Raw genomic sequence first — 141,858 nt, 5'->3', positions numbered from 1 at the left:
CCACGTGTAAAATTAAAGACTATGAGTTTGGTGGCTAATTTTTTTTTAGAAGTAGTTGCTTTTGCATTATGTAATGTCCTTTTGTGTGGGTGTGTGCAGGTGCCCATGCGCATATAGGCACGCACAGGTCAGAGGACACCTTCAGATATTATTGTTTCCCATGTGCCGTTTACCTCGTCTGAGACAAGTCCTTTTATTGGTATGGGACTCACTAAGTAGGCTTGATCTAGATGACCAAGGAAACCAAGAATCTTCCCTGTCTCCATTCTACCAGCCCTAGGATTACCAGTGCCTGTCACCATGTCCAGATTTCTCACATTCATTCTGGGACTCAGACTCAAGCTCTCAAATTTGCAGGGCAAGTACTTTCCGATGGAGACATCTTCCCAGCCCTCTTAGCTCTGATAACTTTCCTTGCCCCAAAGCCTGCTCTTTTTAGAACTTAATGTAACTATTTCCACCTTCTTTTACTCGGTATGAGAATGACTTAGCTCTTCCCACCCTTTACATTGAATGCATATGTCTTTGCTTTTAAAATGGAGTTCTCATAGACAAGACATACTTGAATCTTGGTTTTTGAATTGCATTTATTTATTTATTGTGCATCTGTGCATGTATGGGTATGCATGTGGACCCACACTTGAAAAGGAACAGAATTCAGAACTGGGCTGTCTCCGTGCAGTGTATGGATTTTGGGGATCAAAATCACACCATCAAGCTTGGCAACAAGTGTCTACCCAGTAGATCACCTCGCCAGACCCTTGTACCTTGTTTCATGATCCATTCTAATGCTGCCTTTTTAAATAAAAATATTTTAGAATTTTGTCTTTGTTGGCTTTTTGCTGTTTGCTTTGGTCTTGAGATGGAGTCTCACTATGTAGCTCTGGTTGTCCTGGGACCATCTCTCTCTCTCTCTCTAGACCACCAGTTTATCTCTGAATTTCAGAGATCTCTGCCTCTGGAGTGCTAGGATTAGAGATGTGACCCACATGCCCAGCTTGCCTTTGCTATTTTTATGAGACTTTTTAAGCATAGCCTTTGATTCTAATTAGCATATTTAGAGCATTGATATTTGAAGTGGTCTTTGGAATACCTGGGCATCTGTCTACCAGACCTCTATGATTTTCTGTTCAACACCATTGCTTTCTTTCTATTTTTTGTCTTCTACCATTTTCCTACTTGTCAAAGTTTAAATTGAATTATATGATCCCAAATTCTTAATGTACAGCAGCAACATTGCATAACATTTTTGAGTGTTTATTCTGGAGGTTGAAATATACATTCACAACAAATACAAGCCCACTTACCAACAATGTATGCCACTACCTGGGTGACACAGGCCCTATGAAAACAGAACAGTCCTTACCCTTCCCTCCTGCTCCTGTGCATTTGCCAGTTTCAAGGTATACAATTCTAGGAGGCGAGTTATCTTCTAAAAATGTTTACAACTTTTCACTCCATGGTTCTGTAAGAAGATTTGATTGTAAGAAGATTCTTGATTCTTAGGTTTTCTAAGAATCCTAGAATTTCTAAGATCTTAGGTTTTCTAAGAAGTTGGTATAATTATCTTTTAAAGATTGTATTTTGTCTCATTATTATGTGTATATGTGCATCTGTACATGAGTGCAGTGTCCAAGGAGGCCAGAAGGGGGCATCAGAGGCCCTGGAACTGGAACTGCAGGCAGTTGTGAGCTGACCCATGCAGGGGCTGTGAATGAAACTTGTTTCTTCTGCAAGAGGTGTCATTAACTGTGGTCATCAACCCAGCCTCACTTTACTACTGTTTTGCAATATTTTGCAAATGTCCTTCTTTGTTATTTGTTCCCAAAATTATTGTGAATTTATATCTTCATATGAGTTTTGTTTTTAATCAGTTTCAAGTTCCAAGAAAATCTTGTGGTTTAATTGGTTTCCACTGATTTTATAGTTTAATTAGCGAATTGTGAATCTATTCAGAACATTAAGGCTCCCTATCTATTAGCCTGTCATGGCAATTTTGACAGATTTGTTTGGTTTGAAACGGGATCTTTCTGTTTAATCTTGGCTTACTTGGTTCTTCACTGTGATTCTAACGGCTGGCAGGCTCACAGTGATCCTGTGCCTCAGCCTCTGGAGAACCGAGATTTCGGGTGTTCAGCACTGCTTCTATTTTGTCAGATATTTAATGTTTTACTAAGGCATTCTCAGTTGTAGGAATATTCTCGTCCAGTTTTACTGAATTTGTCCCTAGTTACGTTATGGTTCCTTTTGGCTACAGAGCATCTTCCTGCGGGGACAAAGCTATTTCACAATTCTGGCAGTTTTTCAGATGACTCACTTAGATCTAAGCCCACCTTCTCAGCATAGTGTAATTACCAAGCAACCATTTGTTAAAGACCTGGCAGACTGCTGTCCCCAGTCCAAGCCTGCAATCTGCATCCTGGGGTACAAGGTACAGGAAACCACATGTGCTGACCATGTGACCATTGGGTTGCTGTCACACTTGCCTTTTCCCCTGACAACAATGACAAAACAAGTCGAGCAAACTCTCCTCACACCGGCTTTAGGTGGCTTAAAAGCTGGCGTGAAAAGCTGTGCCCTGCACAGTAGACTTTGCTGAGAAGGCGGCTGGAAGCAGTGCAGAGTCCAAGGTCACCCAGGGTACAGGACATCTTACACACTGGAGGTGGTGAGAAGACTTCCTGGGCTCCTCCATTTAATCCTCCCTGTACACTACAACTGGTTAGTGTGAGTTTACAGACTCATCAACTCTGCTGGCTGGTTTTATGTCAACCTGACACAAGCTAGAGTCACTCCGTGTACTGGCTAGTTTTGTGTATCAACTTGACACAAGCTGGAGTTATCACAGAGAAAGGAGCTTCAGTTGGGGAAGTGCCTCCATGAGATCCAGCTGTAAGGCTTTTTCTAAATTAGTGATCAAGGGGGTAGGGACCATTGTGGGTGGTGCCATCCCTAGGCTGGTATTCTTGGGCTCTATAAGAGAGCAGGCTGAGCAAGCCAGGGGAAGCAAGCCAGTAAGAAACATCCCTCCATGGCCTCTGCATCAGCTCCTGCTTCCTGACCTGCTTGAGTTCCAGTTCTGACTTCCTTTAGTGATGAACTGCAACGTGGAAGTGTAAGCTCAGTAAGCCCTTTCCTCCCCATCTTGCTTCTTGGTCATGATGTTTGTGCAGAAATAGAAACCCTGTCTAAGACAAATTGGTACCAGTGTAGTGGGGTATTCCTGGGACAACCTGACCATGTTTTGGGGAGGACTGTGGAAGGACTTTGGAACTTTGAGCTATAAAAGCCATTAGAATATTAAGAGCTCGGTGGAAAGTTCTGTAGGAGCTTGGAAGACAATGTTAAGAACAGTGCAAAAGATGGAGGCCTGGCTTGTGAATTTCAGAGGGAAGATTAAAGACTCTTACAGTGGCCATGTTTTGATTGTGAAGATTCTGTGGTTTTGGTTAGCTGGGGCTGAAGAATCAGCTGTGAGTAACAAGATACCAGAACCACTAAAGCAAACCTTTGTGTTACTGGGACTATTGATGTTGGTTAGGTAGAGCTAAGAAGTTAGCGGTGATTAAGAAGAGACCAGCATCACTGAGGTGAAATCTTCTGGGAAGCGTTTTCTGAGAGCACAGAGAGTGTGTTCCAGAGATAGCCACAGTTGTATTTTGTGCTGTGGCTAGACTTAGTACTGTGTAAGAGTCACCCAGATGGTTCTGGTTTTGAAGGCATGAAGGGGTCATGAAGAATAGCTGAGGCTCTTGGCACAGTGAGAGGCCACGGAAGGCCATTGGTGAAGGTGCAGCCTCAGTTGCAATTGATGGCCCAGGACTTGAAGGGGTCATGCATAGGAGCAGAGGCTTGTCACCATGAAGAGAGCCTATGGGAGACTATGGGTGAAGCCTAATTACAGTAGAAGTCAGCAGTGTTTTAGAGATGCCAGTGCCATGAGATAACCACCAAGAACAGCAGCAGCAGTGGAGTGCAGGCAGCTGGAGCCTAGAAGACAAGCTGTGTGCTACAAAGTGCAGAGCTGGAGAAGTGACCCACGTCCTTGGAGGAGCCGTGAAGATTGTGAGTTGGATCCCAGACATTGAACCATTAGAGTTTGAGTTTTGCTTTTGGTTGTGACTGTGCCCTGATATGTTTCTCTCTTGAAGGAAGAAAGTATTTTAGTGGAGCCCACAGTTAAAAGACTTTGAATTTTTAAAAAACTTTGAATTTTAAAGATATTGGACATTTTAAGGTGATTGAACTTTTAATGTGTAAAGACTGTGGGACTTTTAAAGCAATTTAGATCTTGGGGATGAATAAGAAAGTGAGGGTTGAGGCTTAATAGTGATGTGTTTGTGTGTCAAGTTGACAAGGGGTCAATTGTACTGTCTAGTTTTGTGTGTCAACTTGACACAGGCTGGAGTTATCACAGAGAAAGGAGCTTCAGTTGGGGAAGTGCCTCCATGAGATCCAGTTGTGGGGCATTTTCTCAATTAGTGATCAAGTGGGGAGGGCCCCTTGTGGGTGGTACCACCTTTGGGCTGGTGCTCTTGGGTTCTATAAGAGAGCAGGCTGAGCAAGCCAGGGGAAGCAAGCCAGTAAGAAACATCTCTCCATGGCCTCTGCATCAGCTCCTGCTTCCTGACCTGCTTGAGTTCCAGTCCTGACTTCCTTTAGTGATAAACTGCAATGTGGAAGTGTAAGCTGAATAAACCCTTTCCTCCCCAACTTGCTTCTTGGTCATGATGTTTGTGCAGGAATAGAAACCCTGACAAAACCTTTTCCTCTAGAACTTCATTTCCATCCTGGTGTTTCATCACAGTAATGGAAACCCTACCTCAGACATCGTCCTAATGATGGAGTATCTCATTATCGGAGAACTCTTTGGGACCTGGAGAAAGGCTCATTGGTTAAGAAGATGGCTGCTCTTGCAGAGGGCTCAGGTTCAGTCCCAGCACCAACATGGCAACTTAGAAGTGTGTGCAAATTCAGTCCCAGAAGATCCAGAGCCCTCTCTGGCCTCCTGGAGCATCTGTATGCATGTGGTGCATAGATACAAGCTTGGATCCATAAGCATATAATAATAAATCATTTACAAAAAGAAAATTCTCAATTTGTTAAGCATTCCTTGTAGATTCTCACATATGCATAAAATGACCCAAAGAGAACACAGAATGAAAATATTCTCAAGCACAGCACTGTTCATCCGGTTCCCTCTCGCCTGCCTTCCATCTGACCTAAGTATAGTTGGCAGAACTCTACTGACAGCGATTCTCTGTATAGCTGTGGCTGTCCTGGAACTCCTCCTGTAGACCAGGCTGGCCTTGAACTCAGAGATGCTCCTGCCTCTGCCTCCAGAGTGCTGGGATAGAAGGTGTTTGCCACCACTACTCAAATGACACTTCCATTTTTCTCTCTGTTTCATTTTTAGATTTATTTCACATATTGTGTTTTGCCTATGTGTACGTATGTATGCCGTGTGTGTACCCTGGGACTGGAGCTATGGAAGCTTGTGAGCCACTGTCTGGGTGCTGAGAACCAAACACAGGTCGTCTTTGAGAGCATCAAGTACTTTTAACCACTGAGCCACTTTTATACCATTTTTTTTTTTATTTTTTGGTGTGGAAAACAAAATAGAGCTCATGCCTCTAATACATAAACAATCAAAAACCATGAGCTACATGGTTTCATGTCACACACTTAGAAGGGAGTTCAATAACCAAAAAGAAAATGCTTAAAACTTTTCACATCCCTGGCCTCGGAAGATAGCTAGCTCGGTGGGTAAAGTATTTTGAATGGACATGAAGGCCTGAGTTCAGCTCCTCAGGAGCCACACAAAGGTGGGTGCTCATCTGTGATCCCTGCACACCTATGCTGAGGCAGGAGGAGAGACAGGAGGATCCCGGAGGCTCATGGACCAGTTAGCCTTGGAGTACACAGTGGCGAACAAGAGACCTGTCTCAAAGGAGGTGAAAGGCGCAGACCAGCACCCAGACTTGTCATCTGAGCGCGCATATATCTGTGGTAATACACAGCTGAACTCACATCACACGAAAGGGATTGCACATACATGCACATACAAAGAAAAAACTATACACACTTATAAGTGGACAAGAAAGAGGTCTGGGGCTGGAGAGATGCCTTATTGGTTAAGAGCACTTGCTGCTTTTACAGAGGACCTGAGTGTGACTCCTAATACCCACACCAGGCAGCTCACAACCACCTGTAATTCCAGCTCCAGGGGGTCCATCACTGTCTCGGGCCTCAGTGGGCATTGCATGCATGTGGTGTATATAATGCACACATATACACATAAAATAAGTAATTAAGTCTTTAGAAAAGAGAAAAAGAAAGGATCTAAAAAGAGGGGTAACAGAGAAGGCAATGGAGAGAAAGAAAAGGAGTCAAATAGCACCTGTTTCCCCTCAAGTGTGGCGCACACACATGACATGAACACAATGAACACAAAAGCAGTACTATGGCTGAAGAAGTGGGATTTGTTGGGGGAGAGGTGACAAGAGGGGAGAGTGGGAAGTGCAAGTGACCAATGACAGACTCGTATGAAAACACCATAAGGAACGCAGCTATTTTGCATACTAAGAAAAATAAAATCAGTAAGATAATTATTTATGCTTAAATGACAGTGTGTTTCTCACAGTCAGAAATCAAGCCAGTGGAGCGCATTTTAAAGATCTCGGTCCCACTGTTAACGTTTTGGAATATAAAATTTTCACATCACTTCTGGATACAGGCAAGCCTACTAGGCAACTGACTGGTTTCCGTGCTTACAGAAACACGAGGACACTGGGGGTTTTCTGATGAGTTCTTACTATACAGCATATATCAGTACCTTTTCTCACCTCTATGCCAGAACTCCTTGAAGAAACCATTTAAGAGAGGACGGGCCGAACTTGGCTCCTGGTTTCACTGGGTATAATCCAGGGGGGGCTCTATTTCTGACAGCAGGAGTGTCTGTCACAGTTGTGACAGCAAGGCAGATCAGGAAGCAGAGAGCTGCACCGGAATTGGGTTGGGTTATAAACCTCCTGCACCTGCCAGGCAGGCATCATGTCCCAAAGGTCCCACAGCATCCCTAAATAGCACCGCTGACTGGGGGCCAACGTTCAGGACGTGAACCTGTGTGTTCAGGAAGCTTTTATTCTCCTGAAATAATTGATGTCTCAGTGGAGGCTTATTGCCTCAGTCTGCTAACCTAGGCCTTCATTCTGGAATCGTCTAGCCTCCATACAATCTTATCTAGGCCTGGAATGTTGTCAGTCGGTCAAACTTAGGCTGGAGTAAGTTCACCCTTTTTTGTTCTTTCTGAACTCTGGCTAGCTAGCTCGACTCGGCTGTTCTGACTCAAACTCTTCTCCCAGCTGACTTATGCAATATGGCTTTTCTCTTCACCTCTGAATAGCTGCTTGAACTCTCTTCTTCCTGTACTGTCTGTCTCTTCCTTATGTAATTTCCCTATCCTCTCTTTTTGGGATAGTTGGGAATATCCTATTATGCAAATCTTTCTCTGATTTGTCACTTTTTCTGCCACTAAATTAAATATCACTTTCAAACATGTGTGCTTCCTTTGGGGATTAAAGGTGAATACTAAGGGCATATCTGTATTCCAGCGAGAGGGATTAAAGGTGTGTGCCAAGGGCTGAGCCCGACCCTAACTTTACACCTGTGAGTGACATTTCACATTCAAACCATAAGAGCCCCATTTGGATGAGATATACTATGTCTTACAAAACTACAGTGTCCCAAGGGCCTAGGGTTATGGCTCAGTTGGTAAGAGCATTTGTTGAACAAGCACTAGACCTGAGATCCCAGCATCCCTATAAAAAATAATAAAATTTAAAAGTTTTAAAAGAGACCGATGTGACCACATATGGCTATGTACTGACTTATAACCCTAGGACTTTGTTGGATGGAGACAGAAGGACCACTGATGCTTGCCTATTACCTGCCTGGCTGCAGATGCAGTGTGAGATTCTGTCTCAAATGTCTAAGGCAGAGCCCTCCTCTGCCTCTGTATCCACCCTGTCTGTGTGGCATAAAAGGGCAAAGGAAAAACACCCTGAGCCTTACTTGATCCCAAGACCAGAGTCAAGGAAAGAGCACCCTGACCCAGACTTGGTCCCAACTCCAAATTCAGGACAAGAAACAGAATCCTACCAGTTCCTGAGCTTGTCACAGAAACCCACCTGTCCCTGAACAGAAAACCCCACCAATCCCGGAGCTTCAAAGTCAAGTCACAATTCTTGCAGCCCCAGGTGATTCTGCCAAGCTCTTCCCACCCCCCAGACATTGTATACGATGCTTTCTGCTCAGGCATTTCTCCCAAGCAGAAGCAGTCACCCTCCTGGGGTTTTCCCTCCAATAAGTCTCTCGTGTGAGGTTTGTTGTGCGGTGTGACTTTGTGGTATTCCTTGGCTCCTGACTGCCAGGCTACCTCTGGGAGCAGAGTTTTCTCTGCTGGGGAGCACCTCCTCCTGCTGGAGCAGAACTGGAACACTTTTACTGGGGAAACCTTCCCCTGCAGCAGCCAGAGCTGCTGTAATACTTCTGTAAAGAAAGCCTTTCCCTTCAGAGCTGCAACTCGTACGGTGTGCACACACAGACACAGATACCACACCCACAATTCTTAAAAATTACAGTGTACAGGAAAGATGAGCCTACCTACCTTCTCTTCTTGCTTCGTCCCCCTCTACACACAGCTGCCAAACTAATCTTCCCAAAACATCAATTTTCTTCTGCAGCTCCAAAACCCAGCTTCCTGACTTCCTGTTGTCTAAAAACTAGTCCTGCATGCTTCCGCCTGGTACTCAAGGCTCTCTATAGCGTAGATCCTCCAAAATGTTCCCCTCCGCTTCATTTCTCCTACCACCAGCTTTGTATCCTTGACAATTTATCCAAAAGGCCACTCCCAACTCCCCTGGGATGTTTTCCCTATCTTCTTGACCCACTGTCTTCCTGTACTCATGTCCTGAGAAGAGGTGGGTGACAAAGTCAACTGCCACCTCCTGAGGTCAGGGGTCAAGAGATGATACTGCCCACCACTGTCCTAGTTTCATTTCTGTTGTGATTTAAAAAAATACTGAACAAAATAAAACATTCCACAAATTAAGGGAGAAAGGATTAATTTACTAACTAAAAAATAATTTGCTAGCTGTCCCATGTTATAGTCCATTATGGCTGGTAGAGAGATATGAATGAATGAATGCCTACACACTTACATGCCAGGGCTTGGGAGCTTTCTTCTTTCTTAAACACTCCAGGACTACCTAATTAGGAAATGGTGCCACCCACAGTGGGCGAGGTCCTCCCACATTAATGAAACCTGGAAAGAAAAGCCCTTACTGGCACGCCGCAGGCCAGCCAATTCTAGATAATGCCTCCTTGAGACTCTTTCCCAAGTGATTCAAGGTTGTGGCGAGTTGGCAACTAACCATCTGTAGTACAGAAAGCAAGGACTGAATGGGACAATTCCCACAAGAAAACCAGGATGCCATTGTGTTACAGCTCAATGGCAAAAGTTTCTTGGCAGTTAGAAGCCAAGGAATACCACAAAGCCACACCAGACAACAAACCTCACACAAGAGATTTATTGACAGGGAATAGCCCAGGACAGTGGCTGCCTCTGCTGGGAGAGTGAATTGGGTAGAACACAGAGTTTATATAGGGTTTCTTGGGGGGTGGGAACCTTTCAAGATGGCCCAAGACAGGAGAGCTTATGTGGCCTGATCTTTGGGGCCACATAATCTTATAGGGAGGAGCCGGTCTGGTCTCCTGCCTCCTTAGTTACAGCTGTTAGAAGCCTGGGGGCCAATAGGACCCAGGGAAGCCTCAGGGCAGGACCTGGCCACTTGCCTACTTTAAGGATTGCAAAGTTTACAAAGTATACAAGGTTAACAAAAGGGGTTTCTATGTGGCCCATTTACAATGACTTAAATGGCCAACTGTAAGGAAGAGTTAGAGGGTGAGGCAGCAGAGGACTCCAGATGCTGGTTTTGAGATACTCCAGACAAGACTGAGAGGAAAACTTTCCCACGGCCAATGAGAAAATGCTGGAAGGTCCATCATTTCTGACTCCAGGAGAGGATACCAAGCCTGTCCTCTTCTATGTTACAGGAAACCCGCTGTGTCCCTACAGCCATGTACTGCCTTTTACAGTTCAAGATACTTTTCTTTAGATCAGATCCTGTGAGGTGGCTGAATTTATTTTCTGTTGCTGTAGCAAAACTCCATGAGCAAGACCACTTATAGAAGGAAGAGTTTTCTGGGCCCAGTTCCAGAGGGATAGAGTCCTTGATGGGAAAGCAAAGGCCTGACAGCAGGAGCAGTGTTTACAGCTCTGAAGGGAAAGGTAGCCTGGCCAAGGAACACCACAGAATCCCGGCACAAACCTCACCTAAAAGATTTATTGGGAGGGAAAACCCAGGAGCGTGGCTGCCTCTGCCTGGCAAGCAGCAGGGCGCTGAGCGCTGCCGGAGGGCAGGCTTTATACAGGGGCTTGGGGGCGGGGCTCTCCAGGGTGGCCTGGGACCCGTGGGATTTTGGTGGCCTGATCTTGGGACGAGTTTAGGAATTGGTGGGAATTTGTGGTCAGACTCTGGGGAAGCTCAGAGATTGGTGAGATTCTATGACCTGATCTTGAAGCAAGCTCAAGGATTTGGTGGGATTCTGTGGCCCGCTCTTAGAACAAACTCAGGGATCGATGGGACACGTTACCTTGGCTCTGGGCTTGGGCTGCGGCTTGGGGACAAAGCTCGGTCATAGTGTTTTTCCCTGGCTCTGGACTTAAGGTCAAGTCAGAGTATCCCTTCAACCACACACCCACCCTGATCATGGGGTCAAGTCAGGGTCAGGGTGTTCTTCCCCTGACCCCTTTACCCCACAAACAGGAAGCCAGGAACTCTTGAACTGCAAGCAGAGAGCGAGCAAATTCCAATAGACAATAGTCACTGAATTCTTACAGCTCACCGTCAGTGACATTCTTCCACAAACAAAGTCATACCGTATCCTAAGCCTCCCCAAATGATGCCAACAACTGGGGACCAAGTATTCAAACGCTGGGGAATATGAGGAAGGGGCATGTCAATCAAACCACCGCAGTGGCCAAAGCCCAGTTTGTCTTTACACAGTGTCTTATATACCCTTTGAAGTAAGGGGGAAATGGGATTCTATGATTTTTTTTTTTGAAAACCGTATTCCACAGAAATTTATCTGTATCACTTCAAATAGTATAACATAATCAAAACAAATATATACTGTAATGAATTGGAATTTAAAATACGATACTTATTTGATAGGGCTGAGAACTGAACCCCAAATCTTGCATATGCCAGGCAAGTCTCTGTAATAAAATACTGTTTCTGGTTCTTGGTTTGTTGTTGTTGTTGGTGGTAGTGGTGGTGGTTGTTTGTTTGTTTGTTTGTTTGGTTGGTTGGTTGGTTTTAATCTCTCCCTTTTTCTAAATTCAAGTACATGGCTGTCACACTCACAATGCATGGAAGTCAGGATACAACCCTGAGTGTAGTACCTCACCTTCTATCTTTTTAAAGACAAGCTTTCCTGCCATTTTGATGCTAAGTAGCCAGCTGTAGGTGGGTTCTGTTCTGAACTTGGGTCTTCAAGCTTATACAGTGAGCATTTTACTAACTCAGCCATTTCCCAGAGCCATCCCCCTGCTCCACCACCCCTTTTGAAGCAGTTTGGTAGGTAGCTGGATTGAACTTGAACATGTGATTTCCCTGACTCTAAGTCCTAAGTTTTGGGATTATAGGCACTGGCCACTAGTTCCAGCTAAGCATATCTAAACAGTTCCTTCCTCATTAAAAGAAACAAAACAAAAAACAAAATAAAAACTTCATTTATAATTTTTGTCTCTAGCTATCTGTGGGGGGAATAAAAAAAGACAAGACCAAAAGTTTTTTTTCTGTAGTTCATGTAAAAGACATTGACTGTAATAAAAAAATCTCAGGAGACAGAGAGAAAGAGAGAGAGAGAGAGAGAAAGAGAGAGAGAGAGAGAGAGAGAGAGAGAGAGAGAGAGAGAGAGAGAGTTCATGTGTCCTTGAGGCCAGAGACTGAGCTACAGGCAATTGTGAGCTCTCTGACATGGGTGCTGAGGACCAATCTAGGGTTCTTTGAAGAACAATACACATTGTTAGATGGTAAGCCACCTTTTTAGCCTTGGGGCTTAACAGTTGGTTTGGTGCATGGGATCAAGTTTAAGAAAATATTTGCCAGTCTTGGTGGTGTAGGACTGTTGTCCCAGCACCTCTGAGGGCTGACGCAGGAGAATGACACATTCAGGACTGCTGCCTAGTTCACGGTCAGCCTGAGCAACTCAGCAGGACTCTGTCTCAAAATCAAAACTAAAATGCGAGCTGGCATATAGTTCAGCTCAAGGCCCTGGGTTCAATCCCTTTCAAAATCACTAATGGACGCTATCATCTACCCCCTTGTCCATGGCATGTAAAAACAGGATATTGAAATATTTGTTGAAAAAGCGTCAACCAATACAAACCTAAGTCTGCTGTGAAATTGTGCCTCCCAAAAATGACAAAGAAACTATGCCTATGATACCTCATAAATAAGGAGGCCTAATCAAGCCCTGAACAATGGCAACATCAACGGACCTGCTAACGAGGAGGGGAAATCTCACAGGGCCACACTCTTACATAAAGAACTAAAGACAACTAAAGAATGCTGAGATTGGGAAAAATAGTCTCCCCAGGGATGGGCCATGAATTGATTATCCAACATCAAGGGGTCATCCCTGAAATCACATTCATTCAAGTAACACTAAAAGTTTTGATTTTGAGACAGAGTCCTGCTGAGTTGCTCAGGCTGGCCTTGAACTAGGCAGCAGTCCTGAATGTGTCATTCTCCTGCGTCAGCCCTCAGAGGTGCGGGGACAACGGTCCTACACCACCAAGACCGGCAAATATTTTCTTAAACTTGATCCCATGCACCAAAGCAACTGTTAAGGGGTCATATTTATGTATTTGTATGTGACAATAATAATTTGAACTCATGAATTTGAAAGGAAGCAAGGGATGGTTTTAGGGAGAAGAGGGAAGGAAAAAATGATGTGATTATATTTTAATCTTTAAAAAATGAAGAAAAAATCTGCTCTCAGTAGGTTAAATTATAAGGGAACTATGTACCGCAGGACAGCCACCTACGTGTGTGTGTGTGTGTGTGTGTGTGTGTGTGTGGCACCACTCCTCTGGCTGGCCTCACTCTCCTGCTCTTCCCTTCCCTCCCTCTCCCCTCGCAGCTGCCTCTCTCTTCCTCCTTCCTCTCTTGTGCTTTCATGCCTGAGTCAAACTCAGATGGTTTGATTCTAAGATGGCTGAATCAGAATAGGACAGCAGAGGTCAATTAAAAATCTCCAAAGCAACAACAATGGGCTTAGCACGCGCCTGTGTTCTTGGAGGTAGAGTCAGGAGGGTTAAAAACTCAAGGTCACCCACAACTTTATAGGTAATTCAAGACCAGCCTGAGGCAGGAGGATTAAAAACTCAAGGTCACCCACAGTTTCATAGGGAATTCAAGGCCAGCCTGGGATACAGGAGAGGCATTCTCAATACATAAGCAAATAAACAATCCAAAACAACAAAACAAACAGAGCTGGAGAGACTGTTCAGTGGGTCCTAGCACTTGCCAAGAGAGCAAAGGACATGAGTTCAAACCTCCAGCTCTGCTGTAAAAGCTGGGCATGCCACAGCGCCATTGAAAACAGGGAGGCCCTGGAGCTGGCCAGCCTAGCCCGATTGCCGAGCTTCAACTCCAGGGAGACACTCTGTCTCAGGAAAGAAAGAGAGGGAGAAGGGAGGGAGGGAGGGAACGGGGAGGGACCAATAGAGGAAGAAACCTGACATCTTTGGCCTCTCATGTCCAAGCACATAACAGACACACACAATGTCCACATGCCAACTAGATAAACCACACACACACACAAGCCCCAAAACAAACCAAAAAGCATAAAGCGAGGGAAACAGAGAACTTGACGAAGGTCTTCAAGATTGATGAGGTTTGGAGCACTATATGAAAATGTCAACAGCGACCAATTGTACAAGCATAGGGACCAATAAGACGGTTCAGAAATAAAGATGTGTACTGCAGAGTGAGGACCTGGGCTCCATATCCAGGATTCACAAGGAGAAAATAGAGCCCTAGCTGACTCCTGAAGTGTGTGCTCTGGCCTCCGGGGGTCTTAGGGATGATACAAACCAACCCCAAGAGTCCCACGAGCCTCAGAACTGCAAAGCAGCCTGGACGGCGCCGCAGAGGTCCATAGGCACTTGCTGGTTCCCTGGAATTTTCAGTTTTTAATCTGAATTGTGTAATTTGTTAATGAAATTGTCCAGTAAATAATGAAATACTCCTCTTTCTTTTTTTTTCTCCTCCCCCTCTCCTTTTTTTAAAAAGATTGATTGATTGACTAACTGATTATATGTAAGTACACTGTAGCTGTCTTCAGACACCCCAGAAGAGGGCGTCAGATCTCATTACAGATGGTTGTGAGCCACTATGTGGTTGCTGGGATTTGGACTCAGTACCTTCAGAAGAGCAGTCAGTGCTCTTAACTGCCGAGCCATCTCTCCAGCCCTCCTCCTCTTCTTTAATATAGCATCATACCATAAAGTTCTTGGTGGTCTCAAACTCCAGCCTACCCTCCTGCCTCCGTCTCTGCGTGCTGGGATTACAGCATATGTCGCCAGGCTGGGCTTTATGCAGTCAGGCGCCTTGCTGCTGACCGACATCCCTGACTGCCATCTCCTTAAGCTCCTTTTTTATATTCTATGCTTATGTCCAAGGGCAGATATGGAAAATGTGCTTCCTTTCAGAGTTGCCTATTAAATGTAACTTGTCTGCAACCTTTGTATATAGATGGCAGATAGTGAAAACACAGTTACCAGAGCTGGAGAGGTAGTTTACCCTCGAGAGTGCTATCTGTCACTTTTGCAAAAGATCTCGGTTCAGTTCCTAGCAGGGCTACACCACCAGCAACTCCGGCTTTGGGGGAACTACCACTACCTTTGTCTTCCAGCTCTGCAGACACTGTACTCGTGTATGTACCATCCCCCATACGATTTAAAAATAATAGAAATAACTTGAACTTTTGAATAAAATATAGCCGTTTTAAAAGATCAGATTCTCTGCTCTTAATTAGAATAAAATCTCACTTAAACTAAATCTTAATTCGTTTAAGGGCCAATGGGTTCTGTATTTCTACCAGAACCCTACACTGTTTTTTTTGTTTGTTTGTTTTTTTGCTTTTTCCTTCAGAGGAGTGAATTAGAGACCTCACGACTAGCTTTTCTTCTTGCTCCTTTGTGTGCTTACCCAGGAGGTCAGGCAGTAACTAATGCCAAAGAAACATCAAATTAGAAAGTGCTAGCGTGTGCGGTCATGCCGCAGTTCAGGCTGCCTGAAGATTAGGAAACTGTTCAAACATCAGATCGCCGGCAGGCGTCTCAGCCCGGGCCTGTGCTAGGAGCGCGCTGGGAGTGCTTCGGTGTCCCAGCAGAGGACGAGATTAGGAACCGGGAAGGCCACGGCGGCGGGTGCGGCAGACAGGGGGAGGCTGGCTCAAAGGCCCTTCCAGTTGCGATCGCGTGGGACCCCCGTGGTGGGACCAGAGTTCTATGCCCTAAGTACCCGCAGGACACGTGCTCCGGGGGACCCGAGGTGTCCTCTCGTCCCAATCGCAACCCACGGAATCCTATCCTGAGTTCTGGAGAGCCGCTCGCTCGTGCCTGGAAGGGGCTTTGCTAATTGCAGGAAGTGAGCACGTGGAAGAAGTGGCAGAGATCAAGAGGAGAAGGAAAGGGAGGAGGAGGACGAGGAGGAGGGCAGAGCGCAGAGAGTCGCGCGTTGCCACCGCAGGAGGTTGGGTTCTGGGGATCCTGCTGTTCTCAGGGGTCCAAGAGACTGCCTGCCCCTGCTCGGACACTCATCTGCCCTCTCCCGGTCTTCATGGCTTCTCCGGATGACCCTCTGCGCTCAGGTAAAGTGGCAAGGTGTCTCGACCTCACTTGGGGTGTGACCATCAGCTGGATTTGTCAGACTGAACTTCAATCACCCCGAGAGCATTTTTGGGCAACAGGGCTCCAGATGTGTCATGCTGGATGGGAACAGCTGTGGCACACATCCTACCTCTCCTAATCCCACCCCTGTGCTTGCCCCTCTGTGAGCAGCAGCTGATGCTCGCTTCCTGCACACTGCACGGTGTGCGAGGTCCCTCTCCCCACGCGGAGGCCCGGCCGACTGCTTTTGTTCTGGGCCACGCGGGTGCCGGGTTGAAACAAGTCAGACAACCTTTGGTAGAAAAGAACATAGGAAGGAGGATTCTGCACCCCCTTCCTTCCGTGCTCTCTCGCTTTCCACTCACATTTTCTTCTTCTTCTTCTTCTCCCCCTGGCTTCAGTTTGCTGAGTTGCCTTTGCCTCTGTACAAGTCTTAACCTCTCTGAGCCGTTTTCCAAGCTGTTATACTGTCGACAGAGCCACGAGGCTGAGCCCACCGGCATGATCCCCACGTGCGGAGGTCTCTAGTCCCGGTAGTCCATTAAAAATGTGCTTTGATATCTGACGCCAGCATCTGGATTTTTCTATCGATTCTCCCTTCATTTAAGGAAAATCCCTTTAAACGCCAACCTCCAGGAATCTCCTCTGTCCTCTGGTAACCTAGCTACCGACTCCATCAGTGTTTGTGGATGAATGGATGAGGTGTCCCTCTGAGCACACTAGGTCTTTCTCTGGTTTGGGGAGGTCGGACACTCTGGTGAGAGCCACACAGAACCGGAGCAGACTGCTGGGGTTGATGTGATGGCTGTGTATCATATTTCATTTCTTGAGCTGGAGCAGGGACAGAGTTCAAGGGCTCAGCCCTGAGTACTGGCTTGACCTGATGGAGAAGATACCGTGTCTGGCAGCGGCCTGAGCTTATGCCCACCCAGTGGCCATTTTGATTTGACATCTTGTAGTGCTGTTTTGGGGGAAGAGTCTGTTTCTAGTGATATCAAAGAAAGAACTAAATTATTCAGATGTGCACACTCCACAGGTTATCAGTGAAACTAACTGGCCAACCTCACATTGTTTGCAAGAACAGGAGGAACAGGAATCAGGGAGCAATTCTCTCACCCAGTGCCTGCCACTATAACATTGTCCTTCGTGTGCTGAGAACTGTATTAATAAGATGTCGAGAGGTGTATGGGACTGATTTTAATCATAATGGTCCCAGACTTAATAAGTGATACTGAAGGGGATTTAAGAGATTGAAAAAGGCAATTCACTGGATAAGGATACAGGTAACATTTGCCTGAGCTGCCTCTCAACATGACTGCATTAGAGAAAATGGGAGGTGGGGTGGGGTGGAAACCAGTTCAGCAGTAACACCAGCGTAAAAAGCCTCTGGGGACGGGGATCTGAAGAGATGGCTCAGTTAGTGAAGTGCCTACCAAGCAAGTAAGCACGAGGTCTTGCACTCTGATCGCCAACGCCCATATTAAATGTCGGGCATGGTGGCACTCATCTGGAACCCCAGTGCTCAGAGGGTCATTTGAGGCAGACTCATCCCTGGAGCTCACTGGCCAACCAGCCAAAGCAAACTGATGTGTTGCAGGTTCAGTGAGAGCCTCTGTCTCAAAGAAAAATGTGGGCAGAGGTTAGGGAACTGCCTCTTGGGCAGGCAGAGAGAGCTTGCTGCCCAAGCATGGGAACCTAGGTTCTTATCTGAGCTTAAATTCTCAGCACCTACATAAGAATGCAGCCAAGGCACCCAGGCCTTCAGTCAGGGCTGTGGGGGATGGGTGGGTGGAGAGATCTCTGGGGTTTGCTGGCCATCAGCCTACCTCCAGGGTCAGTGAGAGACCCTGTCTCAAGCATGTAGAGAATGATAAAGCATGACATTTGGCATAGTCCTCTGTCCTCCAGGCATACACATGCAAATGCCTGCATACATGTATATATACATTGGACACACACACACAGTAATTGAGGAAGACACCCAAAATTGACATGCAGTCTGTACACACATGTGCATGAGCACCTGCGCATGTGTGCACTATACCCACATGATCATGAACATATAACCCCCCCCACACACACACATACACACACACAAAGTATGTGCCGGTAGATATATGAACTTGGAAGCCAGTTACAGAATTATAGGACTAGAATTGCAGTTACAGTCTTAATTAGCTCGGCCCATCTAGAATGAATGCCCACAACCTGTAGTAAAGTGAGCATCAAATCAAATCTCTATGTGTGAGCTGATGTCAACAGACGGTGTCCTGTAGGCAATCTGTCTCTCACTTCACCAAGTAGAACCCAAACCTCTAGGTGAACTCTTCAGGGGCTCCCCACAAAGAGGAAGGAGGCCTCCATTAAGGGGTTCCTTTGGCAGAGAATGGTGAAGAATATAATTCAAGCCTGAGAGATGCTAAGAATATTCGTTCCATTCTGGTTATCTGTCAATCAAAGAGGTTCGTCCCTGTTATACATGTCTTGACACATGTGTACTTTCTTCCAGAAGTCCTACCTGGCTCTTCCATTTCTGAAGTACAAACACAGCTGGTACTAATGAGTTCAAAGGCTGACTGAAAATTTCACCTCTCCACCTCAGCCCATGCTCTTTCTTCTGGCTTCCTACACCCACCTCCCAGCTGGGGTTTCCACACTGATGCATGCTTCCTGTCAATGGGTCATATTCGGCCATCCTGCTTAGACTCACTTCTGGACAAATTCTCAGGCCACCCATCCCGACGCATCCTTACCCATCCCTTCAATACCTTTTGTCATTGCTTTAGGCATGACAGCCACACTGCCTCCTTTCTTTCCTTTGAAAGGCTCTGTGTTATATGCTTTCTGGCCTCTGATCCCTGGGAAGATTGTTTGCACTGCCTGGAAAGCTCTCTGCATCTTTGGCTGCCTGCTGCCTCCTATTTCTCCTCGAAGATGACCTGGCCTCAGCCAAGAGCACTCTAGCTCCTCTGGGCCTGTCCTTCGCTACTTCAGGGTTCTGTTTAGCCAGTGTTACTCTGCCCATTGGAACATGAGCTCCTCTAGAACCCACGTCTGCCTTACCTGTAGCTCTTCCCTGACTCCCACTGCACTACTGAGGACACATAAAGCCCTGTGTGAACACATTTCACTCCCCTGAGTGGAGATATAAATGGATGAGCAATAAAACAGAATTTAAGGCGATTGCTTCAAACCATGGGTGGAAAAAAACAAGGTCTTTCCATATTTGTTCCTGAGGAACGTACTCATCAAGTAAAATGTGTCAACCAAGTTTACCTTGCATAGTGAAAAATGGAAACAAAACAGAACAAAAAAGCCTATTCCCTCGCACACATAGTTGAGATGTAAGGCTCAGTGGTAGAGTGTATTTGCTTGGTGTGCATGTGGTTGGCCTGAGAATTTGTCCAGAAGGAAGTCTAAGACAGATTCTTAATCTGTCTCTGTCTCCTGTCTCTCTCTGTCTCTGCAACACAGACACACACACACACACACACACACACACACACACACACAGAGAGAGAGAGAGAGAGAGAGAGAGAAAGAGAGAGAGACAGAGAAAGAGATATTATGTTGTATTGTGAAGTTAACTAATTTTTAAAAAGATTTATTGGTTTTATTTTATATGTATGAATGTTTTCCCTGTATGAATATATGTACCTGTGGAGATCATAAGAAAGTGTCAGATCCCTTGGAACCAGAATTATGGATAATTGTGAGCCACTGTGTGGATGCTGAGAACTGAAACTGGGTTCTCTGCAAAAGCCACAAGTACTCTTAACCACTGAGCCATCTTCCCAGGGCATGGAGTTGACTTTTTGATTATTTTATGTGCATGTGCATGGGTGCCTTGCTTCTGTTTATGTGCACCACATGTGTGCTTGGTGCACTCAGAAGCCAGAGGACAGCAATGGATCCTCTGGAACTGGAGCTACAGATGATTGTAAGCTGCCACGTGAGTGCTGGGACTTAACCCAGGTCCTTTGGAAGAGGAGCTGGTGCTCTTAATCACTGAGTCATCTCTCTAAGCCCCAGGAAGTAAGTTTAAAACAGAAACAAAAACTAACCAACCTCTCAGGGATGAGGACAGCAGTGACGGTGAGGGGTAGCTATCAGCCTCCACCGCCATCACTGACCTACCATTGTCTGCCAAATGCAACTAAAATCTGGCCGTTCATGCTATATGGATATCAAGGCAGAACAAGAAAGGCCCAGCTGAGGAGGTGGGACACCTTGCCACCTAAGCAAGATAGTGGCAGAGTACAGTCACGTGCATTTCCCTTTGTTCAAGGTCCCACTTTCCCTGTACATATTCTGTGGAACTCTGGTCCTGGTTCTGGCCATGAGCCAGGAGGCGTCTCACTTGTCCTCAACCCTTCTTCATCCTCCTTTATGTATGCACGAGTTCTGGCCAAATCCAGGGTGAGCCGCTTCTAGAATTGGCCATGTGCACAAAACTGTGCCAGCCTGCGACTTTCTCCAGCACCACCACAAGAAGCAAGTGTGCAGTGGGTGGGCATCTGCGATTTTCCTATCTCCCACTCTGTGGAGTGTCCTAACATGTCCTCATTGTATTTTCCATTTGTTACAGTCCTTGGGGGGGGGGTGCTAGACATGGACGCTGTGGCCTTGCACCTACTGGGCAAGTGGTCTATCACTCAGTTTACCTCTGTGAGGCAGGGGCTCGCTAAGCTAAGTTGCAATCAAACAGGAATGACAAACCTGCACTGCTAGGCCTGCTTCTCTTATTGACAGTGCTTCCTAACTTTTCTTAGCTTCCCGACTCCTACATCCCCCCCTCGTCCTTCCATCTCCTCCCTGACTGGTTTGGTCCTTGTTGCTGGGTCAGTAGGGAAGGACCACTCTCCAAAACCCCACAGGAACACACTGGCCTGACACAGGCCCCTCCCCCAGCTAGTTCAGTCACATGGCAGAAGAGAAGGGAACTGTCAGCACCCTTCTGCGGCTTTGAGAGTGTCTGTGATCCTGATTCTTTACAAGCAGGAATGAAAACAGCTGTAGGTGAGAGAAAGCTTTGGGGGAAAAAAAAAAGAAAGAAAAGAAGAAAAAAAATAAACTTGCCTCTGAAATCCCAAGTTCAAAGAGTTGCCTTCAATTCAGCACTAGAGTGCCCTAAGGGCCCAGCTCTTGCCTGGGGAACTGGGAGCTGAACATGACTCCTACTCATTTTCTCCAAACAGACATCTTTGGGTATATTTAAAGTTTTTGAGACCAGAATGTGGTGGGTAAAGGCAGTTGTCACTTTGTTCTTGTTTTGGACGCTTTAGCTGGTTCCTCCTAAAGAGGATTCGGCATGCTGAGTGCCCTCTCCTCAAGATGACTCTGGAGGTGAGGTTAGATCCCCAAGTTTAGGATGAGTAGATGAGATTTTGGATTTAGAGTCAAGGTTACAATGATTAAGTCTTTGTGGGAGGTGGAGAGGGGTCAGGATCAGAATGGGGAGTAGGATACGGTGATCCTTGAAAAGGTATGTCAAAGTTCTAACCCTATCATGTCAGAAGATGATATGATGACATCAACACCGGTACCTAGAACACAACCTTTTTTGAGAACAGTGTTTTACCAAGGTAATCTAGTTGAATTGGAGTCACAAGAGTGGATTGCTTGCCAATATGGAGAAGTCTTTATAAAAATCTGATGTGGGGCCAGTGAGCTGACTCACTGGGTAAAGGCAGCTACTGCACAAGCCTGGTGACCTGAGTTTAATCCCCTAAGCCAACATTAAAGATGGAAGGAGAGAGTCAGTTCCACAAAGCTGTCCTCCGATCTCCACATGTATATGAAGACATGTGTGTGCTCACACAATAAATAATAAATACATATTCAAATGAAAAGGTTTATTGAAAATAAATAAGACATGTCTGGGCATGATGACATCTCCAGCTGAATCTGTCTGGTAAAGTAGGCCTAAGCCACTTCTAAAAGGTTCTGGTGCAAAAACAAACAAACAAACAAACAAAATCCCAGCCAAACTGGAGGTCTTAGACTCAAAACCTGCCTCTTCTGTGTATCCATGAATTTGAGCACACACTGGGGAGAAGAGGGTTCTCATACCTTTCTCAGGATAGCTGTAAGGTTTAGCTGAGGAGGTTCTGTCACACAAGCCACTTATGTGACCATGAAAGGTTTGGGGTTGGGGCAGGAGAGATGGCTTAGGGGTTAAGAGCCCGATTGCTCTTCCAGAGGTCCTGAGTTCTATTCCCAGCAACCAGATCGTGGCTCACAACCATCTGTAACGGGATCTGGCGCCCTTTTCTGGGTGTGTGTGAAGACAGCTACAGTGTATCATATAAATAAAAATAAATACATCTAAAAAAGAAAGAAAGGTATGGGGTCCCTTCCTCAGTAAGCAGGGCTTCAGTGGATACCAGCAGGGGCTCCTCTCATCCAGCTTAATTCTGATACTATAAGGAGGCGTTAGAAGCTTGCATAGGTTGAGGGCTTATTCCCAAGACTGCCACCTCCCCTAAGATTCCCTACCCCATGCTGATGAGCGTGTGCCTCTGACAACCGCATGATGTTTCACCAGTCAGATTAGAAAAAAATGTATACTAACATTTACTATTTTCTCTGTTTTTTTTTTTGTTGTTGTTGTTGTTTTTGTTTTTTGGTGCTGAGGATGGAATTTATTGCTCTATCACAGAGCTCTCCAGCCCCTTCAACCCTTGAAGGGAAATGGATAGAGACAGCCAGAGTGGGCTGTGGGAAAGAAGGAGTCTGAAGCCCCAGCGCTCTCGGGGCAGGGAGCAGGGGTGGGGTGGGGGGGTGGGGTGCACCACCCAGGCGTTCGCGTGCTTAGCTGGCCAGGGTGCCTTCTTTTTTTAAAATTTGAGATAGCATCTCTTGTAGCCCAGACTGTCTTTGAGCTAGCTGTGTTGAGCCTTGAGCTCCTGATCTCTCTGCTCTGCCCCAGTGTGCTGTGATTATAGGCAATCAGGACTATACTGGGTTTATGTAGTGCTAAAACCTTGGGCTTTGCAGATGCTAGGCAAGACGTCTACCAACTGAATCATTCCCCCATCCCTCACCCCCACCCCCACCCCCGCCCCAAGTGCTTATTTTGAGTTTATGGGGAGATTTCATTGTAGGAGGGTGAATGAAGCACGAACAACCCTGTATGTTGAAAACTGCTGACAAAGAGGCTGTTCTAATGCTGAAACCTGAAAGGGTCCTCAGGAAGGGCTCAGCTCGCATATTCCTGGCCTTTCCCCAGCCCGTCCCAAGAAAGGGACCCTTCTCAAACACAAGATCAGACGAGGCAGGCTCAGAGAACTTTTGATGTGCAGCTCCCAGACAGAGGTGGCCTGCCTTGGGACGGGACTTCCAAGCAGAGTCTGAGGGGACAAACGACACGTGTACATCAAGACATCACAGAGACTGCATGTGTCTGGTGCAGAGTGGACGTGAGGGAAGCAGGATTTCTAGCTATTCCTTCAGACTGCAGGGCTGGGCACTTCTAGTTTGAAGATGCCTTACACAGTGGGGCTTCCATAGTCACTGACAGAGACGGTTCTGTCATTGTCACTCTTTGTTGAGATAGAATCTGTAGCTCATGATGTAGCCCAAGTTGGCTTTGAACTCATGAGCTTCCTGCCTCTGTTTTTGGACAGCTGGCTCTCTAATTCCTAATATAACAGGTAAAGGACATGTGGTCCAGAGATTCTGAATGATGGTGTGGACTGCTCATTCTCATCTGAATCAGGGTGCTGAGGGTCTACTGGCACCCTGACAGGGACCCCCCATGCATGGGGTTGTCAGGTAGAACTCTCTAGAAAGTGCTTGTGAGGAAAGACCAGGTGCCTGCCGGGTGACAGGCAATCTGAGCTTATTCGGAGTGGTCGAGGCGACTCTGGGAAGGAAACTTGGCCAGACAGTGGGTGACAGCTGGAGCAGGGAATGTCCCTATCACCCCAGAAAAGAGCTCCTAGATATGCCCTCTTTGGGGATCCCCCCTTTCTGCTCCGGCCCCTTGGTGCCCCACACCCCATCTGGCACTGAAGTGTTGCCTGTGGGCTCAGCCTGCGGGTACCTGGGGCTTGTGAAAACAAACATTTTCAAGCTTTAGATAAACGATTTGATTTTATATTTAATCATATTGTAAACATTCAACTCAAGGCCTCCAGGTAAGGCTTTTAGAAGACTTTCTACTTCTGGATCTGTCTCAAATAACCAGGAACAGCCCTCTCCCACACAGCCTTCTTGGCACACACAACTCTGGGCTTGTGAGAACAAAAGCAGCTGGGCCTGACCTAAAACAGCTGCCGGGAGTAGGAACTGGATCAGAGGTGGCATGTGGGGCACCACCATGAACCCAGGTCTGCGAGCACATGTGACAGACATAGGAAAAGGAGCGTACACTCCAGCCTGCTGTACAGCAAAGGCCAAGGCAGTCAGCACGTAGAATGAAAATGAGGCAACACAGAGGCTGAGGGTGTAGCTCAGCGACCCCAGGTTCCATCCCCAGCTCCCCTAAAATCAGAAGAAATGACAAACTAATGTCATCCCAGTACTGTGGAGGTAGAGACAGGAGGATCAGAAGTTCAAGGCCGGCTTGGACCCTATGGGGTCTGCCTCCAAAAACAAACCAAAGCAAAACTAGCAACAAAAGGCCTGAACTTACATATGTCCCAGTTGACAGTGCACCTTTCCTGAGTTTTCTGGGAACTTTTGAGCTTCAGAAAGTAAACCAGCAAAAGCCTTGCTGGCCTCAACTCTCCCAGACCAGCCTTCTCCTATCACAGTCCTCGGTGAGGTTCTGAGGAGCAGGAGGTCAGCTGCCCCAGTGCAACCTCTATGTCTGGACTGAAGAGTGTTCCCTGGCCTTGTGGCATCCAGGAACCGGAGGACCTGAATTCATGTCCCAGGGGCAATTCCAATTGTCAAGAGTCCAAGGCATAGGCAGCTTAAAGTCCATCTAATGCCAACATCACAACGTAGGCCTCATCTGAGGTTCGTTAGAGTCTTCCCCAAGACACTCGTCAAGGCTTACCCAGAGTCAACAGGAGTGTAAATGAGGCACCAGGCCTCTAGCACCCTGGCTGCGCTCTCCTCTGTCACCAGCAGGCTTACCCCTCACAGCTGCAGCGGTGACATTGTTCCTTTCCCCAACTGTCACTGCCATTCCCCGCTCTGTGTCCTTCTAGCCTCATACCTTTATTTATCTACTTTTTAGACTATATAGCTTAGACTAGCCTCAAACTCACACTCCCCTGCCTTAGTTCCCAAGTGCTGGAATCAGGTGCATACTACCAATCCCAGAAGTTTAATTATAGGAGAATCCTTGTGCAGGTGCTAATACATGCTTTTTCCAGACATGCAGTTCTCAACTTGTGGGTCTCAACCCATTTTGGGCATTAATAATCCTCTCACAGGGGTCTCCTGAGACCATTAGAAAACACAGACGTTTACTTAGGATTCATAACAGTAGCAAAATTACAGTTATGAAGTAGCAACAAAAACAATTTCACGGTTGGGGGTCATGACAACATGAGGAACTGTATTAAAGGGTGACAGCATTGGGAAGATTGAAAAGTACTGTTCAAGACCGTCTCAGTCTGCTCAGAAACAAGCCATTTCCCCCTGTGTGTGTGGTGTGTTTGTGTGTACATGTGAGGATTTTTCCATGTGTAGGCATGTGTGCATGTGCATGCAGATGCCTAAGGTTAATGTTGTGACTCATCCTCTGTTGTTCTTCCATGTTGTTCACTGAGGAGGGGGCACTCCTTTGTTTACTGGACGAGGGTCGCCCCTTCCTTCATTGAGGAGGGTCTCTTGCTGAGCCTTCAGCTTGCCAATTCCAGGTAGTCTGGTTAGCCAGCCAACTCTGCCATCCTCCGTCTCTGCCCTTTCAGGGCTAGGATGTCAAGCCTATACTGATTGGGATGACAGCCCTGTACTGACAGCAGCTATACTAATTGGTTTTTATGAGGGTTCTGGGGACTTAAACTTTGGTCCTCATGCTTGCATAGCAAATGATTTATCTGCTGAGCTGCCTTTCCCATATAAGAAGCTTAATGTTTAAAATTATTTTAAAAAATTTAGGTTTGTCTATGTGAATGTGTGTGTGTTCACCATATGTATGCCTGGTACCTGCAGAATCCAGAAGAGGTTGTCAGATCCCCTCAAACTGGCGTTATAAATGTCTTTGAGCTTCCAAGTGGGTGCTAGGAACCAAACTGCAAGAGGCTCAAGTGCTCCAGCCTCCTAAAAGGACTTTTTTCTTTAAATACAAAAAAAAAAAAAAAAAAAAAAAGCAAGTTACAGAGACTAGGAAATAAGTAAATATACAGGATTCAGAATAAAATCCTTAAGTAAAGCTACATCCAATTAAACAGGTAGAATTGTCACTCCCCGGGGAGAGGGTTTGGTCAGTAAGTGCCTTGAGGCCCTGGCTTTGAGCCCCAGAACCAAAAAGCCAGCTGTGGCAGTGCCAACTGCCACCCGAGCACTGGGAGGAACCTGTTTGCTGAGTTCCAGGTTACTGGGAAAACCTAACTCATGAAATAAGGAGATCATTACTACAAAGGACATCTAAGGTTGTCCCTTGGCCTAAACACATGCACACACACTTGCAGGAATTGGTATGATGTTTGTGTAATTTGTCATTGTTTGTAAATCCCAGTGTTTGAACGTGTTTATAAGTAACTTGTGTTTGTTTGTTTGTTTTGTTAAGAGGTCCTGAGCATTAGGAGGAGCAGGTCTCTCTTGATGGTACAAACAACTAACAGCACATTTATATTGCCCAGAAAAGGCAGCTCATTCAGATGTGAAAATGACAGGGAAGGCCTCATTTGTGGTTTTGTCTCAACAACAATCCTGTCCCTTTGTATCTTCTCAGATCACAAGGCAAAGGAACCAGTGGAGGACACGGACCCCAGCACTTTATCCTTCGCCATGGTAGGTGGTGAGTTTTGACTATGCCTTGCTAGGTCACACTGTGCTCGCCAAGTGTTTCCAGGAGAGATCGGAAACTCCAAAGTAAGGCTGTCTAAAGACACACGTCTTACATATGGCGTCCTCTATGGCGTCATCATTTCCAGGCCAAAACCCAGTGTTAGATCTGCTGGGGATGTGATTCCGTGAGCAGAGTGCCTGCCCAGCATGCATGGAGCCCTGGGCTTAATCTCCGGCACTACGTAAACTCAGTAAGGTGCTGCACACATGCAGTCCTCGCACTCTGTAGTGGAGGCAGGAGGATCAGTAGTATACAGTCATCTTCAGCTATATAGCAAGCTTGAAGCCAGCCCGGGCTACATGATACCATCTCTGAAACAGCAACAAACCCGTGTTAGATCCTTTTCTTGCTTCATGCAAACCATAAGTGACCTTCTTAGGTGTTCCTAGGTCTTTATCTGGTGTTGACTCTTAATACTGTCTGTTTTTAGTATTGAACCTCCCTTCAACACTGAGAATATCCAACACAGAGTCCTGACCCAGGTTTCAAACCTAGGACAGATAGTCTACAGTAGTGAGTCTTGCCCAGAACATGTGTGTAACATGACCATCACAGAAATGGTGAGAGGAAGCATGCACTCTAAGAATGCACCAAGACAAAAGCTGACCATAAAGCTGCAGGAGGCAAGAGGAAGAGGAACTCAGCAGAGAAGAGAGGAAGTGTGGTTTAGCGGTCAGAGCCAAGGAAGTTAAGACGGGGATTATTCTGTTTCCTGTTCCAACCTTAACCTGTCGACTCTGATATCAGCTCAGAAGAAAAACAGTGAGTCAGGCTGGCTGATAAGCTGGAGGTTAAAGACCTGGGAGCTTTAATTCTGCTTCCTGCTGCAATCCCGGGACAGCACCTGGGGCCGTCTGCATGCTAGGCAGGCACTTTGCCGGTGAGCTAGCTTTCCCCCAGCCTGCCTCTGAAACCCAACACAAAGCTCTTGTTCACTTTGATCTCAAAACTGACATTTAAAAATAACTCTCTGCTTTTGTCCGTTTCTGCAGTCAGACAAGTATCCCATTCAAGATACCGGCCTCCCTAAAGGTAAGATCAGTTAATGTAAGGACTTCAACTTGTGACTAATTGAGTATCTGAAACAAAGTGCTACTCAAAGTGCAGTTTCCCTTACTGATCATAGTAAAACAGAAATGAACCAATAACTTGGGTTGAGACTAGCTACACAATTATCCTCATAAATGAACTTTCTAATTACAATCATGTTATACAAGCTTATGCATTAGAACGTCGTATGGTGTTATCACCAGGTACTACACAAAGCCGGCCTGGTGCTGTGTTCAAATAATGCAAGTGAGTCAAATCTGTTTAAGAAGGAGAAGGGCAGCACTTGGGTGAGGTGACTCATACCTGTAATCCTAGCATTTGGGAGGCTGAGGCAGGAGACTGCTAAGAATTTGGGGGCAGCCTGAGCTGTAGAGTGAGACTCTGTTTCCAAAACAAAAAGGAGAGAGAGAGAGAGAGAGAGAGAGAGAGAGAGAGAGAGAGAGAGAGAGAGAGAGAGAAGAAGAAGAAGAAGAAGAAGAAGAAGAAGAAGAAGAAGAAGAAGAAGAGGAGGAGGAGGAGGAGGAGGAGGAGGAGGAAAAAGAAGGATGGAAAAAGCTCGTGAATTCAGTGTCTCCAGGGGCTTCTGGAGACAATTACAAGTGCTCCCAGCTCAGCCAGAGGCCTCCTGACTGCTTTCTTCAGCACTGACTTCTTCTTGGGCAGGACTTCCTGCTGAGGAGAGAAAGAGGGCCTCAGCATCAGCCAGCACACCGCCATGCTGCTCAAGATGGTGGTGGACAGGGAGCCTCTCCAGAACCATGATGCGGGCAGTGTGGGTCGTATTCCCGCCTCGGAATCAATGGTTATTATCAAGAAGATGGAGAAGCAGGTGGTGATATACACCTTCAATCCTAGCCCTTAGGAAGCAGAGGCAGGCAGATGTCAAGGCAGGCAGAGTTCAAGGCTAACATTATCTACAGAGCAAGTTCCAGGACACCCAGGGATACACAGGGAAACCCTGCCAAGGAGAAGAAGGAGAGCCGGGCAGTGTTGGCGCACGCCTGTGATCCCAGCACTTGGGAGGCAGAGGCAGGCAGATTTCTGAGTTCGAGGCCAGCCTGGTCTACAGAGTGAGTTCCAGGACAGCCAGGGCTATACAGAGAAACCCTGTCTCGGAGGGGGGGGGGAAGAAGAAGAAGAAGGAGGAGGAGGAAGAAGGAGGAGGAAAAGGAGGAAGAAGAAGAAGAAGGAGAGGAGGAAGAGGAGGGGGAGGGGGAGTGAAGAAGAAAAGGAAGAAGAAGGAGGAGGAGGCAGAGGAGGAGGAAGAGGAAGGGAAGGAGGAAGAGGAGGGGGAGGGGAAGGGAAAGGGAAGAAGAAAAGGAAGAAGAAAGGAGAGGTGGAGGGGAGGAGGAGGGAGAAGGGGAGGAGGAAGAAGAGGAGGAGAAAGAAAGAGAATGTGAGTTTCTCAAGCTCCAACTGGAGAAGGCTTGCCATAGATTTCACTAAAACCCCAGTAATGTTCTGTGGCCAAATACTGAGGGATTCTTGTCAGGCTTAAAAGTCACCCCCAAAGTTATCTTTTGTAATCCACAGCCTCAAATTCAAACATGAAAGGGTCAGAAAGTGGCCAGACCTAACCTTTTGTGGCCCCCAAGTTATCTTTTGTAATCCACCCAACCCATGGGGTGATAGCAAAGCCAGCATGCACCTTGTTATATCAGAACATTGACCTTGTACCTGTGGACAACCCAGAGACGAGGAGACAGGGGCATCCGATCATCCTCGCTCCAGAGAAGGCAGGGCGCCTGGCTGCTTTGTCTCTGTGCAGAGGTGCCCTATGGGAGCCCCGCCCAGGCAGGCTTCCTGATATGTCCCTGATAGTGGGACAGAGGAGAGCTTCTCCCCAGGGCCACCAGTGGATAAGTCCAGGTTTCAGCCAAGGTACTGCTTTCTTCCCTCCCTGGCCTCAGACTATCCTGTCCCTTGGTGTGATAGCATTAACATGCCAGTCCTTTCCTAAGTGACCGTGGGGATCGGGGAGAGGCCCAAGCCTGGCTTGACCACAAATCCTGCCTGTGCGTGGCAGGTTCCCAGCAAGCTCCCCTGCCCTGCACCCTCTCCACAGGTAGCTGGTCCCTCACCTAGTGCTCCCAGTTTCTGGCTTAATTAATTGTCAAAGTCAGCACACAGAGTGATGAGTTTCATCATGGCAATGCCTTACATATGTGTCATTATACTTTAGTCTAATTTTTCTCCTCCCTTGCTGTCTCACTCCATGCTTCCTTTAGCTAAGTGGCTCCTCCCCCAGATATTTCCTCTCAATTTCATGTCACATGTATTTTAGTAACCTCCTCCCCACACCCCACACACACCTGTGGCATTCACCCCCTACATAGATAGACAGACAGACAGACAGACAGACAGGTAGGTAGGTAGATAGGAAAGTAGGAGGATAGGTAGGTAGGTATATAGCTAAATGTCTTTTTTTCCAAAGAGTTAAGTATGGTACCATATGCTTGTGTCCCAGGGCTGAGGAAGTGGGACAGGTCTATCTTTTTTTGTCGTGCTGACTAGACAGTGTAGCCCACCCAGCATGTTCTAAGGAGCAGGAGCGCCAGACAGGGCTCCAGGGAGGGCTGGTCAAAACCCCACAGAAATCAGTTTAAGGATTGTCAGGCAGAGTGGCCTAGAGGTACACTTGGATACCTGTTATAAGGATTTTTTTTCTCTGCCCTTGAATATGATTTCTTTCTGCTTTGAAAGAAAAAGTTCACTGCTTAGCAACCCGATCCTACACTTGAAATATGGTCAGGTGTCTCCTAGAATCTGAGCTTTTTACAACTTTCATTTGAGCCCTCCCTTATGCCTTTACAGGAAACATGACTTTGAAAGCACACAACAGACCTTTCCTTTGACGTATGTCACAGGAAATAATATAAAGTGCATAATTTTTAAATCTCCAAATAAATGCACCGATTTGTAGGTAAATGAATCTTAGTTAGAAGTTTTAAAGTGTCACTTGAATAATAAGGCAATTTAATGTCTGCTGGGGTTTTCCCGTATCTTCTTGAATGAGGACAATACCACCATTAGAGGTTTCTAATAGTTTCCTCATGGGGTTTGTTTTTGAAGAGAGGGGAGTGGAGGAGGACGGCGTGAGGGGAGTAAGAACGAAGGATAGTGGTGCTGTGTAGACAGACTGTGGTGATGCTTATTCATGAAGTGACATCCGCTACTTTGTATGCTGACTGAAAGAGCTAATAAAGGGGTTGGAGAGAAGGCTCTGTGCACAAAGTGCCTGCTGAACAAGTACAAGGACCAGAGTTCAAATCCCTGGCACTCATAAAAGACAGGCATAGCGATTTGAACCTGAAAACCTAATAGCAGCTGGTGGAGTGAGAGGGTCCCCAGCGCTCAGTGGCCAGCCAGTTTTGTAGAGACCCTGCCTCAAGTACAATAAAGCAGAAAGAAGACACCTCACATCGACCTTGGGCTTCCACAAATAAGTAAACCAAGAGACAAATATTGTTTTCAGAAAGAGAGTTATTTTTAGGAATATAAAAATCCCTATAAAATAATTTAAGAGACTAATTTGTGGGCCTAAAAATAATCTGAACTGCAATCCAATTATATTAAGTATCAGCTAGGATTCTGGCATTCCATTAAGTTGGGGGTGTCTAGTTTACTTAATACTGGAGTCATGGGTAATTAGCTTTAACAATTTCCCTACAGTTGAAAAAGGCCTCCAAACTCATTTTCTTAAATAGGTTAGGCAAGCTTCCTAGCATCTGTTATCCTGTCAGGAGAGGCCCACGTTATTCGTGAGCGCCTTAGAGCTGTTCTTTAATGCAGGCCAAGCTCCAGTGCTTTCGAATGCTGTGGTTTAGCTGTAAGTCATGTGGAAATCTAGGGTAATTTCAGCGATCAGCCTATGATTTATCACACCTGCTTTCTCATCTGGGACAAAGGCATGGCTCCCTCTGGCTCTGGGCCCGCGGGTCTCTGTACTCTGCTGGGTCTCTTCTCCAGAGACTCTGCCTGATTTCCAGGAGATGGGGACTGGATTAGCTACTTTTCTTGTTGCGTAGACCAAATCCCTGACCAAAACAAACAAACAAACAAACAAATAAATAATAAAATAAAAGGCTTTATTTTGCTTAAAGTTTCAGGATCCAGTTATTCGGTGGAGTCAGGAGGATAGAGGGTTCGGGGCCTGCCCAGATTAGGGAATGAGGTCAAGGGTATTGTGGGCAAGTTAGTAAGATGCTATCACAAAGCAGAGCAGGCAGAGGGACCTAGAGACAAGCTCAGTGGTAGAGCATTTGCTAAGTGTATATGAGGACCTTACTTAGTTCAGCCCCCAGTCCCAAAAAACAAACAAACGAAAACCTGATTATTTTCTTTGGAGTGCCTCTGTTTTACTGTTCAAAAAATGTCATAGTAAATTTAAGATGCTGGGGCTGATGCCTCGCTCAGTAGTTTAGAGCTGCCATTCCAGAGGACCTGGCTAACAACGGTCTGTATCTTCAGCTTCAGGGGATCTGACACCCCCTTCTGGTCTCTGAGGACACCCATTTACACACACACACACACACACACACACACACACACACACACGCACGCACACACACACACACACATTAAATAAAATCTTTTTTAAAATGTAAAATGCAAAGAAAAGTGAGGTAGAGTGAGTCTGTTAATTTTTTTTTTTATGAATTTGAGCATGCGTGCATGCTAGACTAGTACTTTAATTCTGAGATTATATCCCTTGCCCAGGGAATTTGAACTTTGCTAAAGCTCCCGGCATACACCCTTGATTTAATTTTTTTATTGTGATGCTGGAGACCCTTGTGCATGCCAGGCAGCCACACTACTGCTTTCTCCCAGCCTCTGGAATGTTCATTTTATAACCTCAGCATCACCCGCATGTAACTGCTGCAAGGAACACTCAAATTAAACAAACCCTTGATGGTCCTTCCTCCAGGGACTAGTCATGGCTCTCCTCGGGTCTGGCCTCCATCCTGTTGAGTGCTTTTGTTTGTAGCTTGGATGGGGCCGTCCAACTCCCCGAGGGTAAGACTTGCTCTTTGGGTATGGGAAGCCACAATGCTGAACCAAGGGCAGGTGGACTGGTTGGGAGAGCTTTGGTAGCCAATGCTTTTTGGGTCAGTGCAGGGTCCTCAGCCTGCCTTGTCTGCCCACTTCAATGCCCTCAGAGGTCAAGGGAACGATAGACTGTGGTGAGGGAAACAGCCATGAAGGGATAGGCAGGTCATTACCTTTCACTGAATCACATTGGCCAAGGTGCCAAATGGGGTTCTCCCTGGCTTGAGATTGCCTTCCCTTCTGTGAGCGTCATCTGTGACGCTGCTGTATGCTCACAGATCACATCTAGAGCAGACCCATATACAGATGGCTCACGTGGCCAAACCAGAGGATCCCATGGGTCTGTAGACCCCAAGCAGTGGTCAGCCAGGGTACTATTCTCTGACTCCTGTAACAGGTGGGTATCCAGAGACTAACCTGCCAGGCCTCCTCTCTAGCCACTCAACAACAGTTTTCACCCTGGGACAAGAGATAGCCTCATTGCCCCACATAAGCCAAGTTCACTTCAGGCAGCTGTCACCAGTGAAGTTACTTAGCTAACAGTGGATAATATATTCTTAGCAAATGTCCTTGGTCATGGCCTGGTCTATTCTACTGATCAGGACGTAGTTTTGACTGTCTTCTCTCTACCCTGTTGATGAAGGTAGGTTACTACCCTAACCTGACAGAGCTGGCCAAACACATGGTCCCTGGCTGGACAGAAGAAGTGGGGTGCAGTAAAGCGTCTCATATGTCTATAGCACGGGGAACAAGGACCTCACAGTGTACAGAGCCACACCAGATTGCACTTAGGAACATGGGACACTTGGAGTATGGGCTGTGAGAGGCAGGTTCTGTGGAATCTCCAGGCTGGGGTGTCCCCAGCTCCCTGTAAAGGCTATTGCCTTGTTTGAATAATTCTTTGTGCTGGTAGTGACTAGAATCCTCCCTCTCCAAAACCAACAGAGTCATGCCCGCTCCACGTCCCACGTAGCTGGATGGAGAAGAATTGGGACCTGAACGTGTCTGTGTTCCCAATTTTACCAACGTCCAGGCAGCTCTTACTACTGAGTTTCAATTTTAGGTCTTGGAGTACGTACATCCTTTACCAAGCTATATGTTGTTCTTTCCCTCCCCCTCTCACTCCCCACCCCAGCTAAGGAGTGTGATGCAGTCACTTCCAGCTGCCCACCAGATTCTGATGATCAACACCAGGTAAGAATCATTTTAACTATTGGCTAAACTGTAAATATCTAGTACTTCTATGAGAATGACCCGAGACAGCATTAAAAATAAAACCAAGAATGGGTGTACCAGGGCACGACTGTGATCCCGGCATTCAGAGCATAGAGACAAAGCATTCTGGCCTGAAGAGCAAACCATGCTATGAGAGACCCCTCTTAAAAAAACAAAAAGTGATCTGGGGCAGCGGCTTCTTGGGTAAAGTGCTTCACAGGCATGGACTAGAGTCCATCCCCAGCACCCATGTGAACGCTGGTGGGCATGGTGGGATTGCAAACCCCAGTGATAGGGAGGCAGGGACAGCGGGTCCCAGGACCAGTGGAATTGTAAAGCTCGAGAGCAAGTGAGAGGCCTTTGATGTACAGGACGGAGGGAGATGGCAGGGAAAGGGACAGGCCCCTGAGTGTCAAAGCTCAGGTGTGTGTCTCGGAAAACGAGGTAGAGAGTGCCTGGTCCTCCGGGGTTCACATCTGCTCGTGCTCTTCCTGCTCACTAGCAAGCCTGCTCTCAGTGAGGGTCTTAAGCTGCAGTTACAGCATTGTGTGTGTCAGGGTGCACACATTTAAGACAGGCTGGCTCATGCCTGTGTCTCCACACCCCAAGCTGAGCCCTAGCAAGTTTCATTTGGCGATGCTTTAAAAACAACACTTCCCTCATTTTAAGGAAGAGCTAGCAAAGGCGCTGTCGGACAAGGGATTGAAAGTTGAGTTAAGGTGGACTGAAGTGTGTTGGAGGTTGGACTGACAAACAGGAAAGTCGCTTCTCTTGGGAGTGGAAGAAGGAAGTATTAGCGGGTATTGGAGACTTTAAGGCCTCCCACGCTTTGAGAACAAAGGGTCTAATTGGTGGACTAGCTAACTCTGGCTTTTTTTTCCATTCAGGGAAATAACAACCCACAATCAATTATTTTTCTAGAATTGAATCTTTATTTACCAGAACAGTTTTAGGTTCACAGGAGAATGGAGTTGGAAGCACAGAGATTTCCCACCTAACACCTCGCCCACATACATAGCCTCCCACACTCCCAGCATCCTCTGCCACGGTGGCAGTCGCTACTGCCCGAGTACCCACACTGACACAACAGTCACTGCCCGTGTACTCATACTGCAGACCAGTGTGCTCACTAAGTTCATTCTGGGTGGTGTGTGTTCTGTGGCTTTGACCAAGTCGCTAACGCCATGTGCCTGCCATTGACAAACTCGCACAGGGCAGCTGCACTCAGCTAAAAGTCCTTTGTGCTCAGTTGCTCTCCCCTGGCAATCTCTGACCTTTTTGTCATTTCTATAGCTTGTTTTCCCCGGAATGTTAGAGTTGAGATTATACCGTAAAACTTCCGCCCTTAGTAATATGCTTTTAAACGACTCTGCCTCTTGATGGTTCATATTTCATTGCTTTCTTGTGTGTGTGTGTGTGTGTGTGTTGTATGTGTGTGTGCTGTGTAATATTCCAGTATCTGGATATACTGGTAATTATCTATTTACCTACTAAAGGATATCATGGTTGCAAGAAGTAAGCCATTTTGCTCCATTTTAAGTATGGGATGTGTTTAGAGTTTGTCAAAGAATCACAGATATGTAGGCGGCACTAGGCCCTTGTTTCTTCTAGCTGGCCACGGGTACCGGCTTGTCTAGATGATGACAGCTTATCCTGGGTTGAAAAGTAATAGGGATCCTGGTCCATGGCTGTACCATAATCAAAAAAGGAAAGGATTTCAACCCTCGGTATATAGATTAGATAACCCTTTGCATCCAGAACCAATAGGATGGGACGTTGGGGTGGGGATGCTAAATGAGTACTGAGACTGTAGCTCTCCAGGCTGTGAGACAAACATGAGCCTGTCGAGTCTTCAGACACTGCTGCTCTGCCCCGAGTCCGTGCTGCCGGCCGCTGCTCTCGTCTTTTCTCTAGGCCGATGTCGGTTTCTACAGAACTTGCAGAATAAAAACTACTTTCACTGTCTTTTAGTCTTTCAAATCTGTCATGTCAGAGTGAGGGTCTCATGTCTCACAGTAGTTGCCTCAAAATTCTGCCACTTAGGAAAGATTGGCTCAAAGCCCCTGTGTGACGGTTTGGGTGTAAGGAGGGTGCTTGCTGGTTCACGGGGTGAGAAAGTTCTCTTTTGTAAGAAGCCACAGTGTGACGTCTAGACTGACAGCTTTGTTCTGAGTTCTCACCAGAATCCAATACAGTCCAGCACTGGTGCTCTCAGCATGTGCCTGACTGTGAGGACTGGTGATGTGGGTGGAGTCATTAATATGCGAATTCTTTGTCTGTATATTTTATTTTATACAGACTGTTTTGGATTTTGATTGTATTTTAAAGACTATACTGATGTTTGTGTTTTGTATTTTATATGTGTTTTGCCTACAAGGGTGTAAATATACCACAAGCATGCCTGGTCCCTGCAGAGGCCAGAAAATAACTTAGAATTCCCCGAAACTGAAGTTACAGTTCTGAGCTGTTGATCCATTTCTCGAGCCCTAGTTAGGCTGTTTTTATATTGGTTCTTTGTGTCCTTATTGTTGGGTTTTATGGGTTCTCGGAATATTTTAGATAGTTCATTATTCAAAGCATCTTTTGCAGATATTCTCACTGGTGTACAGGTGGTCTTCTGCCCCTCCCCCTTTCTTGAGAGGGTCTTTTACAGACATTGAGCAAACAGTGTGTTTAATGAATCCGATCTGTCAGGTCTTTCTTCTATGCACTGCACTTTTAGAGTTGCACAGAAAAAGCCGTCAGTACACCTCGATTGTACAGATTTTCTTCTAAGTTTTACAGTTGTGCATTTTACCTTGTGGTCTGTAATCTGTTCCAGGTTTGTGCACCACAGAAGGTCTATGTTTCACATCCTCACTTGTCAGCTGACCATGTTTACATGCGTGTATTTCTGTCACGGCACTCTCTTCCTGAGTACCTTGTCAGGACTGTCACTGAGATCTCTTTTGCCCCCTCCTTACAGTTCCCCACACCTCGTGATATCCATTGAAACTGTTTATCTGAGACCCACAGAACATAGTGTAGATAGGTAGGGTTGACTATAGAATGGAGTGGGCTTAACTGTGCTTAAGGGTATAAAGGAACAACGGCCGCAGGCACCACTGAATGGGGAAATGCTCTTACGAGTGACCGCAAGTCAGGTCACCACTGTGCCAACCTACATGCGGATGTAAACTTTATGCTCTTATCTAAAAGCCTCTAGAAGCTTTCCTAGAGGGCATTTACCTACCTGGGTGTTTGGCAGGCCATTTGAATCACTATTTTGTTTCTTTTGATTAATGAATCCTACAAAATAACAGGATTGGGAAGGCATTTTGAAATATAATTTGTTTTCATTGATCCTCCTTCCTTCTCCCCATCCCCCCATACCTCCCACCCCTATCTTTCTTTTTCTACTTTAAAATCACCTGTGTTCAAATCACCTCCTCTTTTCCATAAGGGGAAGGACAGCAGTGCCTATTTGTTCTGTACCTGAAAGCCTCCAGAACGACAATGGCCTTGGACTGTGGCTGGGATTACACTGGTAGAGCACTTGCCTGCCATGTGAACACCCCTGGGCCCATCCCAGAACCACAGGAAAACCAGCATGGTGGCACATACCTATAACCTCTGCCCCTGGGAGAGGGAGGTAGGAGGACCCGGAAGCTCAAGGTCATTCTGCAAAGTGAGTTTGAGGATACCCTGAAGTACTCGAGACCCTGTCTTTTTTGCTAGGTTGGGGGATATATTCTATAATCCTCTTGACTGTAGAGAATGTCAAGTCTCTACCCAAGTCCAGAGACAGTATTCAAATCCTCTTTTTCTGACCAATAATCAGAGTCTCGCAGGTTTCATTACTGGTTTTATAAGACTACGATGTTGAAGTCTGATCTCAGACTAGATTCCTAGAAATACCATACTGTCTTGATAACTGTAGCTCGATAGTGTGTTTTAAAGTTAGGCAATCACATCCAACTTCTTTCTTCCAATTGATTATTCTGAATGGGAAGAAATACACTTTCTAAATCAACTTATCCATATTCAGAAATAACTTTTGATGGCTTTGAATTGGATTGAACTGACTCTGCAGACCACCTTGGGGAGAACTGACAGCCTGTGTCAATCATTGCAGTTTCTGACTGTTTACAAATGGCAGACACCACACACTGAAGGAGCCTCTTTAGACACCTCCTCTGTACTGTGTGTGGCCTGACTTCTTACAGTCTTGGCTATATAGTTCAGTATGTCTTGCAAACTCTACAGGATGAACCTGGGTTGAAGGCCATATGGATTTATTAAATCTTTAACAGCTTTTCTACTAATGACAAAAATAGAGTATAATAGAATAGAAAAATGGACTAACTTTGAAATTATTCCACTGATATCTATGTAGTGAATAATTTCTAGTAAATGACAATCTAATTTTGCTTCAATCATACATTATTTTAGACTCATATACATGTACAAAGTAGCATCACCTGTTGTAAATTTGACCTAAAGAGTTGATAATGGCCTGTGGTTGACCCAAGCTCTTTAGAGACGGCTCATCCTACTTGGCTTTGCCATTCCCACACGGCCTGAAGCCGCCTGGCATTTCTCAGTTGGTAGCAGTTGGTGTGCCATCCGCATAAACCTAGAGAACCCGTAAGCCACTCCCCCTTCTCTGAAGGGCACTTGGGCTTAAAGAACAGCCCCATGTGTGTGCCTCTGGGATTGACCTGGTAAATATAGGGTGTACTACTTTCCTTTCTTGTTGTGACCAAAAATCTAACAGAAACATCTTAACAGAGAATGAATTTGTTTTGTCACACAGTTTCAGAGATACAGTCTGTGAAGACTTGATGGACGTCCTGGTGGTGGGAGTGTATGAGGGCAGCTCTTCACATCATGGTAGATCAGAAAGCAAGAAGCTAGCAGCTGAGATGGGTGACAGTGTACAGAGGCCTGTGCTAGTAAGCTAAGTCGTCCAAGTTGGGCCTTACACCCCAGAGGTTTCACGGCCCCTCAAACTTGGTTCCCAGCACCTAGGAGCCAAGTGTTTAAACACGAGTCTGGAGGCTACACTTGAGACTCAGAGCCTTACACGGGGTTGTTCCTTTCTGCGCACTAGATTGCGAGGCACTGGGTAGAACTCTAGCCAGCAGCAGCATCGCTTTGGCAGAGCCAAGGAGATATGTAGATCTGAAGCCATTAAGTGCATTGTAATAACAGGGCAGAGCAGGGACCAGCCGGGCTGCAGATGCTGTCTGCCGTTAGTCAGCCTGGCAGGCCCCTGCCTGCGATCCTGGACACGCAGCAATCCTTTCAAGCTCCAACAAGATCTGTTTCACGGATTGGCGGGTCCTTGAGCTTCTTTTTCTCTGAGGGAGACACCAGACAGCTCTGGTTTATTTGGTAATTGCTTACTTTATCCCTAGCGTGGAGTTTATAGGACGAGGAACCAGTGCTACCAGGTAAGAGTGCAGGTCTCCTTAGATGACATACACGATATTTCTAACTCTAATAAGAGATGCGTTCTGTTGCCTGCCAGTCCACAAAATCCACACATCGCCTTAAACTGGGCCAAAAAGATCTCTTCAGACACAGTTGTTTGGGCATCTTGGAAGAGTCAAAGAATTTCAAGGGGTTAGAAATCACCTGCTAAGCACTACGGAGCCTCACCATCTTTCTACCTCAGTTGCTCATAGTTGACAAGCATCTCATGTCAGATTGAAGTGCTACCTTTGAACCTATGCCTGGTGTTAAAAATACTTAATCTGGATGGCAGATGGCTCAGCAGGCAGGAGAGAATCCAGACACTGTCCTCTGACATCCACTCTCATGACATTTGTATACACACGGACACAGACAGACAGATACACACAGACTGATAGAATTTTTTTAAACTTTAAAAAATTAATTAAATAAATAAAAATACTCAAGCCTGGTAAAATGGTTCACACCTGGAATCTTAACACTTGGGAGGTAAAGAAAGGAAAATTAGTCCAAGATCATCCTTAGCTACATAGAGGCTGGGGAGATGGCTCAGTGGTTAGGAGCATTGTGTCCTCTCACAGAGGTCTTGATTCGCAGCACCCATACAGTGCCTCATAACCATCTGTAACTCCAATTGCACAGCAGATCTTATGACCTCTTCTAGTTTCTGTGAGCATGCACATGTGGCATGTATTCATAGACACGCATACATATAAAAAACAATAAAATAATCTATGTTAAAAAGCCCAAAACCACAAAATGTGAATAATAGAATTTCTCTTTCCATCTTTTGATAAGCAAGATAATTCTGTCCTAATACAAAGACCATCTGATTCTATCTCCCACTGGTGTCTAACTTCCTTAGAAAATATCAGCTTACTCTTTCTAGAGTACAGTGTATCCCAGACCCTGACCCTGCAATGGCCTATGTACTGCCCACGGGGTGGCCTGGTCCTGGGTTGTGGCCTTACTGGGAAGAAATCCTGCAGTTAATGCTCTGCGGTTTTTCTTTCTGCCCCAGCGTTGTCTCTCTCTGCAGCCCCTTGCTTTCAGACACTCCCCACACCTCCCGTGTTTGCCCCTCTGGACTTGCCCGTAACTGTAGAAATAGGTTCTTGTCATTTGCAGGCCAACAGCCCTTCAGGGCCTGATGCTGAGCCACGTGAATGCCCTGGTCAGGCATTGTGATAGTTCAGGGGACCTGCCTTGTCAATTCGGAGGCTCCCTGTCCCTATTGATGCCTGAGAATAACGGAATGGCACCCTTGACTCCCCTTGGTGCCACCATGAACCCACAATTCCCAGCACCGCTCGCTGTCTCAGAGCAGGGGTGCTTGTTTCTATAATGAAACTTCACAGAAATAAACATCTAAAAGAAAATTGTAATATTCTGACTTGATGTGGCTTATTAAGGCCAACGGCTTTGACTTATTACTATTTTTTGGACCAAATCAAGATCAAATATTTGTGGTTAAGCCAGGCCTTGTTAGAGCCTGTAACCCTAGCTACTTGGGAGGCTAGTACAGGAGGATCAAAGGTTAGAGGTTGGCCTGGGCTACAGGATGAGTTCAAAGCCAGCCTAGGCAACTTGCTGAGTTCCTTCCTCAAAATTTTTAAAAAAGGACAGAACTCAGGATATTTCTCACTGGTAGAGCACTTACTTAGCATGCATGAAGCCCTAGGTTCAACCCTTTGTACTAAAAAATATATCTATCTATAGATAGAGATAGAGATAGAGATAGAGATAGAGATAGAGATAGAGATAGAGATAGAGATAGAGATAGAGATAGAGATAGAGATAGATATGTCTTAGGGTTTCTATTGCTATGAAGAGACACCATGACTACGGCAACTCTTATAAAAGAATACAGTTAATTAGGGCTGGCTTACAGATCAGAGGTTCAGTCCATTATCATCATGGTAGGAAGCATGGCAGCGTGCAGGCAGACATGGTGCAGGAGAAGGAGCTGAGAGTTCTACATCTGGATCCACGGGCAGCAGGAAGAGACAGTGTGAGCCACTGGGCCTGGCTTGACCTTCTAAAACTTCAAAGTGACACACTTCCTCCAACAAAGCCTCACCCACCCCAACAAAGCCACACCTCCAATAGTGTCACTCCCTATGGACCTATGGGGGCCACTTATTCAAACCACCACAGTGTGTATATATAACATATATATGCGTGCATATACACCTATATACACACATATATACATATACATGTATATTCGTGGAAAGGCAAGGGTAAGTTAACTGTGTCTAGAACTTAGTGTTTTCCTATGATAGTCCAAAGTTTTCCTTAATAATGAAGTTGGATGATTTTCTAATTGATTGATGTCAAAGCTTCTCGTCACTTCAGTGCTCTGTTGACTGTCACAACACATTTGGGTTGGGATTCAGTTGGTCTAGGTGTCTAGTAAAAATCCCCTCATATACTGATACTGTGGACAGTGGAAATGTAATTTTATAGAAAATTGTCCGGCTGTGCCTACTGTTCATTGAGTGAGCAAGCTTGCTTTAAGGGCAGGACCCCAGAGAAGGCAGAGTGTAAGACATACACAATACACCGGGAACTGAAGAGTTACAATGTCTCCTAGCTGGGACTCACGGAGTAAGTAATTGTACATTCACACTGTGTTAAACTATTAAAAAGGAGAGAGAAAGCCAGGCATGGTGGCTCATGCCTGTAACCCCAGTACGTAGCCAGAAAATCAGGATTTCAAGTCCAGCCCAAGCTGGCAGATAGGCAGGCAGCTAGGTAGACAGACATACAGGCAGACAGGCAGGCAGGCAGGCAGTCAGACAGACCGACCGACTGACTGACTGATAGACGGATCAGTAACTGGCTTTAAAATAAATTCAAGGCTGTGATTGGCCCAGGAAGTAAGGGTGCCAAGTACCAGGTCTGCAGACCTCAACTCTGTCTGTAGGACAGCAGGGGGGATGCCAGGCCTGCAGACCTCAACCCTGTCTGTAGGACAGCAGGGGGGATGGCTCAGACATTAAGAGCACTTGCTGCTCCTGCAGAGTCCAGAGTTTAGATTCCTAGCACACATGTTGGGCAGGTCATAGCCACCTGTAACTCCAACTCCAAGGATCCAATGGCCTCTTCTGGCCTCCTGAGGTACCTGTACATACCCACATGTGGACACACACACACACACACACACACACCAAAAGGACAGCTGGAGAGATCACTCGGTAGTTAAAGTGTGTATTACTCTTGCAGATGACCCACGCTCGACTTCCAGCACCCATTTTGGGTATTTCACAACTGCCTAACACTCAAGGTCGGGGGATCTGATGCCTCTGGCCTCCAAGAGCACTGCTCTCAAGTGTACACACATACACATCCATGTAAATGAAGTTTAAAATAAATCCAAAATTATTTTTAAAGGATAATAAAATATTTTGTAATATAAGAAATATTTTAAACAATCAATAAAATATTTAAAATACATTAGAAAAGTCATCCAAATGTAAACTTTTTTACATGTTAACTTGTGAATAAAGTGGTCTTTCTTGGCCTCACACACTATCATGCAGCTCAGGAAAATCACAAAGCAACCAGTGTGTGATGTTATGCACTTCACTACACGGCTGACAAGTCTGTTACCAGCATGTTACCAACATTGCTGGTATTACAAGCCTGGAGCTTGTGAATGAAATAGATCTAAAGAGACATCGCCACCCCTCTTTAATATCCATGTCCTGTGGTCTACCTGTGTTTGCATGCACCAACTGTAATCGCCTGTGAAGTGTTCTGTGATATTCCTGAACAATAACCAACTCTACTCCATACACAAAGGGAAAACCCGTGAGCTTTCATCTCTGCATCTATAGTGTGAGTTTGGAATTACACTTGGCACCCTGGCCTCTCGGTCCCAGCAACAGCTAAGGGTTTTGACCCACACTTCAACTCCAGCTGCGGCAGGCTTATGTCATCGCATAGAAAACCAGGAGAGTAGAAAGAGCTAAAGAGTACACAGACCTGCAGATTTGTTCTCATCTGAGCAATGGCTGTCGTGTTTCTTTTGATTTTTTGTTCTTCTGTAGATTTTTGTCCTTAGCGAAGACATCCCTGCACCCAGCCTCGCTTGAATCCACGCCCACTTTCATGTTGTCTTTCTTCTCTCCTGGTTTTTAACACAAGACTCCTGAGTTGTTGATGTTTATATGAACAGCCAACATTGTGTTAAATGGAAACAAACTGAAAGCATTTCCTTTAAAATCAGGACCAAGACATCCCCTCTCCTCGCCTTTATTTAACTGAGTGTTTGAGGTCTTAGCAGTTATACAGGAGAAAGGCATAAAGGGAATAAAAATGTGAGACAAAGAAGTCAAATTATCCCTATTTACAGATGGCATGGCATTACTTGAATGGCCCTACAATGTCTACTAGAAAGCTCCTACACCTAATAAACACAGTAAAGTTGCAAGATATAAAATCAATATAACATATAAAAGCAATATTTCTTTCATATATACCAACAATATATCACAGAGAAAGAAATTAGGAAAATATATTCCTTTCAAGGCAGCTTTTTTAAAAAGTACCTAGCAGGGCTGGAGACATGGCTCAGTGGTTAAGAGTACTGGCTGCTCATCCAGAGGACCTGGGTTCAAGTCCCAGCACCCACATGGCAGCTCACAGCTATCTGTAATTTCAGTTTCAGAGGATCCAAAATACATGTAGGCCAAACACCAAATATACATTTTTTTAAAATGTTCCTAGGAACACACACCTAGCTAAAAAAAAAAAAAAAAAAGGCCTGTACAATGAAAATTTCTTAACGCGGAAAAAGGAAATCAAGAAACTAGAGGTTGGAAAGACCTTCCATGCTTATAGACTGGCAAAATTAATATTGTGAAAATGACTCTACTACCAAAATTAACCTACAAATTTAATGCACACCTACCAAGTTATGATGTCACATTTCACAGACATAGAAAAAAAATTCAAGAATTAACATGGAATCATAAAGACTACAGATACCCACAGAAATCCCAAAAAGTAAGAATACAACAGGAGACATCACAGCACCTGACTTCAAGTTATACTGTAAAGCCAAAGTGACAAAGCCAGCCTGGAACCAGGCTGAGAACAGACAGATCAGCGGGACAGAATAGAGGATCAGGCAGCGAACCAACAAAGCTATGCCATGTAAATCCTGACAGAGGAGGCAAGGAGACACAGGGGGCAGGTAGTGCATTTAGTAAACGGCATTAGTAAAACTGAACCTCCGCTAGCATACAGATGAAACTAGGTTTATATTATTTAATTTGTAAATGCATTTACTTAATACTTCTACAGAATGCATCCCTTTTGTCTTTCTAGCTGTCTGGACCCAGCTGGGCTCCTTTCTTGGCCTTCCTTCTTTCCTCTTTCATGCTTTATTGGGCGGCATCCACCCTTGACCTTTCTACTCTGCTGAAGATCTCTTCCACACAAGTGCCTCTTACCTCCTTCTTCCAGTTCCTGAGGCTAAGCTTACAGACATGTGGTACTAATGCCCATTTCATGCAGCACGTGGGGACCAAACCCTGGGCTGAGGCAAGCAGTCTGCCAACTGAGTTGCATCCTTAACCTTGAGCTAAGCCTATTTTGAACACAGCCTTTGTACTCAGCATTAGAGATACGAGAATGAGTAAATGGAGCTGTGACAGAAGCGTGCACAAAATCCATCTCTCTAGACACAGGAGTGAAGAAGATGATGGCTTAAGGCCAGTGCAGAGACCCCTGAGGATGGGAGGAGTCCACTGGCTCAGCCTGTACCTTGTGAAGTAAGGGGACAGAGTAGGGACCTGCATCAGGACCTGACAAAACTCAGGATAGACAGCAGGTGTATTCGGTAGGATTCTCTGGAGGAACATAACTGACAGAGTGAGTACACAGCAAAGAAGGATTTATTAGACTGGCTTGCAGGTGTGGTCTGGGTAGTCCAGCAATATCTGGAGGCCTCAGCAGTCCCAATCTGCCACTTCAGGGTTCCTGGAGAGGCCCAGAGCCTTATGTTGAAAGAAGCTGTTTCACCCACCTCAGGGAAGATGGCAACAGAGGAGCAGACACAGTTGCAGCAACAACACAATAGATGAACTTGCTAACAAGGCAAGAAGCCAGCAGGCCAAAAGCAAATGTGGTTCCCTTAACCTTCCTTCTAACTGGACCCCAGGTGGAAGGTCCTGCCCACATTTATGGTGAGTTTTCCCATTTTAAATAACATAATCAAGACCCATAACAAATCCCTTACAGGCATGCGCAGAGACTTGCCTCAAGGGTGATCTCGATTCTGTCAAATTGACAGCATTAACCATCAGAGAGGAGGACCTTAGGATGAGCAGGAAGCAGTGAGATCAGATGACATGAATGTGTGAGGTTTAGCAGTGTAGAGCAAGATGGGTTGGAGTTTGGGAGACTCTAGGGATTGGCCAGGGGCCCTCAGTTATCAGACAAAATCAGCATACAACTGGGAATGAAGGCTGTTGTGTGAACTCATCCTGGGTTCATAAACAAACATCTGATAACCCCATACAGGGAACCAAAGCCACGATTCTATTCAAGAGGTGATCGGACCTCCTTGTGGGAGCATGGATGAGGGGTGGCTTGCAGGCATGTGGGTGACCCCAGGGCTTCTGATCACCGAAAAGTCTCACCCCAACATGAATGGCAACACCCTCATAGCTACATAGATGGAGTCCCCTCAGTTAAGCTTCCATACCCCGCATGATCTAGCATGTCCTGGAGCAGAATTACATACAGCTGCCAAAGGTGTGTGGCTAGAACGGCTGAATCTTGGGTGACCGTCCTACAGCCTCCCTCTATGGGAAGATGAATAGACCTCGAAGGTCACTTAGAAGTAGTCACAGCCACACTCACAAAGGAAGTAATGGTTGCCATGCTCCCAAGACTGCTTTCTGTGGCAGTGATTCACCTGAGACAAGAGGACCTCATATTTGAGACCAGCGTGCACTGCCCCATGAAACCCTTTCTGAAGACGACAACAGCAAACAGAACCCCCTCCCTCAAGAGAAAATGTAGCACTCGGGTGCTTAGCAGTGACTAAGAGGATAGGAATGGAGGCTAGACCCAACGTGAGCGTAATGTCTGAGGCCTCCGAGCAGGAAGGAATGGAGAAGTAAGGAGCCTTGTGTGGATGGACAACCTGTGGAATGGTCTGGAAAACGTGGGCTCCATTCTCTGTCCACAGTTCCCTCCACACTTCTGTCCCTTTATCCACAGATGTCCCAAACCTCAGTGACACCTTCTCCCCACCACACACACTGCACAGCACACAGTGCCCTTGCCACACAGAGTGTAGTGTACTAGAGAAGACAGATTCCAATCCCAAAGCCTCAGGCACCGTGGGTGATGCTGCAGGATGCAGTGGGAGGACCCAGGTCACAGAACCCACATGGGGCATTTGGAGAAAGCCCCCAAGAGGAAGTAATACGTCAGCTGAGGCTTCATGAGTGTGGCAGCACCACCCACCCACTTCCACTGCCATAAGGCCTCTCACCAGACCTTACCCTCGCCTGATCCTCAGACCTGGTGGTTTTCCTACAGCTCAGGAGGGTCACTCCCTTCTTTCTGACCCTGCCTCTGCTTCCCTCCGACCTGCCAGGACAGCGTGGGTATTTGGGTGATGCTGGAGGCCGGGCCCTCCCAGCTGGCTCCTTAATCTTCCTCCCAGAATCTGCTCAGCATACCTACTTCTATTGCTTGCTGTGGTCTCTTCTAGGAACCAGTCTTTCTCGATGCTGTCAGCGTCTTGGGGCTGTTGTACAGACCTGCCATTCTTCCTTGTCCAGAACCTCTTCAGAGCCTGCTCTGCCCTCTCCTCATCACCTTTGCTCTTCTCCTAGTGACTTCTTCACCTCGAGTCCTCTTGTTCCCCATCCCCTCCCAGATGGAGAGGGTCTGTATCCAAGACTTAGCCCCTGCCTTCCATGTGTCCTGTACCTGCAACCAAGCAGTTTTTCCCCCTGCAAATTTACCACTGTCTGGCCATGTCCTCCTTCCAGTGAGGTCCTGTAGCCAGCCCTAACGTCTGAGGATAAAGTACAGCTCCTACAAGGGCACGAGCCCTTCCTGTCTCCGTGCTATCTTGCTTTTCATCTCTGTGTACGATTCAGCGACACTGAAGTATTTCCTGCTTTTCTGCATCCTTGTCAGCTGCTGTAGGCTCTGAGAAAATGCCATATTCTGCAAGCATCCACTTTCCAGTAGGATCATTCTTCACCATCTTCGTGTCCGGGGAAATAATCTCTGACTTAGTTTATCTTATTTATAGTTTGCTTGAGATATTGTTATTTGTGGTTTTGGTGTTTGGCTTGTGTGGCCCAGGCTGGCCTCTAGCATTCACCTCTCAAGTGCTGGGACTACATGCGAGCATGCAGCAATGCTCTGGGTTATGTGATACTGGGGATTGAACCCAGAGTTTCACATGCGCTAGACAAGCCCTCTGCCAACCGAGCTCTTCCTACCTCTGCTTCCTGGCCTTGTTCCCCAACCCCATAGACAAGTTCTCATGTAGTCCAGGCTGACTTTGAACTCCTGATCCTCTCGCCTTTACCTTCCAAGTGCTGGGATTATAGAGGTATGCACCACCACATGCAATTTGTGTTTGTGTGTGTTGAGGTAAGGTCTTACTATAGCCCAGACTGATATCTACAATCAGCAAATCTTCCGTTCCAGTTTCCCAAGTGCAGGGATCACATCTGTGAGCCATCATACCCAGTTTGGGACTATTTTATTTTATTATTTTATTTCATTTCATTGTGATGCTGGGGATTGAATCCAGGGCCCATACATGCTAGGCAAGCACTCCCTCAATGAGCTACATCCCCAGCCCTCTCTGGTATTTTCAGTCTAGGGGGGACTCTATCAGTGTCTCCCTGAGGGCTCATAATCAGGTCAAAGGTTCAGGTCCTTGGACCTGTGAATATAGATTCCTACATTCAGCTTCTGTACATTAACAGCCCAATAAACAAATGTGGAACAAAGGCCAAGCATTGTTTCAACAAGATCAAAATACATAAAGCACAAAATAATTCTTTTCCTGATTTCACTGTTAGGAAATTCACATTAACGTGGCACAATTATCAGACCTGGAAACAAAACTCCTGGCTTATTTTTTGATTCATTTTCTTCTTTGAGGCACTTGCTATGCAGCCTGGAACTCACTATGAGCCCAGACTGTCCTCACGGTGGTGGGACCTGGCCACTATACATGGCCATTCCCAGTACTCTGCGGTTCTCATCCATTTCACAGTAAGTCTGAATCATGCTCCCTGCCAACATCCCGAGGGCGAATCTGACCAACTCTTACTGGTCTGTTACTCTTTAGATGATGAGAAATCAAATAGACTGAGCTAGGCAACACAGCTTTGACTTCTGGGAAACACTGTTTTAGAAGGGTCCTTTATACCATGAAATCTACAAACCTTTAACATTTCTGTCTTTCTCTGTGACTCATTATTTCTGTTCTGTCCCTGCGGCCCACCCTTCCAATTCCGTGAACAAAATTGACTGTGCTGATGTAGGAGTGAGCAGGCCTGCTCAGGCCTGTGGAAACTGCAGATAGGAAAGGGCAGGTCTCTACAAGGTGGTGAGTGTGGCCTTGTGGGGGATGGGGCTCTCAGGGCTTTACCTTGTGACTGTGTCAGGCTGTACAGAGACAGTAAGGCCCCTTTGGGGGCTTCTTATTTTTCTTACACACACACACACACACACAAACACACAACATACACATGTACCCACATATACATCTCAATACACAAACACTATTTTTCTTCTTTCTTCAGTCTTTCCTTTTTCATATTCTCTTCCCACCATGCCCCTCCCCCCAACTAATAAAAGCCTGAAAAAAGGCACTGTAGAAATCCAATGGCTCCCAAGCAGGCTGGCTTTGTTACAGTCCTGAAGAGGCAGGGGTAGGCAAGAAAGCAGAAAACCAGAGCAAGAGCTGGCTCAGTTCCTAGCGGAAGGCCTGGCTGATAAGAATAGGAATGCTCTTGTGGTGGGAAGAAAGTCTTAGGGTTAGTGGATGTACACACACTGTAGAGAGCTAGGATTGCTGAGTTTGGGACAAGGAAAAAAGCTTCTTAGAGATGAAGAGAAAACAACAACTGCTTAAAATGTACTGAATAAAGTGACACCAGGGAGTTAGTGCTTTTTGTTGTTGTTGTTTCTAAAACATATGTTGCTGTAAACCCACCTTGGTCTTAAGCCTGTGGTCTTCCTGCCTCTGCCTCCTGAGTGCTGCTATTACAAGCATGTGCCACTGTGCCTAGCCAAGTTATAACTTCTTTAGAAACAAAATCCAGACACCTAGTAATTAAAAGCCCTGTAGATCTGTGTGACTCTTCATGTACATGAGAAGCCATTACAGGTGGTATCTGCTTGGACTGACAAAACCCTTAACTGCAGATTTACTCCACTGACGGACCAAGGGGCAATACTGGGTGATACCATTATAACTGGAGAAAGATGCCACTTCCAAAGGCAAAGCATGCTAGGATTGGTCCTCCCTGACAGCTTTGTGGACAACATATGATCTTCCCTCCAAGGAGCTCGTGGCCACTGTGATCTTAAGACAACATGTCTCTGGTAGTAGAAACAGATGCCCAGTCCACTCCTCTCATCCAGGGCTTGCTCCTACCTTTTCACAGTTGTTTTTTAGCTGCTTTGTAATAACATTTAAAAGAAATATGTAGGAAGGCTGGAGAGACAGCTCAGCAATTAAGAGCACTGGCTGCACTTGCAGAGAACTGGGATTCAATTCCCAAAACCCGCATGGTGGCTTATAGCCATCTGTCACCCCATTTCCATGGGACTCGTTGCCCTATTCTGGCCTCTGCAAGGCACCGGGCATGCATGTTGTGCACAGACATACATGCATGTAAAATACACACAAAATAAAAAAATGAATTAAAAGAAGAAAGACATCTATAGGCAAGGCAAAGAATGGTGGCCTGGAGTGGATGCTGGGGAGCCCTCGGCAAGTGTCTGCCACACAAGCACAACCTGAGCTCAGACCCATACCACCTACATACAATCTGTAACGCTGACACTGACTGTGGGGGGGAGTACTGAGCCGGACTCCTGGAGTTCACAGACAAGCCAGTCTAGTAAGAGACTTGTCTCAAACGATAAGAAAGATATACAGGGATGGTGGGAAATATCCCATCACTAACCTCTGGCTTCCATATGCATGTACAAACATCTCTCTCTCTCTCTCTCTCTCTCTCTCTCTCTCTCCTCTCCCTCTCCCTCTCCCTCTCCCTCTCCCTCTCCCTCTCCCTCTCCCTCTCCCTCTCCCTCTCCCTCTCCCCCCCCTCTCTCTCCCTCTCCCTCTCCCCCCCCCTCTCTCTCTCACACACACACACACTTTTAGCCTAGACTGGCAAGTCTAATCCAAGGCAATGTGGAAACAGACCAAAGAACATAGCTTGTTACAAGGATAAAAGAAAGCAGGCGCCATGGCCGCACACTCTCTGATGTTGACTAGGACCCTGGTCTGTTTCACCGTCGTCCAGAGTCTCCCGATGCTGCTGTGTTCTGGGCATGTGCGACATTCTATGCTGAGTCTCTTACCTCACCACCATTGAAGAACCATCCCTGAGCATCAGCCAGCCCCGCACACTTGGTGGAACATTAGCCAAAGAGGAAAATTTATATCGTCATTTACTCGTGGCTGTGATTTTAATGAAGGTCACTTTTTGTTTGTGATTTTAATGAAGGTCACTTTTTGTTTTGTAGGGAGAAGAAAATGACTTTCCTGACAGCACTGGAGATCCCCTTTCAGGTAAAGGGTTGGCCTTGCATCTGCGGCTGCTGGGGTGATACATTAAAATTATTAAGTGAATGTGTGTGTCATTAATGTGTTGTGTGTGTGTGAATTCATAGCTATTTGACAATCAGCAGTTAGCTTTCATCAATGTTGATGACAGTGTTTGTGTGTATGTGTGTGTGTGTGAGAGAGAGAGAGAGGGAGAGGGAGAGGGAGAGGGAGAGGAGAGAGAGAGAGAGAGAGAGAGAGAGAGAGAGAGAGAGAGAGAGAGAGGATACCTTAATTTTTTAGGTAACCCTCACCAGCACCTGGAGATTTCTGCTAAGGCTATGGTAGCTGGCCAGGTCTCCTCTCTTTGCCTTCCCAAGACTAGGACCACAAGTATATGCTACCACATCTGACTTTTTATGTAGGCTCTGGAGACAACCCTTGAAGGCTTGTGCTTGCACATCCAAGTGCTTTACTGAATGAGCTATCTCTCCACCTCAGCTGTAATCTTATTTGTTAAACAGTAGCACAAGCACACACAGCCGGAGCCTAGAGCTTGCTCAGTGCCCTACGTCCATGTTGTGTTGTCTGGGGAGAGCAGGGGAGGCAGACACCTCTGTGTAGCGTGGTATGAAAACACACATCTGGAACCCCATCTTTTTCGTGAACAGATCCTAATCTTTATGAGCGCCTGAGAGGTTCACTTATTGAACATGTTTTGATGTTGAATTCTGTCATTTCCATATAATCCATTTTATACAAAACAGGGTAAGGGATTGTGGGAGTGGACAGCCTATCAGAACTGTTTACAGTTCTGCATTACCTGAATGCAGAACAGAGTAACTTTCCATCCTAACTTGACCAATTACACAACAAAGTATGTCTTCCTCCAGGTCTCCCCACCCCCCACCCCAGCGCAGTGCTGGGAAAGGAACCCAGGACCTTCACCAAGTATTAGGCCGGCGCTCTGCTACCAAGCAGCATCCCTAGTCCTGAAAAGTTTAGACAGGCTTTTCTCTGGCCTGCCCTCACCCTCTTTGTCTGTGAAGGGTAGATCAGCAAGTTTCGTATTTGGGCCACCATCAGAACCCTGCATATTTCTTGTGTTGATGGCTATTCCTATATCCTGAGACAGTTTTCTGTCTCAGTTGAATATCTGAAATCCCTAAGGGAACTATGAAAAACCTCCATGCCCTACTGCCATTCCACAAAGATTAAAATAGGACCTTGGTGGCTGGCCCAGATGTGAGGAGGATTTTCTCTAGGAGTTGGAGGGGATCCGCGGGTTCCATCCCTACTGAAGCTGAGGAACAATTGCTTCTCAAGAGCCGTTATCCCACAGCCACGGCTGTCTACTGTATTGGCTGTGCTGGGCAGTAGGAGCAGGCTTTAACGGGTGTCCTTAATCCTTGGGATCAATGCCATTACCTGTGTTCACGGAGTGAGACCGGGGCTTAGCATACTAACCATCCAAACTGACACACCTTTGCAGAAGGTGATCTGCCTCACCGCAGAGAGCCTTCTCCATAACAAGGCTCTCTCCTCTTTTTCTTTCTGGGTCACACATGGCCCAAGACGGCCTTGAGCTAGCTGTGAGCTGTGCACGCCCCAGAGGGTCTGCTCCTCCTATCTGCACCCTGAGAGCTGCAGTTGACAGGAGTATACCGGTTTTACGCAGTGCTAGGAGCTGCATCCAGGCCTTCAAGCATGCTGTGTGAGCGCTCTACCCACTGAGCCTCATCTCCGTCCCCTGGCTTAGAAGTGACCAGTAGGACAAGAGTTATTAAGGCATCTAAGTGAATTTTTATAGAGGGCTGGCTGTTTCTCAGCCATCTCTTCTCTTTGTAGCTCTAGAGTTGGCCCACAGTTTAGTGTTTGGAGACCAAGTCTGTGCCTGTTGTCCAGCATTACGCACTTCCTGTGGCTGGCAGCTGCCTTCCCCGTCCTCACTCGCTGTGAATCCTCCCTGCCACTACTGAAGTGCGGTTGGGAGACCTGACTCACGTCCTTGTGCCTCCTCCCTGGAGATGTAGAGTCCTCACCTATCTACCTATAAGGCATCTTTAACTTCTTTTCTAAAAGTGTTATTTATTTTTAATTACGTGTCTGCACGTGGCAGTGTGGGGCTCTGTGCGTGTGAACGGAAGTGTCTGAAGAGACAGATGAGGGGGCGAGACCCCCCTCCCCCAGCTGGAGTTACAGGTGTTTGTGAACACTCTTAACTGCTGAGCCAACTCACCAGCCCCTACATTTTCAATGTCCAGAGAGAATTTGGCACTGGAGGAAGGGCTAGCTCCTGGTCATTCCGGTCACTGTCACTCGCCAACGCCTCCTGTATACCCGGGCTCGTCCCTTAAGAGGCACTGGGTCATGGTCTCATCTTCCCTTGTGGCAATGTTTGCTCTGTTCTCAAGAGGACAGATGTCCACTAGAACATCTAGATGTTCTCTAGAAAGACATCTCAAAGTTTACCCTTTGAGGTATAATACTGCATGAGATATGAGAAATATTTAAGGTATGGAAGGGGGCTAAATATTTCCTAGAAAGCAGACCCACTAGTTAAACTTTATGATTTTCTTTTCAATTCCTTAACAGGGTCTTTCTATCTAGTCTTGACTGTCCTGGAACTCCCTATGTAGACCAGGCTGGCCTAGACCTCACAGAGACCTGTCTCTGCTTCTAAGTGCTGGGACTAAAGGTGTGTGCCACCATGGCTGGCATAGCTTGTGATTTTAATAGGCGTATGGATTCCAGTATTGCTTTTTACATCTTATTCAGAGGCAAGTCTCTCAGTGAAGCCCTAATCTTCCCAGCCAGCTTGCTTGGTGGATCTTGTCTCTACCTTCTGAGGCTGGGGTCACAGTTGGGCTATCACAGAGCATTGCAGGGGTCTGGGGGTCAACCCTCATACTTATTCAGCAAATGCTTTAGCCACTGTGTCTATGCCTACTGTATACCCTGGGCCCCTATATTATTTATTTTTAAGACAAGTCGTGCTCTGTAGCTCTCACTGATACCTTCTCAGGCTAAGAGTGGCAAATCTTTATTTACCACCTGAGACATTGCCCCAGCCTGCCTCTATTCAAATTCCTTACTCATAGCCACCACTCAGTGACATCATGTATAGTAATGTGTCATCTTATAGTAAAGGTCACGTCCCCACAACTTTCCAGGCCTGTGGTCTTAACCCCAAGTTCAGACTCCAAAGACAGTTGTTGTACAGTTGCTGCTGCTCATAGCTGTGTGCAAGGCGGCGTGGCACCACCAAGGGCTTTAGTGGGTGGCTTCCTGACAACTGTCTCCCTCTAACCTCACCTCCCAGTTATGCTCTTACCTTCTGCTAATAACCAATGCTGAGAGGACTGGAGCGGGGAGGCTGCCCTCCTGGGGCAGGAACCAATTTTTTGGGTGAGGTCCAGGCTAGAGCCTAGCGCGCTCCTCCTCGACCTGCCTCCAGTTCTCTGCATACCCCCAGGGTGCTGGCCACACTTCAGACAGTTTGTACGAGCGGAGAAAACAGATTGAGCAGAGGAACGATAAGGAGGCTGTAAATTCTGAATGGAAGCTTTCTGCCAACTTCCCTGATGCTTGCTTTCAAATATGCGCATTCGCACAGGGCAGGCAAACCAGTGCTCCCTCTCTTCCAGAACTTCTGAGGGGTTGGGAGGTCACAATGGCGTTGTCACATGCTAGGTTTTATGTCAAAAGCTGTTGGGGAAGCCAGTGAAATGGCTTAGTAGGGAAGGTGCTCCCACATGATGAATGAAGAGAAATTTGACTCCTGCAGTCTGTTCTCACACACGCACTAGGACACACACACACACACACACACACACACCATGTCCCAATAACAACAATAAATGTAACTTTTAAAAAAGTTGCCATGAGCAGGAAGTAGATCTACAGTCAAGCATGAGCTGGCCCTGGACAAACACACACACACATACACACACACCCACACCCACACGTACACGCACACGCACAACCATGCACGCACACGCACACGCACAACCATGCACACACACACACACACACACACGCACAACCACGCACACGCATGCACACACGCACACGCACAACCACGCACGTGCACGCGCATGTACACACACAACCATGCACATGCACACACGCACATATGCACACATACACACACGCGCACACACACATATATACACACGCACATGCACACATAACCACACACATGCACGCATGCGCACTCACACATACACACACGTGCGTGTGCATGCACAACCACACACAACCACACACACATGCACAACCACACACACATATACACATGCACAACCACGCATACGCGTGCACACGCACACATACACACACGCATACATACACACACACATGCACGCACAACCACACACATACACATATACACATGCACAACCACGCATACACGTGCACACGCACACATACACACACGCATACATACACACACATGTATGCACAACCACACACACATGCACACACATACACACACACACACACACACACACACACACACGCACACACACACACACCCTGTCTGGCCAGCAGGCCTATGGCACATGCCAGAGCAGAGCAGACTGTGGAGGTGAAGAGACAAGATGGTTCCATCAGCTCTTGCTCCTGCTCCAGCTCAGCAGAATTTCTTATCCTGTAAAGCAGAAATTGTCACCCTGTGGACTGTGACCCACCTATGGGTCAAATAACCCTTTCACAGGGGTCACAAATCAGATATTTACATTACAATTCATAACTGTAGCAAAATTATAGTTATAATTTAGCAACAGAAATGGCTTTATGGTTGCATCACCACAGCATGAGGGACTGCAGTCAAGGCCGCAGCATTAGGAAGGCTGAGAGCCACTGCTGTGAGGAGGAACACTGTGGGTTCTAGAGATGGCTCAGTCAGCAAACTGCCTGCCTTGTGGAACGAATCTGAGCCCTACTCCCAGCAGCCCTGTGGGCACGCACGTCAGTGACCCAGTGCTAAGGAGGAAGAGACCCCTGGGGCCTGCTACCCTACTTAGTAAACTACAGGCCAGTGAGAGAGACTGTCTTAACAAATAAACAAAAAACAAAAGAACAACAACAAAAACCCCAAACAGGCACAGTGAATAAAGTTCTTGCTGTGTACCTACCTAAAAGTAAAACCTGGGTACCTCAGAGGCAACGGATATCAGTAACCTGAACAGCTGGATCCAGATTCAGGTAGATTCCTGAAGCTTCCTGACCAGCTAGTTTAGCCTGATCTGTCAACTCTAGGCCAGTGAGAAGTCCCGCCTTCCAAGAGAGGTGGTGGGGAGGCCGGAACCCAAGGATCAATAGCTAAGGCTGTTCTCTGGCCTCTACACACATGCGTATACACTCACATACACAGAGAAAGATGTCATGTGAGCAGCGAGAAATGACTGTTCTGCACGATTCCAAGGAGGGAATTGTGAGTGTGTGCATGTGTGTGCGTGTGTGTGTGTGTGTGTGTGTGTGTGTGTGTGAGTGTGTGTGTGTGTGTGTGACACTTAGATGATGTCACCAATACGGTAGGAAAATAAAGGAAGTATCGATAATGCATGTGTGCAGTGCATGAGCCCCTGGGTAACCTGTGGCCTCTCTGTCATCCTGCAGATATCAGCAGAAACCAGCCCTGCAAAGAAGGCTGTTCTCGCCCCCCCTGCCCTCCCCGGGCCCCCACCATCAGCGACTTGCTCAACGACCAGGACTTGCTAGATGTGATCAGGATAAAGCTGGATCCATGTCACCCGACCGTGAAGAACTGGAGGAATTTTGCCAGCAAATGGGGCATGCCCTACGATGAACTGTGCTTCCTGGAGCAGAGGCCACAGAGCCCCACGCTAGAGTTCTTATTCCGAAACAGCCAGAGGACTGTGGGCCAACTGATGGAGCTCTGCCGACTCTACCACAGGGTTGATGTGGAAAAGCTCCTGCGCAGGTGGGTGGATGAGGAGTGGCCCCACCGGGGACACGCGGACAGTCCCAGGCACTTCTAGAAGCCCCTCCTCTGGCCCCGACTTGCTGGACCAGTGGTTGTCCCTGAAGCTGGTGGCTTGTGGAAGGACGGGGTTTTTTGATGGCAGGTATTTGTTTCCTTTTGCACATTTGTTTTAATTTAATATTTGAACCTGGAATCGGGGAAGAATATTTTGTAGGTCACATAGGCGCAACGCCTGTGGACAGAGTCATGCCAACATGGAAAGAAAAGGGCATTCTCCTTAACTACTGCCGAAGATTGCAGCGGGATCCCAAACTATCAGTGTCTCTGGACATGCCCACGTCATCCCATACAGAATCTTTGCATTCCTGGCCTAGCAGAAGATGGCGTGGAGAAGTCGCCCTGACCTGTTCACTGTTACTGTTTCTGTTGAAAAAGGTTTAGGAGATCAAGAGGATATTACTGTTAATGTGGCCCAGATACATGGGCTTTTCTTTTTAATCAAATACTTTTGTAATCTATAGGCTATCAATACTGTCATTGAATTTAACATTTTTAAAAGAAATACAAGCTATATGGTTTGTAGGAAAAGAGCGTGGGTTAGTATCTTGAGAACGGCAGTGACGAAGACTAGTGCTCAATGTGGCCTTTTGGAGGCTAGGGACGTAGCTCAGTGGTCACAGTGCCCTTCATACAAAGCTTGAGGACCAGAGTCCAGGTCTCCAGAACCCGTAAGTGAGGGGATGGTGTGGCAGCCCACCTGTAACTCAGCACTCAGAAGGCAGAGATGGCAATCCCAGGGCAAGCTGGCTAGCTAGACTGGGCGCACAGGTGAACTCGGGGACCAGTCGGGAGACTTGCTTTCCATGAACAGTGTGTAGAGTGATTGAGGAAAACTTTCAGCATCAACTTTGGGAGTCCGTATGCTCACACACAGCCATGAACATTTGCATGCATGTGCAGCAGCAGCAACACACACACACACACACACCCAGAGAGAGAGAGAGAGAGAGAGAGAGAGAGAGAGAGAGAGAGAGAGAGAGATCTCTTTGGGAAGGCTGAGGACAAGGGTCAATGAGCACCCACATAAAAGCCAGATGTGGCAGCATGTGACTGTAACCCCAGTACTGGGGAGCGAGAGATCCAGGAACTCTCTGGCCAGCTGAATAGCCAAATAGGCAATCCTTGTGTTCAGGGAGAGGCCCTACCTCAAAAAAGGAAGGTGAAGAGGAACTGGGGAAGGTACCTGAGGGTCAACCTTTGACATACGCACACACACACACACACACACACACACACACACACACACACAGCCTGCTTCTTACCCATGCCTCTTTTTCTTTAGCCAGGGCCAGGACTCTATCCCTGAGTTACACCTGCACCTCTGTTATTAGTTTATGCTTTTGATTCCAGGGCTAGGAGAGGCGGTTCCCTGGGGCTTGTCTGCCAACCAGCCTAGCCTATGCGCGAGCTACAAGCTGCAGAGAGAGCCTGTCTCAAAATACCAAGGTGAACAGTAGTATCCTCAGGAGCGCATCAGAATTGTTCTCCGGCTGCCCCGTGCACGTGTACACACACGCTCACAGGCCCATGCACATATATACCAATTAAAGTAAACAGAAAAGAAGACTAACACTGTTTAGGACAGAGATATTAAGGTGACCTCAAAAGGTGATTTTCTAAACCACTTTTTCCCCCTCATAACAATTAGATTTCCCCTTAGGTTGTTGGTAAGTAAACCCCCCTTCTTGCCCAGTGTGAACTCCAGTCAACCATATCTACAGTGAGACTTGCCCATCACTTCTGGTTCACTGTCAATCACATCGACACCCACCTTATTTAAAGTGGCAGCTAGTGATCACGTGCAGATGTTTCAATGCTTTTTAGATTAATTATATGAATGTTTTTTCCTGTGTGCATGGTGCCTGCAGAGGTCGGTAGAGGCTGCTGATACCCTAGAACTGGAGTTACAGATGCTTATTAATCTCCATGCAGGTGCTGGGGACTTGTCTGCAAGAGCAGCTGGTGCTCTTAACTGTGGAGCCCATCTCTCCAGCCCCTAAATGCAGATATTTTTATAAGTAGTTTCTCAGGAAAGTTAGATGTTGTGAGCATCATGGGCTTGATCTGGGCTCCCCGCAGAACTTGTGGGGCATTGTGAGGAGCTCTACACATCTCACGGATGTGATTGTGGGGCGTTGTGGGAGCCCTACACATCTCATGGATGTGATTGTGGGGCGTTGTGGGAGCCCTACACATCTCACGGATGTGATTGTGGGGTATTGTGGGAGCTCTACACATCTCACGGATGTGATTGTGGGGCGTTGTGGGAGCTCTACACATCTCATGGATGTGATTGTGGGGTGTTGTGGGAGCTCTACACATCTCACGGATGTGATTGTGGGGCATTGTGGGAGCTCTACACATCTCACGGATGTGATTGTGGGGCATTGTGGGAGCCCTACACATCTCACGGATGTGATTGTGGGGCATTGTGGGAGCTCTACACATCTCACGGATGTGATTGTGGGGCATTGTGAGGAGCTCTACACATCTCACAGATGTGATTGTGGGGCGTTGTGGGAGCGCTACATATCTCACGGATGTGATTGTGGGGTGTTATGGGAGCCCTACACATCTCATGGATGTGATTGTGGGGCGTTGGGAGCCCTACACATCTCACAGATGTGATTGTGGGGCATTGTGGGAGCTCTACACATCTCACGGATGTGATTGTGGGGCGTTGTGGGAGCTCTACACATCTCACGGATGTGATTGTGGGGCATTGTGGGAGCTCTACACATCTCACGGATGTGATTGTGGGGCATTGTGGGAGCTCTACACATCTCACGGATGTGATTGTGGGGCATTGTGGGAGCCCTACACATCTCACGGATGTGATTGTGGGGCGTTGTGGGAGCTCTACACATCTCACGGATATGATTGTGGGGCGTTGTGGGAGCCCTACACATCTCATGGATCTGACTGGTTGCCTGCTTCCTCATTAAGCTGTCTGTGCATGGCATGATCTGGCTATTTTCACAGGGTCTCCTAGCCCAAGCTACTCTCATACTCACTCTGTAGCAGAGGATAGCCCAGAATTTCTGATTGTCTGCTTCTGCCTTCCAAGTGCTGGGCCACCACCACATCTAGTTTAGCTCTCACTTCTCAGAGCAGAAGCAACTGCAGGGAAATGGAGGGGCTTTGGAAATCACTTTGCAGGAAGGGACTCAGAAGGTGAGGCTCAGAGATAGAGGGATGATGGAGTATTAGGAAACGCCAGCCCTAGCATTCCAATGTATCCCATAACTTGAGTTCCGTACGCCACAACTTCAAGGGTGAATACTGTTCAAGGCTGGCCTGGGACAGCCGACCCTCTCAGTCATCGCTTTCACAGGAAGTGTTGCCAGCACTTCAGCCTCTAAACTGAACTGGTCATGAGGCATCCCCAGAACGCAGCTGTGCTTGTAAGTGTTCCCTGGACTCGCCTTTCTATCACTGGATCAAGCAGTGACTGCAAGCAGGCCTGGGGGATGGCTCAGCACTTAAGAACACTTGCTGATCTTAAGCCAAGTTTCAAGTACCTGCATTGGGTGGATCATGACTGCTGTAACACTAGGTCCTGGGGCTCTGACACCCTCTTCTAGCTGCCACTGGCACTCATACATACACAGCATATACTTACACACACACACACACACACACACACACATAAATAAATAAATAAATCTCTAAGGGACAATGTCAATATTGGGCTGGGAATGTAGCGCAGTTGGTAGAGTCCTTGCCTAGCATGCCAAAAGGCCTGAGTTCGAGCCCCCAGCACTGCACAAACCACTGTGATGGCATATATCTACAATTCCAGCACTTGGGGCTAGAAGTAGAGAAATTCAATATCATCATTAGCTACAAAGTGAGTTTGAGGCCAGCCTTCGATATATGAGACCCTGCTTCAAAGAGAAAACAAAACGCCGTGTAAGCCACGTGTGCTGGTAAGCCTGTCAGCCCAGCACTTACCTTGTCAGGATATTTAATTAATAGGACCACGGAATCAGCAGAGAAGAACTGAAAGATTTCTTCGAGTTAATTCTGACTGTAAATGTACGATGACTCGGATCTGTGTTGCACAGAGAAAGCCAAGGTTTATTCTCAGCTACAGTACAAACCAGCTTATTGAAAGGTAGCGTATAGCCAGTAGGCTCTACAGAAGCATAAATACCCTGGAACTTACAAAGGTGAGACCAGGGACAAGGAGGTCACCTTAAGACCACCTGACTAAATAATTATTAAAAATTTAGTCATCGCTTTTAAAATATTTGATCATTTCTAGTTACATATCTCCGTGTGATGTGCGCCTATGAGTGCAGGTGTCTGTACAGAACCAAGATTCCCTGGAGCTGCAGCTGCAGACAGGGGAATTGGGAACTGAACTCATGTCCTCTACAAGAGTAGTGTGAAATCTTAACTGATGAACTGTTTCTCTACCCCATCATCATTAACCCTTAAGAGCTTTCTGTCCTGAACATCCATCTTAAGGTGGGCTGTTTGAGAATGAGGTTGTTTTCCTATTAAAATGTTGAAATATGCTTAGCTATATTTCCAAAAGTGTTTTTTAAGTGAAATTTCCATCTGTAAAGGCCTATGATGAGACCATATATAGTATGCATTTTATTTGGATGCAGTAGTGGAGATTCAAATGAAAGGGAGGCACTCAAAGCCACACTGGACAGTCATATAATAGAGACAGATCACATACTCCTGAGGACCCACACCTGAGGTTCAGACAAAAATACGGCATACAATATTAGCGTGGTGAGATTTTTGACTGGGTAGGGCTTGAAGCTGTGCTAAGACGTCTAACCTGTGCCTCTTTAAAAAAATACCAAACCAAATTAAAAAACAAAAACAAAACAAAACCTCTGTACGAAGTAACCACCTACATCTGTATCACTGACTTAGTAATATGACAGGGATTCGGGCCATCCTGAACTGTAATTTTATGTAATGCTGCCCCCTGCTGGAGGATACAGAGTCTGGCTTGGTTAGGTGCCTTCCAAGGAAGCCCCACTAAGACACAAAGAGAAAGGGTATGGAGGACAAAGGCATTGTAATGCGACAGAGGCTCCTGTCTCCAGGATATGCCCAGCACAGTGGCCAGGATTTGTCAGCACTGACAGACTTGCCTCCTCAGGGACTAAGGGAACTGTCATGTCTACTGGGTCTCTTCCTCTCCCAGTTAGGTACCCAAGAATGCCATGATGCAGCAGTCTTAGCCCCACCTGTCTTTCAACCATCTACATTACAAAAAGACGTGCTTCTAAAGCCAGGATTAAGAACAGGAGCAGAACAGAGGGTTCTCTTCTGGCCCCTCCTCCGTAGGCAGTTAAGTCAATCTCACGTGGCTTTGAGAGAAGACTTTCCCCAGGCCTTTTTGTATTTTTAAATCAACTCTATTGTCTCTGCTTTATAATTTCCCTCCCATTTGAAGCCATGATACTGCTGTCTACAGCACTTGCTCAGAGCCGGCGTATGCATATCTCAAATCGTCTTCCTCCACGGGCCACCATTATTCTCCTCTCTGAGCTGGCAGCAAACATCTGCTCCGTGTGGTCACGTGCACACAGAAACAAAATGCTGAACCACTCCCTACTGTGGGTGCTACAGAAGCAGAGTCAGAGACACACACCTTCGGAAGGCACATTGAGAGACGTTTGCTGTCTCGTGGTCTGCCTGGGACTCAGACCCCACCGTGGGACTCCTGGGCACAAGGAAGGGTGAGCCTCGCTTTGCTGTGTTCAGAGAGAATCAAAGCCAAGTGCTGGGCCGAGTGCCGGGGCTACTGAAGTCGCAGCACCAGTGGAGGGAGCCCCTGCCAGTGCCCGAGACCGGGACTTGAAGAACATTGGAGGAGCACGGCTTGCTTCCTCCCTGCGTCTATGGGGGAGTATGGTTCTGGGAGTTATGTCAGTGGGGGATCCCTGGGTGAGCACGTGGATTAAAGGCCCTGGAGTGGACAGTGATGCAACTGGAGATGAAATGGTAGAGTTGCCCAGATCTCTTGGAGGCAAAAGAGGACCTTCCATTTTGTGTGACCGGCCAGTCTGTCGTCTGCAGCATGCCCTGGAGACAGGCAAGCATTGCAGCCCGGGAAGGCAAAGCCTCTGAAAGCCCTGCTTCCATGGGATGCCGTCAGCACACCTGGGTGCTGGCCTTTCGAACCTGTCTACATTTTCATCTCCTCTATGATTCTGATTTTGGAAAGATTTTATAACTGTAATAATGGGTGCTACAAAATTAAAGACTGATGTTCCAGTAGGTGCCTTGTTTTTTTTAAATGTGTATGCATTCCTAGGAAGGGGTGTTTTGCATGCAGGTAGAGGCAGGAGGGCATGCTTGGATGTCAGGCACACAAACACACACCATTCGCAGTTTTTGAGACAAGGTCCCTCGTTGCCTGGAGCTCATGAATTAAGCCAGGCTAGTTGGCCAGTCAGCCCAGGAGTCTTCCTATCTCTGCCTCCTCAGTGTAGGAATAACAAGTGTATGCCACCATGCCCAGCATTTTATACAAGCCATGGGTCCTCATGCCTGAACAAAAGGTGCTCTCCTGACTGGGCCATCCCCTAATATCTACTTTGCGTGGACTCTAGCATGGTCATCAGTTCACATGTCTTGCTAGCCCATCGTCCATTTCTGTTACTTGAGTACTCTGTGGTTTTCCAAAATGAGGGCCAGATGTTGGAGATGCTGAGATGAACAGCACAACCCTTCACTCCAGGAGCTGTAGACAGGCAGAGTAACTTCAGGTAAGGGCTGACAGAACTAGGGAATGTGGGCAAAGGTGGTCCAGGAATAGGCCTAAGATGCACTGGACAGGAGACAGGGGGAGGAGTCAGCCTTCCAGGAGGGTCTCCAATGTACTGTGACTGTACATGAAGGGCCATTTCACTATCACCACCTGCTTCTCTTGACGGGTCCATCCTCTGGGGTTGCCTTCTCTGACTGGAACCTTATCAACACTTCAGACTCGCCTGTTCATGATTCATCTTGCAGTCTTGTGACCTGCTCAAGTTTTGTGTCAATCACCTACCGGCAGCTCCAGCACCTTAAGACTCTTCTTCCTGGTCTGTTTCTCTCTTTGGGGTGTTTTTTTTTTTTTTTTTTAAATCACCATCTCTGTGAATGGTGTGTGTGTGTGTGTGTGTGTGTGTGTGTGTGTGTGGTATGTGCAAGAACTCAGGTATACATGTATGCACATAGTATGGGGGTATACATGCATGTGGAAGTTAGAAGTCCATCTCCATTTGTCCAGCATCATTCCTCTGGTGCCATCCACCTTGATTTTTTTGAGACAGGATCTCTCCCTGGCCTGGATCTCAGTTTTTGGACCGAGGTGTCTGGCTAGCAAGCCACACACACACACACACACACACACACACACACACACACACACACACGCGGAGGCCCATGTCTGCCTAGCAATCGCTAGGATTCCCGCATCTCACCACGCAGCACATCCAGCTGCCCTGTGTTGGGAACTGCCCCTCTCACCTTCAATTCACTTTTCTCCACATCTCATCTTTCATGTGACTGCTCGAGGCACCCAGAATCAAAAACAAACAAGTTGTTACCTGCTTGAATTCCTTGTTCTCCCATCTCATCCAAACATAACTATCTCTGTCAGTTTAAACGAGGAGACTCTTTGTGACTCTATCCGGAGAACCTAAGATATGTCTGTCTTGAAATTATCACGGCATTTGAAAACAACATTAGCAATAAAGTCTCATTATCATGGTTACTTAATTGTAGTTCAAAAACTCAATGTAAAATCTAACTTCAAAACAACCAAGAAAAAATGCAGTCTAATTTAAACATGCCCAGAAGTCTGTTCAGATCCATTTGATTCACTTGTAGTTATACTCATGAAAACAGACAGTTCTTTTACACACCACTTAATAGAAAACACATGGTATTGCTTTCCCTGTCCCTGGAAAAGCCTCTGAACTGGGAACAAGCGGGTTAATCAGGGAGATGGTGAGTTAATGCTTAATATCAGCTTGGGGAGATTTCAGAGGCGATGGGGCCAGAGTCCTTCACGTATCATTCAAGCAACTGTCAATTCTAGACAGCCAATTCCTTGTCGAGCCCAAGGAGCTAGTCCAGGGAGATCCCTTCCCAGGACTGCCCCACCACACCTGTGATCTCTCGGTCTTGTAATCTCTCCCCAGAATTATCAAGTCACAGCTTGTTTACCTAGCCAGGTTTCACCCATTGCAACCAGTAAAGAGACACTTTGAAAAATGTATGCTAGTATGTTTGCACTAGAAAGATTTTTAGAAGTACTAACTTAGGACAGTGAAGTGGCTCAGTGAGTGGAGGTACTTACCACCATGCGGGATAAACTGAGTTCCGTCCCCAGGACCCAGATGGTGGGAGGAGAGACGCAGCTCCCACAAGTTGTTCTCTGAGCTCCACATAGGCCGGTGGCATGCACATGTAAAATACATGAGCAAAGTCATTTGAAAAATACTAACTCTACAGTGAATGTTTTCAACATGTCAGTAACTTCATAAAGAGACTCCTCAAACCTGTCCCTCCAGAGGAGCACTCCTCCACTGCTGGTGGGGCTGCAAGCTGGTACAACCACTCTGGAAAGCAGTCTGGCGGTTCCTCCGAAAACTGGGCACCTCACTTCCAGAAGATCCTGCTGTACCACTCCTGGGCATATACCCAGAGGATTCCCCACCATGTAATAAGGATACATGCTCTACTATGTTCATAGCAGCCCTATTTATAATTGCCAGATGCTGGAAAGAACCCAGGTATCCCTCAACAGAAGAGTGGATGCAAAAAATGTGGTATATCTACACAATGGAGTACTATTCAGCCATTAGAAACAAGGAATTCATGAAATTCTTAGGCAAATGGATGGAGCTGGAGAACATCATACTAAGTGAGGTAACCCAGACTCAAAAGGTGAATCATGGTATGCACTCACTAATAAGTGGATATTAACCTAAAAACCTGGAATACCCAAAACATAATCCACACATCAAATGAGGTACAAGAAGAACGGAGGAGTACCCCCTTGTTCTGGAAAGACTCAGTGAAGCAGTATTCAGCAAAACCAGAACGGGGAAGTGGGAAGGGGTGGGTGGGAGGAGAGGGGGAGAGATGGGAGCTTACGGGACTTTCTGGGAGTGGGGGGGCTAGGAAAGGGGAAATCATTTGAAATGTAAATAAAAAATATATCGAATAAAAAAAAAACAAAACTGTCCCTCCAAGTATCTAAATGACATGTGTGCATGTGCGCTTGAGCACGCATGAGTCTACCTGCATGAATGACGGTACACAGGGTAAAGATAATCCTTGAGAACTCTCCCTCCCCTAGCAACTCTTTCTCTAGAAAGGCCCTGCTTCCCAAAGGCTCCACAGTCTCCCCAAAGACTGCCTGCCACCAGCTGGAGACCAAAAGTCCTAACACATGATCTTTTAGGGGACATATAGCGTTCAAAACACAGCAAACTTAGAATTTTAACCTGTGATCTTAATTAGCTAATGTGCCTCCATTTGAAGCTCACACACACACATACATACACACATACACACGCACATACACACATACAAACACACACACACACACACACACACAGCTTGCCCAGGGCCACACATATTTGAAGCCTAGGGAGAGAGGGAGGGAAGGGGAGGGAGGAAGGAGGAAGAAGAGAGAGAGTGTGTGAGGGAGAGGGTGGGTGGGTGAAAGAGGGAAAGGGAGAGGGAGAGAAGGGGAAAGAGAGAGGGAGAGGGAGGGAGGAGGAGGGAGAGGGAGGGAGAGGAAGGGAAGAGAGAAGAAGGGAAAGGGAGAGAGGGAGAGAGGGGGAGAGAGGGAGAGAGAGAGAGGAGAGGGAGGGAGGGAGGGAGAGAGAGAGAAGGAGAGGGAGGGAGGGAGGGAGAGAGAAGGAGAGGGAGGGAGAGAGAGAGGGAGATGGGGAGAAGGGGAGAGATGGAGAGGGGGAGAGAGAGGGAGAGAGAGAGAAGGAGAGGGAGGGAAGGAGAGAGGGAGAGAGAGTGCTTTCTAAGGCAGCATGGCTTCCCCACAGGTGGTGGTGGGACGCTCAGCTGGCTGGCTAAGGAGCACCACACAACCTGTCTCCCATCTTCCATGGGATCACGTACACACTGTTGAGCTTGGCTTTTATGTGGGTGTGGCAGGTCCTCATGCTTGGAGTGACGGGCACTTTACCAAATGAGCCATCTCGTCAGCCCATTAAGGAGTCTAGTTCTAGGTGCTGGAGCCCTGTGCAGTAATTCCCTCTCTCAAACCTTTGGGGGCTCATCGTGAAAGAACTCACAGGAGAGACGAGACTGGATCCCTCAATAGACTCGGTGTTGCACATGTGATCTTGACTCATCCGGCCATTATGAGGAACTGCTAAGATTAATACTCAGGCCAACTGCCGGAAGTGCTAAAGGTCAGTCTAGACTAGAACTTTACCCCAAATCCTACTCTAACAAATGCTCCTGTTTTCAGAAACAATGCAGCTTCTGCTACCTTCAGCCAGGGCTTCAACTCCCAGAAGGTCCGCAGTCAGTGGCTATAGGGAATCCCTACAGGAGGGGCGACTCTTGGGGCCTACCTTAGGGTGCACAGTTTGATGGGACAAGCACCCAAGTGCGGCCTCTGAGTCTAGGTGGTGGTGATAACTACACACAGTTCTGCCTTCATTGTCTAGAAAGTTAGGTGTGTGTTTGATAAAGCTGGCTCTGCTTTCAATAAAAGATAAGGAAGAATATGAAGATGGGGAGGAGGAAGGATGGAGAGAGGGGAGAGAGGGAGAGAGGGAAGGGGAGGGGAGAAGAACAGAGGGGGGGGAGGAGGACAGGGGGAGGGGGGAGGGGAGAGAGAATAAATAGAGCCAGCAAAACGGCTCAGCAAGTGAAAGTCCTTGACAAATAAGTCGGGAAATCTGAGTTTGATCAGTGGAACCCCAGGAAAGGTGGAAGGAGAGAACTGACTCCAGAGAACTTTCCTCTGATCGCTACATGTGCACCTTGGCAGGTGTACACACACACATACACACACACACACACACACACACACCATACACAGAGATAGTAATAAAAAAAACTTTTAAAACTCTGACTCTTGGGATAAATCATTTGGGTGATTTTCATTCTTTCCAAGGTTCATTGTTAGCTGGGTGTAGTAGCTCACAGTTACAATGCCAGCACTCAGGAGATACTTGGTGAGCTCCAGGCTAGCCTTGGCTATAGAATGAAACTCTGTGTCAAACAAAGGAAAAGAAGACAACCATTTCCCTAGAAGCCCTACCTCCGGACACACAGAGCCATGTCCGACAGATCCCAGTCTGACATGGGCCACCAGCTTCTTTCCATAGCCTTAGTCACAGTTTTCTGATGCATTTTGGTCTACAGATTAAGAAAATGAAGATATGCAGATCACATTGGGACAGAGCTCCTGGGTATTTGTCATTTCAAACCAAGATGGTTTCCTGTCATGACACTCAGCTTCCTCTCTGCCACTGTGGTGCGAGTCCACCCCTCCGCCACCAGACTGTCACAGATGAGTCTCATGATTATCCACTTAGTCAGAGCCCTGGCAGAGCTTCTTCTGTTATACACACTCTGTTCTAAGTAATAAGTAGGTAATCATAAAAATATATGTCTGAGAGAAGATCGTAGGAGAAACACTGATGAAATGGGTGTTTGTATCAACTGAAGACAGTGAAAACGATAGGTAAGCTTCAGAGAATACAAATGGGTACATCCTCTGCCAGGAGGCTTGGGGACAGTTCGTGCCCGCCCAGCAATACAGCTGAGTTTGCACAGTCGTATCACTGTGTAAATAGGAGGAAGATGCACCTCCCTGCAACCTCAGCACTGGCCGGCAGCATGGGTAAGGCGTGTGCTGCACACGCTGGATTCTGGCTGCCATGCCCCCCTTCAGCTAGCTGTGCTCCTGGATCAGAGGGACATAGGTAACCAGCCGGGTTTAAAAACAAAACAAAACAGAAACTTAAAAGGAGCTGCTCTGCTGGCATGAGCCTATAATTTCAGTTACTCAGGAAGCTGAGGCAGGAGGATCACAAATTCAAGGCTAGCCTGTGCTACAGATTGAGTTCAAAGTCAGTCTGTACAACTTATCGAGAGTATATCAAAATAGTTTATAAACATGAAAACAAGCCCGGGGTTGCTAATGGTAGAGTTCTGCGGCAGAGTGCTCGCCTACTGTGAGCAAGCACTGACTTTAATTCTTGGTATAGCTGGGCGGTGGTGGTGCACGCCTGTAATCCCAGCAGAGGCAGGCAGGATTTCTGAGTTCAAGGCCAGCCTGGTCTCCAGAGTGAGTTCCAGGACTCCGAGTGCCAGGGCTACACGGAGAAAGCCTATCTCGAGAAACAAAAATCAAACAAAAAATTCTTGGTATAAATGGTGGGAGGGTTGGGGGGTGGGAGTAGGGTGGGAGTGGAATGGGGTGTGGTAGGGGTGTGGTGGGCTGGGGCAGGGTGGGGAGCAGGTTCACTCATCCCCATTACTTCAGACTTCCAAGAATTCATTATTCCCACCTTTCAGCTCTTGGTTGGAAACTTTCCCATCTCCTCCTTACATTCTTAAGACTTCCTTCCTGAGCCCCTGACTTTTGATTCCCATGTGGTTCTAGATCCTGCTCACATCTTTGACTCTGATCCCCTCTCAGCTCCAGTGAGTGGTTTCCAAGTAACAGCCTCTAAAGTCTCTCGGCATCCTTCCTGCCACCAGAGCCTGGACAATTTACTTATTTTTATTTATCTTTTATTTGTATGTGTATATAGTTAGACACCATGACCAAGGCAACTCTTAGAAAGGATAGCATTTAACTGGGGCTGGCTTCCAGCTTCAGAGGTTTAGTCCATTGTCACCAAGGCAGGAGCTCGGCAGTGTCCAGGCAGGCATGGCACAGGAGGAGCTGAGAGTCCTGCATCTTGTTTCAAAGGCAGACAGGAGAAGACTGGTTTCCAGGCAGCTAGGATGAGGGTCTTAAAGCCCATGCACACAGTGACACACCTACTCCGACAAGGCCACACCTCCTAGTAGTGCCACTCCCTGGGGCCACCATATTCACACCACCACAGCACACTTGTCACTGCATGTGAGCACAGGATCCCGTGGAGCAGAAGAGGGTGTCTGACCCGCAGACCTGGAGCTTCAGACAGTGCTGAGCCGCCCCGTGGGTGCTGGGATTGAACTCTGGTCCTCTGGAAGAGCAGTTAGTACTCCTAACTGCTGACCCATCTCTGCAGTCATTTATTTCTTTGTTACCTAGTGATTTAGTGTGTATTGCATGTGTACTCCTGGCGGTCAAAGGTCAACAACATGCAGAAGTAGACTCTCTTTCCTCCACATGGGTCCCAGGAATTGAACTCAGGTCACCGGGCTTGGCAGCAAGTTTCTTTAGCTTGGTAGTTACAGTGTCTACCCACTCAGCCATCTGCTGGCCTTTAAGTGGCCTGTCCCCTCCTCCTGTGCTCCATCACATGCTCTCGCCAGGATGTGCTGCCTTGACACAGACCCAGAAACCATGGGGCTGACTTACTGTGGCCCCAACCCTGCAAATCGGGAAGCTCAGATAAAGCTTGGCTCTTTCCAAGTTAATTGGTTCAGGTCTCTGTTAGGATAATGGAACTAAGTTGCTTAACCTTTGGCAGACTGAGGGGGAGGCAACTTCTCCTGAAAACCCCTAATGAAAGAGGCAGAATCCAGTCCCACACCCTTCTGGTAAACTTCACATACAGTCGATAGAAGTAGCAGTATTTTCTCATGGAAGGATTCCACCCAAGGAACGGTGGGAGGAACAATACATTAAAATATCACTGTTTTTTGGTTCTTATTGAAAGTGATTTTAAGCAATGGCCATCAATAGCTAGACACTAAAATCAACTGATCAGAAGCTGGAATGAAGGCTGAAGCTGGCGTGTGGCTCCTCAGGGAGAGCTCGGCCCAGCGTGCACGAAGCCCTGCGTCTTATCCTTAGCACTACAGAAACCAGGTGTGCTGTTGGGCACTTCCAAACTCAGGACTTGGGAAGCAGCAGAGGCTGGAGGATCAGAAAGTCAAGATTATCCCCAGCTCCATAGAAAGTGAGGCCAACCTAGGCTACAAGAAACTATAAACAACCAACCAATAAATCAAAACTATAAACAACCAACCACAAATCAAAACTGGTGGGCACTTTGTAATAGGTAAATCAGTCTAGAAGCAAGATTCAGGTTTGATTCACCAGACAGATGAAGAAACATACATGCCTCCTGATAAATTGCAATTCCAAGTTCCAGCCCCTATGAATTCTGGCTAGAGAATGTTGAAAATGGGATTTGACTGAACCTGTGGGTGTACGAAGCGCCTCAGGGGTTTTTGTGGATTTGCTTGTGAAGCGACCAGCAGTGAGCCTGGAGTAGGAGGGGCTTGTCAGTGGCTGAGATGTCTGAAGTAAGACAGGCTGCACTGATCGCTGCCGCAGCTGGGCAACGAGTGAGTGCGCGACATTCGTCACTCTATACACATAGCTGATAACGGAGTGTTTAAGAGAGTTCTTGGAGGGAGCTGGGGAGGTGCTCAGTGGTTAAGGATGCTGTTGCTCCCACAGAGGACCAGTTTGGTTTTCAGTATCCACAGTAGTGTGCTCAGAACCATTGGTAATTTCAACGCCAGGGGATCTGGCACCCTCTTCTGGCCTCTGGGGGCACCCACACCCATACTCACATACACAGACACACACACACAGACACACACACACACAGAAATATAAAATAAAAAATGCTTCTGTATTTGAACAATCATCTTGAGTTTTGATCTACTTTAAACTACCATTGAATTTATTCTTAGTGTCTCACTCATCACTGTAATGAGCTGTATAAACACAAGCATGTAATCAGAAGGTCTGAGTCAGTACCAAGATGGGTTGCTGAGAGAATCCTTTTAGTAAGTCTCAATGACTGGACATGATCAAATGAATGTATGTGTAAATACAGCCTGACCCTGAGAGGCTTTAAGCTCCAAGAAAGTCAATTTATTTGTACTATTCTACCTTTAGTGGGCACACACATTTGATCTCCCTTTTCCTCTCTCCCTCTCTCTCAATATATGTTTATTAATTTATATATATTGTATGAATGTATATTATATACTTATTGATATTATACATATGATTATTTATATATAATATATAAATTACACATAGAGAGAACAGAAATCTTTATATCCTTTTTAGTACTTTATTTGGCCTTTAATTTAATTACGTAATTTCAGATACATTTTCATATGTCAAATATTTCAATGTTTTCTACTACTAACATGTCATAGTGTCCAGAGGAAAATATTTTAAGAAACAGGACAGCGTGTCATCCTTCAAAATGTGCTGCTTTAATTTACTCTTTCCTAAGATCTCTCCCATTACTAAGATTCTACTATTTTATGATACAACTAGTTCTAGAAGCTTGCTTCTCTCAGCTCAAACACTAAGACGTGGGACATGAAACCTGTAGAACATAAGAGGTAAGCTTTGTGAATCTGCTGAGCAGAGGCTTGGGGTGGGGGTGGACAAGAAGGCTTCAATGTTCCTGGGCGAAGCTGCTCAAGTGTGGGAAACATTAGGTCAAGGTGAAAGGACTCGGGGCTGAGAGACAGGTACAGTGCTTGCCACACATGACCATCTACGCTTGATCTTAGTATCCACATAAAGAGCTAGGTATGGTGGTGTGTGCTTGTAATCCCAGCCCTGGAGAAGCAGAGACAGGAGGATTGCTAGAGTTTGCAGGCCAGCTAATCTAGCCAAACCCAAAAGCTCCAGGTCTCAATGAGATGCCCTATCTCAAAAAGGAAGATGGGTGACTCTGCAGGAATGACAACCAAGTTAACCTCTGGCCTCTACACACATTATATAATGGTAAATGCTTCACATCTGGCTTTTAAGAGAGAAAAATCCTGAGAGGAAATACTTGCCCAGTTTCTTAGTAAAGAGTCCCGTCATGGACCAGGTATTAATACAAGTGAAGCAGCACAAATTGGCTCTCCCAGCTGGCATGAGCAGGCTTCAATCTTCACTAAGTGTTCATGGATGTCTGGCTACCATCTACTTGTGAGTTTTACAAACAATTTAGTGATTTATACATGGCATTTAAACTTTAACATTTTATATTTTTTGTGTTTTGCCTAAGTGTAGGTCTGTGCATCATGTGTGTCCATGAATAGTAATTTTTGTTTTGCTTTGTTGTTTGGTTGGTTTTGGTTTTTTTGAAACAGAGTTTCTCTGTGTAGCCTTGGCTGTCCTGGAACTCACTCTATAGACCAGGCTGCCCTTGAACTCAGAGCTCCACCTTCCTCTGTCTTCTGAGTACTGGGATTAAAGGCTACCACTACCCAGGCTATGAATAGCATTTTTAGAAACTGGCCAATCAACCTAAGATGCTTCTTCTTTGAAACTTGAAGTTAGCCGGTGGAGGTGGCACACACCTTTAATCCCAGCACTTGGGAGGCAGAGGCAGGCGGATTTCTGAGTTCAAGGCCAGCCTGGTCTGCAGAGTGAGTTCTAGGACAGCCAGGGCTACACAGAGAAACCCTGTCTCAAAAACAAACAAACAAACAAACAAAACAAAACAAAAAGCCCCCCAAAAAACACGAATTTAGAGCAGAAACACTTCTTATTGTGGCTCATGGTTACAAAGTCTGTTGCATTGTCTTTTTAAAACCTAAGCACAGCTGGGTGGTGGTGGCGCACGCCTGTAATCCCAGTACTCTGGGAGGCCGAGGCAGGCGGATTTCTGAGTTCGAGGTCAGCCTGGCCTACAGAATGAGTTCCAGGACAGCCAGGCCTATACAAAGAAACCCTGTCTGGGGTGGGGGGACCTAAAACCGAAGCAGAACACGTTATCTTAGTACTTTAGAGAATGAAACAGAAGACTTTAAGTGTTCAAAGCTAGTTTGGGCTACATAGGACTACAGTATCTCAAAAATATCTGCTCTTCGAAAATGAAAATCTTAAAAAAAAATTGTGTGTGTGCGATGTGTGTGTCTGTGCACATAATAAGTAGAGGAGGCTGTAGAGACCAGAAGAGGTGTCATCCTCTGGACCTAGATTTGCAGATGGTTGTGAACTGCAGTTGTAGGTTCTAGGAACCTGACTCTGGTCTTCTGCAAGTGCCACGTGCAAGTGTGGCCATCTCTCCAGCCCCAGCGAGAACCATTGTTTACTCTTCCGCTTGATTGCTCTCAATTCTTCCCAGCTAAATGTCTTTTTTTAAAAGATTTATTTATTAATTATATGTAAGTACACTGTAGCTGTCTTCAGAGACTTCAGAAGAGGGCATCAGATCTCCTTAAGGATGGTTGTGAGCCACCATGCGGTTGCTGGGATTTGAACTCAGGACCTTCCAAATGCTTAACTGCTGGGCCATCTCTCCAGCCCACCCCAACCCCCAGCCCCAGCTAAATGTTTTTTGAGGTTTATGACTACTATCCCCACGACTTCTCCAGCTCTCATTTCTACACTTTAAAGTCACTTCCCAGTGTCCTCTGTGGCTACACCCATTGATCCTATTTCTGTTCTTCGACCCCTCTAACCTGGATGTTCTCTGTTTTGGGTACCTATAGCTATTCCCAGCAGGTCTCTAAAGCCTGCTCTCTCTCTCTCTCTCTCTCTCTCTCTCTGTGTGTGTGTGTGTGTGTGTGTGTTTCTCTCTCTCTGGATTTTTCTCCCAGGCTCTGGCCAAGTCTGTTTTCTCTTATCTGCACTCCTAAAGGACCTCACTTCCCAGTTGTCACCCCACCTTCCTCTCACCCAGCCTCAGCATCATGATTTTTATTTTCAGAGCAGACTTGCTCTCAAGAGCTGCAGGAATTTGTACTAGCAATTCCCACACTTGGAATGCATCCAGCACCAAGGTGAATTTGTCTTAACTTTGTAAAGAAGTGGTCAACTCAGGCAAAACTGAAGATACTCAACTGTTCTTCACTTTCGAATAATGTTGCATTATAATCAAGTCCTTAGGAACCTTTAGTCCTTAGGAACACCATTACAGTAGGTGTTGGGAATGTGTAAGGCAAATTCCCTAGTGACCAAGCCAGTTCAGTCAGTCACCAGGTTCAGAGAGGATTAAAAAGAAAAAATACGAGACAACATTGTAGCGTGATCTCAGCCAGTTCTGAGGCTGCATGAGGTTTATTTTTCCAGTCTGCTTTTATACCACTTTAAGTACATGCAAAATAATATCAGTTCTGGATCAAGAAACAAGCAAGACAATAAACATAAATAGTAAAGGAACAGGCAAGGCAATAAACAGTCTGGCGATCACTGTTTCTAGGGGCTTCTCAGGATATCTGAGCCTACTTCCCTGTCCTGGCCCAATGCCAAATTCCTGCTGGAAGCCTACTTATTTGCTCTAGCCCAAAACCAAATTCCTGCCTGAGTTTACTTCCTTGTCCTGGTCCAATGTCAAATTCCTGTTAAGTTTCTAGAAGCGGCCCCCAAAGCTCACTACACCCTATCTCAACTTACAAACCCCAGAAAGCATAGTGAGAAGTCCACCACACCCAGTAATTACAACAGAACTGAGGCAAGGTACATCAAGGGTAACTCCCAGTAGAATCTTGAGGAGTGAATCAATCCCAGCACTTGGGAGGCAGAGGCACACAGATTTCTGAGTTTGAGGCCAGCCTGGTCTTCAGAGTAAGTTCCAGGACAGCCAGGGCTATACAGAGAAACCCTGTCTCAAAAACCAAAAATAAAAAAAATAAAAAATTTTAAAAAGGAAAAGAAAAAGAAAATGGACAAGAGGAAGGAGAAAAAATAACAATGAATCAGAACACTAGGTTGCTGCTAAGATGCTTGTAAAAAAAATACAAGTTAAAAACAAAACACACAACCAGAGAAAAGACCAAATGGCTATGTCAAACATGTGCTTTAAAAACCAACATGGGCAATATCTTGAAAAGAACATAACCCTGAGGCTGTTAGTGCATGAGGACAAGGCAGCTCGGCCAGCCGTCCTCAGCACCCTACAGTTTTATTTGTATTTGTTCGGACAAAAAACGGGGCAAACTGTCAGCAATACAGGCCCCTGACTATGCTGCTAAGTGCTTATTGACCATCTACTCTGCTCAGAACCGAGCACCACAGTGTCTAAACCGTTTCCTAAGAAAGCATTTCATGTAGTAAACCCCAGCACAGAATAACCAGTCGGACACCCAGTGTTGACATGTTCTGGCTACTGCTCACAGCTTGGGGTTTCTTGCTGGGGCAATGAGGAACCGAGTTCCTCCACACCCAGGGCTAGTTGTTGGCAATAAGGAGAGGGTGCTAAATCTGCTAGGCTCACAGCACTGTTCAGTTCTGACCCAAAGGAGGCATACCCAGGAGGGCCCAGGCCCCAGCTACACGCGCCACATTTACTGTTTAAGTGCATTTTTATCACTGTTGAGATGGGGTATCTATCTCAGAGTGATCCCGAATTCCTTAAGTTCTCCAGTACGACATTGAATTTGTGATCCTCCTGCCTCCACCTCGCAAGGGTTGTTATTCCAGGGGTGCACCCCGACCGATTTGTGTAGAGCTGGGTGGAAATCAATCTGGGGGCTTACAGCACGTGAGGTGAGCCAGACACCCACTCCCGCAACCAGCCCGTGGCCTGCGTGGGTGACAGGAAGAGCCCAACAGCCCAGCCCGCTGCATTCGGACGCCCCGCCCCTGCAGTCGTTCGCGCGGAAACGGCCGCGGGCTGACCCCGCCCTCAGCCTGCAGTCGCTCCGGGATCCCGGACGGCGTCCTGCAGGGGACACAGGTCGGAGCTCCGCGCTTGCCACCACCGGGCTCGGGTGAGTCCTGACGACTTCGGGCTCGGGGCATTGGGATACCACTGTTCCCGGACAGGGATCCGAAGGGTGGTTCGCGTGTGGGCGCGGCATCCCGTGTCTCCTTCGTGACACCTGCACGAGGCGCCGGACACCGGGAGCTCGTGGTTTGAGGCTTGTACTCGGACGGTAGTGTCGCGACAACGCTGCCCGCCGCGGTGAGGACTCTCCGCCTGGCGGCTCACCTGTCGCGGTGTCCATGCCCAGCCGGGGAAAGGGCGAGCATCACTCGCCCAAGAGCGAAGGCCCGGGGCAGTTGATTGACAGCTCCGTGACACTCCGTGATTCCAGACACGCACTTTAGGATGCTGAGTCATTCGATTCCACCGTGGAACAGGGAAACGCAATTACTCTGGGTTTGGGGGTCGTCCTAAGATCTAAGCCTTGGTTTGTTGTGGCTGTGAGGGTGAGACGTGCTTGGAGACTTCGGACACTAGTTATTTAAAGCCAGCCTAGGCCATCTTGATCTCTCTCTCTGGGAAAGATATCAATTATGGATGTGGTGATGGCAACTCTTGTCTCCTTTTTCCTCTAGTTCGTGCTTCCTGAATTGCACAGAACAGAATGAAAGGTTCAGAGGATCTGAATAAAATGAGTGAGAGACAGATACTAGGTGGGGGTCTTTAGGAGTGTAAGGAAGAGAGATGCAATTTTCTTTTCTCCAGTAAAAAAGTAGGAGCTTTGGTGAGTGCCTCTTGGCTAGCCTGACAGGAACTGTAGGAGGTTAACCGCAGGAAACTCTAGTTTCGGTTTCTGGCTCGGTTAGGTTGGAGTCCCTGGACAGAGCGCGCACTGTGGAGGGAGCATTCTTATCTTTAAAACCGGGCTGATGCAGAACATTGCCTCTAGTATTTAGAGGAGTAACTGTGCCGCCCCCACCCCACCCTCAACTTATTTAACTTGGCTGGTTAAGAAGAGCAATGTTTTCTATTAATAATAGCTAACACATACTGAGCTGTTTTATACTATTTGAACTAGTTTAATCCTCGGGACAATCCTATGACGTGATTCCTACTTGTTCTACAAATAGGAAAAGTTAAATGAACATTGTGATGGTTTCATAACACTGCTTGAGTGATATTTGTGTCTTGTTTTTGTGTTAGGGACTGAACCCAGGACCTTGAGTTTGTTAGATAAGTACTGTACCACTGAGCCACACCTCCAAACCCTTTACCTGCCCCTCCCCCTTTGGTGTTTTGAGCCCAGGGATTCAGACATACTAAACTCAGTGTAAATGACCACTGATTTCCTAGCTTGTATTTTGTTTGTATTTACTACTTTTGATTTGTTTGGCTTTGCAGTACTGGCACGTGGCCTCATCACACTAGGCAAGCTCTCTACTCAACTGTGCCCTTAGCCCTTAAAAACTGTCTTGAGATAGGATGCCTTAGTCTCTACTGCTGTGAAGAGACACCATGACTGTAGCAACACTTATAAAAGAAAACATTTAATTAGAGCTTGCTTATAGTTTCAGAGGTTTGAGTCCGTTGTCTCCATGACTGGGACGCGGGTGGGATGCAGGCGGACACAGTGCTGGAGGAACAGTTGAAAGTTCTACATCTGGATTCACAGGCGGGGAAGGGACAGACACTGGGCAGGGCTTGGGCCACGCCTCTTCATCCTTTGGAATAGTTCCACTCTTGTGACTAAGCAATCAAACACCGGAGCCTAGGGGGCATTCTTATGTGAACCGCCACACAGGATCTCACTAAATCACCTAGGCTAGGGTACAGTTTTTGGTCTTCCTGTCTCAGGCTCACAAATGGTTTCAATTACAGGTATGTGCCACCACACTTACAATTTTAGTTTCTTGGTTTTTGTTTTTTTTAATTTTTTGGTTTTTTGAGACAGGGTTTCTCTGTGTAGCCAAACTGAGAAATCTGCCTGGCTCAGCCTCCCAAGTGCTGGGATTAAAGGCGTGTGCCACCACTGCCCAGCTCAATTTTAGTATTTTTAACAGTAAACTCCATGTAATTTCTTCCTTATGTATTTTTAAAATAATTCCTCCACTGATCATTTAAAATTATTTAATCTATAAATATGTTATTAAGAATATATGGTAGGAGCTGGGTGGTGATGGCACACATCTGTAATCCCAGCACTTGGGAAGGAGAGGCAGGTGGATTTCTGAGTTTGAGACCAGCCTGGTCTACAGAGTGAGTTCCAGGACAGCCAGGGCTAAAAAAAAAAAAAAAAAAAAAAAAAAAAGAGAACGAAAGCATCTATGGTAGGACTTTGGTTATACTAACACTGTTATTTGGTAACCGTCAGCAAAATAATATAATTTACATAGAAAAGTTTGAGGTAAAGAAAAATTGTGCATGGTTGTTTTTCTATTTTGCTTTTACACAGGACAAGTTTTTACTTTAAGTAATCCTTAAATGAAGAGTGGGTAAAGCCTATATACAGAAGAGAGACTCCAATCAACAATATCAATAAGTTGGAAAAGAAAAATGTTGTCCTTAAACAACCTACAAAATATCATCTATAACCCGGTAACAGATTTTTACCTTTTTTTATTATTATTTATTTACTTATTTATTTTTTGCCTGTAGTAGGATTGACCGCAAATACACTCAAGTTCTAATAATCCACTGGGGCCAGGCGTGACCACAATCAGTTAGCACACAGGGCATTCCTGCAGGGAGACTGATACTGTGTGGGTGCTGGCTCAGACCTTAAAAACATAACTTTTAAAGGAAATTGCATTTCTTATTCTACATAGTTTTTTCCTTCTTTTGAAACAATTTTAATTATTTGTTTTTATGTACATTGGTGTTTTGACTTCATGTGTGTCTTGTGAGAGCATTAGGCCCAGGGGAACTGGAGTTACAGACAGTTGTGAGCTGCCGTGTGGGTTCTTGGAGTTGAACCATTTCCCGACTTCCCAGAGTTTTCCCTTGTTGTTTTTTATTACATTTTTATTTGCTGTGGGGTGTGTGTGTGTGTGTGTGTGCATTAACCTTGATGCCACAACACACACATGAAGGGAAGGTCTGGGGACAACTCTTGGGAAGTTGTATTCTACCATTTGGGTCTGAAAGTTGAACTCAGGTGATCAGTTTTGGCAGGAGGCACCTTTACCGGCGGAGCTATCATACTGGCTTCCTTCTTTCCTTCGCCTGTCCGTCTGTCCATCTATTGTATAGAGGGTAGAACCTATGGCTTCATGAGTTGGGCAGCACTAGGCCACATTGTCTACCTACCCGTTCACTGTCCATTCATTTGTTAGGTTTTTCTGCTTGCTTGTTTTAAGATGTGGCATTGCTGTGGTATCCAGTCTGACCTCAAACTTGAAATCCACCTGCCTCAAGCCCCAGTACTGGGATTATAGACCAGTACATTCCACCACACCTGGCTTTTTGTGGTGTTTTTGAAATGAGAACTGTACACAAGAAGTTAATGTATCAGACTTCCCTCTGTTTTCCCAACACTGCTTAGAAGTTCAGCAGGGCAAATGCCACGAGCCAGTGTCAAGAGGCCTGGGCAGAGCTGTCCAGCCCCGGCTGCAGCGAAGTCTGACTAACTGCTTGACAATGCAGGCAGCATCCCGGTCTTCTGGAAACCTGTGGCGATCGTGCTTTGGTTTTCTGTGCTGGCTAGCCTCTCTAGGTGTGCCGGCTTTCCTTTTGCCACCACACTGTTAATAGAGACCAGACAGGGCCACTGGTTTTTGGTGACCCCCTAGGAGACTCTTGGGCAGTAGACCTGGTAAAAGTCACTGAACTGGTTTTGTGTGTTGAGAACATAGCTGCAATTTCCCTCCATAACTTTCAGTACCACAGTGAAAGAAAGGTTTAACAACCATGTTAAGCAAACTGAATTTTGGGAAGAAATAGTCTTATGTGGCAGTGGGTTTAAGAAAGGTTTACAAAATCTGACATCAGTTAATAAAATCAGTGATTTTATGCATGTTGTAGCAAAAAACAGCTCAAGGTTGTGGACTGGAGAAAACAAGACTTAGGCTTATGTGTTATGTGTGTGCATGTGGTGTGTGTGTGTGTGTGTGTGTCCATGCATGTATGTGTATGAGAAAGTGCGTGCATGTGTGTATGTATGTGGTGAGTGTGTGTGTTTGTGAGTATATGTGTGTGTGATTTTTTTTTTCTGTACTTGGTGGAAGACAGGAACTGCTTCCTGTTCATTTGACCTCATGAAGGTTTTAATCCACACGGGTGCAAGCTCTGTCCATGTTAACGCTTCTTGGAACAGATAAAGTGCACATTGTAACTGGTGGTGTCTTTTTTTTTTTTTTCTACTTGGTATATTTCTTTCATTTGTTTCGCTGAAGGAATTTGAAAAATTAAAAGCCAGAGTTTCTTTTCATTCAAATTGAGTCATTCTGTGCCGGAGACGCTGTCCAGTGGCGTCACTGAACTGGTTTTGTGTGTTGAGAACATAGCTGCAATTTCCCTCCATAACTTTCAGTACCACAGTGAAAGAAAGGTTTAACAACCATGTTAAGCAAACTGAATTTTGGGAAGAAATAGTCTTATGTGGCAGTGGGTTTAAGAAAGGTTTACAAAATCTGACATCAGTTAATAAAATCAGTGATTTTATGCATGTTGTAGCAAAAAACAGCTCAAGGTTGTGGACTGGAGAAAACAAGACTTAGGCTTATGTGTTATGTGTGTGCATGTGGTGTGTGTGTGTGTCCATGCATGTATGTGTATGAGAAAGTGCATGCATGTGTGTATGTATGTGGTGAGTGTGTGTGTTTGTGAGTATATGTGTGTGTGATTTTTTTTTTCTGTACTTGGTGGAAGACAGGAACTGCTTCCTGTTCATTTGACCTCATGAAGGTTTTAATCCACACGGGTGCAAGCTCTGTCCATGTTAACGCTTCTTGGAACAGATAAAGTGCACATTGTAACTGGTGGTGTCTTTTTTTTTTTTTTCTACTTGGTATATTTCTTTCATTTGTTTCGCTGAAGGAATTTGAAAAATTAAAAGCCAGAGTTTCTTTTCATTCAAATTGAGTCATTCTGTGCCGGAGACGCTGTCCAGTGGCGTCTGTGCGCACTCCCTTAATTTCTTCCCATTGATTTTGGAGTTGCTGTTTTTGTAGGAACTCTTGCTTTCCTGTTCTTTTGTTGAGATAAGCGTGGGTGCCTCACTTTTGTAGCCCAGGTTAGCCTCCGACTTACATTAGTCTTTTTGCCTCAGCTTCCCAGGTGCAGCTAGAGCTTCCACACCCAACTTGTGGGAACTTACACCTCTCTCGGTATCCAGCAGGCCAAGAAGTTAGCAGACTTGAGTCTGCCTCATTTGTTATTCTCATTAATCACCACTCATCAACGTGAGCCCCAGGTGGAGCTGAGGAATGGCTCCCTGAGGCCCCACCTGAGCGTCAGCGGCCCAGGGCTGTACTCCTGGCTGTTAGCTTACTGCAGCCAAAGGGCAGAGAGCAGCTCTGCCAGAGTCCAGAGGAATCCAGCACGTGTTCAGGGCCTTTTAGATCCTCCACCGTGACACTAACGTGGAGTTGTCTGCTGGAGAAACTCTGAAGACTCCGTGGTTTTATCTGTGGCTGGTCACATAGGTGCTGTCTGCCTCACATCCAGCAGCACTCCAGACACCTAGACGAGAAGCTCCAGGTGTTGTCCTGTTGCTTAGCGTGATAAGTGCCTTCTTGGAAACCCCATGTAGGCCTCGTCAGGAGCCAGCCTCTGGGGCGGCTCTGCCTCCCGTCTGCTTCATCCGCTTCAGTATCTTTCTCATCATCTCCAGTTGACTTTTTAAGTCTGAGTTGTGACCTGGGCATGGTGGCTGCCTCTAATCTTTATTTAGGAGGCAGAGAGGCCCGAGAGTCAGAAGTTCAAGGTCATATCTTATCAGTGTCCATTGATTACTGAGTCTGGTCATAATCACCTTGTCACTCACTCACTCACTCACTTATGAAAATACATTTGTAACATGTCTTTCCCTTAGACAATCCCCTATGTTGGCACCATCACTGAGCAGTTGAAGCCTGGCTCCCTGATTGTAATCCGTGGGCATGTTCCTAAAGACTCAGAAAGGTAAGATTACTGTGGAAGGTGGAAGGCCAGCTGTCACTCCGAGACTGGAGACAGAGCATTTTGATGCTCTGGGGCATCGTTGCTTCACTAACAGCCCTGCTGAGGTGTGTGGAGGAGAAGGAAGAGGGCGGAGATTCCTGGAATGTGTGGTTTGGCCTTGTTTTGAGATAGGGTCTTTATCTACATAGCCCTGGCTGTTCTGGAACTCACTCTGTAGGCAGGTTGGTCTCCAACTCACAGAGATCTATCTGCCTCTGCTTCCCAAGTACTGGGATTAGAGGCATCACCACCATGCCCAGTTGGTTACTGGAATTTTTTTTATATCATTGCTGTAAGTCTGATTTGAAAATAAACAGATACACTGATGGACAAGGAGGTTGTCGAGTAACAGGCTGTGCCAGTACAGTCTCAGCACTGTCCCAGTGTCTCTCGAGACAGTCTCTTGGTGGCATTGCTGAGTGTCTGCTTTGGGTATAATAAACTCAGGGTGTTACTTTTCTTGTTCCTGAGAAAAGCAACATAAGAAGAAAGATTTTCCATTCAGCTCATGATGTGAGGGTCCAGTCCATCCCCGAGGGGAATGTCTGGCCGTAACAGCAACTCTGCAGTGGTGTTCAGGGCCTTCAGTCAGCTGACCACATTGTGTCTGTAGACAGGAAGTGGGGAGAGAAATGGCTGGGGCTCAGCTCACTCACTCTTTTGCATTCTGTCAGGGACTCTAGCCTTTGGGTGCTGCAGTCTACATTCAGGGTGGGTCTTCCCTCCTCAGTCAAACCTCGATGAAAATGCTCTCATAGACACACCCTAATAGGGGTATCTCCTAGGTGACCCCCAATTCTGTCAAGTTGACAAGGAAGAGTATGACATGTCAGATCATGGCAGTCAGAGCTGGATCCAGTTCTGAGTGGCTGACATGGTTGGTTAGAGTGACGTGTGGTAATTATCTTATAGAGACCGCTTGAGTGTACCCCTGGGAGCAGGCCTCATGATCAGCACCTTCACCAAAAATGAAGCCCCACTTTGATGCTTTGAAAGGCTGGTGGTGCATGCGTAGCAGGGGTGACGTGTGGAGCAGGAGAGGGTTAGAGCAGGAACAGCTTGCTTGGAATAGATTCCCAGGCCAGGAGTTTGTTTCCCTGGCATCTGCCCTCTATTCGTCAGCAGATTTGGACAAACACAGACAAGGCCAGCATCCAAGACAGACAGGAGAGGGAAGTTCTTGTTCTGCGTCGTTTAACTCAGTTCATGCTGTGGAGCTCTGTTACTGAGGAAGTTGGAAAGGAAGATGGGCAGGCTGTCCTGTAGGCCCTGTGGCTGAAGGAAGGGGTGCTGGGGGCGGGTTGGGGGGCTGTGCTTTGCCCATGGCTCACCGTCACAGGCTCACGTGGTTCTGCTCTGCCCTTGCCCAGATTCCAGGTAGACTTTCAGCAGGGCAACAGCCTGAAGCCCAGAGCAGATGTGGCCTTCCATTTTAACCCTCGCTTCAAGAGGTCCAACTGCATTGTTTGCAACACGCTGATAAACGAGAAGTGGGGCTGGGAGGAGATCACCTACAACATGCCCTTCAGAAAAGAAAAGTCCTTTGAGATCGTGATCATGGTGCTAAAGAACAAATTCCAGGTAGATGCTGAGAGAAGGGGAGGGAGTGTATGCGCGTGCATGGGGACATCTCTGAATCTACTGAAGGCATCAGATACGTCACTGTCCAGATGGAAACACAGATCCAGAACAGATGAACATTCTTAGGTCTTACTTCTTCTAGGAGGGCTAAATTCTGGATCACACAGCATCATGTCACAGTTAGAGGAGTGGATTATAAAAGCCACGTGGGCCTGGAGTGTAGGAAAGTCTGCGTGAGCAGTTTGTTGATGGACAGGGGCATGCCCAGCCCTACAGTGAGATACTGCCGTCGGGCCCTGGGGGCCTTGTGAACACAGTGACTTCTTGGGGCTGCAGTTTGGCTCCAGAGACCCCTAAGAGTGCCAATCCTCAAACCCACCGAGGGCTTGTAAAGCAGAGGTCCCGCAGTTTCAGGAGCGCGTGCACATTTTGGTCTAGGTCCTGGTGGACACTGGATCCCACCCCCCTCAAGCTGTTTGCTGTTGTGTGTCCTCAGTCTTGGTCAGCCTAGCTGTACCCACTGCTGCTGCCCTGGATTTGTTGTATGTGGGATTTTTAAAGCTCACTGAGAGGTCCGACTGTGGGCCCTACTGTGGGCTGCTTACATCTCCCTCCTGGATTCTGACACAGACCTGGCATTGGGGGGTGATGTGCAAGGACCCACAGATAGCACCCTATCATCTCATACAACCTTAGCCCACTGAGTGAGGGTGTTCCCACCCAGAGAAAGGGATCTCACATAAGTCAGAACTCACTCTGTAGACCAGGTCGTCCTAGAACTCGGGAATCTGCCTGCCTCTGCCCCCAGATCCTGGGATCAAGCACTAGCACTGCTTGGCTGCTGCATGCTTTCATGTGGAGAGCTCAGTGCCTTCGTGCCCCCACATAGGGGTGGTGTCTGTCAGAGTGTAGCCCTGAAAAGGGTTGGGACTGAAGGTGGGCAGAGCAAGCCTGCATCTTAGGCTTGCAGACCTCACGGATGGCTCTTGGGGTCCTGAGCATGGTTGTCCTGGGCTTGCTTACACAGATAGATACATGTGGAACACGCGTGCTTCCAAATGTATCTGACTGGAGATGACCCAGGCACTTTTCAGGTCAGAAAAGTTCAGAATTTCTGCTACTGTGGTAGCAGCTTTCAGCCACCATGTGAGCAGAGACCCAGGAGAGAAATAAACCTGAGGGGACATCTCATTCATCCGTCCATTTATTCACTCATTCACTTGTGTTTGTGGTGCTGGAGATGAACCCCAGGGCTTCACACTGTAGGCCAGTGCTCTACCACAGCTCCACTGCCACCCCCTGGAGACACGGTGTCTGTCACCTTGCTCTGAGGGCACGGCCTGCTGTCTCTGCAGGTGGCTGTGAATGGAGAGCACGCCCTGCTGTACGCCCACAGGGTCAGCCCAGAGAAGATCGACACACTGGGCATCTACGGCAAAGTGAACATTCACTCCATCGGCTTCAGATTCAGCTCGGCAAGTGCCCTTCTGCTCGTTCCTGGGGGTCTTTGGGGACAGTGTTTCCACACTCGGTCAGACCAAATGGTAGAAATTTTAATTTACATCTTCCATTTAGGTAAAAAGTAATATAAATATTTGAGGCTAGTTGGGCTCTGCTCTTGTTGGTGGTGGGACCTTAAATCTAGAGTGAGCCTACCAGATGGTTAATGTATCTCCTGTCCATTGAGTGAAGAAATGTTTCTGACAGACAGTTTTCTATGTATTTGAATTTAAGTTTCTTGGACATTGCTAGCTTGTCTCCAAGGATGTGAACAGTTTAATTCTCAACAGCTATGCCCAGCAACCATGGGTTTTTGTTTTTGTTTGTTTGTTTTGTTTTTTTGTTTTTTTGGGGTTTTTTTATTTGTTTTTTTTCAAGACAGGGTTTCTCTGTATAGCCCTGACTGTCCTGGAACTCACTCTGTAGACCAGGCTGGCCTTGAACTCAGAAATCCGCCTGCCTCTGCCTCCCAGAGTGCTGGGATTACCGGCGTGCGCCACCACCGCCCTATCCATGTTTTTATTAACATTAGATCTTGCTCTCCCAAACTCTTGCCAGTTTGGGGACCCCTAGTGCTAAGTTGCATTTTTAAAATCAGTTATCAATAAATAGTCTTCCATGCTCAGTATCACTGGTAATTTTTTATTATGTTCAATATTTTAAAAAGATATTCTGATGGGTGTTTAATCTATGCTCTTTTGCAGGATTTACAGAGTATGGAAACATCTACTCTGGGACTGACACAGATAAACAGAGAAAATGTAAATATTCTATGTGCCAGCAGTCTCAAATGTTCTTAGTTACAATCAGTGGAAGGAAGGTTCTTTTTCTTTAATTATGGAGTTTGCTGTATGTGTTCATATGTATCCAGGTGCATGTGTGTATGCATGTCAATGGAGGCCACAAGTCAACTAACTCTGAAGTCTTAATTGTTTTACATCTTTTAAAAAGTTATTTTGCAGGTAAATGTCTTCAGTATGTGAATGCATTTATACATGTGCGCTGGTGCCTGTGGTGAAAGTCAGGACATCACTGGCTGTCTTCTTTTATCACTCTCCACTTTTTCAGGCAGTCTCTTAGTTGAACCCAGAGCTTGTCAGTTCAGTTAGTCTACGTAGCTGGCTTGCTCTAGAGAGCCTGTCATGTGCTAGGATTGTGATCCAGCGTCCAAGCCTGCCAGCATTTATGTGGGTGTTGAGCATTTGAGGCCTTTTGGTTGCCCTGCAAGAGCCTTAGCCTCTGAGCCATCTCTCTCGTTCTTTCACCGTCTTTTTTGAGACAAGGTCTCTCACTGAGCCGGGGACTCCCTGTTGGCTAGGCTGGCCAGTCCGCTAGCTACTGGGCTCATCATTTCTCTGTCTCTCCTGTGCTGGAGTTGCATTTATGAAGCTCCCATGCCTGGATTTTACATGGGTATGTAGCAGGAACCCCACCAACTGAATTGTCTCCCCAGCTTCCCAAATTAAATTTTCATGTGAGGTCAGGATAGAAGCAGTCAGCTAAGAGCCAAAAGGCTTACATACAGCTTTATGGTGCTGGGCATTGTGTTTTTGTTGACATGTGGCATATTAGTCTAAATGACTGCGCCTGAGCTGTATGTAAAAAGCACTCTGCCTCCCTGGTGTGTTGAGAGGTACTAGCAGGAAGCATCTGTAAAAACTGAACATCAGGAGCCCTTCAGATAAATTCTCTGCTCCTGGAAGTAACAAGAACAGTTTTATAACTGACTTCTGTTCTTAAGAAGCAAGGCCTGTTTGCACATCTGTGCCTGCAGACAAGTCAACATGCCAGTGTTTGGAGAGTTCTCTGGGAGGCCAGGCAAGACGTGCTGGGAGCTCACATGTAAACCTTTGTGACTGCTGATGTGTGGATGATAAAGGTTCACATGAGGATGCTGGACCGGGTTGCTCTTTGTGAGCTCCAAGGTGCCTGTCATGCAGCTGCCTGTGTCGCACCGGGGCAGATAGGGCCCTGACACACGAAGCCACAGCAGATGGCAAACCTGTCAGCTGCCCAGCAGGTCGTGGTCACTTATCTTTTTCTTCCACCAGATACAGAAGTCTGGCAAGCTCCAGTTGGTGAGTACTTCTGCTTGGTTATTACATATGAAGTATTTTGTAAATGACCTAGAGCACAAGCGGCTGAACCTTGAGGTCAGCTGCATTCTTTCCACACTTGATTGTAGGACTGTTTCTTGTAATGTGGCGGTAGAGGAGACATTTCTTCTTTTTGTTTTGTTTTGTTTTGTTTTTGTTTTTTCGAGACAGGGTCTCTCTGTGTAGCCCTGGCTGTCCTGGAACTCACTCTGTAGACCAGGCTGGCCTCGAACTCAGAAATCTGTCTGCCTCTGCCTCCCAAGTGCTGGGATTAAAGGTGTGTGCGACCACCGCCCAGCGAGGAGACATTTCTAAAGTCATGTTCTATGATTTATTTTGTGTGCCTAGCACTTTAAAGGACCCTATGCTCTTTAGTGTTGGTTGCCTCTGAAACTTCTGAGAACAGGAGAGAGATATAAAAAGCCAGTAGAGGCTGAGAGGAGGAGGGTTCAGGAGACAGCAGAGTAGGGTCAAAGAGGAGAAGACAAGACAGGGACAGCTGAGACAGGGAGCTGATAGTGAAGATGGTGTTAAAACACTGGAGAACTCTTGAAGAACCCACACAAAATAGCAAAAACACTTATGAACCACTCCATTTGGCACCCCCATGGGGCTAGGCAGAAGCGGGGTTGATTTTAAGTCCTGCAGAGCAAAGGCAAGAGTGCAGCTTCAGGCTCCAGAGAGCTGTTTGCTCCTGTCGACCAGGAAACAACAAACAAGCAGAAAAACCTCAGCTAAGTGTGGCAGATATGATGCATGCTGCTGCGGGCAGTGCTGCGCTAGCCGAGGCCATAGATGGACATCTTACTCTGTTCCTAAAAACTCGATGTTATAAAGTAACTGTTGGAGCTTGTGGTCCTTTGCCCCCAGAGACAGCAGGAATGGTCTCTGGAAGGAGCAGTGTGACGTCCCCAGGAAGGGTTGTGCATCCAGGAGTAATAGATGAAGAGTTCAAAGGTGAAATGAAAAGAATGGCTTATGTAAAAAAAAAAAAAAAGATGCAATCCTGATATCAAAGGCAAAGCTTTTTCCTGTTTCCTGATATCAAAGGCAAAGCTGCTCTAGTAGAAAGATCAGAGGATTTGGAAATACAGGAAAATATGTGTTCTAGAAAACAGTCATTAATGATCAGAGGCCAGAATTAAAGTTGCAAGTGACTGGCACTGAAGCAGAAGGGTTGGAGGGTCCAGGAGCTGATGTAACTATTGATTTCACAAAAATCTTGGACTTCAGGATGACCACTTCACAAGGTTTATGCTCAGGTTGTAGGAATTGGAAAGTTATCTCAGATAAAACAAAGTGTGCAATAGCTTAAATGTGTGGGCTCAGAAGGCCAGACAGGAAGGTCAAACAGCCTCGTGTGGCTGACACAGTCATAAATGTATGGGGATGAGTTTATTACAGCAGTGGGCAACTCAAATTAGTATTGAGAGAATACTACCAGAGACAATCCTTAAAATAAACAGGGATGAAGTGGCAGATACTTCTGGGGGTGGGGGGAAGTATTGAAAAATGCCATCCAGAACAACCACAGATTATGCAGGTTGTCCAAACACAGGACACACAGGGATTGAGTTTCTAAATTTCAGAGTACTTCCGAAGTTATACCAACGGCCCTACCCTTAAAATGGCTTACTGACAAGCTGAGCTGAGCCAGAGAAGATATTGTGAAGAGACAGTTGGGAGAAGAACCCAGGAAGAACACACATAAAGTAGCAAACAAATAGTTACAAAATCATATCCAGAACTGTCTACACCAAGAGCATAGATGTTACTGTCACTCACACCAAAATCCTACCTCCAGCTATTTGTCTAGGGTTTGAAGAGCCAACAGTTTAACTCTGTGCGGAAACTAAGTTTTGGGATGGAGAGATGGCTTAGTGGTTAAGAGCACCCACTGGTCTTACAGAGGTCTCGAGTTCAGTCAATTCCCAGCAACCACATAGTGGCTCACAACATCTGTAATGCGATCCGATGCCCTCTTCTGGTGTGTCTGAAGACAGTGACAGTGTACTCATATACATGAAATAAATAGTCTAAAAAATAAGTAAGTAAAATAAAAAAGAAATTAAGTTTTAATTAGCTACTACACGTAACCTCCGTGCACAGCTGAAGCCCAAGGCAGCCCCATGCACTGTATTCTCAGAGGTGTCCTCAGGCGTGTCTGTGCCACCTGTGTGGGCTGCTGGTCCCGTTAGACAGAAGGACCTTAGGTAAATCAGTGTGTGTGTGTGTGTGTGTATGTGTGTGCATGTGTGTGTGTATGTGTGTGTATGCGTGTGCATGTGTGTGTGTATGCGTGTGCATGTGTGTGTATGTGTGTATATGTGTGTATGTGTGTGTGTGTGTGTGTGTGTCTGTGTGTGTGTCTCCCACAAAGCCCTTTCTGAAGATGCCTCATTCTGACTGTGGCCCCTTTTCAGAGCCTGCCATTTGAAGCAAGATTGAATGCCTCCATGGGCCCTGGACGAACCGTTGTCATTAAAGGAGAAGTGAATACAAATGCCAAAAGGTCAGTCTGCTGCTGCACCGGTGCCTTGTGCACTTGGGCTATGTTGGTGGAGCTGCTGAGCTGCTGGCTCTGAAGTTTAGAGGGCCAAGGGTCTGTACATCTAAGCAGTCCCTGACAAGGTGCAGCCCCACTGCCAGGGGCCTACCAGGCTCTGTTTCACCTGGTGAGGAGCTCTGACAAGTTCCCTCTCTGACTGGTACTGGTTCCTTCTGCAATGAGATTCCTGGCAAACCCCCATTTCTTGGAGGCCACTGTTTCAACAGTGATAGATGAGTTGCATTCATCTGTCTTTATAACATCTTCATTTCTGCCAGGCCAGTTATACCAGGTCAGGTCTCCCTTCTATGATACAGAAGATTGTGCTTTATGAATCTTTTCTGGTTGGGCATGGTAGTGCATGTCTAATCTCAGCATGCAGGAGGCAGAGAGAGGTAAATCTCTGTGAGGTCAGCCAGGAATACACAGTGAGACTGTCTCAAAAAAAAAAAAAAAAAAAAAAAGGAAGGAAGAAAGAAAAGGAAAAGGAAAGTAAAGAAAAAAAGAAAGAAGAGATTTCAGGAGTGAGGCAGGGGAGGTGGGTCAGTAGGTAAAGTCTGGATTAACAATACCTGTTTGAAAGTGTAGTGGCGTATACCTATAACCCCAGCCCTGGGAGGCAGAGACAAGAGGATCCCAGGGGAGATCCTGTTAAAAAATAAGGTAGAGGGGCTAGAGACATGGCTCAGTGATCTAAATATGTACTGCTTTAGTAGAGGTCACTTTCCAGCACCAATGCCAAGCAGCTCACAACCCCCAGTGACTCCTGCTCTGGGGATCTGATTCCCTCTTCTGACTTCCACATAGCCGTGCACCTATGCATGCTTAAAATAGTAAAATGAATCTTTTAAAAATGAGTAAGTTAGAAAGTAGTATTGGAAGATACCTAGTATCTCTCTCTCTCTCTCTCTCTCTCTCTCTCTCTCTCTCTCTCTCTCTCTCTCTCTCTCTCTCTCTCTCTCGAGTAAGTTAGAAAGTAGTATTGGAAGATACCTAGTATCTCTCTCTCTCTCTCTCTCTCTCTCTCTCTCTCTCACACACACACACACACACACACACACACACACACACGCGCGCGCGCGCGTGTGCATGCACACAGGCACACCCCTTTTTCAAAGATGCCCATATTCTTGGAAGCTTTTCCTTGATAGCAGGCTTTCAAGAAGGGGACTGATTGGAAGATGGAGAAGACGCTGAGTCATGTGCAGCCTGAAGTACTCATGGGGTTCAGCTGTTCTGAACCCCAGTTGCTGTTCAGCTGGACCTTAGCTTTAGTGCTGATCCTAGTCTCACGTTGCACATGTGTCAGTGGCATGTAGAGCTGGAAGTCCCTTCTCCCTGTTCCCATGTGCATGGATACGGACTGAAGTTAGAAGTGTACTTTAAGTCTGAGCTTGCTTTTCTTTCTCTCAAAGCTTTAACGTTGACCTAGTGGCAGGAAAATCAAGGGATATCGCTCTGCACTTGAACCCACGCCTGAATGTGAAAGCATTTGTAAGAAATTCCTTTCTTCAGGATGCCTGGGGAGAAGAGGAGAGAAATATTACCTGCTTCCCATTTAGTTCTGGGATGTACTTTGAGGTAAGATGATGGTTTGTTTTGCTTTGAAATGGAACAGGAAAATGAATCCTGAGAACACAGCGGAATAACTTTTATTTAAATAAAATCCAGTCCTCTATGTAGGGAATATATGTTGTTGTTCACTGGCCATGGAAGTTGTCATCTGAACATGGGCCATTGGTGCAAACAGGAGGACCAGAATACTTGACATTTGTCAGTGACAACAGCTATGTAGCCCCAAGGGATTTTGGCAGGAATCTTGTCACAGTATGGGAACCACAGATATACTTTTATTGGTATATGTTTATGTGTGTGTGCACACAAGCACCCAGATGCAGTTGCGCACACTCATGCACATGTCAAGGCCAGAGGTTGATGTTAGGTGCCTTCCTATAACTCTCCCCATTTTTTGAGACATATTTCTTGCGGAACCTGGAGCTCACCAATTGGTTAGGCTGGCCAGCAAGCCCTGGGAGCCACCTGTCCCTGCACCCCAGCACTGGGAATAAAGGTACATGCTGCTGCACACAGAGGTTTACCTCACTCAGGTCCTATGCACGCACTGTATCTGCCGACTCATGTCCCCAGCCCCACATATGTACTTCTAATTGGATCTGTTAAGAACCCTGAAATTGCTGCTTACACTTCCCACACCCTCAACACTTCCAGAGGGCAGTCTTTCCAAGGGCTGCCCCTGTTGGCAGATAGTCAGGGATTAGCACACCGGACCTGTGAATCAGAAGGTGTACAGTTTCCAGTCCCCAGGGAGTATTGTTAACATGTGGCTCTTCCCAAAGCCTCTGAGGTGCTTCCTAACTGCAGAGTGGTGTCTCCTTCCTAACTGGAGAGAGAGTGGCATCCGTTAACTTAGGTTACGCTTTCCCTTTTTTGGTATTTTTTGTTGTTTTTTGTTTTTTGAGACAGTATAGTCCTCTCTGTGTAGCCCTGGCTGTCTTGGAACTGACACTGTAGACCAGGCTGGCCTCGAACTCAGAGATCTGCCTGCCTCTGCCTCCTGGATGCTGTGATTAAAGACACGCACCACTACTGGCCAGCAACATTTTAAACTCATGTGCTCTAAACCAGTGATTCCCAACCTTCCGAATGTTGTGACCCTTTGATACAGTTCCTCATGTTGTGGTGACCCCCAACCATAAAACTATTTTTGTTGCTATTTCATAACTCATTTTGCTACTGTTGTGAACCATAATGTAATTATGGTCTTGGGTGACACCTGCAAAAGGGTTCACGGGTCACAACCACAGGCTGAGAGCCGCTGCTCTAAACTCCTGGAGTTCTCAGGGAGTCAGCAAATTGGTGGTTGAAGCATCAACAGTCAAGGTGATCAGAAGGTGGCAATTTGATGTGACATTATTTCCAAGTTCCAGGGTAAGGAGGCTCCTGGTGCTTGGAAGGTCGAATGATAGGGATTACACATGGAAGGGTCTTTGAAGGTGTAGGTGCTGGTTGTGACTTCAGAAAGCTGAGCAAGAGCTGGAAGGTCAAGTTTAGGGCAGTTTGAACCAGTCACTGGAAGTGGGAGGTATGGCTCAGAGTTGGTTGTTGGCAAAGGACAGTATGTACGGGATAACCCAGGGTGCACAGGATGGAGACTGAGGACTTCCTTCCTTTGTAAGGAAGCTGGTCCTTGATGCTGACAGGAACCCAGCAGTATAACTGGGTCTCAATCTATGATGCTGAAATAAAAAGATAATAACAAATAATGCTGAAAACAAGAAAAGCGAAAATTAAAACATTTACCTCCATTTTGACTAGTATGTTAGATGATATTGGATTTGGTTTTTTCAAGACAGGGTTTCTCTGTGTAGTCCTGGCTATCCTGGAACTCACTCTGTAGACCAGTCTGGCCTCGAACTTAGAAATCCCCCTGCCTCTGCCTCCCAGAGTGCTGGGATTACAGGCGTGTCCCGCCACCACCGCCGGCTAGATAATGCTATTAAGAGTAGATGAAGCAGGGGCTGGAGAGATGGCTCAGTGCTTAAGAGTGTATACTGCTCTTGCAGAGGCCCTGAAATCAGTTTCCAGTCAGCACCCACACTGAGCAGTTCACAATTACCTGTAATTCCAGCTTTAGATCTGATACCTGCATCATGTCCACATACCACACATACACATAATTAAAACTAACATAAATCCTCTAAAAAAAGTTACATGGAGCCCATTCCAGACATATTTTTTCCTGTGGGCTTAGAGCTGACAGGCTTTCTCAGCCTAGGAGACAGGGAGGAGACAGGTCAGTACACTTCACCTGCATCCTCCCTCCTCCGTACTTGGGCCCGCCTCCCTCGTGAGTGCTTGTGCTGCAACAGCTCATGCTGTCTCCCAAGGTAACGCTCTTTGGGTCAAACTTGTGACTTGTCAGTATGTTTTCCTGAGGTTCTTGCAGATCCTTCCACTCGGTCACTGTTTTCAAGTAAACAAGATCTTGCACTTAAAATGTCCTTACCCTGATTGTCTATGTGCGTGTTAATGTGTGTGCACAGGCCTGCTCTACCATTCCTCGCCTTTTTCTTTGAGACAAGAACTCACGGAACCTGGAGCTGAGCTGGTAGGCAGCAGGCCCAGTGCTGCTCTCTGTACCCCAATCTACCGCAGCAGGCGCTTGGGCGCCCAGCAAGTGCTCTTGTCCACTAACCCTCTCCAGCCCCACTCTTTCAGAACCCAGCATCTCCCAGGCAAGCACACTGAATCCTCAATCACTCTGGCTGTTCTGAAGTCACTAGGGAGGGTCTCTGCTATTGGCCATTTGTCTAGGCTGACTACAGGTCACTGCCTTGCTTTTGGTTTAGATGAAGCATTTATTTTGCTACAACAGAGGGAACTTTCTAGTATGCAGCTGCTTCCTTTCCTGCTGAGTCATACAACAGGAGACTGTATGCTTTGAGACTTATTAAATATTCTTCATCGAAAATCCCTTTCAGCTAGTTGAACTTGGGATTTTCTCCCATTCTTGGGAAGATATCAAGTAATACTTACTTCCCCAATTCCCTGTATAGCATACTTTGATTCTGATCAATTATATTACATGTTCAAGCCCCCCTTATTCCGTAAAGATTAGACCCATAGTGTGCGTCTTTGCAGATTCAAGTTTGTTGTTCATCTAATCTCTGGGAATGGGGCAGGTCCAAGGCCACGCTGTGCTGTCTTCTGATGCTTCACTGAGGCAAGGAACACAGTGCAGGCCCATCCAACTGGCTTTCTTAGTGAGTGGACATTTGGCACAATCAACAGCCCTACTTACATAGGTACAGTGTAGAGCAAAGTGCAGGGTTAGGTGTTCAGGCAATGTTCCTGGATCCTAGCTTTGAATGTTAGCTTTACTTTTAGGAGAGTGCTCTGGAGGATAGACAATAGTGATAATTTCCCAACATGCCAATTACTGCACAAAGCCTAGAACTTGGCCCTAAAAGGGTTTTGGAAACAGGAAGAAGCGGATATGTTCTGAGCAAGGGCAGAGTTAGTAACAGGGTTCTTCACCGACGTCATCAGCCAACTATAACAGCAGTTTACTTGGGAATGGCTCCTTGTCAGGTTCCCAGCTTTCAGAGAATGAGGCCAGAAGTGCTGCCTTACAGATAAGGGGGCGGTGGAGATAGAGCCAAGGGAGTGGGCACAGGGGAGAGCAAGCAGAGCCTACAGAGGAGCCGGGAGGAACCAAAAGGTCCGAATTATGTAGAGAATTTCCTCTGGGGGAAGGGCATGCCAGCCATGCCTTGTAACAGATAGGGACTGAGGGATGCTGGGAGAACCTGGAGACCAGGGTTAGAAACATAACGGGATTGCCAATAACTGTTCTCTTTACCAAGTGTTTCAAGCTACTGGAACCTTATCAGTTGATGTGGTTAAGACCTCAGGATCAGACTTCTAGCATCAAGGCATGATATTCAGGGTTCAAGACCCAGCTTCTCCGGAAGGGGAAGGAAGTGGAACAGCAACCAGCAGCTTTCTGTTAATCCCCAAATATGACGAGAGACACATCCCAGTCTTCTGAGAACCAGGAGCAGACGGGGATAGGGGACCAGTAAGGGAAGGACCTGAAGTGGGTTGAAGCGGAAGATGCCACTGTGATATATTGGGGACTTGGGTCTTCTTTAAAATCACCCAGAAGGCTGGGGAAACATGTCCGAGCTCAAATAGTTTTCCTTTTGACTCTCTGTTAGTATAGAAGAAACTTAAGTTCTAAAATGAAAGGCAGCTACTGATGGTGCATCTCTTTTCTTTTCAGATGATAATTTACTGTGACGTCAGAGAATTCAAGGTTGCAGTAAATGGTGTGCACAGCCTGGAGTACAAACACAGATTTAAAGACCTAAGCAGTATTGACACACTATCAGTTGATGGTGATATCCGTTTGCTGGATGTAAGGAGCTGGTAGCTACCATGACTGCCAAAACCCCCGAAATACAAAATGGCATATCTGATACTGGCCATGTCAAACGCATCTGGCTTTCACCACATTGTTTCTATCGTTAAATTGAGCTACTACATCAAGTCCTTCTGGTGTTGTCAGGCCTGTCCATGCAGTGTGGCGACCTCTACATTCAGAGAAACAGATCGGGGCAGTCATAGCTCACTGCCAGCAAGGCTCTGCACACTGGGCCCCTCTTAAAGACTATAGTCAACAAATAGTTAAGTGCCTAATATACTATATATACTAGTTAATAGTGATATTCTCTCAGCTGGCCAGACACAACAGTGCCCAGAACTTGTGTGGTCCTTGTTTTCTAGCACTTCCATGTCACATAACCAGTTTCTTCTCCTAATAAGGGTCTTCCTGCTGGCACTGCATTAACCCCATTAGCAGCCTTTGCAGTTACGGTCAGAAAAATATACTAATGGGTGGAAAACACTACTTCCCCAGCAACATTCTATCACATCTGTAATTGAAGACTGCATAGCCTTGATTTAGCTCTCACTGCTTTTAACTTTATAAAATGAATGATGCTGAACACAGAAAAACTGAGGCCAAAACCCTGAATGTCAAAACAAGTGTTCTGCTCCAAGCAAACACTGGCTGGTTGATTGGCGTGTGTGTGTGTGTGTGTGTGTGTGTGTGTGTGTGTGTGGTGCGCCTGTGGCAAAGTGAGGTAGAAGTTGCATAAACAGTTCATAAAGCCCTCTTGGATATACAGTGAATATATAAAACAAACCCTATCAAAGCAAACCCCATCCAGGAGGGTAATGTGAAAGGGTGAACTGGCGTGGAGAGCAGCCCCCGTGCCTGCCTTTTGGTCTAAAGATGTCGGTCTACATCAGCAGCAGCGAGGTCAGGCACTGCTCTGTCTGCTAAGTCAGCTTCTGTACTCCTGTAACTTAACTTCAAGGATTTGATTGGAGCCCTAGGTAGTGTTTCTCCACAGGTCCAAAGGTTTGGGTGTGGGGAGATCATTGTATGATATTAAGCCATAGGATAAAATTCTACCAGGGTTTAGGAGTATTCAGTCAATTTGCCCAGATATATATGTAATCCTACACAGGAAATAATGCCATCAGCAATCTTACTTTTTAGGAAGTGGTCAAGGCAACAACTGCTAGTCCTTCATTTTCATGCAAATGTTTACTCTTAAAAACTCATATGGTGTGGTGGGTGGAACTGGGTAATTTGTAGGGAGACCAGGAGGCTGTAGAATCCCCCAGAGTTACTTCTTCATAAAGAATGCATATTACTGAGATGTCAGGGTCTGAAAGGCACTCAGGAAATAATAAAAGTCCATTCATACAAAAGCTTATTTTTCATTTCTATTTTTATACAAAACTATTAAAACTGATTTTGAATAGATTCAGTCTTTGTTCTTAGATTCTGGTCTTTTTTTAAAGCTGCTGGAATTTAGTAGACATTTCGTTGTATATTCCTAAATTCTATTTCTAAACTGCAAAATGCCTTTTTGCTTGTCCTAATTCTGCATTAAAGTTTTATATTAAATTAGAATGAATTCTCTCTGGAATAGTTCTTCCAGGTTGTAGATCCTGAGGGCAAACTGGTTTAATTCTGTCGGACCTCTCATTTTCAGCCTCACCTAACAGTTCTACATAGAGAACTTCAAAACCAGCAGTAGTGTCGCTCTTCTCCCTGTGCGCTGTCGGTCTCCACACACAGAGGAGATGAACAATGGAGACACCCACGGCCCTGAGTCCCAGTGCACTGAGGAGCTGCTCCAACTGTCACTCTAGCCCGAGTGGCTGAGTGCTGCTGCGTGGTGCCATTCATTTCCTTGAGAGCACTGCTGTGGGCTAGAGTGCCTGTAACACACACACCACGGATAAACCTGAGGTGCTGCGGGGAGCAGTGACAGCTGCTGCTTCAGGGTGCCTCGGGCCTCAGGCACTGAAATTAAACACGCCCATCTCGTCTGGAACACGACTCAGGATAAAGACAAACACTAGTTTGTATAAAAATAACATGGGTTTACTTCTTAGCTACTCTATACAAAAGGCAAGAGAGGATTCTGCAGTATCCCAGGGATACAGGCAAGGGTTTGTAAAAACATTAAATATCGGCAGATGCGAAAGTGCCAAAAGTAACATGGCACCAACACCCCATGAGAACATGAACGTAAGTGTGACCTCTTCCCAGAGCACAGGTGCGGGTGGCACGCTCTGCTTCAGAAGTAGCTCTGCAGCGGCTCACCCAGCACGGCCTCCAGCTGCTGGATGGTCTTCTGGCACTGATGCTCCACTTCTTCACACTCATCTAACAATGCAAAGCAGAGTTACACGTGGGCCTGCCAGCTGTCCTGCCTACGACCACTGTTCTGTCTGTACAGGAAGCATCTAGCAGGCTGTGACCTCAAGTGCTCCCCAATTGTCCCCCACTCCTCACAGGCATGTTCAGCAAGCCACAAGAAGGACACACATTCAAATGCAAGCTCCAAGGGACCCTGTGCCCAGGAGCTCTCTAAGACACCAGATGTCAGGCATGAAAGGGTGTGCTTATGTCCAGGTGCAGTCCTCCTTCCTCACCATCCCCAATTAATATGAAGGGCATTACGCAGTACAATGTAAAGGCGTGCCAAATAAGAGACTTCCTGTTTAAGCCAGCCCCACCTGCCACTCAGTGCCATTATCAAAGTTTTGAAACTTTCTTCTTTTTTTTTTTTGGATTTGGTTTTTTCAAAACAGGATTTCTCTCTGTAGCCCTGGCTGTCCTGGAACTCACTCTGTGGACCAGGCTGGCCTCGAACTCAGAAATCCGCCTGCCTCTGCCTCCCAAGTGCTGGGATTACAGGTGTGTGCCACCACCGCCCAGCATTTTGAAACTTTCTAAGGCTCTTGTTTCTTAGCTTCTTTTAAAATACTGAGTAAGATTATGTCAGCACCTGACTCTGAGCATAAGCAAGTATACCCCATCATTCCAGTGAGCAAATGCCCTTAATGGCACAGACAATGACTCCTGTAAATATTTGCAGTTATTTCATAAACAACACTGTGGCCTATATGAGCAGTATATCATCTCAGGGACTGTGAGGGGACAGCTTCCTGATGTGCCCAGCCTTCTAGAACTGGGCACGAGGAAAAAAGACTCAATGTTCAACCCTGTGTCAGACAGCCTGTGGCCACAGGATTTTGTATCAGTGTTAGCTCCAGACTTACCTTCCATTAGTTCTGCTAGGAAAGGAATGGACTCTGGTAGAAGAACAATGTAATTCTCTCTCAGCTTCTCAGCCAGTGCCAAGACAGTGAGCAAGGCTGCAAACCGCACCTGGAAGGAATAATGGAGTGAGCCCGGCCGTCCGGCCGTCCCTCACGCTGTTCACTGCTGGGCCTGACCTGAATGGAGACGGCTCTTTTTTACACTGCTTTTATACCCTCACTGGTCACAATGTCCACCACAAAAATTATGTAGCCATTTGAGAGCTATCCACATAACAGTTCTTTATACTATGTTCTAGCTCTTTAAGATGTGAAAAAAACAAACCACAAACCACCACCAACAACAACAACAAAAACACAGAAAAGCCAGTAAGATGGCTCAGTGGGTGAAGGCACTGCCACCGATGGGGGAAGAGATCTGACCCTTGCAAGTTGTCCTCTGCCCCACACACATACACCACAGCAAGCTTATGCCCCACCCTAATACACAAATGTAACCCACAACATCGCCACATGCAGACTTCGGGCCTGGCTGGAGGTGGCTGCTGGGTAGCCTGGACTGTACCAGCCTGGTGCGGAGGCCTCTGGCATCCCTGCGTGGCCAAGGCTCCCCACTAGGCTTGTTTCCTTTCAGCACTGAACAAAAGCTCAGGTGTCTCCCTCCACACACCTTGCCTGTCATAAGCAATGCAAGTAGCTATGAGCAATTAATAGCAGGCCACTGACACAAATTAGTCTCCTTCCTAATTTGGAATAATTTTCATAATTTAATCAAGATTTTCTTAACAATAATCAAAATAAAATACTAAAATAAATTTGTTTCTGCAACTATATGATAGCTTTACTGTTTTTAATTCCTAGAAATGTAATCAACTGAATGAATCCTACTAAAAATCTACTTTGGCCTGTTTACCAGTGAGGCCCTTTCTTTTTTTTTCAAGATTTATTTTATGTATATGAGTATATCAGTGCTCTCTTCAGACACACCAGAAGAGGGCATCAGACCCCATTACAGATAGTTGTGTGCCACCATGTGGTTGCCGGGAAATGAATTCAGGACCTCTGGAAGAGGTCTCTTAACGGCTGAGCCATATCTCCAGCCCCCCAGTGGGGCTCTTATTTGATAGTTTGATAGTGGTGATTTATTAATAAAACTGCTAGAAAATTCCAGGTAAGGAATGTTAACTTCACTCAAGGTTCCGTGGCACTTATTTCTAATCATGGCTCCAACTACAGGGGTGTTGTGAGCACACCGGAGTCACTTATGTCAGGCACAGTGACATTAAAAACAAGAATGGCCTGGAAGTTTTACTACTTGAGACCTAGAGGTATTTAGAAAGGATTTTAATGCTTACACCTGCTATACCTAGGACACTGTGAAATACAGCTTTTTATGAGAGCCTGCAAAGAAATAAGGAATTCTTTAGTGTGTGTGTGTGTGTGTGTGTGTGTGTGTGTGTGTAAAACTCCCAGATACATGCCAGCATGCTGGCCTTTTTTATTTATTTTTTCCTTAAATGATTTATTTTGTATTTTGTGTGCATTGGTGTTCTGTCTGAGTGCATATCTGAGTAAGGTGGGCAGAGCCATTGGAACTGGAGCCGTAAGCACTGTGAGCCACCACGAGGGGACTGGTAACTGAACTTGGGTCCTCTGGAAGAGCGGCCAACTTTCAAGTGCTGAGCCATCTCTCCAGCCCCCAGCATGTGGCATTTTATGTGAGTTCTGGAGATCAAACTTTGTTGCACACCAAACACTTCATCAACTGAGCCATCTTTAGAATTCTACAGTATACAGTATATCAGACCTTTAGTCCTGCAGGAGTAGGGCCAGGCTCTCCCTATCAGTGCCCTGGGCTGACATCATGATTGTAGGTGGGCAGTGAAGCAACACCCAGCAGGAAATAAGACTCACTCACAGTCCTCACCTTAGGGGAAGAGTCTCTGGTCTTCAGCAGAACCTGGTAGTTGAGGGGTTTCCACATGGAGTCGTCTGCCATGGCCACAGAGAACTGTGCGATGCAGGGCACCAGGTGCTTTGTTACCCGTTCCTGAAACCTTTCTTCTCCTCCAAGCCTGTTTTCCAGCTGGGAACAGACACGTGGGCTGTCAGCAATAGATCACATTTTCCTTGTGCCTGAGCACATCCCTAGTGTGTGTCACCATCCAGGCTCAAAAAGTAAGTTCTCCCATGGCTAATCTTGTCTCTAAGGCCACCTTCTTCCCTCTGGAGCTCAAAGAGCTGCAAAAGCCCTGAGCATCAACCTCTCCCTCTGGAAGACCTGGGGTGGTGGCACTTCCCTGGGGGAGTAGGGGGTAGCCATGCTCAGCGAGGCTCCTTTGACAATAGTTAACATACCTTTTCAGTGGAGAAACTAATAGTGAGATCTTATTTCTGTCTGAAAAATTGCTAAGTAAAACAATGACCTCCACAATGAAGACAAGCCAAATCCACGAAAAACCCATTTTTGAGTAACATTTCCTTAAAGGATCCCTCTCCTTAAAAACACTGTATGACCAAGCCTTGCAAGCTATCATGCAGCATACACAAAACCTGCAAAGACCCGACCCAGGAGGCCTCAGCGACAGAAGGCCTTCCCGTGGGTTACCTGATCCACCAGGGGCATCAGCAAGGCTTCTGCTCTCTCTTTACTCATGAAATTCTGGGTGTCGAAAAGGAAGATCTTATACAAGCAGTTCAAGATAAACTGCAGCAACAAGCAGCACTTTTCAGGGTCACGCTCGGAGTCAAAGAAGGCTTCATCTGTACGCAAGAAATACAAATGCAAAACTCTAAGTCCTAAGTCCGGGTGCTTAGAGACACTGTCACAATCACAAGCAGGAGACTGTGGGATGACCTAGAAGAACAATGGTCTCCAGAGGCGGGGCTCTCCTTTAGAGCTAAGACTGTGACACTTCAGTTGGGCAAGTTCAGTCACTTCAGCTGATTATTAGCAGAGGGTAGACCAATCCAAACCTGGGGATGGGCCCACGACCTTACTTATATCGAGGAAGCACTCTACCAGCATTTACTATTATACAGCTACTGCCAATAATGAGTAATAATGCCCACTTTATCCTTTCTCCTGTGTTGACTATTTGTTTTAACATAATAGAAAATATGGCAACGTAAAAGTTTACCGTCCTTAGACCAAGGATGATGCAAGCCTTTTCTGAGCTCTAGGTCTTGTGCTAACTGCCTGCGTCACACACATGAACAAGGGAGCCTTGGCCCAAGGAGCTACCGACCTGTTTTGGAGATGTTTACTTGGTTCAAGGTGTCGGCAAAAGGTTTCACCAAGTGCCCAGCAAACAGAGTGAAGAGACCTTTCAGCTTGTCAGCAATGCAGTCAGCCAGGTTGTAAAAGGTCAGCAGCCTGTCCTTTGGGGCATCCTCTGTCTTGGCCCAATCAAACAGCTACAACCATGAGAGAGCAGTGAGATCATCTACGCACACTGCCAGTGCCAGTGAGCAAGACCTGCAGGCAAGAAAGGCTCACCTTGAAGAAGAGAGGCCTGAATGTGACCTCAGAAAGCTTCACCACCATGGCCACTAGACAGTCAATGATACAACTTTCTGTTTTCCCAACTTCCTCTAGATCTTCCTGAAAACAAAGGAACTAATTAGACTGGACAAACACTACACTGTAAATTTTTATCTGGCTCTGGCTGATAGGGAATGACAGCTTCAGGGAGTGGGAGGGGACCAGTTCACCTCTGAGTGCTGGGCCCGGAAGTCCAGGGCTTCCAGGAAAAAGGTGGTCAGCTGAGACTGGTGAGACAAGAGCTCCTCCTTCTTCATCACCCCAATGTGCTCTTGCAAGATGCTCATAAATGGGCCCATGTGATTCTGCCATGAATACAGCAGAGAATGTTTGCTTTGTCTTAGAGCTCAGGGCATCCTCACGGAAAGTGAACACTGAACATTTCAGTGCCACCTTCCCTCTCCAGTGTCCAACAGTCAGCACTCACCTTCCAGTTCTTCTGGATCTGCTTCAAAGTCTTGCTAATGGCGGGCAGTAGGACTCGAGCTGAGAGCCCAGTGGCCATGGTCTTTTTAAGAGCTGTCAGGCGGATGTTGGCCTGTGAGGCAGAACCCATTTCACTAGTGATTTTCTCTAGGTGAATCACCTGCAGGAAATGAGAAACAGTGACTGAGGGCACTGGACCACGCTGGCAACCACACTCACAGAAAGGCTTGGTGAAGGCACGCAGCCAGCTAATGCCAGAGCAGAGAATTCTTGTAAAGCAAACTGACTATCTGCAGATAAAGCTGAGTAGACAATTCCCCTAACTAGAAGCCGATGAAGGAGGTGAGTGTCAAGTGCAGAAGTACAAAAGCCTCTCAGCCTCACGGCTTTCCTACAACTCCGGTTCTTGCTCAGCAAAGGCAGCGAGGAAGACTCCATCAGCCTCACCCCCTTCTAAGCCGCGACGTGGAGCGCTTGCTGCAGACAGTGAATGTCAAGGCTCAGCTCCACGTGGCAAGCAGTCCCAACCAGAACTCTAGTGGCCTGGCCAAGGAGGGCTGACTTCCCAGTTAATGCCGCTCACCTGGGAATGAAGGAGCCCACTACAGTTACAGAAGCTTTCCCATCAAAACCACAGGCACACTCATTTCCAAATAACAGTGGGCAACTCTTCCTGCCCATCCTCAAAGACCTAAGGTAAATAAAAGCTGTACATCACACAGCTGAAACATGGAGTCACCCTATTTTGCCTGTTGGTTCCATGATGAAGCAGAAATGACAATGGAAGGAAAAAAAGACACATGTTCAACAAATAGACACCTCTGTTTGGAAATAATAATCACGCAATGAATTATGCAAAGAAACAAGCAATGAGTAAAGAAAGCCAGTAAGAAGACTGAACGAGTAAAACCGTTTCCCTTGCCACCCTGGGTAGCAAGTCATAATTAACCAAATCCCACCTGCGTCAGAAGACCTTCCAGGTAGGGGCTGATGAAGTGTGGGAGAGTCTCAACAACTTTGTGCAGGGCGGCCAGGGCACTGAGCAGGCAGACCTCACTGTGGACCAATTCACTGGTGCTCTTCGTGGCTGTCAGCAGCGAGGGCATCAGACTGGCAAGAAGGAATGAGTACATTTGAGCAGCTTCAAGTCAAACACAAACACTAAAATTTCACAGCCATCTGTGTTTGTACAACGCCCACAGTGTGCAGAGTACTGCCTGTACACTTTCTATCACTCCAGCCAAGAAAGCCTCGGTGCCGACAGTGCTGACACATATTAACTATGAAAAAGAATATTCTTCTATGGCTGAACATGTGCTAGGTGTCAGGTTTGTGTACAAAGCACAACAAGGCCTATAAAGAGAAAAATGGGGCCTGGGTAGGATATGCTCCTGTATTTCAGATGACAGGACTTTAAGATAAGTAACTTGCTACAGCTGCACAGCAGGCTATGATCGGAGCCTGCAGGAGAATCAGGAGCATCCAGCTTCCTTCTACCAATGCCAAGGCTGCTTCTGGCCATGCTTCCGCTCCTGCCTAAGCACAGAGACTCTGTAAAGGAAGAGCATCGCCAGGCAATGTCTGAAGGTCACGGGAATGGTGCATTTTCCAGAGCAAAGAAAAGATCAATTCCTTCACAACCCTATTTTCATTTACTTTCTGTTCAAGAAATCGAAAGCCCTGAAGGCATCCATCCCCCTTTCTGTTGTAGGGCACCTGGGTAGATGGGGGATGGCCAGCGCTTCCAGAGTGGACGTCACCTCTGCTATGCACAGCAGGGCGCTTCCTAGGACATTTTTCTCCTCCTTTTTCTCTGGTGCTATCAGCTTTACTGCAGTGCTGAGAACTGGTATGAAAGGCTCTCGGTTCTGTGCCCCGAAGTTCTTGCACAGGAGTTTCAGGGTGTACAGCGCTGTCTGTCTGTTAATTGCCTGTTCATCTTCTGCCTCCTTTTTCTTATGTTGCACAATGGCCAGAAGGACTGGAACCAGTTTGAGAAAGCGGAGAACCTGAAGAAACGGAAGCCAAAACAACCAGTAATCAGAGCTACAAGAAGAGCTGCTTTCCTTTCCCATCTCCCCTTCTTGGGTCTGAGTCCTGCTACACAACCACATTCAAGCAACTGTTCTTCTCCAGACCCCAGGGTGGAGAAGTTAGCTAGGGTCTTGAACATGTTAAACAAGTAGCCCTCCACAGAGCTCCATCTCCAGACCTTTTTATTCTTGATTTGAGACAGGGTCTCACTAACCTGTCCAGATTGATCTTGAACTTACATCCTAGACAGGGCATGAACTTGAGATCCTCTTGTCTTGGTCTCCTAAGTGCCACTACATCACCTACCTTTCTTACTGCTAAGCATACACATATACTGTCTGACCATCTTCTAATCCACATACAGTGTCCCAGTAAGAAAAGATCAAAATATGCTTCAGCAAAGGGCTGCGTGGTGACAGCAAGCGAAAGCGCATTAGGGATTCCATCCTCAGACCTTCCTTAGCACACCGACAGCATGAGAACCAACAGCCAGACTCTCTCTCTCTCTCACTCTCGTTCTCTCTCTCATATCACACACAGTATGCCAACCCAGATAGTAAGAGCCTTCCATTTTAGACGGTGTGCAAGATAAGCAGAGGAAGCCATGCAGATTTGCAGTCGGTCCTCACGCACTCACTCACCATTTTCTTCTTCCAGAATGTGTTGTGCTGGAGCTTGTTATTCAAAAGATCCAGAGCTTTCCTCCGAACAGATGGCAGGGGGTTGCCCAGCAGCCCTCTAATCACAGAGATGAATGTTTCTGTGGGCAGCAAGGCATTGACCTACAGAGAAGGGAACATTTAACACAAAAGGAAAAGGAGAACTCAACTCTGTAAGACAGACTTATTATTTTGACAGTGGCCCAGGCTAGTCTGACATTCAGATTTGAGCACTGGGACTGCAGGCATGTCCCACAAGTCACCGTGGCCAGCTCAGACTCTTACTTCTCATAAACCCTGAGGTGCCAGACATTTTCATACATGATCTCTCACATAATTCTACAACAGCTCTCAGGCAGTTATTACTAATCACAAATAAAACCAAAACCACAACACTAAAAGGAAATAAACTACTCCAGGCCATGTCCTAACCCCAAGGCCAAGCATGTATCTATTACTTCTAGTTGGCCTTTTTATATTGTCCCGCTTCATGAAACAGAACATTGAATCTACATGATCAATTAGTAAGTTCATCACACTTACTGAGGCACAGGTTCTCTTCATTGGTATGGAAACACTTATTTTCCAGACCAGTTTGTTTTTAGATATTAAGAGAATTGAACAAGGGCTGAAGAGATAGTTCAGCAGTTAAGAGCACTGATTCCCCTTCTGGAGGCCCTGAGTTCAAATCCCAGCAACAACATGGTGGCTCACAACTATCCGTGATGAGATCTGACACCCTCTTCTGGTGTGTGTGAAGACAGCTACAGTGTACTTACATATAATAAATAAATAAATCTTTAAAAAAAAGAGAGACTTGTTATTACTAAGTGTATTGTTACAGTGCAAGTTTGAGTTAAATGATCGTACACTGGCATAAAAAGCGGTAACAAACACGGTAATTAAGGAGAGGAGCAAAAGCCTAGAAAGCCTACCTTATCCAGCATGTCGTAAGCTTTGCTGAGCAGAGCTCGCCAAAACTTCCCCGTTAGTTTGTCTGCATTCTTTTCCATGGACTGCGCTACTGTGTTAATATAGCCGAGAACTGTTTCTAGCAAACTAGGAGAGACACATTCACAAAGGCAACTTAGTAAATTATCTCAGACTTACTTCAGAAGTTACAGGAGGGGAAGGAGGGGAGTGATCGACACTGGTTATCCTCTGCTTGGAAAACCAGCCCACAGTATTCACACTGCCTTGAAGCAAAGTATTCAGAGCAAAGACACAACAAACCTGACAGAGTTGGGAGACAAAAATGTCTGCAGCAAGAATGACTAGGCTCGGGTGCAGAGCGGCAGTGAACGTGGCCAGACTCTTACATCCGTTCTCCAATTCCTTTGCAAGTTGGAATTATTCCCAAGTAGTTAAAAAAAGACTAACCATACCTCTGCTCAAGTCCGCGTAGGCTCTGAGGACCACCGCTTTCAACAACCTAGGAATGACAGAAGCCCATGAGAACAGACAGATGCCGCTGCTCAAGTCACTTGACATGGTTAAGAGGGCAAACTACTACTACACACCCGAAACTCTTCTGCCATTACAGTTTAATTAGATTCAGAGCTCCCTCACTGGCTGCAACCATGTAATTGGGTTTGTAGAATGCATTCAGCATGGCAACATTCAGAAAAACATCGATGCTTCTTTTATAAAAAGCCTGACCCTGTGAGCGCATACAGAGTATTAAGCAAGCAATATGAAAACAGGTATGTTCAATCGTGTAATTGCTTCCTGGTTCTTCCTGTGTCTCAAACCACCAAAGAAAGCTTGAACCTGCCATTAAGTTTCTAAATAGCATATACATCCGATTTTTGAGACCAGGATATGGAAACCTATCTTATTCTAGTTCTTTCAGTCCAGTTATACATATTGTTCCTCTGCAGATATATTTAATCACTTTCCTTTATTGCTAGATAATTAATTTATGTCCATTTTTTTCTACACATAGATTGAACACAACTTCTTACCTAAAATGCTTGAGATGAAACCTATTTCAATTTCGGATTTTTTATTTTTAATTGAAAATTTGCAAATAATGATAGTGAGGATGGGACACATGTATAAACATGGCATTACCTTATAGCATGAGTAATTTCATGCCATGTTTCTCACATGCTTCTGTTTTGATCGTGACCTGATACATGAGGTCAGGTGTGCTATTTTCCACTTATAATGTCAACGGAGTAGTTTGGAATAGTTTTAGTAGTCTGGTATTTTGAAGCGTTTCTGCCAGGCTGAGGTTAGGGATGTTCTCCTCCACTGATAAAGCTCAAGGACATCTTTGTACGTCTCTTAAGCATCTGGGCAAGCCTCATCACCTCTGACCAGTGCGCACACACACTAGCGTCCCACTCAGTCTGCTTCCTGCTTTGCTCACAGGGCATTGGAGTTCTATCGAGTGAGTACCAACCATTTGTGATTTTTCTTCATCAAAATGCTATTCTTTGCTAGTGTGGGGATGGAAACTGATGATCTCACTCATGAGATGCAGTGATCTACGCCCGCAGCTTTCCTTTTGCTTGTTTATGGTGCTGTTTTGCTGACTCGAAGTTTGAAAGAAAAATCATTTCTCCTTTGATCACAACACTGTTCTCCTGAATTTTCTTGTAAAAAGCTCTAGGTGTTGCTTTTCACATCAAAGTTTTTACTCTACCTAAATTATGTGATTTCTTTCTTTTTTTTTTTTTTCCTTTCTTTTTGTCTTTTTTTTTTTGGTGTTTTCGAGACAGGGTTTCTCTTTGTAGCTCTGGCTGTCCTGGAACTCACTCTGTAGACCAGGCTGGCCTCGAACTCAGAAATCCGCCTAAATCCACCTGCCTCTGCCTCCCAAGTGCTGAGATTAAAGGCACCTGGCTTGTTAGGTGTACTTTCTTTGTGGCTTTGTAAACCATCTGCCACTTTCCCTCCCTACTCCCTTCCTTCCTTCCTTCCTCCCTCCCTCCCTCCCTCTACCTAGGTGTGCTCTCAGTCCAGCGGTCAGTCACACTGACGTGTCTGATCACTCTTTCTCTACCATTTGGATTAACCCTCAGTATGTCAACATCATTTTTAAAGAAGTTAACTGGGGAAGTGTACTAAACTTTTATGTTAATCTAGAATCTTTGAACAGCTGAAGCTTTTTCTAAAAAAAAAAAAAAATCAATTTACTTACTGTGTGTGTGTGTGTGTGTGTGCGTATACATGTGCATGCATGCTCTTGTGCGTGCTACAGTGCACGTGTGGAGGTCAGAGGACAGCTTGCAGGAATGGGTTCTCTATTTCCAATATTTAGGTTCCCAGGATCAAACTCAAGTCATCAGGCTTGGCAGGACAGGTATGCCCGCTGATTCATCGAGCCAGCCCACCAGTGTGTCTTCATACACATGAAGACGGTCTGCTTTGTCAAGTATTCTTTTGTGCCTTTTAAAGAATTAGTGGAGCAGTATGGCACACACCATCCCAGAACTTGATAGGCAGAAGCAGGTGGATCTCTGAGTTCCAGGACAGCCAGGGCTACACAGAGAAACCCTGTCTTGAGGAGAAACTCCTGGAAATTCTATTATAATATTCTTGGCAAAGTTTCATTAGGCTGAATTTTCAACACCTCATTTATGTTGTATTGCTTATGAAGACTTTTTCCCTAAAAGAGTAGTAACATTAAAAAAAAAAAAAAAAAAAAGCCGGGCGGTGGTGGCGCACGCCTTTAATCCCAGCACTTGGAAGGCAGAGGCAGGCGGATTTCTGAGTTCGTGGCCAGCCTGGTCTACAGAGTGAGTTCCAGGACAGCCAGGGCTACACAGAGAAACTCTGTCTCGAAAACAACAAAAACAAAACCAACATTTTCTAATGGTAAAGTAGCTGGCACACTGAGGTAACCCTCCCGCGCCATCTCTATCAGGAAGCTGCGGAGCTAATAGCTAGGGCTAGGAGATTGCTGATCCTCTTTTTTCCTGATTCTCACTTTCTTTGCTTGTACAGAAGTGGTGACAGAAGGCACTCTGCTCCTGACTTCTGGAGAGATGCCCCACACTTCGTCCTTGATATAAACAATAGCTTCCTAAGAGAGCTTCATCAGGTGGTTGTACTGTTCACAATCGTCCCTCAGAGCCAGCTGACTTACCCACTCGTCTGGCAGACACTGGACTGTTAGCAGTCTGGGGCTGCCATCAACAATGCTGCCCTTTATTTGCTTGGAAATGACTGGGGCACACTCACCTACTTCCACTGGGTCTATGTGTCTAAGAATGACATTACTGGATCTCAACAGTCTGCATGGTAAAGCACACTGTTTTTCACTATTTTCCAAGGCATGCCTCACATTTTCACAAGACATTGGACAAGCTATTTTTTTTTTTTGTGAGTCTAAGATACTGCTTTTTAGCAAAAACAAGATCAGTTTTTATCATAAATATGCTTAAAGAACACATTACCTTTTTGAGGAAATGATTGGAAGCCAAGAGTTGGGCCATGAAGGACACTGACAAATACTTAAAATGCCGAAGCTGCTTGCTTGTGTGAGTGTCCACCTTAAAGACTGCTAACATTTCATCTTGCACTTCACTCTTAGTAGATACTGTCTTGGAGGTGGCTTCTGAAACACAGCAACCAAACAGGTAACTTTATCCATCTCCAAGAGTCCTGTGCAAGTGCAGCATGGTGAGCAGGCCCACCTCAGAGAGCTGGGTGGGCTGGACCAGACTTCCCTCAGCCACAGCAGTGAGCGAGAGCAGAGTGTCTCACGGAAGCAGCCGCCAAAGGCCTGAGAAGAGTGAGTCAGAGGAGAAGATACAACAGCATGGGAAAGTGGAGACAATCAGACATTCTAGATCTGGATTGAGATCCTGAGGGCTGGAGCCCAGAGGCTGAAGGAGGACATTTCTCAAAGCACGCAAAATGCTTATCTTAAGCTGGGGATGTCTGCTTCAGAACTTTAAACTTTAGATTTAGCTAATAGAGTTAGCGTTAGAGGTACAGTGGTCAGAGGTCTCTGGTGAACTTAGCATCCACAACTCATCTGCGGATGCGCTAGGGTTCCAAGGACTGCCTCGTTCCCATCTGCCCTGCCGCTGCTCTCGGTTAGATGGCAGCCCAGACCTGACTGGCACTTACCTTCCTTTTCCTCTGGCAGCTTCTCTAGGTACTGCAGGATATGCATCAAGCTCCGGACCTGATGCTGCACACTGAATTCACAACAGACTGAAATCCAGAACTCAGTATCTGCCTCTAAAATAGCATCCTGTTTGGAAAGGAAGGAAAGGTGACAACACTGCCTGACTAGTCCGACAGTGAGCAGAGATTAGGGACATGCCCACAATACATTCTGCAGCAGTGAGTGACATCCCCTGTAGCTGTCAGCAGATGAGAAAGCTAGGAGTTCCTTCAATAACAGAGATTCAAAGACCCATGCACATGAGCTGTGGCTCTTCCCGTCACATAGTGCCTCCACGGGCAGCTTGCAGAGACCATGTTTCAATGCCCCTCTCTACTGGGCTTACAACAGAACCATCAGTGCGGCTCCAGATCCATTTCTCAGAAAAAGTCAAGGCTCTTAGAAGATGCTTTGTTGCTAGAGATGTTCTGGGTTGCTAGGCAGTGGGGGCACACGCTTTTAATCCCAGAAATCAGGAGGCAGTGGCAGGTGGATCTCTGTGGAGACCAGCCAAGTCTACAGAGTGAGTTCCAGGACAGTCAAGGATACACAGAAAAATCCTGTCTTGAAAAACAAGCAAACAACAAAAGATGTTCTTTGTCTACACATTCTGAAACTTAAAAAACAAAAAAAAAACAAAAAAAAAACTACAAAACCAAAAAACAACACCAAGAAACAATCTTGAGAAAGCTTCTGGATGAGCACTGTCAAGCACACACTAAGCAATGCCGAGTCCCACCTGTAAGCTAACCAGTATCACAAACCCACTCCTCACCATCCCACCTGGATATATATTCTGACCTTTTCTCCATAAGCAGCCACCAGCACTGTTTTTGTGACGTATTGTTCAAAAAGCAATACGAGGAGAATCCACAGGAATTTTTCTGCACCTAGCGTGTTGACAAGCTGAACCAGGATGGGCAGGCGCCTGTGCTCTGGCACATGTGGAAGTGCATCCACAAATACACCGATGATTTTCACGACTATCTCTTCAACATTTCTAGTGACTTCTACAGAGTCTCCATTATCAGACTGCAAAACATCAGACAGGAACTTGAGAAGGCCCAAATGACCTTCAAGACCAGCTTTCAGAGGGATTAGGTCTCTTAGTAACAACTCAGTGATGCCCTCCCTCTGTTGGTTCAAATCCTGTTTCTTATGATTTTTTCTGGCTGTTCTAGACCACGTAGATGTTTCCTTACTCTCAACTCTCTAGCATTTACTTATTCATTTGGCATATAATGTGTGTATATACACACAGAAACGTACATCAGGCACTCGCCCTACAGCTGCCAATGTACTGAACACAAGAAGCACCAATCTAACATCAAGTATTAAAAGGAAACAGTGTGAATCTATGTTATCCTCAGCACAGTTAAAAGCATGGCAAACGATATTCACAAGTGTATGTGTGGATAACAGATGTGCTTGAAGCTACTTTTTACATCCTGCATTTGTTTTCACCTGGTAAAGACAAGATAAGTCCTGGCTCTCGGACCATGCTTAGAAAACTTATGTTAGCTTGCATGCTATTGTGCTATAAAAGTTCCTTTCTCTTTTTTTCTTTATTGTATTCTCAATCTAAAAGCTTCATCATCAAGTTATAAAACAGTCAATTCACTCATCACTGCGAGGTCAAGACACTTCTCAGTCTACACTACTACAGTTCAGTGAAACCAGATTTAACATATTTAGTGACAGTACCAGAATATGTGGTTAATTTGTAAGCCCATTTGCTGGCTTCACCACTGTAAAGTTCTGGACAAAGAGGAACCCAAGTGCTTCCAAACTGGCATTTACATAAAAATTGTACAAATTAGAAATGGAAACAACGATGGAGGCACGCAGGGCTTACCTGAATAAGGGCTGGAATGACCATTTTCACTGTCTTGCTAATAACTTGAAAACTATAAGCATCATCTAGACGCATGACATTGGCTCCCATGAATGTAAAAATAGACATGATATTGTGAAGAACTTTATCCTGAAATAAAGTAGTTATCATCATTTTTCTCTTTCAAATAACAAAGAGTTATTTAAAAATCAATAAAAAATTAGAACTTTCATCAAGAACAGGCAAAGGGCTGGGACCAGGGCTATAGTCCAACAGCAGAGCGTCCGCTCAGCATGCACAAGCCTTACGGCTAATGACAAGACACCACACCCTCTGCACCCACTACAGTGGCTAGGAGTTCTATTACTGGACGGATGTCACTCCCATAAGGTAAAGGTAAATGATAATCAATTTTTTTTGATAATCATTTTTTTGTGTCTTGTTGTTTAATATCTTCTGGGGATTGGCAAGCTAGTCTTCCTGGGGAGTTACAGGGTATCACATAATGTATGAAGAGCTAGCTGATCACACATTGTCCAGCTGAAGCTTCATCACATTCCAGTGAGAAAAGTTACTTATTATTTTTACTCTATTAACTGAAGCTGCTTCTTCTTTCTTTCCAACACTGGGAATCACACTAGGTCTTACATTTGCCAGGCAAAAGCTCTACCATTGAGTCCCAACCCTCTGCCTAATGACTTTAAATCAGTACACACCAACACAGTACTTAAGAGACCTGAAACAGCCACCCAAGTCTTACATCTTTCACTTACCGGAAATATTCCAGCAACAGTACCCAAAAGTAGCAGGGCATGGTGGTGAGTCTGCGGCATCTCTGAGAGGCGGATGCACTGCACTATCAGCTCCACGTTGAACTTCTCCTCATCCACAATATCTACAGGGAAGGGAAAGGAGAAAGTCTGAGTGGCTGACACACTCATGTGCAAGGCAGGTCGTTTACGGTTGTCCCATTTACCAAGCACATACCTTTAGGTATTCTGCCACCGTCTGGGGAGAGTTTTTGGCAGATATTGAGCAAACAACTCAGAATTAACTGCTTAGTGTACTCCATGTTCCCCTGCTCTGATGACAAAGGCTCTAAACACCTTTAGGAGCCCCAGAAGAGAAATGATTGGGAATTTAGAAGCGAATACAGTCATATAAAGAAAATACTATTAAGCTATTATTAAGATGTCTAACTTCTGTTCTTCAAATAGCCAAGTACATTCAATGATTTCTTTCCACAAATTATGTACTTCCCACTCACCTACCTGCAATCTTCTAACAATGTGGAGAATCACTGTATTTTTCTAATGACAACAGACTCAATGTCTCAATGTCAAACTCTAAAGCTATTTTCTAATAATTTACAACTAAAATATAGCAGGTGTTACACAGCATCCTTAAAATACAAGTGACAGTGGCTATGATATGGCACTGGAAATTAAGAAGGAAAGCAGGTAGATCAACAAGGTCAACTATTATACAATCTGTAATGGGTTACTGAATGCAATCTTCGGTATTTCAACTACAGTACTTTAACTTCCTTTATTAGACATGATCTGAACAAGAAAAGTATACCCAAAAGACAATTATAAATCAACATGGGCAAATTTGTATCACCCTATCGCCTCTAAGACCAAATCCAAGTGCTATTACCTTGACAGCAAGTTAAAGAGAGTTGGAATCAGTATCTGAGGGCATTTGAGCTTCTTTTTGTGCTGCAACAATTCCAGGATGAGGGTGACTCTTTGCCAGTAAGGGCCCTCCACTTCTTGGACAGATTCTACATCTTGTGACTTTCTGGGAAACAGAGAAGACAAAAGTTGACAATGCAAACACTATTACACCCGTTTATGCAAACACTAGTGATTACCTAGAAACCACAACTGTAGCCTGAGCTTGAGGAACAAGACCAGACCCTTGGTATGTTCCAAGTTCTTACTTCTGCTGCATTTTCTGCCTTCGCGTTTGCTGAATTGTGCCCAATGATTTAGCTTTATCTCGTGGCTCCAGTTCTATTCTGATTTGTTCAGCATTGACAGAAATCTGAAATATTGAAATAATGGCTAGTGATGTTATCCTCGGGAACAAGATTACAGCAAAGGTTGTAATGTAATTATAAACTATCAACATTAAAGCAAAGCAAGAGTTAGGTGGGAGTGACATACACCTTTTATCTCAGCCTCGGGAGGCAGAGGCAGGTGGCCAGCCTGGTCTACACTTTGAGTTTCAGGACAGCCAGGAGTCCACAGAGGAAACCCATCGATCGACAGACTGATTGATAGATAAGCATAGCTGCAATAAACATGATTGCACGGGTCAGTGAAAGCATTTATGTCATTATGCCACTTGAAGCCTGCCCAATCCCCAAATACAAATACTACAAATGACGTCTATGCATTAGTTAGGATGTTCTATGGTATTTACTTGCTGTCACTACGTACAGAATATATATGTACGATATCAATTACACTTGCTTTACAATCAAGGCCAGCTTTTCTTTAGCTGATATGGCGTCTTCATTGGTTTGTCTGGTTTGGATTTAAGATTCAGTATGCAGCACAGGCTGCCCTTGAACTTGTGATCCTCCTGCCTCACCTTCCAAGCGGTGGAATTAAGGTGTGCATCAGCCTATGGCTTATAAAAATTTCATGTGCACACTAGTCTACTGTTTACTGAGATGGAAAGAAATTAATTTAGAATAACATGCTCCTTTTTACAATCTCTTAAATGTCTTACGAAATTATCATATTAAAGACTGTCATGTGAAAGAAATGTTTCTTTTGGGCTGGATCTCAATTTAACAGAATTAAATTATCACTGTATTTAAAGTCTGTTAAAATATTATCTACCATGGTTTTAATTATCTCTATTTCCTTACAAATAAAAATAAAAGAAGAGTTTGCCCTATAAAAAGGTACAAACTCTTCAACTAAAGCTAGAACGACATACTGGGTCTGCAGCTGTCCTGCCCTCTCCCTATCTGATGTTACTTTAGAAAAAAAAGCAGGAGGAATAAGGGTTCCAGCCAAAGCCAACACCAACTCGCCAACTTTAGCTTGAAGGCTCACTCTAGCTGAACCTTCTTGCTAGCACACACTTGCTTCTAGGGGACCCTGGGTCTGTGTTATAGGCTTCTACTTCTGAGTATGGTAGGGTACTACTTCTATAAAACAGCATCTCACAATTCCATTCACCCTGCAGTGTGGAAAAGCTCCTGGCTGCACATGCCAAAGCAGAGACATCCTCACCAACTGGGAAAGAGTAACAGATTATTCAGATATGGGCTAGAATCAAGAAATCTCTTTTTTTCAAAAAGTTTTGAAACTACCAGTAAATATTTGGATTTAACTCAAAAAAAAAAAAAAAAAAAAAAAAAGAAGAGGCTGGGCAGTGGTGGGGCACATCTTTAATCCCAGCACTTGTGAAGCAGAGGAGGGAGGATTTCTGAATTTGAGGCCAGCCTGGTCTACAGAGTGAGTTCCAGGGTAGCCAGGGCTATACAGAGAAACCCTGTCTCAAAACAAACAAACAAACAAACAAACAAACAAACAAACAAAAAACAAAACCAAAAAAACAAAAAAAAGGAAAAAAAAGAAAAAAACACCTGTAAAATATATTTGTGAGACATTCATTAAAATACAACTACGGACTGAGTAGTAAATGACATCAAGGAATTACTATCTTTTTTTTCAGGTACGTTGTAGTTATGATAGACAATGGTCATCTGAAAAAGGTGAAAAGATAAAAAGTGCACAGGGATGGAAATTAAATGTTTTAGACTTGCTTTAGAACATTTCCTTCTGCAAAGAAAAAGAGGATAAAAAGCTGTTAAAGACTGAGAGCTAACTCCGGATCCTAGATTCTTCATCATCATTTAAGTTATTGTGTATGGGTGTTGTCCTGTATATACATCTGTGTGCCACCTACACACCTGGTGTCTGTGCAGCAGGAAGAGGGTGTCAGATGCCCTGGAACTAGTTACAGATCCTTGTGAGCAGCAGTGTGGGCGCTGGGAACCACACCCAGGCCTCCTCTGGAAGAGTAACAAGTACTCTCAGCTGCAGAAGCCATCTCTGCATTGCATTGCTCTTATTGTCACACACATACTGTGTCTGTTGTGTGTACACACATGAGTGTGTGTGTGTGTGTGTGTGTAACACAGACAGCACAAGTCTTCCTTGACTGTTCTTCACCTTACTGAGGCAGGGTCTCTTTCCTAAACCCAAAGCTCAACTACACAGCTAGTCTAACTAACCAGCTTGATTTAAAGATCCTGTTTTTGTCTTCTAAGTACTAGAGCTACGGGTGGACTGCCATCCACACCCAGAATTTATATAGGATACAAACTGCACTATTCACACTTGCATGGCAATCCCTTTATCCCCCCCACCAACATACTCTAGTTCAAGTTCAAGAAATGGAATATTTCTCCAGTGACCGCTAGGTTTCAATGTACATCAAACATAACAAGCAGAGCTCTAACTACATCTTCTACATCACATATCTATTACGGTCATCTTGCTCAACATCAAGCCCCTCACAATTCCCCAATCCTTTCATGAAACAGGGAGGTGCACCTAATATGAGTAAGATCCAAAACAAAACAACTGTATGTGTGTGTAACTCACTGAAAATATGCACTTCAAACACACACCCACACCCACCAACACACACCACACACACACATACACCCCCATACAAATACACACAAATACACACACACACACCCCGACTGGGGAGTGGCTTTGCTGCACTTCCAGTTTGTCTTGCTTCTTGCACATGGATGGAACTATGGCCTCTCACCTCTGGCTGAGCTTCAGCCGCCTGCTACCATACTTCCTCACCAATATGGACTCTTGCTTTGGAGTCATTTGTGCTGTTTTTAATCTTGCTCAAAGAAGCTTCCTATACAGTGGGTAGTGGCTATTACAAACTCTTAACCATTCAAAATACAGAGAAAAAGTGACTGTGAATGTTTATCTATACAGACCTGCTCCATACCAAACCAAGACCAGGGAACACTGTGGTAGAGCGGGCAGACATAACTGAAGACCAGAAAGATGGAGAAGAATGCTGGGGTTATATGCACAATATTGTGCTTGCTAACATGTTTAGCACGAATACAGAAGGGGCTCCTGAGGCTTCACTCCTGGCTGAGGAGCAGTGACAGCAAATGGCTTCTGAGAGAAGGGTGTCACTGGCAAGTTGCCTATGCCCCGGGTGTATGACCCCACACACATCCACACATGAGCAGCAGTCGGACTTAGTGGACTGTTTCTTTTTGAAAAGAGGATTTGAAGCTGGAAAGGAGATATACTGGCAGGGGATAGAGGGGGAGGTAAGAGAAGTACTTGGATACGATTAAGATGCATTGTATAATCTATGAAAAATTTAAAAAATAAATTTAAAAATGAAAAAAATTGGTGAAGACAAAAGATTTGTGTTTTGAACCTCTCTAGTACATAATTTTCTATGAGCCTTGTTAATAGTGAAATCTGACCCCAAAGGAACACTGTAAAACATGGGCCATATACTTTGTCAACTGGAAAGACTAAACATGTACAAATGACAAAGTTTGCAACTTACCCCTTTAAAAACACTGCCAACCGTCTGAACACAATGTGAGTTTTTGCAGTTCACTAACAAGTCAAACAACACACACAGAAGCTTCTGCTGAACCTTTCCATCTGATACAGCTGCAAAAAATGGCTTTGTAATCTAGGATCAGAAAAACCCAGGAGTCAGAAAACAAACTTCACCTAACTTTCCCTATCTTATAACTGTGCTTCATTTTTCCACTTAAAATTCAATGCTTAAAAAAAGGGAGAGGGTATTTCTTACTATCGTGTGCTGTAATGCATGCACATGCACAGGAGAGGGCGTGTCTTACTATCATGTGCTGTAATGCATGCGCATGCACAGGTGGAGCTAAGAAAGGAACTTTAGGGAACCCGTTTCCACTGTGGGTTCTGGGGACTCACTCAAGTTGTCAAGATTGCATGACAAGCATCGTAGTCTACGTAGCCCTCTCCAGCTTTTAAATGCAATTCTTTCTAATGGCCTGCATGCACCTTTTGCACAGTAGGTAAAATATACCTGTGCCTTTAAAAGCAGGTTCAACCTACTAATAACTTACAAAGGTCTTCATGCTCGATTAAGCTTGGGTTTCTAAAGGAAGCCACTGACCTTTTCGAGAGCAGTTATCTGAACGGTTGGCATTCCTGGGTGAAGCTCCTTTGTGGTGTGCATAGCTTTTATAAACAGGTCTAGACTCTTTGGGTCACTTTGTAAAAGCGAAGCTGAATATTCATTGTATTTTCCCAGAGTAAGATGCAAAACAATGGCCTCATCCTTCAGGACAGCTGTGGGCTCCTTCTCCACCTTCTCTAGGAGTTGTTCTACCATCGGCAGCAGCTGGGCAAGCACCATCTAAAGGCAGAGAAAGGTTGTTAGACTCGTGCTCTGCTCAGGTATGCTCACTGACAGTTCTCTAAAGGACACTGATTGGGAGGATAGAAAATATGACCTAAATAAAAGATGAGTAGATCAACAGTTTAGCATTTGCTAAAGCACTGCATTCCCCTCAACCACCATTTCCAGTTTGATATGACTAATATGAATTCAAATTATATGAAGGTCATATTATATTAACATAAAGTCAAGGCTTCAGTTATTAAGCCACAGGTCAGCAAATCATGGCTTGCCTAACAAAGTCAGTAATGTCCTATCTTTTTAAACTTTCACTGACAACAGCCCTAATTATGTGTTTGCATACCCTCTGTGGCTGCTTTCTTAAATGTGGCAGATCTGAAAAGCTGCAAAGAAAGATGGTCCACAGAGCCAAGAGTTGTTTCTTGATATCTACAGAGTACTGCCTCAGCCGGGCGGTGGTGGCGCACGCCTGTAATCCCAGCACTCTGGGAGGCAGAGGCAGGCGGATTTCTGAGTTTGAGGCCAGCCTGGTCTACAGAGTGAGTTCCAGGACAGCCAGGGCTATACAGAGAAACCCTGTCTCGAAAAAACCAAAATCCAAAAAAAAAAAAAAAAAAAAAACCAGAGTACTGCCTCTAACTCACTCCTTAAACAAAACCCTGTATTCTCAAGCTCCTTATCGAACGCGGCATAATGTGAGCATATAATCTAGCACAGCTTTCCAAAACTTAGCTCTAAGTTACTTACAATAATAATGCTGTGTTTCTTAGGAAACAAGAACAAGAAAAATACCCTGCCTGTTTACTATAAACATAATTTTTCTCCCAAACATTTCCGATTTGAGCCTGCTTGACCCAAAAGAAAGGAACGTCACAGACAGGAGTATGGACCATACTCACTCCTTATACAAGAAGCTTTGTCAACTTGAAAATGTCCCCAGTGACAACTCAGGGCTGATAACTGATAATAATTGATTATATAATCAATTAATTTATATTCCATTGAACCCACTTTAATTCTTTGAATACTTGTGGTCAGTCAAGAGCAATGAGAAACATGGGCATTCGAGGCAGCGTGAAGACGGGACTTAAACTCTGCTGGTCAAAGCAGACACTTCCTTCAGATCATAGACTTCCTAGAGACATAATGCAGCCTGTGATTTTTCCCTCCAGAAAAATACACAAAGCATTTTATAAGTAAGGAAAAAAGTTCCAATTTCAGAGACTACAAACGTTGTTTCTTTGTAGAAGATTTCTCCTTGGAAAATGGACACAAGTCAAAACCTATCTCGAGTAAAGCTGATGCGAGATAACACGGAATTTTAAAGAGGAATGAACATTTATGATATGTGTGTTCTGCATCCTGCATCTATCTTCCTTTCCTCTGTAATTCTCCCCCTGGGAGCACTTGGTTGCTTCCTCATACGTGACAGCCACTCCTCAGGTCATACAACCCACTGCATTCTGTGAAAATCACTCCTACCTCACTGTTCACATCTCGAAATACTTTCATCAAGTCTTTTGCAATGTAAGATGGGCAGCCATACACAGTGTGAAGAAGGCTTCTCAGGGTTTCAGACAACTTCTGATGTGATTTCTGTTTCTCTTCATTCTGTAGTTCACCAAATAGTGTAGCCAGATCCTAGGATACCAAAAAGAAAGAAAATTGTATTAAGAATGAAAAAAACCTTTCAGACTAAATATTCGAATTATGGAAGACTGTTTTCCAAATGACATGACATTTCTTACACCTTTTTAATTTCTCTTCAACAAAGTCCCAACTGGAAAGAATATCAGTATCCAAAAGCTAGCTCACCATTAAAGGTTCAACATTACTCTCTCACGGAAGAAAAGGACAGCAGAATTGAAACACAGTCTATGACCTTTTTTAAAAAAAAAAATAAAAGGATCAAAAGCCTGTAATTGCTGATGCAAAGTTTTAAATTAGTGGATTAGTCTCCCACAGTCCTTACAAGACACAGGGAAAGAAAACTGTTCCTGTTTCACAGGCCCTCACACCTCAACCTTCTTTGACAGTAGTGTCTACCTGAGCCACATAGGTAGCATCCGAAGTGATCTCTTCTGCTTTAGGAACGAGGTGGTCTATCACCAGCTGAAAGTTGGAGGGCACTCCGCTGAGGGCCTGGAGACACTGAACAGCAGCTCTGCGGACTTCTTTGATAGGGCTTCCCAGATTGAGGAGCAGAGACATCACCACTAAAACCAAAGGGGAAAGAATGTGCCAGGGAGCAACACTTCAACAGTGTCAAATGTACAGTGATAGGTTTCCTTCTAGGGCTGGGGCACAGCTCAGGTGCACAGCAGGCATCTCCACCCTGGCCATCACACACGCACAGAAGGTTCCCTCTCAGACTCCCTCTTCTGAAGAGTATTCACTGCCTAATTACTTCAGAAAAATTTGGGTCATGTTTCATCAAATCATACAAATGAGCCCAGAAAATCTATGGTCACATGTGCCACCAGAACTGGCTCTTTGTCTTAATTTTTAAATTATATTTTTAATAAATAAATAAAAACAAGGATATTTTCTGTATCTATATGTAGTGAGGGTACAATCATCAATGACTGAGTGCAGAGGTCTGAGAACAACTTTGAGGGGTAAGTTTTCTCTTTTCACTATGTGGGGCCTGGGATTAAGTTTAAGTGATAAGGTTTGGTGGCAAGTGCCTTTACCCCTGTCACCATCTCCGCTACAGAATTAACTATTTTAATAAATTCTGTTATCTCTATACAAGCAAGTGCAGGATTATATGCTACACTTCCTCGCAGAGTAAGATGTCTACATTAGTTGAGAAGTCAAGTGTGAGCTGCCGTACCTGGAGAAGCAGTAGATGCCAGCTGCTGTTTATCCTGTGCACTCTGAGAAGCAAGCATCGCAGAGCCGATGTAAAGAGCCTGCGTCTGCAGCTGTGACTTCACAGTGCAGTTCAGTGGGTTTGAAAGGCTAGAACCGTAGGTCCACAGAACACAAAAGAACTTGAACAACTGAAGAGTATCCTGTAGATGTACCTAATCAAAAGAAAGCAAAACAAAGTGAAGTCTAGTTCTTCCTCATATATGCTGTCCCTAGATCTTTTCACTACTGGACAGTGACCACACAGGAGTGATTTGAAGAATCACGTCTTCATATTTGGAACTCCGACATGTTAGGGAGCATGTCACTGAAGAACGGCATTCAAGAAGCCTCACTACAACTTTGAAAATATTGAACAAAAACAACAGATGCGTTAACTAAAGGTCAAGACGAGCGTGCGACCTGGGAAGCATCACTAAAAGCCCTCCAAGGACTGACAATGGCCACAATGCTGAAAGCCACAGAGAGGGTGAGTGACAAGGACACTGCTTGCAGCGTGGAGGCAATGAAGCCCACAGAAGTTCCGTGAGTGAGTCTTCATCTCAGCCAGTTTACTCATCTATAAATGGCATTTAAATGTTCACTGCTGCACAATGTACTTTATTATTAAACTTTAGCAATAAAATAACGCACGCTGTCTACAGCAGAAACGCCTGTGAGGGTGAGCCAAGTACCTGCATTATCAGCCTCATCAGAACCCTGAAATGCATGGCGTCAGACACCTCCAGCAGCGTTTCAAAGACCGCAATGAGCAGGTGCAGGTAGTGCCTGCTGTCTCCATCCAGCTGTTCGGGATCCCAGCACGTGGCACCTGAGGGACATGGTGCATGGTGACAGAGAGAAGCACTGACAGTGCGAAATGAGCATGCTGGGGAAATGTCCTTCACGCCAAGGCGAGCCTTGTATGGCGTGCGTTATGAACGCACTGCCGCATCACACTGAAGACTCAGGACGGTGCCTTACCTGTAGGAAAAGACTTTGGAGCCTTCAGTGCAAATATAAAACATTTCAGGGAAAATACAAGTAAAATGGAGTCCTCCATGGCAGCCCTCTGGGCACTGTGGAGCTGCTGCTGCACGTAACGCGCCCACAGCTCCTCCGGCAACCCTCTGTTCAACATGAGTTCCAGGTGCCACTCTGCGGGGATCTCCTGAAACATGAATGGAAACAGAAACCAGCTCATCCTCAGAGTAGCTCCAAACAGGTGCTCCACGACTGCGACAGATGTGTACATTCTAGTAGGGAGTGTCACACTGTGTGTGTGTCTGTGTCTGTGTCTGTATGTGTGCATGGACACACTGCTACAGCTGATACTCACAGTCCTCAGAAAGGGCATTACTAGAGAATGTGAAACAGTCTGCTGCCTACACTGTTTGGGTTTTTTTTTTTTTTTTTTTTTTTTTTTTTTTGGATTTTGGGTTTTTTTTTTGCAACAGGGTTTCTCTGTATAGTCCTGGCTGTCCTGGAGCTCACTCTGTAGACCAGGCTGGTCTTGAACTCAGAAATCCGCCTGCCTCTGCCTCCCAGAGTGCTGGGATTACAGGCATGCGCCACCACTGCCCAGCTTGCTGCCCACACTGAATAGAACACAACTGCTCTATGCTGCTAGCCCCAAGGAGAAGCACAGCTCCAGCTACTGCACCTCACAAAATAGACAATAAGACATTAAGAGCAGCTCACTGGAGCCACTTTTTAAAGTTTAAAGAAGCATGCTAATTTCACATTTTAGTTAACATTGGCTACAACTAGAATTTATAAAACTCCTGAGAGTATACATAAATATGAAGTGTTAATTCTCTTAGCAAATCCTGTAATGTTCAGTCCTTTGAAGTTTAGAAGATAAATAAAAGAAAAATACTGATGCAAACAGCAGATATTAAAACAAGTTTGCTACTTCAAAATGGGGCACTAGGAACTTGAATAACACTGTCAGGAACAACAGTAGACCAGAGACATCTAGACCTACTGGAAACTCAACGATTTTAAATATATAGAATATTCTTTCAATAAATACTAGATCAAGTTTTCTGCAGAAGTGAATCACCAGAGTACACAGGAAGGAAACTTTGATCATGCACTGATAAAATCAGTAGACGAGTCAGTTATGACAGAAAACCTTCCAATCTCGAAACCCTGTGATTCAAGTGAACTTCCTGCAAAAGCATGAGAGTGCTTTGCCCGGACAGCGCAGCACCTTTCCGCCCCGTGCCTCCTTTCCGCCCCGCGCCTCCCACTTCCCCAGCTAGAGCCAGGCGTCTGGGCTTCGGTTTCGCTGTGCCCATCAGGCCACAATGCTATTTTACCCAGAACTCAACTTCCTGCAGGCTCCTTACCGCTCCTTACCACAGCAGTAATGATGCTTTTGAGCTTCTTTATTTTTTTCTGCAATAAACTGAACACTCTTATGGCAAACGGGAAGCAGGTTTCTCTGAAGGACGAACAGCAAGAGATGAGCACAGACACAATCACGTGAAAGGCCACTTTCTGCTTCAGGGTGTAGGACTCCTTTTCCCCAGCACATACTAAGTCTTCGACCTTGAGAAAGAAGAATATTGTATTACTAGTTAGTCATAGTCTTCTGTCTCAGGCCTACCTAGGTATTGTGTATAAAGTGAGACAACAGAAAGCCTTTTAAGATCAGAAAAAACACTGATTACTAAGCCATTATACAAACTCTTAGAAAATTACAAAGAACATAAATACACTTGACAAGTTAATGTATTTAACCCACCAACCTAAAAATACGAACAATAAAAATTAATAAATCAGACACCTAATACCATTAAAAGGCTTACTTAAGTATTTTCTTTTAATTTCATTTTGCTATGTTAACAATGAAAAGACTTCACTATTTTAAATATAAATAGGAAAAATTTAAATTTAAATAGGAAAACTGAGATGAAAAAGAATAAAGTATTTTCACTAGTCTAAAAATGATATAAACTATTAAGGACTTCAGATACTGTGTGCAGCATGCTCAGTTAGCCACAGATGGCTGATACAAGCCTGCAGTCCCAGCACTGGGGAGGCTAAGGCGGGAAGATCATAAACTCATCCTGGGCTACACAGTGAGTTCCAGGCCAGCTTGAGCTGTAACTCTCAGCGATGGCCCCAAAGGAACACACAAAACTATTTTTGTATTTGTTTAAAGCAAAACAAGGTGTAGGAATGAACAACAGCAAACACGCAGAAAGAAGCCACGCAGAGCAGCGGGCTCCGAGTGAGCCCGGGGAGGACTCGGGGACAGCACACATACCAGCTGCAGCACTGCAGAGCGCTCGCCTAAACTCAAATTGCTCCCCAGCAACTGAACCATCTTCTGATTTCCTACACCAATTATTTCTCTTGATTTTCTGCTTTTAATAACATTTTCAAGAGCTGTAAAAAAAAAATGAATACTATATCACTGGCATCCACATAAAGTAGTGGGGAAAAGACATTTAGATAAAATATTTACTAGTTCTCTACAAAGGCTTGCTTTTTATTTTTATCTGTAATCCAATTTTGAATTTTCTTATCTTCTTTATAAAACAGAAGTTGTTCCAGGCCAGCTTGAGTTCTCAGGCATGGCCTCAAAGGATTACACAAAATTACCTTTGTATTCAATTAAAGCAAAACAGCTTTTAAGAATGGAACAACAGCAAAAACGTCAGGGAGAAAATGCCTTGCAGAACAGAAGTGGGCATTAACAATGACTTTAACAACTGACTTTCTTACCTTCTTTCCAGCCTCTTAACAGAGGATGTAGAGAACAAATTCCTGACTTTGACAAATGTATAGCAATCTTCGTATCAGGAGACTCCACATCGTTATTAGTAATAACCATAAAGGGCAGCAGCTGGACAACCACCTGATTTAACAACTGGTCATTTTTACTTAGTATCTCTTCTTTAATTAGTATGCTTGCTGCTAGCTCAAGCACCTTGTACCTGGAAGACAGGAAAGGACACTTGATTCAGACACGTTAGAGTCTTCAAGTCAGCAGAATCCATTATTACACTGTTCTGGATCAACTGGCAATAACTTATCTAGTCTCTTAGCCAAAAATATTGCTCAGAGGTCACCAAGATACAACCTCAAATCCTTTCCCATAAAGGAGTTATCTAGCCTATAACTTTGTCCTGTTAAGTATCTTAAAAGGAAACAAACAAAAATCAAAAAATACAAAACAAAAACTTCTAACTGTAAAATAAATTACTTCAGACATCTCAGCTCCACTGGACAGTAGAAACTCACTCATGCACTTAAAAAAAAAAAAAGCATATCGCAGGGCTGGAGAACAGCCCAGCAAGGAGCACTGCAGTCTTCTAGAAGACCTGGGTTGTGTTTACAACACCCACATGGAACTTAACATGCAGTAGCACTACCACTTCTGGGAAATCTGACACCCTCTTCTGGCTTCCAGAGGCACCAGGCATTTATGACGTGCGCACACATTTATGCAGCAAAAACTCCCCTGTATCTCACACTGCCAATGACATACACATCCCTCTGGGGAATGGAGAGCTAGATTTATGAAGGGAGATGAACATGCTCCAGTGCATGGCCCTACACCAGCACATGGGCAACACAAGCTGGACTTAGAGAGTCAGAAAAGAAGGATGGATGACAACGAACCTGAGAGGAGGTAAGGAAGAAAAGGGTGGATCTGGGAGGAAGTGGGGAACATATAATCAAAATACACTGCACCCATATGCACCTGAGTTCAATTCCCAGACCCATGGGAAGGTGAAAACAGAGAACTGACTCCACAAACTGTACTGTAACCTCCAAGTGTGCGCAGTGGCATATGCAGACATATGTACAGACACACACACACACACACACACACACACACACACACACACACACACACACACACACACACACACACATGAACTTTCCTAAAGCTCTGTTCTACAATCATAAGCAAAGGCCAATCACGAAGTTACTGACGTCATTAGTCAGAAAGGAAGAGCAGAAGCGTGAACTCAAGAGTGCCCTGACTAACAGGGGCGTGGACACAGACGCGAACACATACCACCCCTTATTCTTTGAAAGTTCTGCTCTTTGAAAGAGATTCAGAAGATTTGAAACCGTCTCTTCTGCACCAAAGTGTTGTTGAAAAATCTAGAAGGGGAAAGAATACCATGAGTAAATATTTACTTGCTAAATATGTAAAACATTTCTAAAATGAAACTGAAAAAAGACCAATTATTAAGAATTTCTCCAAAGATTCCAATTTAACTTTTTTCTATGAGAACTTTTCTCTCCGAACTTTTCACTTAGGAGAACAATTCCTCAAAAAATTGCTTTTGTGACCCAATTTGCCATGGTCATGGGATACTGGCTGTTGATACAAAGCTCTTAGTGCAATATTAAGAACCCAGAAAGCATTCCATTTTGTAGTACTTCCTTATCCAGCAAATTGTGTAGTCTAATTACCCCTTTGAGACTCCTCACCAGACTTAAGTCTACAGTCAGCGAACTAATTTCCAAACCTTTTCCTGCCTAAAGTCGAGGACCATGTGGGAGGAACAAGAAAGCATTGACAAATACAATGTGCACAATCCAGCAGGTACTCACCCCGAAAGCACTCAGAGCTGCTAAGACAACGTCCACATTATCATCGCCTACCCGGGTTAGAACAGCTTCTTTAATGAAAGCCTCATCAATGCCCTCCTGAGCAAGAGAAAATCAAATTAGCTGTTGCAACAGAGAAGCTCACAAACTTCCATGCTGGAAGAGACACCTCAGAACACCAGTGTTGAGACCAGGCCCCGCTCTGAGAGCACAACAAAATCAGAACCAGGCCATCAACAACAGGCCTTCTGGGATTGCTGACTGCTAAGTCCTCTTCCAGTCTCTCTAAACATAACATATATACTCTAAATACTATCTTTTAATTAGGGAATTGAACTTAAAAACAGTCCAGACAGAGATGATAGGTCCTGGAGCTGGCTCTGTGGGTGAAGACTCTTTGCCACCAAGCCTGACAACTTAAGTTCAACCTCCCATACATGGTGGTCCTCTGATCCACAAGTTTTTCTCTGACTTCTGTGCATACTATGTACAGGCATTAAATTAAGTAAGTATATTAATAAATGTAATTTTAAAAATTAACTACAACCTTTAAAATATAACAATATAGAAACACAAAACAAGAACTGGAGAGATGGCCCATTGGTTAGGCATACTGACTGCTCTTCCAGAGGTCCTGAGTTCAATTCCCAGCAACCACATGGTGGCTCACAACAATCTGTAATGGGTTCTGATACCCTCTTCTGGTGTGTCTGAAAGTAAATAAATCTTTAAAAAAAACCACACACACAAAACTCTGTAAGGCAGATATTCAAAAAAAACAAACCTAAAAAAAAAAGGTAAAATTTGACTTATCTACAATTATACAACATAAATTCTTGATAGAAACTCCAATTTCTTATTCTAAAACTAGACTAGTTACTATAAGGTGGAAAAAAAATCATGAGCAAAAGCTGTTGACACAAACCTTCGATGTTTTCATGATAGTTTTTAGGTGATTCACAGCGAGAAGTCTCACAGGAGCCAGTGGGTGATTCAGACTGAGCATCAGAGAGGTGTCCGAATCCTCTAAAAACTGCAGGTCCAACATAATAATTAATTTCACTTCATGGAGTAACATATAGCCAAAAATGAAAACAAAACACTGTATGCTGCCTAGCGTATTGTACAACAATCATAAATGTAGAAACAGAAAATTACACTCATCCCTAAAACTTAACCAACATGAAAAGATACATGTTGTTGAGGGTGTGTTCTGTGCACTTGTGTGGATAGGTATGTGGGTTGACTTTAACGAAACAGCATGATAAAGTAACTCGGCACTTTCCATGGATATTTAATTGCAAGTGAGAGCACTGAACTGGAACCTCACTGGGGACAAAACACACCAGTTAAGTAACAAAACTATGTTCCAGCGGTGGCAGCTTAGCTGAACATGACATCAGAATACAAATGACAGCTACCTATCTACTTGATTTGGAAACGCAACAGCACTGAAAGTAATAGCCCAATTTCAGGAGAACAACTGCATTTCTCAATAAAATATTTATTTTGAAGGCTAATTATAAGAACTTCTGCCTAAACATCAAATTTCTAGTATTTAGGCTTGAATCTCCAAAATATTTTTCAAGATCTATCATGGTTGTGGTCATGTGACTGCAGGCTCCTGCACTGGCAGACACCCACCAAGAGGAACAAGGCATGCTGGGAGTCTGAGAAGCCACCCTGTGGTGGCTTCACCAACATCATATGAAATTCCCAATGTTTTCATGGCACTGCATTCTCCTCCAGTTATGATTCCTGCCCTAGAGTTCTATTTCTAGTAACTATCAAACTGTATAAATCCTCAGTTCCTTGAAGTTTCCAAGAGGAAGGAAAGCAGAAAATTTCTGCCTGACACTCCAAATAATCACACCACCAATTCTTGTCTTAACTGTGCTGGGGAAGAACAACTCACCTGATACTTCCCTCCACTTGTAGAGAGAGAAATGAACTGGTGGAAAAGCTCCTGCTTTTTAAGGCCTGTAATATCCTTCAGGTGTTCCTCTAATACAACATCCAATGTTCTGGGGTATCTAAGCAGGAGTTACACTTCATCAGTACTGTTGATAGAGCTATTAACTACATTCACCCACATGTACAAAACACATGACATTTTAAAAGTTACTTCGAGTGAAACTTAATTTTAACACATGCTATATATAAAGGCTAATATTGATCAAGTCTGTCATGTATGAAGACAATAAAGTCTCTAGTTTAAAAAAATTATACTGTCCGCAAACCCTCTACAGCCCCTAATTCCTTTTGTTTTTCAATATATCTCATGGTAAATATACTGTCCCTTTCTGAAAAGATAAAAATAAAGACAAGTATCCACAACCCACTGCTGTAAGACACAACTTGCAAGTTATTTCTTTGAAGAGCAGTCAACAGACACCTCAGAAAACATCCACAACACTCCACTTACTTGCTTTCTAAAAGTCTGACGAGCGGAAGCAACTGCTCATTAAGCAGAGCCACCCTATTAGCGTGGGCTTCCTCCTGGGAACTGCATGAAATATATTCTTCAAAAAGACAGCTGCAGAGAAAGTAGAACACCGGGCAATATGGGTTATCTATCATTCATGGAATCCCTACTATATGCTAAATGCTTTATAAAAATGTCTCTAATAATTACACTTGCATAGGAAAGAAATTATATCGAGTTTGCTGTTGAAAAAACTAGGACATAGGAAATCTTCCAATTAGCCTGAGGTCAAACGAAACACAACAACAGTGACCCTTTCTATGCAAGAAAGTGTAGGGCAGGGCTTTAAGTTCTAAAGGCTGTTCTGATTCCAGACTGTAAACTAAGGCTCCATGAATATAGACTGCAGGAATTCCCTTTCTCACCTAACATAGTGGCGGAAACAGACCCAGGAGGACTGCCTTCTAAAACCACTACCCTAACTGAGGTGGTGCTAGCCGGATTCCAACCTGCGTCTACCACCGTACTTAAGCAATCTGCTCACCGCATAGCATCCACCAAACAGGAAATGAAAGGGGAGACAGAAACACCTTTCAGAGAAAAAGGAAATAATTTCCATCACACACCTACTCTCAATACTAAGGTTCTAGGTGACATTCACTGAGTTATCAGCTTTGATGTGCTAATTCGGGCATTATAGCCTATTTATTAATAGAAGCACTTAAACACTTAAAAACTTAGTTACAACTCAAATTTATCTGGTCTCCTACCTTCTCATTTCCTTCTATAAGCATTAAAGACAAATAAGAAAAAGTTGCTTTTGCATTTTATGCTGTCAATTGTTAGACTTAATACCTGTAATTAGTGCAATGATATAAAGAGTTCTAGAAAACTACTCCTGAATCCTGAAGTGTATACTTACCCACAAATATGCACATCAGACGCATGCTAAAGCAACCTTACCTAGCCAGTAGGTGGTCTAAGTTGTTCGTCAGTGGTATTTTTGTCAGTATTGCTTCTAAGTGTTTCTTGTAGATCTGACCATCAATCCCTTCAGTTTCTTCTCCTTAATATGTGAACAGATGAAAACTGAATTAGGGATAGTCTTTTTGACATGTTCATGATTAAATTTACTTACAGTGAAAAACTTTACTAGTAGTAAGTTAAGAACATATATTCCTCAGTCTAACCTAACCTATTTTGGTTGGTTGTCTCTGTGTGTATGGCTATGTGCCTACACTGAGCTTACGTGCACCACAGGTAAGCAGGTGCCTACAGAGGCCAGAGGGCATCAGATCCCCCAGAACTGGAGTCTCACACCCCTGTGAACTCCCGATATGGGTGCTGGGCACTTAATCCGGGTCCTCTGCAAGGGCAGCGAGCTAAGCCACCTTCCTAGCCTTCCTGTGCTTACATCTGAATATATGCTTCGTCTATTGAGTAATTACGGTTTTCAAACCGTTTCGGAGTATAATACTCTCATTTGTCCTTCCTTCACCTGAAATTCTTACTTTCAATAAGGATAACCATGACAAGGTATCAATAAAAAACAAATGCAAAGATTATATATTGTTTCCCCAGATCACACTAAAAGTTAAGTGAAGCTGGGTTATAACCTAGATTTCTGAGAAAACCAAGGTTGCCATCTTCTAGGCTTGACTGAAATAAGATTGGGTTGTGCAAACCTTTTTTACATCTTACTCAACGTAATTTTAAAAATGCTTTCATTTAGAATAATTTTTGTTAGTATTCTCTAAGCAGCAACAGAACCAAGTATTTACTTTCTTTTCTGTTTATTGAAGAGAAATAATACAAATTAATCATTTTCTTTCATAATTCAGATTTTTATACATGAAATCTTCTTGGCTTACTTCCTGGAAGCTGAATATTTACTATGAATGGAAACACTGGAGATCAGTAAGTATTTAAAAGGGAAACAAGGTTCACTTGGCCAAATTCTCTCATTTCTTCAGAGCCTATCAAAGTGAGAATCCTGAGAAATTTTCCAGAATAACAGGTTCCCCTTCAGTGAACCTGCTCCCAACCCTAAAGAAAAGATTTTTCACTTAATAGACAAGTTACATAGAAACTACTGAATTAGAAGCAATTTTAAATAGTTAAAATCTTACCAATCAGGTGTCCTATTTGAAGATAACTGAAACACAGGACACTTTCAGAGCCAAATGTAAGCCACATACCTGCACTGTGCTGAACCACAGAGGCGACCAGATGGGGAAGCAGGTAGCGCAGAAGAGGGCTCACATCGTGGCTTTCAGAGATCTCGTGAAGCAGCCCTATAAGGTCTGGAACACCACACAAGTGAAGAAATGGCCTTTCAAGAAGCAAACATACACAATAGCAACAAATCAGACAACTAGTAGTTTAAAAAGCACACTTAACAAAACTTACTCAAAACAACTTTACTGGCCTCTAACTATACATTACATACTTTTTCCCAAGGCTCTCTGGCTTCTGTCGCTGTAAGAGAATTATTAGGCAACCTAATCCGTCCTTGACCTGAGAAGGAACCTTGGTCAGTGTTTTGATGAGCTGGGATGCCAAGGAGTTCACAAAGGTGTCTTCCATCGTTACTTTCACAGAAATCTGACAGATTATCATGTATGTCGCAGCTCTATAATCTGGTAAAGATGATTTCAACCCCTAAATGTTTTTTAAAACATAAAGAAAATGACAAAATACAGAATTATGTTCTTATACTTAAGATGTTACTTAACTACAACAAATTAGAAATGTCAATGTTTGCGCTGATTTAAATGTTAAACATAGTAAATACACGTACTGAAACAAACATTACATGGTATAGCAGGGTTATATACAATCCTTATGTTTCCATGTATAAGATAAAAAGAAAACAAATTCTAAGCCAGTTGTCACAGCACTCAGGAACCAAGGAAAGATGAACATGAGCTTAAAACCAGTGTGGACCACATAGTGAAAGCCTTGAAAAATAAAACAACTGCCCTAAGGCTGCCCAGATGGTGCAGAGGTGTAGACATTAGGTATCATGCCTGACACCTGAGCTCAATCATCAGGCCCACATGCTAGAAGAACAGAACAAGCTCACACATGCTATACTCTGGCTTCCACACCAGTGCACACAAGTACCAACACACACATGAAAAGGACAAGCCCTTTAAGCAAAATGTAATTTTACAAACACCTTAACAAATAAATGCTTTGCACATTTGAAAGGATCACTAAGCCTGAGGTACACCAACAGCCATGACGCTTTAGACGTGGGAACTCCAGGCGTTCACCTCCATTCTCATACGGGCACAGGGACATCCCAACAAGAGGCAGCCAGCACTGCCTGACCTGTGAGCGCGTCTTTGGAAGGGGGGCATCCATCTCATCACTCACGGCGTAAAAACTGTACCGAATTAAAGATAGTAACCTGGGCCCAAGAAGCCAAAGCAGAGCCTCTGTCCAGTGTCTGGAAAGATGCCAGCCAGTGCTAAAAGAACAGGTCAGTGATAACCTTTGCCTGAAGGACAGACTACGACTAATAAAATAATCTAGGACACAGTGAGAGCTAACATTAATTACTAGACACTTATTCAAGAACTGACAAGTCTGTTTTTTTTGTTGTTGTTGCTTTTTCCGAGACAGTGTTTCTCTGTGTAGCCCTGGCTGTCCTGTAACTCACTCTATAGTCCAGGCTGGCCTCAAACTCAGAAATCCGCCTGCCTCTGCCTCCCAAGACTGGGAACAAGTCTTTTAAACCTAAAGACTGAATCTTATCAACTATTCAAAATAAGCTATCAGTTTGAAAATACTTATTTCTTCATGAAATTTTCATGTGCAAGCAAATTGCTTTATGTAGAAAATGATTGACTCGACCAACCTTTTGGATGTATGGCAACAGCTTGGCGACTACATTGTCGGACAGGTTCTCAGCAGCCACGAGAGCGGACACAATGGTAGAGGCATAGAAGGCCAAGAGCACTCTCAACTGAGCCGAGCTTCCCGGATGCTCAGCGAAGGCCTGAAACGGACCACAGCACAGGTGGGCTCTTCTGAAGCGCTCCGGCTCTTTACGTATCACACACAACACGGTCTGAGAATGGCTTGCCTCACAAGCTTCCGGACATTTTTACATAGTTGCTACTTAATACTCATATAATCACTATAGCTGGAATTTGACAACCAACAGAATAATTTATTTTATAGAAAATGTCTTTGGTGAAAAGACTGATTCCTCATCTGCTCATGCACCCCAAGGAACTTCTTCCAAGTTCCACTGACTATGTCTCCTTTCTTAGAGTAGGCAATCATTTTCTGAGTCCACACACTCAACAACACACTCACGGCTCACCTTCACAGATCTGGTTACTAGGCTGCAAATAAAATCCATGAATCCAAGATCTTTGTAGCAATGGGTGACCAAAGTTCCTCTAGCTAAAGGCACTCCAGATTGCTATTATTAATAAAAAGAACAAGCTGTTAGAAACAATGGTCAACTGACCATTACCTCAAGTATCTATCTAGTATATCGTGGCCGGTCGTCAACACAGATACAATCTCTCCTTATAACTTAGAAACTCCAGAGAGAAGGTGACAATGAAGGCAAAAGAATTCAGCATAAAACACTCAGCATGTGCCACTTACGTATATATTTAACATCAACTTTGTAGCTCTGCATAATTCTACTAGTAGGATCTGGCTTTTGAGCCAACATGATATTGTTCTGTCTCCGCCTCACAAAATCCTAATAGCAGAAATAGACCAGAGCCAACCTTTATTGCTACTACTAACTACTACTGCACATAGTCTGTGAATAAACATTAACAAAACAATTAAATGAAGACTGCAAGTAGCCTTTATTGGGAGAATGCGGTTTAGATACCCAGAAAGAGTTAGTTTCAGATAATGGTGAAGACTGGAAGACCAGGAGAAAATGGGCTTGATGGTCTGGACGTTGGGGAAGGCAGCGTGAGCGGCAGCTTTATCACAGGCTGCATGTTTTGAACTCCAGTTAGTACAACCAATTTACATCCAGGGTCTTAAATTTTGTTTTTCATTAAAAACTGGGGAGTGCTTCCCATGTTCCTTCTGACTGCTGCCATCAGCGCCTGGTGTGGCCTGCGGTCTGTTGGCCTCTTCCTCCTTAGCGCCTCTCCCACCAGCAAGCTCACGTGGAGTAAAGTTCCTGCCTGTGACATACACCGACTTTCTCCTGGTCTCTGTTACTAGGCCTTCTTCTCAGGTAACGATCCTTTCCTTCCCAACACTACTCAATTTTAACAATGTCCTGATGTTCTTCAAGTAATCCTAATCCCTTTAATTCGTGTAAGTTTTTTAAAAGTTCCACTCCTTCCATCTTTTTAGAAATTTCTTTTGTACCAAAATTACAGATGCAGAGTAGCACTGTACAAAGTAGAGGGCCCATACAGTAACTGCCCACCTCAGGCACAGGAGCCCCAGCAAGTAGCTGAGATTGTCTGAGACTGTGCTCACCTATCTGAAGAGTTTGTGAGACCCCATGAGAGTGTGATGTACAATGCATTGTCTAATGCCGGGTACTAAATAAACACTAGATGGCAGTGATGAAGTTTCTGCTAGGAAGTCAGCGGCACAGGCACTACTGGACTGGCCCCGGGATCATAAAGGGCTTTACGTTTCCCAAATCAAATTAAGTTGAACTTAAAACTCCCCCATCCATTCTCTTCTGATCGCCAGTTCCCCTAACATCTATCATTAGCTCTTGGTGCAAGCAACTCTGTGAGTTCAAGGTCAGCATGGTCTACATAGTGAGTTTCCGGCCATGCAGTGCCACACAGACACCTTTTCTCAACAAAAGAAAAGTTCATAACCAGCTTTAGACATAAAGTGAGACCTTACCCCCAAAAGAAAAGTAGCTAAGAAACTAAGGAGGAAAGGGGTAGATCACTGTGAGTTAAGGCCCGCTAGGACTTCACAGTGAGACCCTGCTTTAAAAGGAAACAACAAAACAAAACCCCACCAAACCAAACCAAACCATAAACCTTAATCATGACTTATAATAAGTATAAACATGAGTGAATATGTCATTAAACAATGTTACCTTAACAGGAGACAGCCAGGACCATTTGTGTTTCGGATTGCTAATTTTTAGAAGCTGTATCACCCGCACAAATACCCGTGTCTCATGGTACGGCAGAACACAAGCAATGAGGCTGTCTGGATTGTAAAGATGGATGTGGAACCTAGGAAAAATATGAAACAACTACAATCAGTGCAAAATACAAAATTCACAGGTCTTTCTTTTTTATTCTTTTTTCTTTTTCATTTCTTTTGACAAAGTGTCACTGGATAGTCCTGCCTGTCATGGAACTTGCCATGCAGACAAGACCAGGATGGCCTTAAACTCAGATGCCCTTGCCCCTGCTTCCCAAGAGTGTATCAGCATGTCTGGCAGGAGAATGTTTCTAAAACATCCAAATCCTATCTCGGTTAAGTACAAAGAGCTAAGACCAGTATCAATCACAACCAGATAAACACATTTTGCATTCATGTCTGAGTCAAAGTTGTTCAATCAATTCATAGGCAATAACATTTTGAATGTTCAGTATCATAATTTAAATTCTATTCGCTTTCTTTCAACGTTTATCAAACTGTGTGGTCATCACTAAGCCACAGCAGGCTAGCAGGCAATAACCACGGAGCTTCTCTGTGCTCCAGTCAAGTCACAGCTTTTCTAACTACTATGTTTCCAAAACCCAAAGGGGTTTTGGGGGTGATTGGTGGGGTACAGTTGAGGGTGGGAGGGATTGGTTTCTTCAAGACAGGGTTCCTCTATATAGCCCCACTGTTCTGGAACTTGCTTTGTAGATCAGTCTGGCCTTGAACTCAGAGCCCCACCTGCCTCTGCCTCCCAGCAAAAGATTAATAAAATATTAATTTATTCAGATAGAAAAATGACAATAAAGAAATTAATGGAAAAGGGAAAAATGACAGCACATAATTTGCATATGAACGTGAAAAAACTGTTTGTCAGTCTACGCTAAGAATGTTAAGAAAGATGCCGGGCAGTGGTGGCACATGCCTGTAATCCCAGCACTCTGGGAGGCAGAGGCAGGCGGATTTCTGAGTTCAAGGCCAGCCTGGTCTACAGAGTGAGTTCCAGGATAGCCCGGGCTATACAGAGAAACCCTGTCTAGAAAAACAAAAACAAAAACAAAAACAAAAAAAGTTAAGAAAGATTCTCCTATTTTCTTGCATGTATTTAAAAAAAAAAAAAAGATGTATTATATATGGTGCCCACATGAGCCTATGTACCACATGCATACATTTGCCCACAAAGGTCAGAGGGCACTGGATCCTCTGATCTGGAGTTACAGAGTACTGAAAACCCAACCCAGGCCGTCTCTTAAACCTCTACGTGGACTTTAACAGTAGCAGACCTTGCCTTCTATCTATTTTATACAGGCTTTGATATTAACTAAGAAACTTGAAAGAAGCTTTCCTAAACAAACCCTGGCATAGCTACCTCTCTAAATCTTGTATAAAACTTTACTAACATATTTATTTAAAAGACAGTAACCAAGGATGACCTACAGATTTTTTTTTAATCACATTTAACATTTTCTGAATAAAAGTTACATGAAGAGGGGCTGGAGTGATAGCTCAGCCCTCTAGAGGATTTCTTGCTCTTGCAGAGGTCAGAGTTTGGTTCCTAGCACCAAAAGTGCTTAGAGTACAGGGCTGATGTAAATGCTTAATGTGCATCACTAATACTACTTGATTATTTTAAAGGATTTCTTTACATCTAGAGTTGTAAGAAGAATTTTAATAGTTTTTCCCCCATGTGAATGGATCTGCAATGCCAAGGTGCATTAGCTCCTTAGAACTGACACAGTTAAGTCTGGGCTGGTAGCACACACTTGTAATCACAGCACTGAGGCAGGAGCAAGACTTTGAAACCTTAATCTCAGGACTTGGGAGGCAAAAACAGGCAGATTTGTAAATTTGAGGTAAACCTGATTTACAGAGTAAGTTCCAGGCCAGTTCAGGGGGGGGGGGGAAAGAAAGAAGTCAAAAACCAGCTTGAGCCAGGTGGCGGTGGTGCCTTTAATCCCAGCACTTGGGGGGGGGGGGGCGCGGGAGGGGGACCAAAGGCAGGTAGACCTCTGGGTGTGAGGCTGGGCTGGTATACACATTGAGTTCCAAGACAGCTAGGACTACACAGACAAACCCTGCCTTCAAAAACAAAACAAAACAAAACAAACAACAATAACTATATAATAAGTTATATAAACAAGAGCTATATAACTAGACTTTATGCTTTATGCCCAAAACAAAACTAGCCAAAGATAATGACATACTTCCCAGCACTGGGGAAGATGGAGGCAGATTTCTGTGAGTCTGAGGTCAGCCAGAGATACACACTGAGACCCTGTCTCAAAAAGCAAACACACACTCACCCACCTGAAACACACTAAATAGGAACTAATGACACCTTACTCAAGATCAGCATTTTAACAGAAGAGAATGTTTCCTTGACATTCTAGACATCATATTGACCTTCGAAGTTTGCTAAAACTAACAATATAGCTTAACAAATGTCTGCAACTACTTAAGTTTTAGCTACCTGTGAATAAGCCATTCCAGGCACTTCTGTGCTGGCTTAAGGAGGAAATAAGGAGACAAGTGAAGGAGGAACAACGAAATGTTTTCATCCAGCTGTTTGTTCACTGCTTTGGTCTGAACGCTGCGCTCCAGGGTTTTTGCTAGCTGGCTGAACAATGGTGCTTCAAACTGTTCAAAGGCAGGGTCAATTCCAAGAAGCTCCTCCAGGCCAGTGCATCCTGGGAGAAGAATCAAATCAGGCATTTCTCGGGAAGCGAACAGCGCAAAATAAATAAATAAATAGATAAATAAATAAACTCGGGAAGCGAACAGCGCAAAATAAATAAATAAATAAATAAATAAAAATAAAAAACAGACAAGAAAAATACAGAACCCCGCCCCAATATCATTGCTCCGGGAGCTTTGCTAAGTGAAAGGGGGACTCACCGATGGCAAAGGCGGTGTCCCTGTCGATTGTGGCCGCTTCCTTGGGGTCAAATAACAGAGAGGCAACTTCACGTCTAGATAGGAGGCTGGGATCAGTTTGAGGGAGGGCGAGTCGCTGGAGTTGCTGGGCTAAGGACGTCATCTTGCACGGAGGCGGATGTCTCAAACGCCGACTAAGAACAAACAACGTAAAAAGTTTTTTACGAAACTTCAAGCGGCTTAATGGACGGCATGCCCGGGATCATGTACTGACAATACGGCGCTCAGTACTTTCGAGGCACAGAAACCTGTTTCCCAGACACTCCAGGACCCGCCAAGTGGTGCTGTGGTAGAATCACCACGGCAATTGCGTTAACTACGCCTCCGAAGCACCAGCTTTCCCCAGCCCTGGACACGGTTTCAAGGCCCACCCTGCCACCCGTTCCAAGCCACGGCCGCGCCTAGCCGCACCGTGCTCCTCCGTACCCTGAACTCAGAATATCAGCAGGATTAGACAGCTAACAACTCCTCAGATGAGCTCCCACATGGTGCGGGAACTGTTCCGGAACTCTAAAGCACGCCTCATAGGAACTTCCGGCTTCCCACTACGGCAAGAGAAAAGGAACATCTTTGTAGGAAATGCATTACAACAGCTCCGCCTCCCTGACACTAAGTTCCGCCTATTCTTCAGGCCAGTCATTTAATCCCCCGCCTACTCCCCCCAAGTGCCTGACCCTCAAAGCTCCGCTCTCCGCTCCGCTCATCCCGTTAAGCTCCGCCTTCCACCGTACCTCTTTCCAAGACACTACATTTATTCCACGCTCCTCTTTTAAGCCCCAGCTTCGCGGAAATTTGCTAAGCCACGCCTACAGCCCCGCCCCATTGGAGTCTCTTCTTTCCAGAAAGTCGCCTATAAGGCCCGCCCCTTTCTGGGCCCCGCCCCCTCCGCGCCTTGGAACTAGAGCTCGCTTCTCTGGGCTCTGGGTACCTTGCTTAGAGTTGTTGCTATGTGCCCTCAGGCTTAGGTCTAGGATTCAGTTTTCACAACCGCCTTTTGGAGCATTACAGTTGTGTGGTAGGGATGGGTCATTCACGAGATTCTTATCCAGCTTGCGAGGGTCTGAAGCGGGAAGCTGCGTTCCTAATTCTTCACGTGCTACACAAGGGCACAGACCTGGCATGAGTTGCAGACCCCAGTACAATCTGGTTGCTCTGTAAATATTAAACACTCGCTGCACGCAGCTAATAACAACCTTATCACCTTTGCTTTGTCTGCATGCCTAGAGAATGGTGTTTTTCTTATTTCTGTTATTATTGTCATTATTATTATTACTAGAAACATGACATTTTTTTTAAGTGAAAATATTGTTTTTCAAGATGGGAGGTAGCGGTTCACTCCTTTAATTCCAGCAGGAGGGAGACAGAGGCAGTCGGATCTGAGATCAAGGTAAGCCTGATTTACAGAGTGGGTTCCAGGACAGTCAGAGCTGCACAGAGAAACCTTGTCTCAAAGGCAAACAAACAAAAAACAAAAACACACACAACAATTTTTGTTTTCATATTCTGAGTACGGTTTCCTTCCACAACCCT

General features: G+C 45.4%; 3 protein-coding genes across 9 annotated transcripts; 2 read left to right on the top strand and 1 right to left on the bottom strand.

The window, feature by feature from the left end:
- Nucleotides 1–15,503: 15,503 nt before the first annotated feature.
- Edaradd (EDAR associated via death domain) lies at nucleotides 15,504–58,502 on the top strand. The gene is made up of 6 exons (XM_052157411.1): nucleotides 15,504–16,008; nucleotides 26,883–26,941; nucleotides 27,992–28,031; nucleotides 34,234–34,292; nucleotides 51,531–51,576; nucleotides 57,172–58,502. The coding sequence occupies exons 1-6, from the start codon at nucleotides 15,978–15,980 to the stop codon at nucleotides 57,552–57,554; spliced, it is 618 nt and encodes a 205-aa protein (XP_052013371.1). The 5' UTR covers nucleotides 15,504–15,977; the 3' UTR covers nucleotides 57,555–58,502.
- An 18,760-nt stretch (nucleotides 58,503–77,262) lies between these two features.
- On the top strand, nucleotides 77,263–97,204 carry Lgals8 (galectin 8). 6 transcript variants are annotated; one of them, XM_052157362.1, is made up of 10 exons: nucleotides 77,263–77,362; nucleotides 79,751–79,893; nucleotides 83,330–83,418; nucleotides 84,828–85,038; nucleotides 86,394–86,513; nucleotides 87,243–87,299; nucleotides 88,590–88,616; nucleotides 91,058–91,146; nucleotides 92,598–92,763; nucleotides 96,989–97,204. In XM_052157362.1, exons 2-10 carry the CDS (start codon nucleotides 79,852–79,854, stop codon nucleotides 97,136–97,138), a joined length of 951 nt encoding a protein of 316 aa, XP_052013322.1. In that variant the 5' UTR covers nucleotides 77,263–77,362; nucleotides 79,751–79,851; the 3' UTR covers nucleotides 97,139–97,204. The 6 variants fall into 6 exon arrangements, with proteins under 6 accessions (XP_052013322.1, XP_052013327.1, XP_052013326.1 ...); XM_052157365.1 differs by lacking the exon at nucleotides 77,263–77,362 and adding an exon at nucleotides 77,391–77,556; XM_052157364.1 differs by lacking the exon at nucleotides 77,263–77,362 and adding an exon at nucleotides 79,060–79,176.
- Nucleotides 97,205–99,147: 1,943 nt separating this feature from the next.
- On the bottom strand, nucleotides 99,148–140,873 carry Heatr1 (HEAT repeat containing 1). Of its 2 annotated transcripts, none has more exons than XM_052157361.1 (45): nucleotides 140,740–140,873; nucleotides 140,290–140,462; nucleotides 139,865–140,081; nucleotides 137,339–137,480; nucleotides 135,611–135,712; nucleotides 135,140–135,280; nucleotides 133,724–133,935; nucleotides 133,473–133,606; nucleotides 132,238–132,340; nucleotides 131,275–131,385; nucleotides 130,765–130,882; nucleotides 129,775–129,882; nucleotides 128,853–128,948; nucleotides 128,308–128,396; nucleotides 127,005–127,216; nucleotides 126,544–126,665; nucleotides 125,631–125,822; nucleotides 124,251–124,437; nucleotides 123,962–124,098; nucleotides 123,250–123,442; nucleotides 122,460–122,629; nucleotides 121,896–122,054; nucleotides 120,168–120,410; nucleotides 119,568–119,699; nucleotides 115,921–116,024; nucleotides 115,635–115,778; nucleotides 114,963–115,081; nucleotides 114,749–114,870; nucleotides 113,997–114,125; nucleotides 112,943–113,173; nucleotides 112,102–112,228; nucleotides 111,423–111,583; nucleotides 108,402–108,448; nucleotides 107,952–108,075; nucleotides 106,999–107,139; nucleotides 106,040–106,332; nucleotides 105,283–105,433; nucleotides 104,325–104,483; nucleotides 104,068–104,202; nucleotides 103,853–103,957; nucleotides 103,602–103,770; nucleotides 102,962–103,116; nucleotides 102,281–102,439; nucleotides 100,354–100,462; nucleotides 99,148–99,454 (listed from the first exon to the last, which is right to left on the bottom strand). In XM_052157361.1, the coding sequence occupies exons 2-45, from the start codon at nucleotides 140,429–140,431 to the stop codon at nucleotides 99,366–99,368; spliced, it is 6,435 nt and encodes a 2,144-aa protein (XP_052013321.1). In that variant the 5' UTR covers nucleotides 140,432–140,462; nucleotides 140,740–140,873; the 3' UTR covers nucleotides 99,148–99,365. The 2 variants fall into 2 exon arrangements, with proteins under 2 accessions (XP_052013321.1, XP_052013320.1); XM_052157360.1 differs by having other exon boundaries at nucleotides 140,755–140,873.
- Between the last annotated feature and the right edge of the window lie 985 nt (nucleotides 140,874–141,858).

Source organism: Apodemus sylvaticus, chromosome 14 (genome assembly GCF_947179515.1).
Source record: "Apodemus sylvaticus chromosome 14, mApoSyl1.1, whole genome shotgun sequence".
Lineage (NCBI taxonomy): Eukaryota > Metazoa > Chordata > Mammalia > Rodentia > Muridae > Apodemus > Apodemus sylvaticus.
This window is presented reverse-complemented; position numbering and strand designations above follow the sequence as displayed.

Bases quoted from the DNA above. Each gene is read 5' to 3' on its own strand.
- Edaradd (XM_052157411.1), top strand. From the start codon at position 15,978: ATGGCTTCTCCGGATGACCCTCTGCGCTCAG. The intron at 16,009-26,882 runs GTAAAGTGGCAA...GTATCTTCTCAG, and splicing joins GGATGACCCTCTGCGCTCAG to ATCACAAGGCAAAGGAACCA. The intron at 26,942-27,991 runs GTAGGTGGTGAG...CCGTTTCTGCAG, and splicing joins GCACTTTATCCTTCGCCATG to TCAGACAAGTATCCCATTCA.
- Lgals8 (XM_052157362.1), top strand. From the start codon at position 79,852: ATGTTGTCCTTAAACAACCTACAAAATATCATCTATAACCCG. The intron at 86,514-87,242 runs GCAAGTGCCCTT...GCTCTTTTGCAG, and splicing joins TCGGCTTCAGATTCAGCTCG to GATTTACAGAGTATGGAAAC. The intron at 87,300-88,589 runs GTAAATATTCTA...TTCTTCCACCAG, and splicing joins CACAGATAAACAGAGAAAAT to ATACAGAAGTCTGGCAAGCT.
- Heatr1 (XM_052157361.1), bottom strand. From the start codon at position 140,431: ATGACGTCCTTAGCCCAGCAACTCCAGCGACTCGCCCTCCCTCAAACT. The intron at 103,958-104,067 runs GTGAACTGGTCC...CTTTGTTTTCAG, and splicing joins TCCGGGCCCAGCACTCAGAG to GAAGATCTAGAGGAAGTTGG. The intron at 103,771-103,852 runs GTGAGCCTTTCT...TCATGGTTGTAG, and splicing joins TCAGGCCTCTCTTCTTCAAG to CTGTTTGATTGGGCCAAGAC.